The sequence below is a fragment of the Schistocerca piceifrons genome, chromosome 3 (assembly GCF_021461385.2).
Source record: "Schistocerca piceifrons isolate TAMUIC-IGC-003096 chromosome 3, iqSchPice1.1, whole genome shotgun sequence".
In the NCBI taxonomy this organism is placed as follows: domain Eukaryota; kingdom Metazoa; phylum Arthropoda; class Insecta; order Orthoptera; family Acrididae; genus Schistocerca; species Schistocerca piceifrons.
This window is the reverse complement of record NC_060140.1, coordinates 389,502,849-389,647,027: the sequence shown is the minus strand read 5'-3', so window position 1 is coordinate 389,647,027 and position 144,179 is coordinate 389,502,849. Positions and strand designations below refer to the sequence as shown.

Sequence of the window (144,179 nt, the reverse complement as noted above, 5' to 3'; positions counted from 1 at the left end):
CGCGACCGCTGTGTGCGAGCAATGCAATCATCGTCCAGGAATCATTGATTAACATTCCCCCTCGTTACCCTACACGTTTCGGTTCTGTCCACTGACGGTCACTCACCAATAGCAGTAGGAAGAACTTTTACCAGTACCTCTTCTCCAGCATAAGTGCAGAAAAAAACCTTTCCTTAATTATGAAGCTGGCCCGACAATGGTAGCCACAAGAATTGCGCCAAATAAGCCCACTCCTTCAGCATTAGCGCGGGAAACTTCACTTACTATCCAAAGAAGATGGACTGCCAATGGTAGCCACAGGAAATTCACCCAATAATGCCACTGCTCCGGCGTAAACGAGGGAAAACACCCCCTCTATGAGAGGACGCGACACTGGTCTTTGTCAGTGTTCAAACGACCACGGATACTAGGAGATCCTAACGAAGATCGCAGCGGAAGTGCCGAATCGTCGATCGTATAGACGAAGTATGACACGGCCCAAGAACCCTGAAGATTTTACCAGCAATAAAGTCACTGTAAACAGTAATTCATCAATAACCTTAGATAAAAGTCCAAACTGGTTTTCTACTAGCCTGCAGTGAGTTACTTAGTTTTATTTTTTATATTGCTCAATTGATAACAGACAAATGACAACCCCACCAAAGAAAATAAACGAAGCGTAGAATGATACGTACCAGGTATTACTCGTCGCAGTTTTCGTCTGATATCCTGCAAGATTAGGTATCTCATAGTTAATTTAGCTTTATTGGACAAGTAGAAGAGCGCACTCAATATTATGTTTTCATATATTTATTTCATAGTACCCTGAATAATTATCGCATTTATATAACAATATACAAACATGAATGCAAGAAAGATAAAATTGTTGGTTGCTCATACCAATTCGTTGTCTTTTAGGAAACAATGGAAATTTCTCAGTCATTCATTGTTCGTTATTTTTAGGTCGAAATGATATCATTTGAAGTTCTTTCAAATTAGTGCACTGTGCGTAACATTTTTCCAGTGAGGAAGTACGGTTAGTGCTGTTCCAGTTTTGAGGGAAAATAAAATACTCAGCAACTGCGAGACTCTCTTCACTGTATTCAAAACGATTTCCACGACGTGATTGTTGAAATGTGGGATTAGGCGGAAATCAGATCTCATGAGTAAGGTTGATGTTCTAAGAATACCGAATTCAAATGTTTCTTTTTTTCTCACTGTCCAAATACGTTTGTATCGTAGCTCATTTTTTTCCCTTTCTGTCCAATCCTCACACGCCATGAATTTCGGATTCACGTGCCCTAGGAGACTAACGTTGTGTTTGCCGGTCTGTTGTCGAAAATATATGGAAATATTTGACACAGAAAAATATTGGTATGAATTCCACAATTTTAAATCACACTTCTCATATTCTTCGAACAGCTATGTTTACGCAGGTTAGAATCATAAGTACTTTCGGCAGTGATTACCAGGTCAATGGGGAATAGGAACGCGCATAGTTTATCATCTCAGAGTGACATTTCCACAAGGCTGCATGTACTCCTCCGTCTCTTAAATGTTTGAAGTCTAATATTTGGTCACCGAACCATTGTTTAACCATGATGTAGTCAAACTGGGATCAGATCATGGCTATCAAACGTTTTCAACTACACCCCCTATTACAGTAGGGCAGTTTCTGTAGTTTAGAGTGTCGATGTATCGTGATGCAATGTTCCTTGGGTCATGAACGCATGTTAGAAGGAATAGAGACTGCTGACACCTGACAGCCATCTTAAATTATGAATTACATTCTCAGCTGCGAATACGATTGTGTAAGGGGTATGTAATTTACTACTAAAATATGATAAGTTGTGCCAGACCGAGGCTCGATCTGCGATTTCCCGCTTTACGCGAACGGTCTCCTTGACCAGTTCGGCCCCAAATGCATGCCTGCAGCACCGACCCAAAGTTTCATATGTTCTAGTGTCTGTGTCTCGTAGTGCTCGCATTCAAATGGCGTGATTCTCACAGGGGAGAGACAATGTTTTCCTAGTCAGAGTGACTCGCACGGGCATAAGAGACACTAGGACGGTTCCTGCATTTTACAATCCGATTCGTTCATGCATGTTCTAAGGAACACTGTAAAACGTAGACGATGACTTACAGTATTTCATACCAAATTAAGGCAATAAGACGAGCAAAACAGTGTTTCCCCCTGTGCGGTTATCACATGAGTTTTAATGTGAACACTATGGGACGTAGACATCAGGAAATATGGAAGCTTGGATCGGTGCTGGAGGCATTTCTCGCTGACCGAGGTGATGAAGGCGACCACGTGCGCAGAGCGGAGTCATCCGGTGTCGAGTCGCGGTCCGGCAGAACCCTTCATATGTTACTAGTAAACCGTACAGTCGTTGCACAATCGCATTCGCAATTTGAGAATGCATTGCATAACACCCTGTTTTCTTACGATTTTGAAGAAAGTGGATCAGCTGAGATACCACTCAGCACTAAAGCTTGTTTTGAAGAGTACAAACAGTACAGCACAAGATATTCGTCTGTCTTTAGACAGGGTGTTTCCGTAAGAGCATGCAAAAATGCTCCACTGAAATGAACACTTTCAGGTAGGGAACCTGGGATCAGAGAAGCCAGCTTAAGGAAAAGTAGGAATAAAATCACATTACTGTGTACTTTTTTATTTAAATTAGTTACAGTTAACTACAAATACCATCGTTGACACAACGAACGTACCATTTGTACTATATCTTACAAAATATGCTGAAACTGACGACCATCAACCTCAACGCAAGCATGACTTTGGAGAACAAGATGCTGACGCACCATGAAAAATATTCCTGATGTGTTTCGGATCACATCACAGGCAGCTACAATTCTGGCAGCTGATTCCATCTCCGTATCCACTGGGGTCTCATAAACAAGTGACTTTAGATATCCCCACAGGAAATAATCAAGGGGACTCAGGTCAGGTGACGTCGGAGGCGGTGGAATAGGACCTCCCCTTCCAATCCAGCGGCCAGGAAATACATCGCTGAGATGGTATCGGACATCCACATTGAAGTGAGGCGGTTCACCGTCATGTTGTATCCACATCCTCTCACGAACAGCCAAGGGTACGTCCTCCAACAACTCAGGTAGAACTATTTGCACCAACCTCAAGTACAGGTGGCCATTCAGATGGCCAGGTGGAAGAAGTGGCTCGTCGTCCTGGTTTCCTTGCAGGAAATAAAGAACGTATATGCAAATAAACAACGCAGTGCGTATAATCTTGTACGCACGTTAGTTGTAAGTTAATGCCAGACAGAGCGGTAGAGAAGTTTACTTCCGTATCTCCTTAAGCTGGCTTCTCTGACCCCTCAAACTGGCAGCTAATTCCATCTCCGTATCCACTGGGGTCTCATAAACGAGTGACTCTAGATATTAGGTTATTTCCCTCAAACTGTTCAGTCGAGCGTCGCTTACGTAGTGTTAAATTTTTGTACGCTCTTACGGAAACACCCTGTATATTTAATCACTTCAACAACTCATGCACTTTTTATCCTAGTCGACGTGATAAGTTATGGCGAGGGGTTGTGAACTAGAACAATTTAATTGACACGGGCTTCATTTAATACCTGAGATTAACTTTATAAGTTTGTCGTTCGAAATAGATTAGTTTCTCATTTATCTTTCTATTCGTAACGAAACCTGCACTTTACCAGAGGTCGAAAATACCACTAAGGTTGAAACGTTCTTTATTTACAACACGACCAGTTTCGGGCTCTTATAAGCCGATCGTAAGGTGTTATAACTTCGTGCGCTCGGGGTCACAGTTGCTGGTGCTCCTCCGATTGGATTGTTTATAGTACCTGCACTTTCTGTACACCATACCTACTACTCATATTGCAGGTGGAGGGTACTGTTAACAGTTTTTCCATTTGTGGAATCTGCGACGTGAAACTTCAGTCCTTCACACCAAACACCCATTTCTTTTATATCAGTCTCCTCTTTCTGGAAAGGACTTGCTGCTGAGGAAGGTCACTTTGAGTACATGACTGACAAAGCGCTTTTACATTGCCACATTAAAAAATATAGAGCTAGAAAACATTACAGAACGAATTAAGATGTGTGCACCAGATCTCACAAAAAGGATCTTAATATTGTCGTTGGGGGCAACTGTAAATTTTCGCCTTCAAACTGCTTTGCTTTGGCTCAAAACATATTCCAAACAATACGGCATTGGTAGGGAATGGAACTGTATTGTGAAAATAGGTGATTGGTAACCTGAGTTCAGATTTTAGTCTTAAGCTATAGACACGTTTCTGCCTGCATATTTTTAGCTGTGGTCAGTGAGAATAAATAGTTATCTGTAGGTATCTCAACCTTTCCAAAGAACCCTCAATATTATTGGTTATTTGTTATTAAACGATACGTTTTATTGAATACAACAGCTGAGAATCGCAAGACACTACATCAAAGAGGAAGCCGCCATCAACCATCAATAAAGACAATCACATACTTTGCTAGAAACTTTCTCGAAGAAAACTCATTGCAAATGAAAGAGACACTAACACACTAGACAATATGGTAATGATAAGTTAATGAGCCAGTGCTCTGAACAATGAAAAGGTACACTGGAAGGTGTTAGAACACAAAAATTGTGTTTTATCAGGCAATTAAACTGAAAAGTGAAAACTGATTTCGGCATAAAAATAATTAATAACAAGGTGTTATGGTTTCATCTTGTTGTAATTCGTATGTATGGTCATACCACATGTCATTATCAATGAACCGACAAGAAATTTTATATAATGGTCATCATAGTCGGTTCGACAACATTTTTCCCCAGAACTGATTCATCATCTGATACCTCCCCTCCACCATTCCCCTAGTGCACTTTCACTAATCGCTAACTCCGATATGTTTTGCGTACAAAGCTTGCACTAGAGCCTCCCTCTCAGCTTGATGCCCCAAGCGGTTGTTTGTATCGTTTGTGCTTTAAATCGACCCTGATTGATGTTCTCTGTTTACTCTAACATGTTTTTCTGTTTCAGATTTGGACGGAGGAAACAGTATCTGGTAGGTCTAAGTGCAACGTCTTTGTCCCAGACACTACTCCCCGTATCAGTATCTGCGTTTCCTCCCTACCTTCCGCAGTATGTGAAGGTGTACACATGCCTTTTGTGGAAGTAGTTGTGGCGACCGGTGTGTTAAGCTGGAGTCGTAATAGAAAAACAGAAATATATCCAACGCTTTTGTTTCAGATTATGTTCCATTCTCTTTCATTGTGGTTAGTTCACTTGTAGAAGACTTCAGTTCATTTGTGCAGACTTAGAGAGGACTATCACGCTAAAGTAATTGGGAAAGTTCGAGAGGAGTTGGGCCGCTTGTTGGAGCAAGGAGCAGAGGGTGATGATAAAATTTCTACTGTGGCAGACACGAGTGTTCGAGTAGGCCACGGTTTGGGATAGGCGACTACTTCTTGTATTTATTTTGAGACGAATCGGTCGGGAAGTGATTCATGAATACCAGCAGCAGGGAGTTGACTACGCCATGTGGGTTCAACTGTGTGGTGGCAACGTTGTTCCATCTCGTTCGATACGAGAAAAAATAAAACTTCTTTGACGAGCAACAACGCGCAGTTAACCATCTCTGGGCTCAAAAATGAGTGTTGTGGTTGTTTGTTTTATTTCCAGTGGCGCAAACGTTAAATTGGCTTACAGATGAGACAGGGAAGGGCAGTTGTGATTAAGAGTCCATTTATTAGCCTTTTCGCACATTTCAGTCAATCCAAAGATCATATCGTTTAACAGGATCACAGCAATCGATTATTCGATTAACTGCTGTGTCACGTCCTTATTTTTAGGTCTATAAAGTATTCCCTCTCCCTGGAGGCACTACCTTATAGCAGCACTTAACGTTGCAGCCTTTCATAATAAAATGAATGATGTATGGTGTTGATGGCCCTCCACTACGTACCCTCCGACCCAGGTTTGAAATATTAAAAGTTTTAGCTGGTTTCGTTCTCTAGGGGCTGGGATACGTAGTTGCCACATTACAGGCCAAATACTGCTGAGTCTACAGTACACAGTAGGAACATACACATGAATCGAATGGTCGAAGGTTCCTATCACTCGGTAATTGCCAATGCACCGTAGAAATTCATAAATGAAAGATTGCAATTAAATAAAATCTGCAAGTACACTACTGGCCATTAAAATTGCTACACCAAGAAGAAATGCAGATTATAAACGGGTATTCATTGGACAAATATATTATACTAGAACTGACATGTGATTACATTTTCACGCAATTTGGGTGCATAGATCCTGAGAAATCAGCACCCAGAACAACCACCTGTGGCCGTAATAACGGCCTTGATACGCCTGGGCATTGAGTCAAACAGAGCTTGGATGGCGTGTACAGGTACAACTGCCCATGCAACTTCAACACGATACCACAGTCCATCAAGAGTAGTGACTGGCGTATTGTGACGAGCCAGTTGCTCGGCCACGATTGACCAGACGTTTTCAATTGTTGAGGGACCTGGAGAATGTGGTGGCCAGGGCAGCAGTCAAACGTTTTCTGTGTCCAGAAAGGCCCGTACAGGACCTGCAACAGGCGATTGTGCATTATCCTGCTGCAACTTCAACACGATACCACAGTTCATCAAGAGTAGTGACTGGCGTATTGTGACGAGCCAGTTGCTCGGCCACCATTGACCAGACGTTTTCAATTGTTGAGGGACCTGGAGAATGTGGTGGCCAGGGCAGCAGTCAAACGTTTTGTGTGTCCAGAAAGGCCCGTACAGGACCTGCAACAGGCGATCGTGCTTTATCCTGCTGAAATGTAGGGTTTCGCAGGGATCTAATGTAGAGCGACGGGTCGTAACACATCTGAAACGTCCACTGTTCAAAGTGTCGTCAATGCGAACAAGAGGTGACCGAGACGTGTAACCAATGGCACCCCATACCATCACGACGGATTATACGCCAGTATGGCGATGACGAATACACGCTTCCAATGTGCGTTCACCGCGATGTCGCCAAACACGGATGTGATCATCATGATTCTGTAAACAGAACCTGGATTCAACAGCAAAAATGACGTTTTGCCATTCGTGCACTCAGGTTCGTCGTTGACTACACCATCGCAGGCGCTTCTGTCTGTGATGCAGCGTCAAGGGTAACCGCAGCTATGGTCTCCGAGCTGATAGTCCGTGCTGCTGCAAACGTCGTCGAACTGTTCATGCAGATAGGTGTTGTCTTGCAAACGTCCCCATCTGTTGACTCAGGGATCGAGACGTGGCTGCACAATCGGTTACAGCCATGCGGATAAATGCCTGTCATCTCGACTGCTAGTGATACGAGGCCGTTGGGATCCAACACGGGGTTCCGTATTACCTTCCTGAACCCACCGATTCCATATTCTGCTAACAGTCATTGGATCTTGACCAACACGATACGATAAACCGCAATCGCGATAGGCTACAATCCGACCTTTATCAAAGTCGGAAACATGATGGTACGCATTTCTTCTCCTTACACGAGGCATCACAACAACGTTTCACCAGGCAACGCCGGTCAACTGCTGGTTGTGTATGAGAAATCGGTTGGAAACTTTCCTCATGTGAGCACGTTGTAGGTGTCGCCACCGGTGTCAACCTTGTGTGAATGCTCTGAAAAACTAATAATTTGTGTATCACAGCATCTTCTTCCTGTCGGTTAAATTTCGCGCCTGTAGAACGTCATCTTCGTGGTGTAGCAGTTTCAATGGCCAGTAGTGTACTATCTTAACGACTTTTAATGATGAGTACAACAGTAGAAGTACTTTTGAGAATGCGGTATATTTCAGCAAAACACTTATTTGTGTTGATGGTCCAGCAATTAAATTAAATATAAGTTGACTAACAGGGAAACAATAGAGTCCTATTTCACGTAATTAGTTATGAACAACAACATTGCTCGCGAGCTATTCAAGCATACTACGTCTTCACTGCAAAAGCCATGGAAATCTCACAAGTGCACAAGTCGGCACTCCGAAGTATTTCTATCTGCCGCGACCAGTGCAAACTGCTCCCCACTCACCAAGTCTCCAAGTCTCTGCCGCGACGGTGCGTCCGTCGCGCCATCACGTCCAGCACTCCCCATGTCCAGTGCGACTGTCCCTCGCGCCGCTCTGTTCAGAAGCCCCTCCTGTCCTCTCTCCCAATTCCATCCAGTCTCCCCATTCAAGAGCGCTGTGATTGGTTAGAGCGCTCCTGCCATGTCTTCAAGACAAAGCGCATTCACAAACATAATGAAACAGTTTCGAAACACTATATTTACATTTAAATAACTTGAAAACAAATAAATATTCTTACGGCTGGACCATAAACACGCTGTAACACACATTAGTAAATACATAAACAAATTAAATAGACATATATTAAAGGAATAGCAAACAAAATTAGGATAGTAGCCTAACGTCACTATGTTTTCTAAAACACAGTAAATAATTGACCAATTTCTTCATGAATTGCATATATCGGATATAAACAAAGACACAGATGAATAAATATGCTTATAAGCATGCTGCCACCGTTTTTTCGTGTCACTGTGGAGTACTTATGTCCTGACGCAATTAATAGTAATCGGCCACTTTGACCTCCAATAACTCATGTATTCTTCAAGTTACATGCCTGTAGTTCATACAAATTTAGGTTTACACTAACAGCTTTTTAAAGACGTGTCGATCGAGAAAATCGGATGAACCGTTTAGATTTTGGAAATTCGTTGCTGGGTATTACTTGTATAGTTTACAGTCAGATACTAAACTTAAAACTAATGAAGATATTGAAAATCTGATTACACCATCAGAATTGTTGTGCAAATAATGGTAACGTACATGTTTCTTTTTTTGGTATCATGATTCCTCTGGCTGTTATTAATTTCTACACAAACTGTGAAATGTCTGCCATGATTGTTTCACAAAGTCCGCCACCTTCGGCACTCCCGGCATGTCTCCTTCATCGTCACCGTGGAATTCCCAGCCACGCTGACGCTGGACCCCGGCTAACGTTCGACACCACATGGCGGCCGACGAGCGGCCGCCCGCCGAAAGGCCCCAGCGCGGCCGCGCCAACTCCGAACTTTGAATATTTTCAGGGTGCCACAACTCACCCATTACCTCACAACATGTGGCCTGGAGAGTTTGAGTTTTCTCGAGAAGCTGAGATTGGTAACGTAGCTACTGGCTGGCAGGACTCAGCAGAGTCAGACAAAGTGTGCCTCACAACGACCCATCTTTCTTTTCTTTCCTCTCCCTTTCTCTTCCTTTCCACCTCCTGATTTCCCTTCCATCACATACTTCACTGGAGTAGGTGGCAGGTAATGCGGATAGACAAAGGCAAACGGCTGTGCTTGAGCACAGCTGGTCTGAAACTGGTTCGAGGAAGGATTAGGGTAAATGAATGGATGATTAATCTTGAGCGGTATACTGGCGTCGAATAGGTATATCCACTAAAAGTTACCCACTAAAAACAAGTAAAGTTTTTGGAAGACATGATATCTGTCTGTCAAGGCAGTAAATCCTCTCCCTCGTCGAGAAGGTTGAGGGGTAGTGACTGACGCCTTAAAACTTATCATTTCGGCTAGGGTATGACAACACCAACAGAAACACCCCTTGACCTTCAGGATGGGGGTCATTCGTTGGGCTAACAACCCAAAATCACAAAAGTTTAATCAAGTTGATCAGTTTTGGATGTCTGACAGATTAACTGGAACGCAGACACACCAAGGAAAAAAGATAAAAGATAAAATATTTCATCACATTTACCTGGAGCGCCCAAAGCCTCATCCGTAAAGGGTCCACTTCGGTAGTAGCATTAGACGTAATGATTTTAAGACAGACGTAGCGGCGATTTAGAAAACCGGGTGAATAGGCGAACGAAAAGACAGTAACAGCATAATTTTCTGTGGAGGAGGATCTAAAAGGCTAATTGGAATGGCTTGTTGCCATAAGTAAGAACATGCTAAAAGAAGTAGCAGCTTTGAAGCTTTGAGCAAGCGTTTGTCATAAATTACAATTAGTCAGAAGAACTATGACACAGTCTTCACCAATGTTCGTGTCACTGCTGAAGACAGGACAGACAACGAAAAAGTTCATGAAGAGACAGATTGTGTCTACGAAGAGGTCTCGAAAAAGAACATATATGTACTTCTAGGTGATGTTAACGGCAAAGAAAATATCTGTTACCCGACATTGGGAAAAGTACAGCTTGCACGAAGAAATCTAATCTGTAGAAATCAGCATGGGTTTCGAAAAAGACGGTCGTGTGAAACTCTGCTCGCGCTATTCGTCCACGAGACTCAGAGGGCCATAGACACGGTTCACGGGTAGATGCCGTGTTTCTTGACTTCCGCAAGGCATTCGATACAGTTCCCCACAGTCGTTTAATGAACAAAGTGAGAGCATATGGACTATCAGACCAATTGTGTGATTGGATTGAAGAGTTCCTAGATAACACAACGCAGCATGTCATTCTCAATGGAGAGAAGTCTTCCGAAGTAAGAGTGATTTCAGGTGTGCCGCAGGGGAGTGTCATAGGACCGTTGCTATTCGCAATATACATAAATGACCTTGTGAATGACATCGGAAGTTCACTGACGCTTTTTGCAGATGATGCTGTGGTGTATCGAGAGGTTGTAACAATGGAAAATTGTACTGAAATGCAGGAGGATCTGCAGCGAATTGACGCATGGTGCAGGGAATGACAATTGAATCTCAATGTAGGCACATGTAATGTGCTGCGAATACATAGAAAGATAGATCCCATATCATTTAGCTACAAAATAGCAGGCCAGCAACTGGAAGCAGTTAATTCCATAAATTATCTGGGAGTAGGCATTAGGAGTGATTTAAAATGAAATGATCATATAAAGTTGATTCTTGGTAAAGCAGATGCCAGACTGAGATTCATTGGAAGAATCCTAAGGAAATGCAATCCGAAAACAAAGGAAGTAGGTTACAGTATGCTTTTCGCCCACTGCTTGAATACTACTCAGCAGTGTGGGATCCGTACCAGATACGGTTGATAGAAGAGATAGAGAAGATCCAACGGAGAGCAGCGCGCTTCGTTACAGGATCATTTAGTAATCGCGAAAGCGTTACGGAGATGATAGATAAACTTCAGTGGAAGACTCTGCAGGAGAGACGCTCAGTAGCTCGGTACGGGCTTTTGTTAAAGTTTCGAGAACATACCTTCACCGAAGAGTCAAGCAGTATATTGCTCCCTCCTACGTATATCTCGCGAAGAGACCATGAGGATAAAATCAGAGAGATTAGAGCCCACACAGAAGCATACCGACAATCCTTCTTTCCACGAACAATACGAGACTGGAATAGAAGGGAGAACCGATAAAGGTACTCAAGGTACCCTCCGCCACACACCGTCAGGTGGCTTGCGGAGTATGGATGTAGATGTAGATGTAGAAGAAACTAATGTTAACGGCTTCTGGATGATAACATTTGCCGATAAAAGAAAAACATTGTTACCAGCTCGACAACATTCCCACTTAGGACAATTCATCGAGGACATTATGCTCACCGGATGGAAAACCGTCAATCAGGTACATCAATTAATGATAGACATGCAACACAGGAAAATAGTGAAACACGTTCTAGCTGAATGTCATTTTATTTCCATTGCAGAAATATGAATCGATGTTTAGGTAGATCCAGAACTAGTTACTTTACCCTACTTCAAGGTAGGAGATCCACAGAACCTTAGGCGTCGGCTAGAGATGTTTCCAACTTTCAAGCAAGTTAAGACTAATTGTGAATCATTGCTACTATTTTAGTTTTCTAAGAAAAACCAGTACTCAACTAGAGTTAACATAAAGTTGTATGTTCCTTGGATACTTCGGGTGGACTAATTACTGCAATGTATGAAAAAACTTCTTATGTGGGACTGACCATTTCATGACCTGGAAAAGTTCAGGTCTGGTGAGAAAACAAAAAATGGAAACGCAAGGTTTGACATGCCAAAACGAAAAAATGAGAAAAAACATAAAGAATTTGAGTTAAAAATATATAACCATTTCGTTGTACCAGAAAATGCAGAAGATGAAGAAGACATGGAGAAGATATGTCACTCTCTGAAGACAGACGCGGGAATAATGTGCTGGGTAGAAAGCAGAAACAAGAATAGAGATGATCGTTTAATGAGGAATGCAAGATATAGTCAAGAGAAGAAGGAAGCACGTGAGTTATGGCTACAGGGTACATAAATGAAACACTGAAGCAAGCATATCAGGATGCGCGTAGAGCGACATCAAGAGTACTGAGAACTGAAGAGAGAAAATGCCTGAAAAAAACTGTTGAAAATTTGGAAGTGGACAGCTGAAATGCTGATAGTAGGAGATTGAATGAACACGTGAAAACTGCAAGAGAAGCGTTCCACGTATGTAGTCAGTACATCAGTGACAAAAATGGAAACATGATCGTGGACGCTGAATCAGAGCAATGGGAAGAATATTGCAGTGAGCTACTCCACTGTCCTAAACAAGAGGTGAGTTTCATTGAAAACAAAGAAGAAACAAATAACACAAATTGTTATCACGGTGGAGGACATAGTGAAAGCCATACGGAAGATGAAGAGCAATAAAGCGCCATTAGATGATGTCGTCTACGCAGAAGTGTTGAAGTACGGAAGAAGTATACTAAAGACGGACAGTTGGAAGATGGTAGTATTTTGTCCAGTATACAAGAAAGGAAGCAAGGTGGATTGCTCTAACTAGTGATGATTACTTAACGTGGAGTACAAGGTCCTTTCTAGAATTGTGCGATGCATTCAATAAGTAATGCAAGACTCTTTGTTCTGAAAGCAGGTTGGTATTATTCAGGATACCCATAACAAATATTATTATCCATTATTTGGGCTGCAAAACCCAAAGTGACGACCTTGCGCCACCTTGCTGGCGGGCTTGTATGTCCGCGTGGTACCACACACTGCTCGACGTCGGAGCCAAGGTCTTGCTGCATCAATACCCTCCCCATCATCCACGCACTGCTTCTCTCGGAGTGCTTCATTCATTGGACCATACAGATGGGACGTGTGAGATTAGGTCTGTAGGTTTGCTGAGGAAGAACTCTGCAATGAAATTCTGTGAACTCATCTCAGAGAGCAGACTTGTTTGAGGGCTAGCGCTATCAAGGAGAAGTTCTTTTGCATATATGTGGCGACGAACACGCTGAAGTCCAACAGTGCACGAGTCACAGCTATGTGCGCCTGGCCGGCTCACGGGATATGGGACAGGTTTGCGAGACCTAGTTGCGATGACGAAAAAGGCCTTGCGCAACGACTCTTCGTGGTTTTCTTCATTGTCAGGTCTCCATAGACATTCTGCAAGCGCATATTAACATTTGCGATGGTCTGGTTGTCCGCCAAAAGGAAAACAGTGGCAGCTCTCTGCTTGGAACGCACCTCCCTAACAGAAGTCATTCTGAAGGCTACGTGTAGCGCCGACACCTATCGGAAATTCTAGAACCAGAGGGGCTGAAAGGGGAGTATACCACGATGTCCCATAGCAAACTTTGCCTTTTTTTAACCTAAATTGGCAGAGAAGAAAATGTGTTGCACTTCCTATTGAGTGCCCCTCGCATTTTGGAAAAGATCAATCCATTTGCACAAAATTTTGTGGGGGAATATCAGACCGGGTTCACTCCAAATAGTTCAGCCACTGACAATGTGTTTGCTCTTAGGCAAATTCTTGAGAAATTTCTGAAAAGAGACAGAAGAGTACTGGTATTGTTCGTAGATCTCCAAACAGCGCTTATGATATATTGTCCGGAAGGAGTTCCGAACCCCAAATAAGCTCGTTGATATGATTAGAGTACGTATGAGTGAAACATGAGCGATACTAAGAACTGGAGGAACTAACTCATCACCTTTCCCCACAAGAAATGGTTTAGAGAGAGAGAGAGAGAGAGAGAGAGAGATGCAGTGTCATGTGTACTATATAATCTCAACACGCAGAAAGTCGTAAGAGGGAGTTCAGTTGAAAAGTGTAATAGGCAACGATTGGGAAGCAGCAGATTCCAGACATTTGCTTACGCAGACGACATGGTTTTACTGAGAGAGAGTCGATAAGATCTTGGGGAGATTTATAGATGGACTGCCATAGCAGCAAGTAAAGAAGAACTGCTCATCAATAAACAGAAAGTGGAAGATATGTACGTAGGCAGAACTAAATATGCGCAAGAACTCACAATCAACGGAAGCACGTTCAAGTCTCTTGATCAGTTCAGGTACCTTGGAGATTGGTAGAATTCTTGAAATCAAATACCCATAGATTTAAACGAAAGAATCTCTGCTGGCTCCAGATCTCTATAAGCCCTCACATATACATTCCAGTCCAGCACAATATAACATTCTGCGGAAACTGAAGATCTACAAGCCGTTCTACACTCCATTGTACTCTACGGCTCACAAAGCTGGACACTAACTAAATGGGAGAGGCAGAAGCTGCTAACTTTAGAAATAACGGCAATGAGTAGAGTCTGAGACCCGATGAGAGGCGGAGAGACTTCGTGAGCAAGAAAGAATAGTGAAATTCATGGTATCAGGAGCGAGTCCCCTCGTTTTACATTATCAAAAGGCAAACGAATTCATTGGGAGATAATGTAATCCGTATGCCAGAAACCTGAGTACCTGAGCAAGCTTCCATTGTTACGTTACAATAAAAAGATGTTAAGCGGCTTGTTGAGATGATTCTACTGATACATGGTTACCATTCTTTAGTTTTATTAGAAATGTATACTTATTTATCATTTATTACTCAAGCTAATTAACGTCGTTGGTTTTGACAAAGGTACACTAGTAAATGTACTTAGAAGCACCGAAATTTTTCGACTTCGAGCCTCTCCTTCCAATCAGCAGCTGTGGTAAAAATTACGACGGAAATACAAGTTTTGGTGAAAGCATGTCACAGAGACGTTCCCGTTCAAACACTCTTGTTGTAGTAGTTATTTATGAATTGAAACATCCAACATGAGACCGCCACGCAACTCAGTGCCCGCTCCATATCTTACCTATTTGCGCAGATGTTTGTGCTTGGAATGAATCACCACAAATCTCGCGCAGCTACACGACACGTTTCAATCTACTTTGAGCGGGTACCATCTCTGAAAGGATGTTTTGAAGGAGCACTTGCTGGTGTGCAGTTTCACAAAAAATCAACAGAAAAAGTCAAAAATTTTAACAAAAACTTCCAGAAGTAGCAACACGTTTACAAAATTCAATCACCAGGACCACAAAGTCTTAACTTGCTTGAAAATTGGTAACATCTCCAGCCGACGCCCAAGAATTTGTGGATCTCCTACCTTGCAGTAAGGTAAAGTAACTAGTCCTGGAGCTACCTAAACATCGATTCATATTTCTCCAATGGAAATAAATTGACATAAGAAGTTTTTTCATACATTGCAGAAATTAGTCCACATGAAGTATCCAAGGAACATACAAATTTATATTAACTGGCGTTGAGTAATGGTATTTCTTAAAAAAACTAAAATAGTAGCAATGATTCACAACTAGACCCCCGGCAATAGTTGAGGATCAGTTAATGAAAATGATTCCGTTTCTTGATGCTAGCAGAAAATGTCATGAGAGGTAGGTCGGTCTGCGGCGGATATGGCTACAACATTCTCTGGTGAAATTATTCGGTGTGATCCACGTCTGGTGGCCTGGACTAAGTGAGGATCAAAACAGTGGATATGACTGAAAATGAAAATTTTGTAGACACGAGATGTTATTAAATGTAGAAATGGAAATTACTATATTCAAACAAAGTTACAGATGCAACAGTGTCCAATTTTAAGAAGTTAGCTGTTCTAAGTTAGTCGTAGGCCTATTTGCAATGTTCACTTAGGAAATATTTTGCTCTAGCACTCTTTGCCAAATACTGACGTGTTTGGTGATACCACACTTTGTACTTACTGCACAGGATGCAGCCTTCTCCTCTGCCTATACTCCACCACATATTTCACAGGCAGCGTCATGTCTTCGTCTCTCTCTGAACTTTCGTATGACGTTTCACGACTCCTTTTTCCAGGTTCTTTTTTCTTTTCTTCTTTTATTTCTCTTTTTCCTTTTCTTCCCTCTCCTTTAGGTACTCAAGTGACGTCACTCATCTTGCACTGGTGACTCTTCTTGAGTGCCTTGTCACGTCCTCCTCTGGTGTCAACATATCTTCCATTACCTGCACCACTGGCGGAACGGGGGTCTGTCCTCTTTCGTTGAATTAAGGTCCGGGTTGTGGGTCACCTTCTCGCACAGTAGTAGTAGTAGTAGTAGCTTTATTCATCCATAGATCTCTTTTTACAAGGACATAGGACATGTCAAAGTATTTACAAGTTTAGACCAATTTAAAATAAGCTAATTCGTACACGCATATATTTACAGGCTTCTAGCTAGAGAAAATCATTAGATTTACTCCTGGTATGCAATACTTTTTTTACAGATAACTTATTTAATAATGTAATGCCACACTGTTCAATCATATCTCACTATCAGTCACTGCACACACTATACGCACGTTGTTTCATAATACTTCAGTCATTACAGACACACACACACACACACACACACACACACACACACACACACACACTGATGATCTGTGGGCCATTTTCTGTATTGCAATTCCGTTTGCTATCCTGAAAAAACTGAGTCAGCATCCCTCCATAATGAGTGAGATGTTGAGCTCAGAAAGAGGAAGAGGTGTTAGTATTGTGCTATGCATAGCTTGGGGGGTAAGTATTTCTAGAAAGGAAAAAAGAAGGATAAAACATAAAGTAAAGGTGTTACGTGGAATGTTGGATGTTTTATAAACATTATTATTATTATTTATTTGTATAACATTTTTATCTATTTGAAGTATGTGTTATCTCTACTTTCGTACCCTATCTGCTAGGTACGATCGAAACCAGTCATTAGCTACCCCTCTTATTCATCATGCTTCTAATTTATTTAATAGAATCTTGGGGTCGACTGCAGCAAACGCCTTAGGAAGATCCAAAAATATTCCTGTGACACACTCATCTTTATCAAAAGCATCAAGTACAACTTTTGTAAATTCTACTATGGCTGACTCCATATTTTTGCCACTTCGAAACAAAACTGTGATTCACTTAAAAGATTGTATTTATTCAGGTATTTCATTAATCTGTCTTTCATAATTGCTTCTATTATTTTTGAGAATACTGACAATAGGGAAATGGGCCGGTAATTTTTTATGTCTGCTGCATTACCTTTCTTAAGCAAAGGTACAACTCTTGCCTGTTTTAACTGCCTTGGAAATGTCCCTGATGTGAAGGATTCATTTATCATATTTGTTAAGGGGCCTTGTATAATCCTTATGCATTGTTTCAGTACACACATTGGTACATCATCTAAGCCTACTGACTTTTTATTTTTTAGTTTTTAGACAGTTTTATTGACTTCATTCACTGTGGTTGTTAGTAACATCATTGTATTTAGTGCAACATTATTTACAGGTGTTATATTTGTTTTGGGGAATTTTTGCTGTAACTTCTCTGCAATACTTGGAAAATCCTCGTTTACATAGTTTCCTAAGTGTTGTGGATCATTTATTATCTTATCCTCCTCCCTTAGCAGTATGTTATTCTGTAGTTGTTTGCCTCACCCCGTTTCCTTTTTTATAACATCCCAGACTGCTTTGCTTTTATTCTCTGCATTATATATTATTTTGTCATTAAATGGCTTTTTTGCAGCTATCGGCACCTTCCTATAGATCTTTTTGTAACTATGATAGAAATTTAAGAATTCTGCATCATCGCAAATCTTTTTCATGGAACTGTGGTGTTTAAGTGTTTAGGAGGACTTCTTAATACCTGCTGTTATCCATCTGTTTTTGCAGGTTGTTGATACAGACATGCATTCTTTTGGAAATGCCTTTTCAGAGTTCAATTTAAACAATGTGGAGAATTTAGATAATTTCATATTCACATTGTTTTCCTTGTACACTTCATCCCAGCTATGTTTCTCTAGTTCTTTTGAAAAATCTTTTATTTTTATTTCTGATAGGTGTCTTTTGTAGACTTGTAGTGTAGGGAATGATTCTATGTCTGATTTTACTGTTGTTATTTGACAATGATGGTCTATAGTCCGAGATCTTTTACAGCTACGTTACATTTTTTCCTGTCCGTATTTGTGGCCACATGATCAATTACTGATGCAGTCATTGTAGTTACCCTTGTTGACTATTGTCGAATAGGGACATGCCAAAACTTTGAAGCATGTTTATGGAAGTGTTGCTGGATACATTTATGATGTTAGTGTTGATGTTAATGCCCCCACACAGAATTATGTTGACCTTTGTACTGGAGACTTTACCTAGAACTTCTGTTAATTTATTGAAAAATGTGTCCACACTACCACTGGGAGCTCTATACACACACAAAATGATTGATTTCTTGGTGATATCAAGACCTGTTAATTCTATAGCTGATATTTCAAAGTGTTTGTCTTCACTTACTGTACTGAAGTCATGTCTTGATTTGAACTGTGTTCATTTTCTGATATATATATATATGCATTCTCCTCCACCCTTTGAAGTAGTTCTGCAGTAAGATTTTGCCCTTTCATATAATGATAATACTACATGTTGGATTTCTGTGTCTCTACACCAGTGCTCAGTAATACAAACTACTGTGCAGTTCAAAGACTGGAGCTCAACTTCTAATAGCTGTATTTTATTTTTTTATTGATTGCATGTTTTGATGGGGGATTGTTAAGTCTGTGAAGTGCCCCAAGATACTCTTTCCAATGGTTTGTTTTTCTCTGTGACATCTAGTATGTGTGATGTTTGAGGTGTTAAAATCTGTCTTGTGAGTGATTGTTTCTGTATTTTTTTAACTGTTTCACATACTCTTTAGGTAGGGGAACCTGTTGTCTGGATTTATCCTAAAAAATACCAGTAGGTGCAGATGTAGGGCGGTTATTTTCCATCAACCAAAACGAACAGCAGAAGGATCCAATAGCCAGACACCACTGACTCGAAATCCACTGTGTATGTTCCTAAGAGTCACAGCTATTTGCTACGCTGGAGTCGGCATCTTGCCGAAGTCTATCTGTTTATGTATTTGTTTCTCCTCATTGGTTTGTGGCGCACTTCCGAGAAACTTTTCTTCAGGGGCCCAAAAACGCCAATATCCAGTGGCTGGAATAAGCGAGTAGTTGGAGGAGGGAACATCAGGGAATTAATGTCATTTTCTCTAGCCATAAGCAAAGTTCCTGGCTTGCCCCAGCTGGGATCACAGTATTCGTAAAAGTGCTTCTTCTTTTCTCGAAAGTTTCTTTAATTTCTCATAGACAGCACTTATCATGCACACTACTATAGTCAGAAATTTCTCTTCTAGTCATTTCTGTTTTGCCATTTAGCACTTCCGGTTTGTTTCATTTTTTAGACGTCTGTACTCCCTTTTCTCTGCTTTGTGTGTTGCGTTTTTGTATTTTCTCCTTTCCCACTTATAGTCAATATCTCTTGCCGTAGCCAAGGATTTATTTTGGGTCTTGTGTTTTTGGCTTTTCTGATGGCTTTAGTTTTACACCTTTCAAATATACACATTCAACTTCTGTCGTATTCCTTATCATTGTTTCACTCAGGCGTTGCGTAATGCTCCCTTTGAAACCCTCCACAACCAGTGATTCTTTTAGTAAAACTAGATCCCATGTAATGTCCTACAATTTCTTAAGTTTTAGCCAACAGTTCACAAACAACAGAATTTAACCGCTAGAAATACTTTTCAGTTTAAATCTGGTTTTGAAATCTTTGACTTACCATCGAGTAATCTCACAACTTTCCGGTGTCTGCAGGTCCTTTACACGTATCATTATTCCCTTATGATTCTGATACCTAGTATTGGCCATGAAAAAACTGTGCTCTTTTTCTGCTAGTGTCAAAAGGTTCCGGCAACATATTACAATCCAGAAATAACGTGTTAGAAATCCCTACCCATCGACTGGTATGTATTTTGTGACGTATATTTTGTATTGTACTTGGGTAACTTATCGCTCTTTTAGTAACTGTAACTCATTTGTTTTAGTATGGAGCAGTACACGACTACTTCCACACCCAGCAGTAGATTTCACTGCAATATTGCAGTAAATCGAAGAAAGACGAAGGTAATGAGAAGTAGCAGAAATAAGAACAGCGAGAAGCTTAACATCAGGATTGATGGTCACAAAGTAGATGAAGTTAGGGAATTCCACTACCTAGGCAGCAAAATAACCAATGATGGACGGAGCAAAAATCATACTAGCACTGGCAAAAAGGGCGTTCCTGGCGAAGATAACCTTAATCTGAGGAAGAAATTTCTGAGAACGTACGTTTTGCACACAGCAGTTTATGGTACTGAAACATGGACTGTGGGAAAAGCAGAACAGAAGAGTGTCGAAGCATTTGAGATGTGGTGCTACAGACGACTGTTGGAAATTAGGTGGATTCATGAGGTAAGGAATGAGGAGGTTCTGCGCGGAATCGGAGAGGAAAGGGATAAATGGAAAACATTGGCAAGGAGAGGGGACACGATGATAGGACATCCGTTAAGACATCAGGGAATGGCTTCCATGGTACCAGAGGGAGCTGTAGAGGACAAAAACTGTAGAGGAAAACAGCCATTAGAATATATCCAGCAAATAACTGAGGAAGTAGGTTGCAAGTGCTATTCTGAGATGAAGAGGTTAGCGCAGGACACGATTTCGTGGCGGATCGCATCAAACGAGTCAGAAGACTGATGATTAAAAAAAATGTATTTCATCCGTGATCCTGCAGTCGAATAACCCAAGCCTTGGCATGTAATGCGAATTATTAAGTGACACAATTTAAAATATTATTAGTAATAATTATGAATAGAACAGTTGGATTACAATGAATAATTGATGTAGGCTGCAACTAAACATAGGATGAACTGATTTACTGAATCAGAGAAAACATCGAAGCTAATAAGAATGGTGGTCCTATAGTGTTTGATTTAAATATCCAAAAGAGTTAATAATGTTTTTAAATGATTTTGTGATGCCCTCAGCTGACATTTTTTTCATTTTATGTACGATTGTACATTTCGGCTTTAGGTGCTTTTCAACTATCAAATATACAAAATGTCAGCTCAACGCATCATCAAATCATTTAAAAAATCATTCAGCTGCTGACTATCAAAATGACAGTTGTAAAATGATCAGTGATCCTCGAGTGCAGTAAAGTTTGTACAATGCGTAAACTGAGGGGTACCATAATCTCCATAGGCTAGCTGAGCACCCCTTGTTACAAAAACGAAGTTTCTGACACGAAGTTCCACATCACATAAAAGTTAAAATATCTGATAGAATTCCACTCTAAATGCATCCAAATCGTACGCCCAGTCGCCACAGAGTATCTTCAACAGCTACACGAATCCTTCCTAGCTCCCCAGAAGCAATCAGAACGGTTTAGATGCGTTCCCCCACCATAAAGGCCAGTTTTACTTAATATCTACACTGCTTAACAATTGCTAACAACTTACTGACACTTGCTAATGAACATCTGCCAATTGCTACGGAACAACGAACAATTGCTAGTGAACACTCTACCAATGCAATAAAAGAAAATGTAGAGAACAGGACGTGTTCACTGCAGCGAAACCTATGCACGAACGCACTGTGTGCATTCTACAGTTCAAGGAGTAAGGTGTTTGGCGAAGCTTGTTGTGGAAAAAATTAGAGTGACATTCCATGTGGTACGATAATATGTCAGCAAGACAACATTTGAGCGCTTGCGATCGTGGACGAGCAGTTGTACTGTGGCTACAATAATGGTGTGTCGCAAAGTCTCGTATCGCGATCAAGAAAGGCCATTGCATAAGGAAATGCTATGCGAAATCATGCCGCTGGTCGCGGCTGGACCACCACACCGCAAGAGGTTCGATACCTAGCGCTAGTGGCGAAAAGGAAAAGACGTCTCACTTGTAGGCAGGTCGCTGCGGACCTTGCAACCGCTACAAATACAGGTACCGGTACAGTCGTCTCTGCCAGAGTCACTGTTCGGCGATTAAATTAGGCTGCTTTCTATGCAGGGGATCCTGTTAAGGGCGCCCACTCCAACTACACCATCGTCGATAAAGAACTCGTTGGTGAAAGTAGCATGTTGGTTGGAGGTCGGTAGTAGTGGTACCGAGTGATGTCCTCAGACGAGTCCCGCTTCACTGTGGCAAGCGACACTGGCCACCACTTAACGTGGAGAGAGAGAAAGAGGAACACGTTGCACGTCACAAAATGTTCACGGACGTCGTCGGTACAGTATAGGCGGCCCAACACCGCTGCATATCTTTGCGCGAGGTATCGTTACAGCACAGCGATATACCACGTAGGTTATTCTGGATCGTGTATGCTTGGTTAGGGGCGCGGCACGTACCAACATTCTTTTTATGGACGACAATGTCCGTCCACACAGGACTGCTGAGGTTACGGACATGCTGGAAAGTGAGGATATCGAACTTACGGAATGGGCTCTGTATTCCCCGCATCTAAATTCCATACAGCATGTCTGTGATGCTGTTGGTAGATATTCTCAACGAACTCTAGCTCCCCGAACCGTGTAAGAACTTAAAACGACCGTGACAGAAGAGTGGGACAATATCCTCCAAGGACTTCTCAAAAGTTTGGTAGGCAGCATCAATAACAGGTACAAAATGTGCATTGGTGCCCAAGGAGGGCATATTATTTACTGAGAAACCGATATCGACCTTCATGTTGGGAGTCTGATCTGTGTCAAACATGAACTTTATTTATGTCGGTTATCCTGCTTTCCCATTTGATGATAGGCGTACCGCTTTTCATTTTAAATATATCACTCCACCTCTACTATTCACAGACATCAAAAAAAAGGTTTGCATCACCTCAGTTCCAAGAATTCCGCTTCCTGTACAGAAAATTGGAATAGAGAGCAACATAAACATCATTTCCGCCCATTTTATTGCTCATGAAAACCACACATTGCATGTTGTGCCACCATACAGCGAGACCATCAGAGGTGGTGGTCAGATTGCTGTACACACCGGTACCTCTAACACCCAGTAGCACGTCCTCTTGCTTCGATGCACGCGTGTATTCGTTGTGACATACTATCCACAAATTCATCGAAGTACTGTTGGTCCAGGTATTCCCACTCCTCAACGGCGATTCGGCATAGATCCCTCAGAGTGGTTGGTGAGTCACGTCGTCCATAAGCAGCCCTTTTTTCAATCAATCCCAATGCGCGATAGGATTCATGTCTGGAGAACGTGCTGGCCACTCTAGTCGAGCGATTTCGTTATCGTGAAGGAAGTCATTCACAAAATATGCAAGATGGGGGGTGCGAAATGTCGTTCATTAAGACGAATGCCTCGCCAATATGCTGCCGATATGGTTGCACTACTGGTCGGAGAATGGCATTCACGTATCGTACAGTCGTTACGGCGCCTTCCATGACCACCAGCGGCGTACCTCGGCACCACATAATGCCACCCCAAAACAGCAGAGAACCTCCACCTTGTTGCACTCGCTGGACACTGTGTCTAAGGCGTTCAGCCTGACCGGATCCCCTCCAAACACGTCTCTGACGATTGTCTGGTTGAAGGCAGAACATGATGGCAATCCTGAGCGGTCCATTGGGTATGTTGTTGGGTCCATCTGTACCGCGCTGCATGGTGTCTTGATGGCAAAGGTGGCCCTCGCCATGGACGTCGGGAGTGAAGTTGTGCATCATGCAGCCTATTTCGCACAGTTTGAGTCGCAACACGACGTCCTGTGGCTGCACGAAAAAGTTCAACTTGGTTTCGTTGCTGTCAGGGTTTCTCCGAGCCATAATCCGTAAGTAGCGGTCATCCACTGCAGTAGTAGCCCTTGGGCGGCCTGAGCGAGGCATGTCATAGACAGTTCCTGTCTCTCTCTATCTCCTCCATGTCCGAATAACATCGCTTTGGTTCACTCTGAGACGCCTGGACACTTCCCTTGTTGAGAGCCCTTCCTGGCGCAAAGTAACAATGCGGACGCGACCGAACCGCGGTATTGACCGTCTAGGCATGGTTGAACTGCAGACAACACGAGCCGTGCACCTCCTTCCTGGTGGAATGACTGGAACTGATGGGCTGTCGGACCCCTTCCGTCTAATAGGCGCCAAAGTTTTGCTTCTCTCCTGGGCTTGTCATCTCTTCTAAAAGAGGTGAATAATTGAAATTGGTTTCCTCGTTTAATAATAGGTGTGGGGATATACACATCTGTCTTTTAATTTCTAAAATTTCTTATTGGTTGAGTTTGGCCCCCTTTTCCTCTGTGTGTAGGACTTGTACATCTGTTGTGTATTTGTGGTTATAGTTCAGGCAATGTTCTCCAAAGGCTGCATAAGGCTTCTTCAATCTCCAGCTTCTGTTGTGTTCTTTAAGCCTGGTACAGATTGACCTCCCTGTCTGTCCAATGTAGCAAGACCGACACTCACGGCATGTGATTTTATAAATCTTTTTTGTTATAGCTGTTTGTTTGTCTTTTGCAATGAACAAGAAACTACTTATTGGCTGAGGTACATAGAAAAACACAGAGAAACCCTTTGCCTTCAAGAAGTTACTTACGCTATTTGATGTTTTCCCTATAAAACGTAATCTGCACCATTTCTTTTCCAGTTTGTTTGTGTTTATCATTGGGGACAGTAGCGACGTGGCTTGCTTCTTCATCTTTTCACCTAAAATTTCATCAATGTTGTTGGGGTCAAATTCATTATTTGTGGCTATTGTTTTAATTTTGTTAAGTTCCTGGTCAAAGTCTTCTTGGGACATAGTGATAGAAAGGAGACGGTGAATCATGTGATGGAATACTGCATGTTTGTAGGTTGTAGGATGTTGTGAGAAAGTGACTGCGAAGGGATCTTTCCGGTAAATTTAAATTTATGGTTATAGTCTTCTATTCTTAAGCTAATGTCCAGGAAATTTATCCATCTCCACGCTGACCTTTATGTTAGTGTACCACTGGTTCATACTTTCCACAAATTTATGGAGTTGCCTATTGGAAGCTTTCCATATACAAAGAATATCATCTACATATATGTACGAATACACTACAGGTTTTGCCAGTGGTTCTGTCTTTAGAAAATCAGCATCCCACTTGTGGATGAACATTTCAGCTAGTAAGTGATTGTTTAGTTAAATTAGATAATATCAGTCTTGACAAATGTACTATCATAGTGCATAGTGCGACATGAGACTTTCCATGCTGCACTCATTTACTGTGTGACTGTGGAGGATACGATGATATGACACATTTTCGTGATAAAGGTGTAAAATAGTAATAGGTCACTAAACAAAATAGATATAAATGTGAGGCATTCATAAATGATAGCTGTCGTGCTAGGTTGTCACCCGGCATTCAGTAATTATTAGTTTTCATTGATCAGTGTAACACTAATAATTTGCTATCAATATTCCTATAGATTTGTCTAAGCGCATTTAATACGCTGGTGCATTTGTATTTGTGCTGCAATAAATCATCGAATTATTCTGAATTAAGGGATGTTTGAATGTCGCTATTTTCGAACCTGTGGCTTTCACCGCCAATAGCCACGTTCCATACTTTCTCCCTGGCACGTTTCCAGTCAGATGTCCTCTCATCCATCCGCTTCTCTGGCTTACCTGCCTCTGACCACTTCTTCTGTCAGCCAGAGCGGACCATCCTTGAACGACCACCCTTCCGTCATTGACCCAACGAGGTAAATACCTCCCACATCTTCAAACTTTAACATGGCCGAATTCACGACAGCATACCGTTTACCTTACAAGGTTTTCCGATTTTCCCGAAACTGATTAAGACGAATGCTGCGATGAAATCCTTAGAACACAAAGCAGCCGAATTTCTGTCCCATTCTTGACCCATTCGTCTTAAGGTTCCAACTCTAGCGTACTCGTCAATATGCTGGGCATCCAAAATCCTATCGTCCTTGCTTCGGGACTGCAATTCGCACAGAAGTAAATGATGGGTAGTGATAAACGGAGAAAACAGGAATATGTTTGATACAGCAATATGATTTTCTGAAGATATAATAGCCGACAAGAAACAAAAGAGATTTAAAATGCATTTGTGGAAGTAACAGGTCTCTTCACAGAAGAAGACGAATCATGCTAAAAGACTAAACCAAAAGGGATTTAATTATCTCCGTGGAAGAGAAATTAAACCACAAGTTAGTTCTCGGTTGAGTTTAAGAGACTAGTGGGAGGTGAACCTAACTGAAGGTACGCTTCTGCCTATAAAAATTATAAATTAAGGAAAATAACGGAAGAAAGCATGGCGGATGGGCGTAGTGAAAAAAATGTACTACAATTTTAGTGAAGGCTGATAATAGGTGACGTACTGGAGAAGGCTTTTAATATTTTCAGAATTGTTGAAATCTTGCATTTTTCTTGGTGCAGGCTATTTTTTCTACGATAATTGATCATAAAATTCAAAGATATTAAAAACTGTAGTTTCATATTGAATGAAATACAGTCATATTTCTTGAAAGAGCCTAGGGGAACGATGCGGGAGACCCGCACCGCCGTAGTAGGCAAGCTCCTAGTGGAGGTGGTTTGCCATTGCCTTCCAACGACCGTAATGAGGGTGAATAATGATGATGACGGCACAACGACACCCACTCATTTCGGGCAGGTGAAAATCCCTGACCCCGCAGGGAATCGAGCCCGGAACCCCGTCCTCGGGAAGCGAGAATGCTACCGCGAGACCACGAGCGGCTGACCTTTTTCATTATTTTCTGGATTTTAGCGTTAATATATCGAAAACATGTTGGAAAAGCGGTACGTATGTTGCGCCTTGCGTACGTACCTATTTCAAGAGTGTGTCACTGAATCAACAACAATGTCTCTTGGATAGGAAACAGTCCCTCAAAAAGCCATTGTATGTTATCGTAAATACGGATCGGCGTCTGGGTCGTGAAAGAAGTCAAAGACAGACCATTAAGCATTGCCTAACTACACTGTCACCATTATCTTCGTCTTAACGGAAACACATGGTTGCAGCTTTCTATGTAATGGCTGATGTCACTCCAGTTTTTGCTACGCGTGACACGGTTAGAATGCACGCTGGGCAGTTTGGCTTGCTGACAGCAGTGAACGAGGAGTTTTACAAAAGTCATCCGGCCCTCCGGTGTACACGACGCTAGGTGCAAAACACCGCAAGAAACACCGCGCTATGGAAGAGTGCAAAGTAAGCAGTAATTCTGGTTGTGATATGACGATACACTTGTCGTAAATGCCGACATCACCTGTAGATGATAACGAGTTTTGTATGATAAATAAGTGGAGAAGTAGATCTCAGACAGTTTTCCGTTTAGTGTGATTACTTGTACTTCTGCTACGTTTTCTATGGTTACTTCTTATGCGAAAATATTTGTGACTTATTTCTTGAAGCTGGTTATCAGAGAATGCACTACTTATGTCACGTAAATGTAAAAGACTCTCTTACTAGAAAAAGCTCATTCGAACAGATGTTTGTCTTTTAGCCATAGTTAACAGCACGAAGCGGGAACGCGTCACCCTTACATGTTGCAGGAGTTTTTTCTGTTGCATCCCATTTATTGTAAAATTTTAATTTTTATACAAGTATTTCGTACAAGATTCTTGTGTAACAGTAACATAATTTAATTTATTTTAATATTGCTACTTGCTGGAATTCATGGGGGAAAATAAATACCAACATTCTATATGCTGAATATGTCGAATTTCAGGATACAGTTAGACACAACATGATTAACGAAAATGTTAGATTTGAAGATATAATAGAAGAACTTGGAAGTGATGGGAAGTTCCAAATACAAATGAACATTATCTTCAATGTCATCGCAATATTCTTTTCAACAATGTCTTCATACGCCAAGATAATTGCTCTGACGGTACCTGAACACTGGTGCCATGTTCCAGGAATAGAAAACACAAATTTAACTCTGGAAATGTGGAAGAATCTTACAATACCAAGGCAAGTAAATACAACGTTTTATTTAGTTAAACGCTTGTTTCTAGTATATGGAAAAAGTACTCTTGAATGGTATAATAAGAGTAACATGCAATATTTTATAACTTTTGGGTAGTTTAGTTAGTCAGTGACAAAATTACACACTGAAATTCACGGTGCTTCACATTAATCTGACCACAACCTATGTTCGACGTCAACGTGCAATAACCACTCGCAGATTGCAGGTGGCAGCACTAGCAGTGTTAGATATGTAATGCATGTAGGGGCATGAGGAAAACAGTGCAATCTTTGCTGCAATGCGAAGAACAGTTCAAATTATCTCACGTCCAAATGGGCGTGGTCATTGGCTTTCGAGGCAGGGCCGGAAGCATTTCTGAAAGGGCTAAGACTGTAAATGTTCGCTCACCACAGCGGTTAAGGCACACCGCACCTGGCAAAATGGCGCTATCCAAAACCGGAGCCAAGACAATTATTTTCTTTCTGTTTTTCTTTTCAAGTTATTGGTCTTTTGAGTGGTTTGACGTGATCCGCCACTAATTCCTCTTCTGTGCCATCCTCTTCAACTCAGAGCAGCACTTGCAACTTACGTCCTCAATTATTTGCTGGGTGCATTCCAATCTCTGTCTTCCTCTACACTTTTTACCCTCTACATCTACCTCCAGTACCATGGAAGCTATTCCCTGATATCTTAGCAGATGTCGTATAGTCCTGTCCCTTCTTGTTGTCAGTGTTTTTCACATATTGTTTTCTTCTCAGAGTCTGCGCAGAACCTCCTCGTTCCTTATCTTACCTGTCCACCTAATTTTAAAGATTCGTCTCAATTGCATCGATTCTCTTCTTTTCCAGTTATCCCACAGTCCAGGTTCCACTACCATACAATGCTGTTCTCCAAACATACATTCTCAGAAATATCTTGCTCAAATTAAGGCCTATGTTTCTTGCTAGTACACTTCTCTCCTCGCCGGAAATGCCATTTTTGCCTGTGCTAATTCGCTTGTGATGTTATCCTTTCTCCACCCGTCATTGGTGATTTTGCCGCCTAGGTAGTAGAATTCGTTAACTTCATCTGCTTCGTGACTGTAAATCCTGACGTTAAATTTCTCGCTGTTTCCATTTCTGCTACTTCTCATTACTTTCATCATTCTTCGATTTACTCTCAATCCATATACTGTATAATTCATTCCATTTAGCAGGCCATGTAAATCTTCTTCATTTATACTCAGGACAGCAGTGGCACCATCGAATCGTATCACTGATGTCCTTCCGCCTTGAATTTGAATTCCACTCCTGAACTTTTCTTTTATATCCATCTTGGCTCTTGTACATATTGTATATCCACTCGTGTCTCCCTATAAATTATCCTTATTTTTATCAGAATTTTGAACATCTATTACCATTTGACATTGTCGAACACTTTTTTCGGGTCTACAAATCCTATAAACGTATCTTGATATTTCTTTTGTCTTGCTTCCTTTTTCAACCGAAACGTCAGAATTACCTCGCTGGTGCCTTTACCTTTCCTAAACCCAAACTGATCGTCTTTAATACATTGTTAATTTTCTTTCCCATTCTTCCGTATATTATTCTTGTCAGAAACTTGGATGCATAAACTGTTGACCTAATTGTGCGATAACACATGTACTTGTAAGGTCTTGCAGTCTTCAGAAGTGTGTGGATATATTTCTCTGAAAGTCAAATGGCATATCGCCAGATTCATACATCCTACGTGAATAGTCATTCTTTGCCACTTCCTACAACTACTTTGTAAATTCTGATGGAATATTGTCTATCCCCCGTGCCCTAATTGATGTTAAGTTCTCCAAAGCTCTCTTAAATTATGATTCAAACATTGATTCCTCTATCTCTTCTATCACATCAGACAAATCTGGCCCCTCGCCCCCTCATAGAGGCCTTCAATATACTATTTGTTTATTTACACGCCAAGTTCCGTAGGACCATATTGAGAACAAATCTCGAAGGTTATGGAACGAGTCAGTACGTGAAATTACAACATAAAAGTAATTAAATGTATATGAACCCAAAAAAACTCAAGACATAAGTGTAAGTACACGCAATCAACAGTATACCATAAGAATCAGCTTAATTTTTCAAGGAACTCCTCGACAGAATAGAAGGAGTGACCCATGAGGAAACTTTTCATTTTCTATTTGAAAGCGCGTGGATTACTGCTAAGATTTTTGAATTGGAGTGGTAGCTTATTGAAAACGGATGCAGCAGTATACTGCATACCTTTCTGCACAAGAGTTAACGAAGTCCGATCCAAATGCGGGTTTGATTTATGCCGAGTATTAACCGAGTGAAAGCTGCTTATTCTTGGGAATAAGCTAATATTGTTAATAAGAAGTGACAGTAAGGAATATATATATTGAGAAGCCAATGTCAAAATACCCAGACTAGTGAACAGCGGGCGACAAGAGGTTCGCGAATTTACACCACTTATTGCCCGAACCTCCAGTTCCTGAACAAAAATATCCTTTTAAAATGGGAAGAGTTACCCCAAAATATAATACTATAGGACATAATCGAATGAAAATAAGCAAAGTAGACTAACTTTCGTGTCAAACATTGCTTACTTCAGATGCCTTCAAGTAGTAAAAATGACAGCATTAAATCTTTCAACAAGATTCTAAACGTGGGCTTTCCACCAAAGTGTACTATCTATTTGAACACCTAGAAATTTGAACTTCTCAGTTTCACTAATCATATGTCCATTCTGTGAAATTAAGAAGTCAGGTTTTGCTGAAATGTGTGTTAGAAGCTGTAGAAACTGAGTCTTAGTAAGATTTTGTGTTAGATTACTTTCTACAAGCCATGAACTTAGGTCATACAGTGCAGCATTTGAAACCGAACCAATGTTGCACACAACTTCCTTTACTACCAAGTTAGTGTCATCAGCAAACAGAAATATTTTAGAGTTATCCATAATACTAGAGGGCATATCATTTATATAAATAAGGAAGAGGGGTGGCCCCAACACTGGTCCCTAGGACACCCCCCATTTGACTGTACTCCATACAGACCCACATCACAGCCATTCTCAACACTGTGTCTATTGTCAAAATAAGAGGTCAACTAATTGTGAGCTGCTCCTCATATTCTGTAATGGTCCAACTTCTTGAGCAATATTTTGTGATCAACACAGTCAAACGTCTTAGTTAAACGAAAAAATATGCCTAGCGTTCGAAACCATTTGTTTAACCCACACAATAAGTGACACAGAAAAGAATATAGCACTTTCAGTTGTTAAACGACTTCTAAAGTAGAACTATACATTTGATAGCAAATTATGTGATGTAAAATGATCAATTATCCTTACATACACAGATTTTTTGCATAACTTTAGAAATACTGATGGCATAGAAATAAATCTAAAATTGCCTACATTATCTCTTTCTCCATTTTTTATAAAGCTGCTTTACTATTGAGTACTTTGTTCGTAAGGAAACTGAGCATTCCTAAAAGGAAAATTACAGATATGGCTAAGTATAGGGCTAACGTGGGCAGCACAGTACTTTAACGTTCTGCTAGACACTCCATCAGATCCATGATTCCCTGTCGAAAATAAATTTTTATGTAATTCATCAGCAAAGCTCAGAAAATGATTGTTAAATACTGTACATACATCTGATTTATCAGTAACAGAAATATTTTTAATACGAACTAACTTTATATCGTCGACCTTGTGCTGCTGACCAGACACTTCCTTCACATCTGATAATATGATTTTAATTTTATCACGCGAATTAGCAATTCTGTTTGCGTACCACATACTCTTTGCCTTCCTAATAACATTTTAAGCACCTTACAATTCTGTTTGTAATGGGCCTCTGTAGCTTCATTGTGACTACTTCTGACATTTTGATATAATTTCCGCTTTGTTCTACGTGATATCCTTATACCACTGGTTAGCCACCCAGGCTGACTTTTACTGCTAGTATCAAGTTTAGATCGTTACTAACGGAAAGCAACTCTCAAAGAGCATGAGAAATTTGTTAAGAAAACATATTTATCAACTAGGTTATCGGCAATATAAACATTGTTCCTTGACGAGTTTTAAAAAACTCTCTATTGCCGTTGGATTAACTTTCCTACATAGTTTGTAATTATTGTACCATTTGTTTGAGTACAAATGGCTTTTAGTGATACAGTGTATCATGGTCTGAAAAGCCATTCACACTTTTACTAAAAGAATGCCCATCTGGTAGTGAAGAACGAAGAAAACTATTGTCTGTGGCTGTGCTACTATTCCCCCGCACCCTAGTTGGAGAAAGCACAGTCTGCATCAGATCATATGAATTTAGGAGCTCTAACAACATCCTTTTTCTTGCACCATCATGTACGAAATTTATACTGAAGTCACCACACATAAATAATTTCTGGTACTTTCTATAAAGTGAATCAAGAACCCTCTCTAGCGTGAACAGAAATGCTCTGAAGTCAGAGTTAGGGGACCTATAAACAACAACAATTAGAGGTTTAGTTTCACTAAATTCAACTGTCTCTGCACAAAATTTAAATATATGTTCAGTGCAGTTCCGTGATACGTCTATGTACTCTATGTACTCAAATGGAATACTGTTTTTTACGTACATGGCCACTCCCCCCACCGAGAGATGTGGCGCAGTGGTTAGACACTGGACTCGCATTCGGGAGGACGACGGTTCAATCCCGCGTCCGGCCATCCTGATTTAGGTTTTCCGTGATTTCCCTAAAACACTCCAGCCAAATGCCGGGATGGTTCCTCTGAAAGGGCACGGCCGACTTCCTTCCCCACCCTTCCCTAATCCGATAAGACCGATGACCTCGCTGTCTGGTCTCCTTCCCTAAAACAACCCCAACCCACTCCTCCATCCTGCAAGGCTCTCGCTGAAAAGCAGGTAGCTAATCTGTATCCTGGTAAGGGAAGCCTGTGAACTGACAAATTATTTAAGTGGTGCTCCGATATAGCAATAATTTCACAGTCAACATCTATAAGCAGTTCACGAGCTTTATCCCTAACACCTCTTATGTTTTGATGAAATATGCTAATCCTTTCTCTACTTGGAGACATGACGTCCTCTGAAGGTGATTCCTTAGTTAGAGGGACTTTCCTTAAGCAGGTATACCTATCAACTGTCCTCAATCTGAAAACAACAACTACTACAGGAATTTTTCCATGAGTGATCCCACCACCACCCAGTACAGTGTCACCTATAAGCTGTGCCAGCCTCCCCTTCCCATACCTATTAAGGTGCAGGCCACGCCTAGTGAAACCCGTTCTACTGATAGACTCAACTGGCACCACCACAATGTGACCCATGCCCTCTGCCATTAGTGCCTTCTCCAGCCCCATATTAACGCGCCTAACAGCCGCATTAAGATAAGGCCTATCATGACGCTGAAACAGCTGCACGAAATGCACTACCTGATCCTTCTTCGTAAAATTCCTACATAACTCCCCTATGCTGTCGGTCACCTCAGCCAACTCTGCACTAGGCTTCACAGTGCTGATGACCTGCTACTCACTCCCCAACACTTTCTGCAACTACTGGCCCACACCTCTACCATGTGAACTACCTAGCAGCAGAACCATTTTCTTTCTGTTACAGAATGCAACTGACTTATGCCTCCTAATTGCTGAGGACTGCTGCATGTTTCCTACACCTACAGCTGCAAGAGGTTCCATTCAACTTTTTCCTGCTCTAAGTTTAACAGCGGAATTCCCGTTTCACTTTTAATGGTACTACCCTTGCTTTTAATTTCACCGAAGGTTGTATTGACTTTCCTATATGCTGAGTCAGTCCGTCCGACAATCGTTTCTTTTTCGATTGCTTCACATTTTTCATGCAGCCATTACGCGATAGCTTCCCTACACTTCCTATATATTTCCCTCCTCAGCGACTTTACTTCTTTACTCCTGAATTATTCCGACGACGTTTGTACTTTCGTCTTCCATCGATCAACTGCAGTATTTCTTCAGTTGCTCAGGGTTTCTTCGCAGTTACCTTCTTCCTTTCCAACTTCTGCGGATGCCCTTCTTAAAGATGTTCCTTGCTGTTCAACCGTACTACCTACTGCGCTATTCCTACCGCAGTATCTACAGCTTTAGAGAACTTCAATCTTATATCGTCATTTCTTAGTAGTTCCGTATCCCACTTTTTTGCGTTTTGGTTCTTCCTGTCTGATCTCTTAAACTTCAGCCTACTCTTCTTCACTGCTACGTTGGGATCTGCGTTTGTCTACCCCTGGGTACTCCTCACAATCCATTTAATGATTTCGGAATCTCGGTCTGTCCATGACGTAATGTAACTCTACCCGTATCTCCCTGCCTTAGCTATTATACCTCCTCTTGTTATGATTTTTGAATAGAATATTCGCTATTACTAGCTGAAATTTATTACAGAACTCAATAGTCTTTCTCCTCTATCATCACTAGTACCAAGTCTATATTCTTCCGTAGCCCTGTCTTCCGCTCTTTCCCCTACAACTGCGATCAAGCCCCCATGACTATTAGATTGTCATCTCCTTTCACGTACTGAATTACCCGTTCAGTACCCTCATACACGTTCTCTGTCTCTTCTTCTTCAGTTTGCGATGTCAACATGTGTATCTCAACTATCGTTGCCGACACTGGTTTCCTGTCGATTCTTATGAGAACAACACCATCACTTCACTCAACCGTACAGGGTAACACTCTGTCCTACCGTCCTATTCGTAACGAATCCTACTCACATTATAACGTTTTGTGCTGCTGTTGATTACCCAACGTTCATCTAACCAGAAATCCTTGTCTTCGTTCCGCTTCACTACACTGACGTCTACTATATCTAGACTGAGCCTTTGACTCTCTTTTTCAGATTCTCTCGTATCCCTTCCACATTCAAGCTTCTGACATTCCACGCCCCATCTCCGAGAACATTATCATGGTCACTTCTCTCTTGTCAGTCTCCTCCTGGAGACACGAATGGGAAAGTATTCCAGAATCATTTGCCACTGTGGGGATCATCATGACACCTTTAGAATTAAAGGCCACATGTCCTACGGATATTCGCTTTGAAACTTCCCCTTAGAAAAATTAAGAATGACTGTGGTCGTAAACCTGTACGATATTTGATTTTCAAACAGCTGAGCAAAAGTGAACGTCCTCAGACATTTCTCTCTTTACTTATTCTGATCAACAGTAAACTGCCACACAATATTTTTTTTAGCGCAACGCAATCTGACTTTCAACAATTCCTACAAAAGAATGGCCCTGACTAACAATAACATATACCTTTCATGAATCACTTACCTCAGAAAAATCTTCGTTACTCGAACTACTGCAATACAGCGAGCGTCAATACTGCCAGCTAAATAAAAGATTCTAACTACTGAAGGCACTAACTACTGATAGGCATAGTTAGCAAATGAAAGATTTTGATAGAGAACAAACAATTTATTTACCTTAATAGTGTTCAAAAGTCATAATATACTGGGTGATCAAAAAATCAGTATAAATTTGAAAACTGAATAAATCACGGAATAATGTAGATAGAGAGATACAAATTGACACACATGCTTGCAATGACATGGGGTTTTATTAGAACCAAAAAAATACAAAAGTTCAAAAAATGTCAGACAGATGGCGCTTCATCTGATCAGAATAGCAATAATTAGCATAACAAAGTAAGACTCAATATGTCCATCATCATTCCTCAACAATAGCTGTAGTCGAGGAATAATGTTGTGAACAGCACTGTAATGAATGTCCGGAGTTATGGTGAGGCATTGGCGTTGGATGTTGTCTTTCAGCATATCTAGAGATGTCGGTCGATCACTATACACTTGCGACTTCAGATAACCCCAAAGACAATAATCGCACGGACTGGGGTCTGGGGACCTGGGAGGGCAAGCATGACGAAAGTGGCGACTGAGCACATGACATCACCAAACGACGCGCGCAAGAGATCTTTCACGCGTCTAGCAATATGGGGTGGAGCGCCATCCTGCATAAACATCGTGCGTTCCAGCAGGTGTTTATCAGCCAGGCTGGGGATGATGCGATTCTGTAACATATCAGCGTACCTCTCACCCGTCATGGTAGCAGTTACAAAACCAGAATCACGGATTTCCTCGACGAAAAAAGGCCCGATAACGGTTTTTTAGGTTCTAATAAAACCCCGTGTCATTCCAAGCATGTGTGTCAATTTTTACCTCTCTATGTACATTATTCCGTGGTTTATTAAGTTATCAAATTTATACTGACTTTTTGATCACCCGGTATATATCAGTTCATGACATCCAGTCTTATAAATTTCCTTTCCCTGAAGGACACACGTCCAGATCGTCCGCTCTCAAAACTCTGCCACCTCCCTCCCCACATCCACCACTGCTAGCGGCTCACTTCCAACTGCGCAACACTACGCGCTGTTCACATCCAACTGCCCAACACTACAATAGCGAATGTTCCTACAATGCCAACCAGACACAGATTGGACACAGCACAGTCAGTGATTTTCATACAGACCGCTACGTGGCGTTACCAACATAAAAACCTAAGCAGCCTACTTACAACTTGTGTCTCTAATGCAGTGGTTTCCATTGCCTTCTGAATACTCATGGCGTCGACTGGTGCTGATTCTTTCGCCTTTAGGGGCAGTTTCCCATCCACTTTGTCTACACCTCCGCCCTCTTCGACAACGCCGTTGGCAGAATGCTGCTGTTGAGCAACTGATCACCCTCATGTACCAAGGGGCTACCAGCAGCGTCTTCCCAACGAACGTTCAGTGAACGTTGCTGCGTATGGGCCTCGCGCATCCAAGCTAACTGTTGTCCATCGACGACGAGGGCCGGAACTTGCGCACTAGTACCGCAACTGGACGTGGCCCGCTGGCGTGTACGGTGCGAAATGTCTGAAAGCAAACACTCAGCAACAGTCGCCAGTCCTGACCCGTAAAGTCCCGAATTCAAACTCAGTCAGAGTCTGTGGGGCCACCTGAATCGGGTTTTCCGCGGAGCTCATCTTCAGCCGGGAAACCTAGCGCAGCTGTCCGCGGCGCTGGAGTCGTCATGGCTCCTCATCCCTGTCGTCGAATCTCATTGGCTCTCTCCCTGTACATCTCGCAGCGGTCCGCGCTGTAGAAGGTGGTTAATCAGGGTTTTGGCAGGCGCGTCTCGAATTTATGAGCGTGACACTGTTGTTGTTGTTGTGGTCTTCAGTCCTGAGACTGGTTTGTTGCAACTCTCCATGCTGCTCTATCCTGTGCAAGCTTCTTCATCTCCCAGTACTTACTGCATCCTACATCCTTCTGAATCTGCTTACAAGGGAACCTCCCCAACGCAACCCCCTCAGATTTAGTTATAAGTTGGCACAGTGGATAGGCCTTGAAAAACTGAACACCGATCAATCGAGAAAACAGGAGGAAGTTGTGTGGAACTATGAAAAAAATAAGGAAAATATACAAACTGAGTAGTCCATGCGCAACATAGGCAAATCAAGGACAATTTGAGCTCAGGAGCGCCGTCGTCCCGTGGTTAGCGTGAGCAGCTGCGGAACGAGAGGTCCTTGGTTCAAGTCTTCCCTCGAGTGAAAAGTTTACTTTCTTTATTTTCGCAAACTTATGATCTGTCCGTTCGTTCACTGACGTCTCTGTTCACTGTAATAAGTTTAGTGTCTGTGTTTTGCGACCGCACCGCAAAACCGTGCGATTAGTAGACGAAAGGACGTGCCTCTCCAATGGGAACCGAAAACATTTGATCGCAAGGTCATAGGTCAACCGATTCCTCCACAGGAAAACACGTCTGATATACTCTATACGACACTGGTGACGGCATGTGCGTCATATGACAAGAATATGTTGTCGACTCACCTAACTTGTACACCTGGCGAATGGGTAAAAAGATTCTTCTACCTTGCCCGATTTAGGTATTCTTGATGTGATAATCACTCCCAAAAAAAGTGATCGCATCAGACGGACGGACGGACAGATAATAATTGAAAATAAAAAATTAACCTTCTCACTCAAGGGAAGACTTGAACCAAGGACCTCCCGTTCCGCAGCTGCTCACACTAACCACGGGACCACGGCACTCCTCCGCTCACACTATACTTGATGTTGCCTATGGTGCGAATGGACTACTCAGTTTGTATATTTTGCTTCTTTTTTTCATAGTTGCACACAACTTCTTCCTGTTTTCTCGATTGATCTGTGTTAAGTTTTTCCAGGCCGATCCATTGTGCCAACTTATAACTAAATCTGAGGGGGGTGTGATGGGGAGTTTCCCTTGTTACTGTATTCATCTCTTGGTCTCCCTCTACGATTTTTACCCTCCACACTGCTCTCCAGTACTAAATTGGTGATCCGTTGATGCCTCAGAACATGTCCTACCAACCGATCCCTTCTTCTAGTCAAGTTGTGCCACAAACTCCTCTTCTCCCCAATTCTGTTCAGTACCTCCTCATTAGTTATGTGATCTACCCATCTAATCTTCAGCATTCTTCTGTAGCACCACATTTCGAAAGTTTTTATTCTCTTCTTGTCTAAACTATTTATCGTCCATGTTTCACTTCCATACATGGGTACACTCTACACAATTACTTTCAGAAACGATATCCTAACACTTAAATCTATACTCGATGTTAACAAATTTCTCTTCTTCAGAAACGCTTCCTTGCCATTGCCAGTCTACATTTTATATCCTCTCTATTTCGACCATCATCAGTTATTTTTCTCCCCAAATAGCAAAACTCATTTGCTACTTTAAGCGTCTTATTTCCTAAGCTAATTCCCTCAGCATCACCCGACTTAATTCGACTACATTCCATTATCCTCGTTTTCTTTTGTTGATGTTCATCTTATACCCTCCTTTCAAGACACTGTCCATTCCGTTCAAGTGCTCTTCCAAGTCCTTTGTTGCGTCTGACAGAATTACAATGTCATCGGCGAACCTTTATGTTTTTATTTCTTCTCTACGAATTTTAATGCCTACTCCGAACTTTTCTTTTGTTTCCTTTACTGCTTGCTCAATACAAAGATTCAATAGCGTCGGGGAGAGGCTACAACCCTGTCTCACTCCATTCCCAACCATCCCAACCACTGCTTCCCTTTCATGTCCCTCGACTCTTATAACTGCCATCTACGTTCTATACAAATTGTAAATAGCCTTTCGCTCCCTGTATTTTACCCCTACCAGCTTCAGAATTTGAAAGAGAGTATTCCAGTCAACATTGTCAAAAGCTTTCTCTAAGTCTACAAATGCTAGAAACGTAGGTTTCCCTTTCCTTAATCCTTCTTCTAAGATACGTCGTAGGGTCAGTATTGCCCCACGTGTTCCAACATTTCTACGGAATCCAAACTGATCTTCCCCGAGGTCGGCTTCTACCAGTTTTTCCATTCGTCTGTAAAGAATTCGCGTTAGTGTTTTGCAGCTGTGACTTATTAAACTGATAGTTCGGTAATTTTCACATCTGTCAACACCTGCTTTCTTTGGATTGGAACTATTATATTCTTCTTGAAGTCTGAGGGTATTTTGCCTGTCTCATACATCATGCTCACCAGATGGTAGAGTTTTGTCAGGAATGGCTCTCCCAAGGCTGTCAGTAGTTCTAATGGAATGTTGTCTATTCCCGGGGCCTCGTTTCGACACTATACACTGTAAAATGAATAATGAGATCCCCTGTCTGACAAGTTTTCCACAAGACTCAGAAATGTGGCACGGAAGTAAAGTGAACCCATTACTAAATTTTGTTAGAAATTCAACGGAAAGCGAATGCTGCGGAGATAAATATTTGCTTCATGCGTCGGAAGCAGTTGGAAAGCTAGTGACGTGGTGCTAAAATACGAATTCGGATTGGGAAAGGGACGGCACGACACAAACAACATTCGATGTGCTGTAAGACACAAGCACTGTTCTAACTTATAAATTCGTTCTGTGGGGCACAGCAAAACTATCATTTAATATTACCCCACAGGACACTATTGAAAGAAAATTCACGAACTATGTTTACCTAATGACTTGTCTTTCTCCAAGATTTTCTATGATTCAAAGTGCAAATGTGGTCGAACTGCTCTCCAAGATTTTCAATGATTCGAAGTGCAAATATTGTCGAACTGAGATATTCGAAGAGTTTCTTTTTCCAGTTTAAATTCTCATCAATACGGACACCTAAAGGGGACCACACTGTGGTTCAGGTCGAAAACAATCGATTTTCGGTTTTCATCATATTTCGATAGATTAAGGTTTTATTTAAATACTCTGAAAAGGATTTTGCTGAAAATTTTTTTTCGAGCATTTAAAGAGCAGTTTCCTACCACGTCTGTTTATGTGCCACGCCCACTTTTCTGTCACCCACTTTCCTGCATATATTTTAGATGTTTATATCCCCTACATTATACGTTAGGGGTTTTTTTTTAACTCCCGAGTTTGTTGGGTATCCTTGGATGCAACGGTCGGTATTCTTTTGTTTCTGCTGTTTGTAAACAACACGCTTTCAAACACGCGGTTAGTTTTGTTCAAGTGTGATTGCGAGTAGTTGTTATACTTAGTTTGCAGTGCATGTTTACGTGTGTTTGTTGTGTTGCAAATGCCATTCTTAGTCGAGCACCTCTTCTGAAGTCCAGTGATTTGCTGAGGATATTATAGTTGTTCAAGTTGGATTCTGTTCTGGAGTACATCACCTCAATAATATTGTAAACGTGATGCCAATAGCGGAAGAAGTCGGTAGTTATTAACATCTCTCCAATCATCTTTCTTATAAAGCTGTTTAGCAACGGCGTATTCAATCTCTCTGGGCAAATGCCCTGCGTGAGTGATACACTACATATTTCAGAAAAGGCACCACATATTGCGTGGGAACTAGTCGTGAGTACTTAGTATCGGCATTAAAACCAGGTGAGCTTTTGCTTTTAAGGGGATATATAATTTTCTTAATTTTACGAGAGGAAGTGAGTGAGATAATCGTAGCTTTTTCAACATGCTGCTGTTTTTCTCCTTGAACTGGTTTTCCCATATATTTTCTATTATTGTTAATAATTGACTAATAAACGTAGCTCCTGCCTGTTACCAGACATTAAGAGACGGTTCAAAGACTCTACTTACGTTAACCTGTTGTATGAGCTTTTAACCTGTCTCCCGTTTCACTATTGCATATAGACTTAAGTCTGGTTCGTAATTACAGATTTATGAAACAATGTGCATATTACTTTAGTTTTGATAACTTTTCTTTGTAATCTTGGGTAATATTTACGGTGTGAAACTGTTATAGGATCTTTACGTCTTTCCCTAGGATACTTTAATACAACTAGTGTTCCTTGACTGTTTGATGCCTTTCTGATTATTTTATGACAAAGAAAACTACTTTCGAGTTAGGATACGAATTTATCATAGAACAGATCCATCTATATGTCAGTATTTTGCTCACTATACATTTTTTGTCACGTTACCGCTAGTGAACTGTTTTTGAAAATGTGTGTTCAAATGGCTCTGAGCACTATGGGACTTAACTTCTTAGGTCATCAGTCCCCTAGAACTTAGAACTACTTAAACCTAAGTAACCTAAGGACATCACACACATCCATGCCCGAGGCAACATTCGAACCTGCGACCGTAGCGGTCGCGCGGTTCCAGACTGAAGCACCTAGAACCGCTCGGCTACCCTGGTCGGCCGAAAACGTGTGTGCTTGAGCCGTTATTTAATATAACTAATTTCCACTGAGGGGAACCTGTGCTGTAAGGTAACGTTTTAATCATCATAACTGTGCCTCATGATCAGACAAAGTTTTTGTAACTATGTACACAACTTACTTGCTGATTTGAGCTTACTTGTTAGAGAAAGAAAACTTTACCAATAAAAGTTCAATTGCCTTTCTCTACCCACGTTGGAAAGAACGCTGACGTTAAACTGTAGGATGCAAATAATTTTTACAGAGCGTTGCGTGTATCAAAATCTATTGGGAAAACTATTTTGGTATTACCGTGTACTATTTATTACTTATTCTTGTGGTCTGATCCATTGAGGATCTATGTACATTTAAAGTGAAAAATGAACCACTTTTCAATATTAATTTGTAAGCACGGATTTCTATGTGCTGACTTTACAAAATCTACTTGCTTCAACGTTTATGAATTTTTGCTGTGCCTTAACTCTGTTAGTCTACTAAGAGTCGCCCTGGTTTCTTCTCTGGTGTTTTGGCTAATATTTGCCTTTCGTTTCTGCATCGTGTAGCTGAAGTCAGCTCAAACAATTACTGCTCGTCAGGTCCTTCTTGTGACCACCTGTGTCAACAGAAAGTGTCGGTTTGTTTCCCGTTACAAACAAAATTATTTTTAAAGCGGACATTCGATTGAGCAGTCCCGCATTAGTCTTGTGGTTTTTTTTTCTGTATATGCATTAACAGAAACAGCAGAACTCGGAGAATAGCCAGTACTCCAGCAACGACAGCACTGGCCTGGCCCGACAGATTGCTACCGCCTAGTTTGTGCAGCGCTACAGGGTAGCTGCTGGATTGCTAATTATTCTTCGTGTTTTACTGTCCAAGTTAATACATATAGATTAAACGACTATCGGCACCAACTAATTTGACAGCATACTATCGAACAGGAACGAACAATTCTGATTTAAATATAATTTTGTTCGTAATGGGGAAACAAATCGACGCTTTCTGGGGCTGACTCCAGCTACACAACGCGAAACCGAAATTGCGAACATCTGCCGAAACACCAAGGAAAACGTGCGTGACGATTCTTAAGAAGTTCCTCCTTCTCTCGTGTTGGTTATGTAGAAAGTTCGAGTATTATTATACGTAAATTGAAGGTATAGGGGGGTGGGGGGTGAGGGGGGGGGGAACCTTAAGGGATTACTGATGTCAGCAGCATCGGGACATTACGTGGAATCAGCAATGACGAGTGAAGATGTATGCCAGACTGGGATTCGACCACGGAAGGTGCGATAACCACTGCACCATCCGCGACACAGCGTTATCGCACATGTCCGAAAGAACAGACACCACGCGTTCATATAATTAGTGTATAATGTTTTGTACACGCCACTTTAGAGCTCCTTCGTATTTTCCTGAAATTCATGACATCTTCACTTTGTATCCCATACTGCCCAGTACTTGTAGCACTTTACTGAAATAATTTTGTGACTACAAAAGTTAGTGCTTGTTCGCCTGTTTACTGGAGATCAGCAAGTCTGGACACTAATGGAAAACTTGTCACGTGTTCCAAATTAGACAGCAACAGTAGTATTGTCAGCAGCAACAACAGTAACAAAACAACAACAACAGTGATTAAACTGTATCATTCAACTTTAACAGTGTAACTACCTTACTCAGTACACGTTTGCCAGTCTGTATGAACACTCAGTTTGCAAGCCACCACTATCCAGTTTTATCTTGTGCAGTTGATAACTGACGAGTGTTTTCTCTTTCAGGTGTATTTGGGCTGCATAATTTCAGTTGCCACATAGTCGTTCTTGTGAAATTCAAACGCTGAAGTCAGTTTCTCACTTTACTGAAGACTGGTAACCTTGTTCCTAGCTTAATGACACTGTTTACCACTAAGCAATTTCGTCGCACATTACGCCGACTGCATAAACAATTTCCGTCGCGATAGCGCCCCGCTGCTCTTTCGCAACGGTCTCGTTAATCTCCTCCTTCGTTGAGCCTGTCCTACGCTTCCATTTACGTGTACTGATAGGAGTTAAACACTACACTTTTCTAGCTAAAGAACTAACAAGAAAACACGTGTTGAAATTCGTAAACTTATCAAGTTGAACACAGACTCACATAACATAGACTAACAGTTAATTTCGGCCGGCCGGTGTGGCCGACGCCGGCACGGTAACTCAGCGTGTTTGGTCAGAGCGTTAGCTGCCCTCTGTAATAATAATAAAAAAAAAGTAGCTGAGTTAATGGATCAACGACAAACTGAAACGGGTGTCTTGCGACGCCCGCCCCGAGCAGATACAACGAACGAAAACGAACAAAATGAGATTTAAAAAAGTGGTTCTAGGCGCTTCAGTCTGGAACTGCGCGACCGTTGCGGTCGCAGGTTCGAATCCTGCCTCGGGCATGGATGTGTGTGATGTCCTTAGGTTAGTTAGGTTTACGTAGTTCTAAGTTCTAGGGGAATGATGACCTCAGATTTTAAGACCCATGGTGTTCAGAGCTATTTCAACCATTTTTTATTTAATTTCGTTCAGCTCGTATTCTGATTTAGGAGAGCAGTCGGTTTTCAGAATCCTGAGCAGAGCCATCCGAGAACGTATTTTTAACGATTAGTGAAAACCGCCTCTTCTGTATGATCACGCATTTCTTGTGCTCAGATTTGTTTTGTTCTTTGAACATCTTCAGCTTGCCGGGTTGTGCTAAAGTCGTGGCATAAATGGTGTGATTGTCGTATGTAACACACCACAAGGCGTGTGTGATTATACAGCTGAGGTTACCTTCCTTAATCATTAAAATCAGTTTCTGGTGTGGTCCTGAACGTTATGAAGATTACTGCGGGCATAGTAAAAAATGGCTCTGAGCACTATGGGACTAAACATCTGAGGCCATCAGTCCCCTAGACTACTTGAACCTAACTAACCTAAGGACATCACACACATCCATGCCCGAGGCAGGATTCGAACCTGCGACCGTAGCAGCAGCGCAGTTACGGACTGACGCGCCTAGAACCGCTCGGCCACTGCGGCCGGCTGCGGGCATAGTAGCTTACTAACAGAATAAACTAGTTACATTCGAAGAAAATGTTCCTCAAGAGATGGAGCATAGGAACATTTTCACCACGAAATTGAACTGAGTCGTTCATGCCTTTGGGTAAGAACCTGTTGCGGATATCAAGCAGAATAATTTTGAGAAAATCGAGCAAAACCACGTAAGCAACTTGGATAAGAAATGTTGTAACTATACTGACGGAAAGAAATGGCAATACTAAGAAAGAGTTATGTGACAGAAACGAAAGTTGGTAGGCGTGTTTGTACATGTGAAAGATAATCTCTATTAAAATTTTGCGCCAGTCGCTTAAGAGTGGCGCTTGTAGCGCCAATGTCAGGATGCCAATCAGGTTTCCTTTAAATATACGACGTAACGGTAGTGAGCGTTAGTTACCTTTGAAATTAGACTTGGTGAGCTGGTGGTAGACAAGAATATCTTTTAAGGCGACAAAGACGCCATGAAAAACAATTCACTGAGTTTGAACGAGATCGTGTAATAGGTCTACTAAAATCTGTGAACCAATTTACCTGTAAGAGGAACTAAATCAATTTCGAACAGCGTTTTAAAAAAATGGATACACTGATAGTGAGATAGATCGAGCACTCCATCCCAGAAGAAAAGTGTACGAAGACATACAACAACAACAACAACCGTCGGCTGCGAAAGTTTTTCTTCCATTTATCTACAATATTACGGCAGTATTGGGAAAGTTCTGGCCAAGTTTCGAGTTGAGACAATTTTTACGGTTGAAACAGTCTTTACACCCACCGAGAAGATTAGCGAATGTTTAAGATCGGCAAGAGATGCACGACACCCTTTTACAACCCCTGCCGTGTAAAAATTCCTTGTATTTGTGGTAAGGTTTTGTATTATAACAACTTAAAAATTGTTAAGACGCGCCTAACCGAACAGAAAAGAAACTGTCGTCTGGGGAACACTGACGAATATTGTGCAGCGGAACATGTTTTTGAAGAAGATGATCATGAAATGAAATTTTGTGAAACGAGAGTGCTAGCTAATACATCGCATTATTATGCACGTATGTACAAAGTAACCATGGAGATTTATAAACATCACAATAATTTTAACAGAAAAGAAAGGGGCTGAACGACAGATAAGATATGGCGATCGACTTCGTACCAGCAATGTGACAATCCATTACCTTCAATCGAGAGTAATCACTTTGGTCAGAGAGAGTTTTACCCTCGACATCACGTGAGCGCATGACGAGTGGTGGCATCCTCTATGCGTTCTATGTAAACGAGACCTACAGCCAGTCATTGACTCACCTCGGAAGATGTTCCCCGCAGTTGGCAGCGAAACGTCAGGATGAAGAATTTCTACTGTTCGACCACTGCCTCTTAGCCCGGAAGTTTTAATTAATGAAGACACCGACCGAAAAAGTCTACATGTTACGATTACAATCTGGGCTTGTACAATGTCATTAAAGCAGCATTGTAGTCAGTGGCTACATCCAAGGACACAACGATAAACTCAAATAATAACAGAGCAAAAAATTTTATTGCAAAAATGCGAAACTACAATTAGCAACTGGGCTTACATAAAGTAATTTGGGCAAACTAGACTTACAATTTCATTATATAGCAGTGTAAGGTGTGGTTACGTCTACAACAATGCATTCGAATAATAACGTAGTAAAAATAAAAAATAAAACATAATTGCTTTAAATTTCTCTTTCTTTTACATTTTTTAAAGTTGCAGAGATATATGTATCAGTACGGCTTGCACATGAGTTTTAGGTAACCATCCATACTGCATAAAAACCTGAATGAAAGCTACGTAAGCCAAGGAGGAATAATTACAGCAGTAGTGGCGACACACTTGTTCAGTGTGGTAGCCGTAGATCGACGGTGAGATCACGTACTTCAAAGACACAGTTTATCCATGCACCATAATTACATTACACTGTGAATGGTAATACGTGCAAGGTTTCTGAAGGCGAATTTAAAACATTGTTATCAAATAATTATTGATTTCAGGAGCTGAAAATTTATTCTTATAGCACACATTACACAATGTACCTAGACAGAGTCTGGATAAATATTGAATGCAGTTACCAGAACTGATGTACAGCCGATTATTTAATACAACGTTTAGTAATTTAAAAAACCCTCAGACAGAATTACACAGCTATCAAAAACCCATAAAAAACGTTGAACAAATTTGTTTTACACTCCAAAAACTGTGGTCGTGTGTTACAAACGGGACAGCCACAGAGTGATTTGAGCAGCTGTGTACGCTGCCGTTACGGTCTGAGACAATCTCATGTACTCACATAATAAAATAAAAACACTGCTCTTGATATCCTTAACATTACAAAGTAAATACCAAATGACCTAACTTTTTACTACCTAGAACTTTGCCGTTTGTGTCAGCTTGCTGTTACTCGTTGACATAGTCAAATTCAAATGGATCAAATGGCTCTGAGCACTATGGGAATTAACATCTGTGGTCATCAGTCCCCTAGAACTTAGAACTACTTAAACCTAATTAACCTAAGGACAACACACACATCCATGCCCGAGGCATGATTCGAACCTGCGACCGGAGCGGTCACGCGGTTCCAGACTGAAGCGCCTAGACCGCACGGCCACACCGGCCGGCCGTTGACTTAGTCCTATCACTTTATTGTGGTGTCACCTCTAGACACCACACTTGCTAGGTGGTAGCTTAAATCGGCCGCGGTCCATTTAGTACATGTCGGACCCGCGTGTCGCCACTGTGTGATCGCAGACCGAGCGCCACCTCAAGGCAGGTCTCGAGATACGGAATAGCACTCGCCCCAGTTGTACGACGACATTGCTAGCGACTACACGGACGAAGCATCGCTCATTAGCCGAGCAGATAGTTAGCATGCATTGCTCATTAGCCGATCAGACAGTTAGAATAGCCTTCAGCTAAGTTCATGGCTACGACCTAGCAAGGCGCCATTTGTAACATTGCATGTACCTCAAGATAGAGTCTCACTTGTATCACCATGGACGTTGTAAACCAAAGGACTATAAAAAAAGTTAAGTGTTCTAGTAGCTACATACTTTTCTTTATAACATTAATAAGTATCCTGTTTCAGACCTCTATCTAGCCATTGAGATTACGCGTGCCTTTCGGCTACTTGAGTGTGGCGTAGCTGTCTTGTTACGCCACAACATTTATTATAGTGGTAGTTGTATTTTTAAGTGGAATACCCATAGTAAAAGATTGTGAGCATAGACTGTGACTACAATGCGGGCCATCACATCGTCTGTCTACTGCTTCCACGTTGAGTTATGTGTGCTGCCAGTCTTACAGTAGTTTCTTTTCACACGGTGTTCACTTGGATGGAACCACAGCGCCGACAGCTACCTAAATGACTTTGTGTAACCCTAGCTTGTAACTATACCTCCACCTCTTCGAAAAAGATGTTTGAAAGGTTCTTTTATTTTCCATTTTATTATGTGATCATATAGGATTGTCACAGACAATAACGGCAGCGTACACCGTTTCGTAAGTGACTTTGTGTAACATTACCTCTGCAGCTTTAGGAGTGAAAGAAGAATGTGCTTAAGTTTTTTATGATTTTTGATGGCTATATAATTGTATCTGTGGATTTCATAAATTACTATACACTATATTAAATAATCATAGGTATATCAATTGTGATAACTGCATCAAATATTGATTCAGCCTACATACGTACGTTGCGTAATGCGCGCTATAAGAATAATTTTTTAGCTTCTGCAATCAATACTTATGTGCCAATAAACTTTAAACATGCATTTAGAGCTCTTCCGCATATTAGCATTCACACTAGAATGTAATAATTACATTTATTCTGTCCATACACTTTAATTATTACAGTGTAGGGACAGAATGTGTCTCTGAAGCAAGTGATCACATCATCGATCTACTACTACCACGCTGAACTAAGTGAGTTACCACTGCTGCTGTAATTATTCCTTTTCGACTCACGCGGGTTTCGGTCAGGATCTTCTGTAGCATGGAAGGTTACCCGAAAGACATGTGTTACCATTGCTGGTAACTATATCCCTGTCGGCCGCGGTGGCCGAGCGGTTCTAGGCGCTTCAGTCCGGAACCGCGCGACTGCTGCGGCCGCAGGTTCGAATCCTGCCTCGGGCATGGATGTGTGTGATGTCCTTCGCTTAGTTAGGTTTAAGTAGTTCTAAGTTCTAGGGGACTGATGACCACAGATGTTAAGTCCCATAGGGCTCAGAACCATTTGAACCATTTGAACTATATCTTTGCATCATTATAAATAACTGTTTTAAAAAGTTATTTGTATTTTTTATTTTATTTTTACTATGTTACTATTTGAGTGCATTGTTGTTACTTCAGAGGTAACCACAGATTGCAGTGCTACTTAATTGACATTACCCAAACTACTTTTTGTAAGGCCAGCTAATAATTATATTTTTCGCATTTTTAGTAAAATTTTTAACGTATTATTATTTGAGTACATCGTCATTACATTGGATGTAATCACAGCTTACGCTGACACTTTAATAATACTGTAGAAGCCCAGATTTTATTGGTAATCCGTGCATCTTTAAGATTTGTAAAAAAATTGTTCAAATTTTTACAAATACTTTTAAAGGCTTTGTATGTGTGTCTGGGGTTTTTGTAATTTGTCTAATCCTATTAAGTATTATACTTTGTATCAGTCAGCGGTAGCTGTTCCAAATACTAATACTGGTCCTACATAGGTACATTTCGTTATTAACGCAATAAGAATAATTTTTTAGAGTCTGTATCAATTAATACTTGGTAATAAATTTGTAAACACGTTTTTAGATTTATTTTTGTCAATGTTTTAGTTGGAATACTGAAATGTAATCACATAAATGATTTTTAACACGAAATACATATCACACTAGCGACACTTCGCGGTCCAGTTTTCAACGCCTGTCTGTTATTGGCCACCGCCTGCAGTTTAGCGGCTCCCTGGCAGCCGTGATGTGCTCTGTTGCAAGTGATGTAAGACAGACGTATTTGGTGAATAACTGTGTATATAGTCTTCTAGCCTGTTGTGTACCTGCTAGTTCATGAGATAGAATAGTTTTGCTGCAGTTTTAAGACAGATGGGAAACATTATATCGAGTTTTGTTATTTTTATGGCTTTTTCTTTTATATTGTTCCTGATACTGTGTATTACATTTGTTTCGCGTAGTCACACAGCAGAAATGCTTTGCTGATCTGAAGATTATAATACTTTCATCGAGAATAAAGGCTATTATTAGCGACCTTGGCAAAGACGTTTACTTCACTGATGTATTTCTGGTTGTGATCTTTAGTTCTAAAAAATAAAGTTATTCTGAATGAAAACGTTGTATATCTTATTTCATGACTGTATATACACGGAGGCAGATAGGGAATCATTCTAACGACGGCACGGGCCGAAATTGGTGTAACTCGATGACATAAAGGCCTTTAACAAAGGATCGGTGCCGGTTCGGCATGTGGGAATGAGTTTCTTGGAAATGTAGGAGGTGGTCGCCTGACCGCGTGCTACTGTCGTGAGCAGCTATGGAAAGAAGTTGCTGAGCAATGAAACTATCAGATGGTGACGAACTATGAAATGCACCTAATGCACACATCAAAAAAGTTTAGCATCAGTACAGAAAATTGGAATAGAGATCAACATAAACATCATTTCTGTCCATTTTATTCCTCATGAAAACCACACATTGGATGTTGTACCACCATACACCGAGACCTTAAGAGGAGGTGGTCAGATCGCCGTACACACCGGGCAGGCCGCGGTGCCGAGCGGTTCTAGGCGCTTCAGTCCTGAACCGCGCGACTGCTACGGTTGCAGGTTCGAATCCTGCCTTGGGCATGGATGTGCGTGATGTTCTTAGGTTAGTTAGGTTTAAGTAGTTCTAAGCTCTAGGGGACTGATGACCTCAGCTGTTACGTCCCATAGTGCTCAGAGCCATTTTTGTACATACCGGTACCTCTAATACCCAGTAGCACGTCCTCTTGCATTGATGCATGCCTGTATTCGTTGTGGCATACTATCCCCTAGTCCATCAAGCCACTGTTGGTCCAGATTGTTCCACTCCTCACGGCGATTCGGCGTAGATCCCTCAGAGTGGTTGATGGGTCACGACATCCATAAATAGCCCTTTTCAATCTAAGCCCAGGCATCCTCGATAGTATTCATGTCTGGAGAACATGCTGGCAACTCTAGTCGAGAGATGTCGTTATCGTGAAGGAAGTCATTCACAAGATGTGCACGATGGGTGGCACGAATTATCGTTCATGAAGACGAATGCCTCGCCAATATGCTGCCGATATGTTTGCACTAGTGGTCAGAAGATGGAATTCACGTATCGCAAAGCCGTTACAGCGCCTTCCATGATCACCAGCGGCGTACGTCGGCAACACATGATGCCACCCCTAAACAGCAGAGAACCTCCACCTTGCTGAACTCGCTGGACACTGTGTCTAAGGCGCTCAACCTGACCGGGTTGCCTCCAAACACGTCTCCGACGAATATCTGGTTGAACGCATATGTGACACTCATCGATGAGGAGAACGCGATGCCAATCCTGAGCGGTCCATTCGGCATGTTGTTGGGCCCATCTATCCCGCGCTGCACGGTGTCGTGGTTGCAAAGATGAGTCTCGCTATGGACGTCAGGAGTTCAGTTGCGCATCATGCAGCCTATTGCGTGCAGTTTGAGTAGTAACACGACGACCTATGGCTGCACGAAAAGCATTATTCAACATGGTAGCGTTGCTGTCAGGGCTCCTCCGAGCCATAATCCGTAGGTAGCTGTCATCCACTGCAGTAGTAGCTCTTGGACGGTCTCAGTGAGGCACGTCATTGACAGTTTCGGTCTCTCCGTATCTCTTCCATGTCCGAGCAACATCGCTTTGGTTCACTCTGAGACGCCTGGACACTTCTCTTGTTGAGAGCCCTTCCTGGAACAAAGTAGTAATGCGGACGCGATCGAACCGTGGTACTGACCGTTTAGGCTTGGTTGACCTACAGACAACACAAGCAATGTACCTCCTCCCTGGTGGAATGACTGGAACTGATCGGCTGTCGGACCTCGTCCGTCTAATAGGCGCTGCTCATGCATGGTTGTTTACATCTTTGGGCGGGTATAATGACATCTCTGAACAGTCAAAGGGATTGTATCTGTGATGTAATACCCACAGTCAACGTCTATCTTCAGGACTTTTCGCAACTGGGGTGACGCATAACTTTTTTTACATGCGTGTAGTAATTGGGAGATCATACGAAGAGAAAACTACTCCGGCCGGCTCATTTAGCTAAATTGCATCTGTTGTTGTTGTTGTGGTCTTCAGTCCTGAGACTGGTTTGATGCAGCTCTCCATGCTACTCTATCCTGTGCAAGCTTCTTCATCTCCCAGTACCTACTGCAACCTACATCCTTCTGAATCTGCTTAGTGTATTCATCTCTTGGTCTCCCTCTACGATTTTTACCCTCCACGCTGCCCTCCAATGCTAAATTTGTGATCCCTTGATGCCTCAAAACATGTCCTACCAACCGATCCCTTCTTCTAGTCAAGTTGTGCCACAAACTTCTCTTCTCCCCATTCCTATTCAATACCTCCTCATTAGTTACGTGATCTACCCACCTTATCTTCAGCATTCTTCTGTAGCACCATATTTCGAAAGCTTCTATTCTCTCCTTGTCCACACTAGTTATCGTCCATGTTTCACTTCCATACATGGCTACACTCCATACAAATACTTTCAGAAACGACTTCCTGACACTTAAATCTATACTCGATGTTAACAAATTTCTCTTCTTCAGAAACGCTTTCCTTGCCATTGCCAGTCTACATTTTATATCCTCTCTACTTCGACCATCATCAGTTATTTTACTCCCTAAATAGCAAAACTCCTTTACTACTTTAAGTGTCTCATTTCCTAATCTAATTCCCTCAGCATCACCCGATTTAATTTGACTACATTCCATTATCCATTTGTTCCATTATTCCATTTGCTGACGTTCATCTTATATCCTCCTTTCAAGACACTGTCCATTCCGTTCAACTGCTCTTCCAAGTCTTTTGCTGTCTGACAGAATTACGATGTCATCGGCGAACCTCAAAGTTTTTACTTCTTCTCCATGAATTTTAATGCCTACTCCGAATTTTTCTTTTGTTTCCTTTACTGCTTGCTCAATATACAGATTGAATAACATCGGGGAGAGGCTACAACCCTGTCTCACTCCTTTCCCAACCACTGCTTCCATTTCATGCTCCTCGACTCTTACAACTGACATCTGGTTTCTGTACAAATTGTAAATAGCCTTTCGCTCCCTGTATTTTACCCCTGCCACCTTCAGAATTTGAAAGAGAAAATTCCAGTTAACATTGTTAAAAGCTTTCTCTAAGTCTACAAATGCTAGAAATGTAGGTTTGCCTTTTCTTAATCTTTCTTCTAAGATAAGTCGTAAGGTTAGTATTGCCTCACGTGTTCCAACATTTCTACGGAATCCAAACTGATCTTCCCTGAGGTCCGCTTCTACCAGTTTTTCCATTCGTCTGTAAAGAATTCGTGTTAGTATTTTGCAGCTGTGACTTATTAAACTGATAGTTCGGTAATTTTCACATCTGTCAACACCTGCTTTCTTTGGGATTGGAATTATTATATTCTTCTTGAAGTCTGAGGGTATTTCACCTGTCTCATACATCTTGCTCACCAGATGGTAGAGTTTTGTCATGACTGGCTCTCCCAAGGCCATCAGTAGTTCTAATGGAATGTTGTCTACTCCCGGGGCCTTGTTTCGACTCAGGTATTTCAGTGCTCTGTCAAACTCTTCACGCAGTATCTTATCTCCCATTTCGTCTTCATCTACATCCTCTTCCATTTCCATAATATTGTCCTCAAGTACTTCGCCCTTGTATAAACCCTCTATATACTCCTTCCACCTTTCTGCCTTCCCTTCTTTGCTTAGAACTGGTTTGCCATCTGAGCTCTTGATATTCATACAAGTGGTTCTCTTCTCTCCAAAGGTCTCTTTAATTTTCCTGTAGGCAGTATCTATCTTACCCCTAGTGAGACAAGCCTCTACATCCTTACATTTCTCCTCTAGCCATCCCTGCTTAGCCATTTTGCACTTCCTGTCGATTTCATTTTTGAGACGTTTGTATTCCTTTTTGCCTGCTTCATTTACTGCATTTTTATATTTTCTCCTTTCATCAATTAAATTCAATATTTCTTCTGTTACCCAAGGATTTCTATTAGCCCTCGTCTTTTTACCTACTTGCCCCTCTGCTGCCTTCACTACTTCATCCCTCAGAGCTACCCATTCTTCTTCTACTGTATTTCTTTCCCCCATTCCTGTCAATTGTTCCCTTATGCTCTCCCTGAAACTCTCTGCAACCTCTCGTTCTTTCAGTTTATCCAGGTCCCATATACTTGAATTCCCACCTTCTTGCAGTTTCTTCAGTTTCAATCTGCAGATCATAACCAATAGATTGTGGTCAGAATCCACATCTGCCCCTGGAAATGTCTTACAATTTAAAACCTGGTTCCTAAATCTCTGTCTTACCATTATATAATCATCTGATACCTTTTAGTATCTCCAGGATTCTTCCAGGTATACAACCTTCTTTTATGATTCTGGAACCAAGTGTTAGCTATGATTAGGTTATGCTCTGTGCAAAATTCTACAAGGCGGCTTCCTCTTTCATTTCTTCCCCCCAATCCATATTCACCTACTATGTTTCCTTCTCTCCCTTTTCCTACTGACGAATTCCAGTCACCCATGACTATTAAATTTTCGTCTTCCTTCACTACCTGAATAATTTCTTTTATCTCGTCATACATTTCATCAATTTCTTCATCATCTGCAGAGCTAGTTGGCATATAAACTTGTACTACTGTAGTAGGCATTTCTTTGTGTCTATCTTGGCCACAATAATGCGTTCACTATGCTGTTTGTAGTAGCTAACCGTTACTCCTATTTTTTTATTCATTATTAAACCTACTCCTGGATTGCCCCTATTTGATTTTGTGTTTATAAACCTGTAATCACCTAACCAAAAGTCTTGCTCCTCCTGCCACCGAACTTCACTAATTCCCACTATATCTAACTTTAACCTATCCATTTCCCTTTTCAAATTTTCTAACCTACTTGCCCGATTAAGGGATCTGACATTCCACGCTCCGATCCGTAGAACGCCAGTTTTCTTTCTCCTGATAACGATGTCCTCCTGAGTAGTCCCCGCCCGGAGATCCGAATGGGGGAGTATTTTACCTCCGGAATATTTTACCCAAGAGGACGCCAGCATCATTTAATCATACAGTAAAGCTGCATGTCCTCGGGAATAATGACAGTGAATAAATAATCCTGGCAGCGTAAGCTAATTGAAACATATCTTTTAGTGTTAAATTATATGTGTGGGTATGGTAAGCTAAATACAAGGTATCCACTGTAGGATGACACAAGATAAACTGGAATTGGTGCACGAATTTGTTGAAAGGAAAGTGCCTCGTATACACTGAAGAGCCAAAGCAACTGGTACACTTTCCTAATATTGTATAGGGCCCCCGTGAGCATATAGAAGTGCCGTAACACGATGTGGCATCGACTCGACTAATGTCTGAAGCAGTGCTAGAGAAAACTGACACCGTGAATCCTGCAGAGCTGTATATATATCCGTAAGAGTACGAGGGGGTGGAGATCTCTACTGAACAGCACGTTGCAAGGCTTCCCGGATATGTTCAATAAAGTTTATATCTGGGGCGTTTGGTGGCCAGGCATGTTTCAGGTGTCACATTGTCCTGCTGAAATTGCCCAAGTTCTTCTGAATGCACCATGGACTTGATCAGACAGGATACTGACGTACATGTCACGTGTCAGAGTCGTATCTAGACGTATTAGGTGTCCGATATCACTCCAAGATCATAGACCCTTCACCATTACAGAGCCTCCACCAGCTTGAACAGTCCCCCGCTGACATGCACGGTCCACGGATTCACGATGTTGTCTCCATACCTCTACACGTCCATCCTCTCGATTCAATTTGAAATGAGACTCATTCGACCGGGCAACATATTTCCAGTCATCAACAGTCCGATGTCGGTATTGACTTGCCCAGGCGAGGCGCCAAGTTTTCTGTCATGCAGTCATCAAGGGTACACGAGTGGGCCTTCGGCTCCAAAAGCCCTTATCGATGATGCTTCGTTCTAGGCGCTTCAATCCGGAACCGCGCTGTTGCCACGGTCGCAGGTTCGAAACCTGCCTCGGACATGGATGTGTGTGATGTCCTTAAGTTAGTTAGGTTTAAGTAGTTTTAATTCTAGGGGACTGATGACCTCAGATGTTAAGTCTCATAGTGCTTAGAACCATTTGAATTATATTAGTTTATTTGGCGCTTCAGTTTATAAGTGTGGCTTATGGCCCTGGGTAATCCATAAAGAGTGCCTGGGGTTACCTATCTAGCAAAATAATAGCAAAAGGAATTCAATTACAGCACATTTATTTCACAAGAATGAGGAAAAACTAAACACAGTGAACAGCTACGTTTAAAATTAATAAAACGCATATGAAGCACTAAGCTGTTATAGTTGCACATAACACACATACGACGGGCCCCCAAGGTAGTGGGATATGTAGGATAAAAGAGGTATTTTTCTTAAAAGTCGGAAACAGATCATGATTACAAGAGATTCGCTGAAATAAGAATCCACTGCCTAATCGAGATGGAGATGAAATGACTAAAATAATTTGCAATTTGACATTGTCAGATCGGAAGAAAGTCATCTGTTATGTTAAAATGTGTAGATAAAAAAATCCTCTTTCAAGGTCGCTAGAGCCCTGGTTCCTAGTTTCAGCTCACTGACGAGCCATCTTCAAATAAGAAATTTGCATAAAAGGGATGAACAATAGTAACATACATTTTATATTTAAACTTTCACTCTGTTATAAATACTACAAAAATTATTAGTTAATTCAGTACGTATCAGCTACCAGGCATTACACACTGTCATAATCTGTAGAGTTGAATCGCTCTTGGAAATTTTTTAAACATCGTTACAGAAATAAAACCGCACAAAGCACATTTGGTAAATTGCAGAAAGCTATATATAAAGTAGATCGTCATGTTTACGTAATTAACAACGCTAACTACAAATGTACCCAGTGTTCATACTGTCACATGTGGTTAAATGCAACGAAATTGATTCGTAACTGTCATACGGTAGGTGTGTGGATGTAAATATGGCGTATCCCTCACAATGTTAGGTACAGAAACAAGGAAGTAGCTGTATTACGGATGTTTCAGTAAGTTTAACGGAGTTTTAGCGATCTCGACAAACCACGCACACGGCATTAAGCAACATCCAACATGGTCACGTCCAGAAAATTCGCAAGATACCAGTCTCATTTAAATTGAAACCCAACACTTACCAGTCTACACAGCACTAGATTAGGGTACCTGGTTGCTTGAAGCACCCTGCTTCCCTTCCCAATTTTCTCATCTTCAACACGGGCCCTATACATCCCAATGAACTTTTCGTACCTTTTAGGTGTCCCGCGAAAGTAGGGATTGCGTCAAAACCACCAGCGGTCAATCTAAGCTCGTGATTATTCGTTGACGTATGAGAGGAGAGGATATTTTCCACTCGAATCCCTGAGAAAAATCCCTGCCTTAATATTAGAGGCTAATTAGAGCTCTAGAAGCGTCATTAGCCTATGAGGCAAGGGGAGATGCTTGTGCCTTTCCTTTCCATTCTGAGTATTCCTAAAATAAGGTGGCCAGACTAAAGTACCAGGGAAAGGGGACACCTTTTATGAGTAACACAAGCAACTGCCATTGCTGGCGCCGCCGAGTCGCTCGTTGGCGTTACCCTCGTCTGTCAGAACACTGGCTTCTGCAGCGCATTCCAATATAAAATTTAGTGTGTCCGTTCCCTGCTTCTCATAAGCTCTGTAGCACAGTGTCGCCTGTGTATATTATGCGGATGGAGTCTCTACTGCGCGAGGAGCAAACAAGCTAGTCGTCCAAAGGGCATACGACTCTAGGGAGAACCCTACCCTAACTAGTAAACGCATATGATAAAAATGGATGCACATAAGTATGCACGTATCTATGTGCAATGGTATCTATGTACAATGATAAGTCAGAATATTATTACCACCTACCAAATAGCCGGTATGACCATGCTTGAAACAAATAACAGCGGCGACGCGTCACAGCAAGGTAGCAATGAAGGTTTCGTAAGGTCACTGGAGGCAGCTGGCACCACGAATGCAAACTCGAGTCGCCTGATCCCTCTTAATTCCGGGCAGGAGGGTGATTATCTCTGACCCATGTTCAATCACATCCCAGAGGTGTTCGATCGGATTCAGATCGCGCGAGTTGGGGACCCCAGTACATCAATTGGAACTCTCCACTGTGTTCCTCTACCTTCTCCGTCACACTCCTGGCATTGTGACTTGGCGCACTAGCTTACTGAGAAATGCCACTGCCGACGGGAAACATGATCGTCCTGAAGGGGTCGCCAGCTTGTCTCAGTTCCACAGGACAGGTGTCAAGGAGACGTTGCCCTCAGAGACGACGGATTCACTCGCTCCCGCAGGCATGATGATGGATTCATCAGACCATTCAACACTCTGCCTCCGCACCAGTGTCCAGTGACTATGGTCACGTGTCCGTATCAGTCGTAGTTGCCGATGTTATGATGTTAACATAGGCAGATGCACAGATCTTCGTCTGCGGAGGCCAATCGTTTGCAGTGTTGGTGCACAGACTGCCCAGCCTACGACATCCGACATCAACAGTGAGGGGTACCGCCCAACCCCACGACGTCTATTTCAGTTTGGTTTCACCACGTATTAAAGACGTTCATCACAGCACTCCTAGAACACCCGAGCAGTATCCGAAATGCTCGTGCCGAACCTCTGGGCTATCACAATCTACCCTCAGTCAAACTCAAATAGACTGCGCGCCTTCCCCATTCTACACACGGACAACACGCTCACCGATACTATGTGCACCGTGCATGTGTCCGACTAGAAGTCATTCCTTGTCAGGCGACGCTGCTGTCGCCTCGATAGGTTTATACCGATAATAAGTCGGTGGTCATAGTGTTTTGACTTACCAGTGTGTGTTATGCACCTCCTCCTAAACCAATGGACCGGTATCAACTGAACTTGATACACATACCACCTACAGACTAGAAATAATCACTGTGTGTGTGTGTGTGTGTGTGTGTGTGTGTGTGTGTGTGTGTAAGAACCACCTACCTATCAAAGGGGGTGAGGGTGAAGAGAAAAAGCAGTACAGCCCACGATGCGCGAATACGCGTAACTTATACATCCAGTATTTGAGAATGACTGCACTTTGGCGTCTTGCAACGAACGTTACATATGATTTCAAATATTTACGAACCTTTTTCTCGCTGACAACCACTAGAAAATGATGAAAGGGAAAAAGTCTATCGATTACAAAATTTGCAGTTTTCGTGCAGTAAAACTGCCACACCAAACATGACATTTTAATTTATTACTTCTTTACTACTAACTGAATTAGCGACATATTTTGCAGAAAATATTTAAATATACTCCTAAATGTACCAGCAAAATTATATCATTTTACGACACAAAGTTCACGAGATGTGTCATAAACACTGAGATCCATGAAAAGTTGCCGCATCATGTATAACGTTTTAATTTATTACTACTTTTCTATCAACTCTATTGCAAAACATTTCGCAGACAGTATCCACTTATGCGGCTGATTATGCCTACAAAAATATATCACAGTGCAGAAGATTTTGCGTTACAAACACTTAGACGCGTGAAAATCTACCGCATCATGCGTGACTTTTCAATTTATTACTTATTTGCTGCAAATTCCATTTACAACCCATTTGTTAGGCATAAGACGTTTATACTACTGGATATACCTAGAAAATTATAGCATTGTATGACCCACAGTTCAGGATATTTGTCATACTCATTCAGCTGCGTGAAAATGAAACTGCAGAGAGAAATTCGCTAGAGTAACAGGCGTATTATGTGTACTAATACGTGAGAAATACTTAAAATATATGTGAAATATAATTGACTTGCGCGTACACGGGTGGAGCAACAGTTAAAAAGCTCATCCTTAACTCTTGAAACCATTTCAACCAAATTTGGTACATTATTAGTTACGATTTGTGGGGATAAGAACCATCAGTCCCCTATTGGGAGGAGTTTGATAACTTTCAGACGGAAGGGATTATGAGGACATGGTCAAACAGCAAGGGGGAAGCAGGAGATGGACACAGTTAGGGGAGAGGAACAGATGCACAGAGGCTGGGGTAGGAGGAAATGGAGATAGTAAGAGATGAGAAGGAAATGGACAGAAAGAGGGGACAGGTATCGATGGACAGAGTACACAAAGAGGACGAGTTGAAGAGACAGAAGAGGTAGGAAAAGATGGACACTGATAGGGGAGGGGAGGTGATGGTCTGGGGAGGAGGAGATGGACAGACAGAGGAGCAGGAAAGAGACAAAGAGGAGTGTGATGAACAAAAGGGGGGGGAGGATATGGAATTAGAAGGGGGTGAAGGAAATTGACAGAGGTTGAAGGAGGAAATTGACAGAGAGAGGGGGGTGAAGATCGACAAAGAGTGGGGAGACGGGATTTGGTGAGGGAGGAGGTAGACAGAGGATTAAGGAGGAACGAATACAGACGGAAGGAGCAGATGAGCAAAGGGGTGAGGAGCAGATTGTCAGAGAAAGGTGGGGCGGCGTAGATGGATGGAGAAAGGGGAAGGAGAAGATGGGCAGAGAGTGTGGGTGAAGGATGTGGACAGGCAGAGAGGGTGGTGGTGATGGAAAAAGAGGGGGGGGGAATAGTATGTGGAGAGAGGGGGAAGGAGAATGTAATAAAGATATACCAGGACAATACCGAGTACTCAGCTAGTTACATATAAACGGAAGTAGAAGGATCTAGCATCTTGGCTAATTGCTAATATTTCTGCCCTGATAGCTCCTTATCCTCACACAGAAATAACTAGCGGAAATTAATCTTAAATGTTCCATTTCAGGGAGGTGATGTCTCAGACAAGTGACATCTGCGAGCATCTTCTCAGGTTAACTTTCTTAATCCCTTTCTTTGTAATCCACTATCGAACTGCACTGCCACATTAGCTAACCTGAGTAATACTATTACTTACTAAACATGAAAACCTATAGGAAATAATGACACTTGGAGTGATATGTTCTTCCGAGAGGTTTACTACCGACAAAACAGGTAGCGAGTGGTAGAGCAAGTAAACAATAACAAAAAAGCAGAAAGACATATGAGAGGGATCGGACGGATTCCTCTCATCATACGCAAATCACTCGAAAAGAATGTATTTTGCAACTATCGTTGCAGCAAAAATTTAGTTCCAACATGTTCATAAACAATTCATCTAGTGTCTTTCAAAGTTACCTCTAAATTGTAACACACTTTACATAACATTTCAGTAGGAGGCTTATATGCGGGGCCATCCCTATTTGGGCTACAGTAATTGTATGACATATTGTATTGTGTACTGAACCGGGGACCTAGAAACGATGGAGAGGCATCGTGCCGCCGTAGCCCTCAGTGATTCACAACCCCACAACAGCCCACAGCAGTCCAACTACCTCACGGCCGCCCCACACCGAACCCAGGGTTATTGTGCGGTTCGTTTTGGCCCCCAGTAACCAAACTGTGTACCTACGGAGTATCACCTCAGTTCTGCGACTGGATTGATGATTTCCTGTCAGAAAGGTCACAGTTCGTGGTAACAGACGGAAAGTCATCGATTAAAACAGGAGTAATATCCGGCGGTAGAGAAGGAAGTGTTATAGGCCCTCTATTGTTCCTGATCTATATTAACGATATAGGAGACTATCTTAGTAGCCGTCTTAGATTGTTTGCAGATGATGCTGCCATTTATCGTCTTGTAAAGTTATCAGATGACCAAAACGAATTGCAAAATGATTTAGATAAGATATCTGTATGGTGCGAAAAGTAGCAATTGACCCTGAATAAAGAAAAGTGCGAATATTCACATGAGTACTAAAAGAAATCCACTAAATTTCGATAAGTCACACAAATCTTAAGGCTGTAAATTCAACTAAATACTTAGGAATTACAATTACAAATAACCTAAATTGGAACGATCACATAGATAATATTGTGGGTAGAGCATACCAAAGACTGCGATTCACTGGCAGAACACTTAGAAGGCGCAACAAGTCCACTAAAGAGACTGTTTACACCACGCTTGTCCGCCATATTCTGGAGTATTGCTGTGCGGTGAGGGATCCGCATCAGGTGGGACTGACGGATGACGTCGAAAAAATTCAAAGAAGGGTGGCCCGTTTTGTACTATCGCGAAATAGGGGAGATAGTGCCACAGACATGACACGTGAATAGGAGCGGCAATCATTAAAAGAAAGGCATTTTTCGTTGCGACGGGAAATTCTCATGATGGCACACACCTCCATAGGGAGAAATGATCATCACAATAAAAAAAGAGAAATCAGGGCTCGCACAGAAAAATTTAAGTGCTCGTTTTTCCCGCGCGCCGTTCGAGAGTGGAACGGTAGAGAGACAGCTTGAAGGTGGTTTATTGAACCCTCTGCCACGCACTTTATTGTGAATAGCAGGGTAATAATGTAGATGTAGAGGAAGATAGTGCACTGAAGCACCGAAACTGGTAGCCATATAACAACTGATATCGTAAGGACAATTGCAGGTGTTCGATTTTCTTACATAAGTGATGGGCCGAAGTCCTTCAGACCTCCAATCACAAGGATGGACATACAAAAACAAAATAAGTTTTCTATGTACGCAAATTGTATTAAAGATCAACAAAATTATTCAAAGGCCTCAGAATGACAAAAACATACATAGGTCACTAGACGGTACTTCGATAATCACATAAAGTATTCGAAATCACGAAAGTGAAATTTATTAAATACGCAACAATAATAAATGTAAGATATAAATGTCTCTAAAAGACAGTTAAAAACATTGACGATAACGTGACAGCATGAATGTTCTCAATGTCACATATAAAAAAAAGGACAATAACTGTACCCTCGAATAACGATTCCAATCAACCAACGACAACGAAACGCATAAGACATGCGTGAAGTCATGTTAAAAAGCAGCTCACAACTGTATACCAGGCCATTACAATAAAAATTGTTTAGAAATTATAGTATGAGAGGACAAGAAATGTCAAACATATACATGTGCTCAATGTCACGAACGAAAGTAATGTCCAAAGGGAATGATTATCATGCACCTATTGTACATGCAAATAATGTCAATTCACTGTGCAGACGAAAGGTGATAACTAGAAAAGCAATTCACGTACAGGTACTAGTCAACAACGCACAAAATAAAACAATACCAACTAATGGTACAAATCACAGTTGATTAAAAATACACCAAAAATAATCATCTAATCGAAGGTAAAAGGATTAGCCAACAAGGGCTATTTGTCGGTCATGTTATGAATCTAGGAATCGGTGTTATTTATCTTGAAATATTACTGAAAATAATACAATCACCAATGCACACATCCTAACATTACGGAGTAGTAGAAATGGTTTCATTCGACTGACGGAACGATAGACACATGTTCACAGGAAGCCTATATCGTACTACATTCATACTTCAAAGTTCACTGTTTCCTTACACTAGGAAATGGGGAAGCGTTGTTGGAGCAGTTTGAGGGCAATTTGCTTAATAGTTGGCTTGAAGGGCATTTCGAGGATTCGGTCTCAGTGTAGATGGACTGTTGATCGGCGAGGATATCCATCAGCTGTGTCTGTCGCGTTGTACCTCACACTGCGTCTACCACGAAGCTGGCCTCGTTCACCATCCAGCAGGTGGCAGCGGTGTGTCGAAATTGAGTGTACGTCGACAGGCACTTGTGACATGACATTCGCCATATTTTCTACTCAATAAATCCAGCGACAGGCACCATGAAGATACCTGCTCTTCACCATCACTTTGATATCGCCCACAAATGGAAGAATGGACCGCCCTGAAACCTGAGTATTCGTATTAGAATACGAGTACTGCCTCCCCTTATGACTTATGTGCCGTTACAGCAAAGTATATAGTTCACAGGCTCACAACTAACCGCACCATTGATATGAAAACCGTGCTCTAGCGATGAGTATCCCTATCAGTCGTACATACGCAACAACCCTCCCTTACCGGTGTGCTTCACCAGTCAAACGGTCGGACACGTATCTCGGCGAGTGTCTGTGACACGTGCGCTGAAACGAACCCCTAATCAATAAGTCCCATCTGACGTCTGTTTCTGAGTTAGCAGAGGCTGGATTTATATCTACAGTGTAGCGGCTCTCGAAGGTGATCTAAACCTAGTTGAAAGGAACAGCCATCTGCAGGCTTCCTCAGCGAAAGTGCGACAGCGGCGGGAGGTGAGTTTGTCCGTGGCCCAGCCACCCACTGTGCCAGCTGCAGGAGCCTCGTGGAGTGCCAATCACGCCCAGGTTCGGCTGCCGGGCACCGCTCATCGCCAAAGTAGGCAGAGAGAAAGGCATTGTCGACTTGCCTCTTCTGCTTTCTTATGATATACAGTTTCGCCTTGTGTAGCTTAACACTTAAAAGTTAGTATTAATAATACATTAATGAACATACAAAAATTCAGTCTTCCTAACCACTATATCTCGGCAGCTGATTTTATAAAAAATTGGGACACTTATTTCAATTTACGATGAACACACAATAACTTGAAAAAGAAAATGCATGGAAAAAATGCTTAGAACATATGTACAGTAGCAAACCAGGTGTTTATCAAGAGTCAAACTAACTATAGACAGTCAGAATGGAGGAAGAACAGCACATATTACCCATTTAGATATCATTTACACTTCATACTTTACCACTACTTCATGATCCATAATATAACTGTATATCGATTTTGGATTGTAAGGCATACCCAGGAGCAGAAGTAGATTCGGATCACATTTTAGTAACGATGGAGAGCAGCTGAAGTTTAAGAGACTAGTCAGGAAAACTGACTGGGCAAACAATTAAGATTTGGAAGTATTAAGCGATCAAGAAACACTCTTGCAATTCTCTGAGGCTATAGTTACTGTGACATTGAATATCTCAGCAGGCATTTCAGTTGAAGAGGAATGGGCATCTGTAAAAAGGGCAATCACTGAAATGGGAAAGAAAAACGCGGGTACAAGCAAGTTAGCAGCGAAGAAACCATGGGTACCAAAAAATTTACTTCAGTTGATCGACGAAAGAAGGAAGTACAAAATGTTAAAGGAAACTCAGGAATACACTATACAAATCACTGAAGAATGAAATAAATAGTAAATACTGGGAAGATAAGGCGAAATGGCTGCATGATAAAAGTGAAGAAATCGATAAAGAAGTGGTTGTCGGAAGGACTGACACAGCATATAGAAAAATTAAAACAATCTTCGGTGAAACCGAAAGCAAGGGTAGTAACATTAAGAGTGTAACGGGAATTCCAATGGTAAATGCAGAGACAGGGAAGATAGATGGAAAGAGTACATTGAAGGCCTCTATGAGGGCAAAGATTTGTTTCATCTGACAGAAGAGGAAAGAGGTGTAGATTTAGAAGAGATAGGGGACAAATATAAGAATTTAAAAGAGTTTTGGAAGACGTAGATCAAACAAGACAGAAGGAGTAAATAGCATTCCAACAGAATATCTATAATCAATTCATGTTGGTGTGTATACTGTAAGCATCTGGCAGTATACCATCCACACAATTCCTAAGACTGCCAGATCTGACTAAGGAACGAGAAAACAAAAAGAAAATGACGATAATATTAAGTGTTAGATATCTCGTCATTTTTCCGTTTTCAGTCGTTTCTTAGTTGCTACAAAATTCATGGAGGTGTTTTCCGCCTATGCAACTAAATGAAAGGCAATTTGTTTTTATGTAGTGTTATAATATGTTACATTTTGTCATGTTATCCTCGTGTTTTTCTGATTAGAAACAAATTTTGAAGCACAAATTTCACGATGTTAAATTATCGTTGGGTGTTACTTACGATTTCCAGTGTTGTTAGTCCATATATGTGGTCCTGGACAGGTGTTCGTTCGGTTCCCATACTCCAGCTGGCCAATTTATGGCGTTTTTCATTTATTGTAGCGTTTCACTTGCACTTTTCATTTTGTGATCAACATGTGTGTGTTTACAGAATATACTGTTGCCAACTGTCAGCGTGTGTTTATCTTTCGTCTTTTGTTTGTGTTGTGCATATGGTTTGAGATTTTTCATTTGTTTTGTGTGTGTATGTGTGTGTGTGTGTGTGTGTGTGTGTGTGTGTGTGGTGTGAGAGAGAGAGAGAGAGAGAGAGAGAGAGAGAGAGAGGGAAGGAGATAATGGGACAGAGAGAGAAACAGAGACAGAGAGAGAACGATTAACAAAAGAGGGAGGCAGACTGATGAATTATTTACTCTCGTTTTTTGTTTCAAATTTCTGTTCATGATCTATGCTTGTTATTGTTTTTGTTGATAATATGATGAGTGAGTTACTCCTTATATTGTTGTGGTCATTAATTACCTTCTTTTTCGTTGCAAGGGATCTTTGTATGTAAAAGCCATTACAAGAAAACTTTCGCTTAATAAGAGCCCTTGCGTTAAAAAAGAAAGTAATTAATGACCAAACCAATATAATCAATAACGCCCACATCGTGTTGGCCCCAATAGAAACCTGAAGGCCCTCCCATCTTTCTCATTCTCCCTCCCTCTCTCTCTCTCTCTCTCTCTCTCTCTCTCTCTCTCACACACACACGCACACACACACACACACAAACAAACAAACACACACACACACACACACACACACACACACAAATATCCATTTTTTTGAAGAAAATAAATAAAAATGAAGAAAATCGCTCTCACAAGGAACGACACATAACAAAATTACACACACACACACACACAAAACAAATGAAAATATGAAAATTATCAAACTACACACACAACACAAACAAAATACGAAGAATAAACACACAGAGACGGTTGGCAACAGTAAAGTCTGTAAACAGATACATTTTGATCACTAAATGGAATGTGCAAGTGATGTGTTATAAAGAATATGGGTGAAAAACGCCGGAGATCGGCCAGCTGAAGCATGGGGACCGAATAAATATATCTCCAGGACCACACAAATGGACTAATAACAATGGAAATCGTAAGTAGGATCAAACTACTGTACAATTTAATATCACGATATTTACGCTGTAGAAGTTGTTACTAATCTAAAATCAAAGACAAGAACATGACAAAATGCAACATAGTAACATATTGTAACTCCTATATAACACATTTATTACAAGCATAAGAAGAAAGAAGTAGTACTACAGGTCACTGAAGATGCTTCACAAATACAGGAAGCGAAACGCATACGGCAAAAAAACAAACTGCCTTTCATTTAGCTGCATACGCGGAACGTACCTCCATTAACGCACAATCAGCTTAAAACTAAAGCATCCAAAGTTGCTGACAAGAGTAATATACCTAAGAATGGAAAAGGAAGACGAGCGTGTGTTACACGACGATTAGTTTGGTTTTAGGAAAGGTAAAGGCACCAGAGAGTAAATTCTGACGTTGCGGTTGATAATGGAAGCAAAACTAAGGAAAAATCAAGACACCTTCATAGGATATGTCGACCTGCAAAAAGCGTTCGATAATGTCAAATAGTGCAAGATGTTCGAAAGTCTGAGGAAAATAGGTGTGAGCTACAGAGAGAGACGGGCTATACACAACACTTAGAAGAGTCGAGAGAGAATAATAAGAGGGGAAGGCCAAGAAAGAAGTGCTCACACTGAAAAAGGTGTGACGCAGGGATGCAGTCTTTCGCCCTACTCAATCGGCTCGTCGAAGACGAAATGATGGAAATGAAAAGAAAGGTTCAGGAGTGGAATTAAAATTCAAGGTGAAGGAATATCACTGATAAGAGCCGGCCGAGTGGCCGTGCGGTTCTAGGCGGTGCAGTCTGGAACCACGGGACCGCTGCGGTCGCAGGTTCGAATCCTGCCTCGGGCATGGATGTGTGTGATGTCCTTAGGTTAGTTAGGTTTAACTAGTTCTAAGTTCTAGGGGACTGATGACCTCACACGTTAAGTCCTATAGTGCAAAGAGCCACATCATGTTCCTCTAAGTACTGCAGCTTCTGTCTTGCCGGAAGATGTCATCGCTATCAGAGAATACTTCAATCATGAAGGAATGTAAGTGTTCCGGAATAATGTTCACATAATTCGCTGCTGTCATGGAATCTTCGACACAACCATAGGTCCCATAGTCGCCCAACTCAGTGTACCCCATAGCATTATTTTGCGCTCACCGCCCTGCCATTGCCTGTATGACGGCGCGTATGGATACAACCAAAGATCTGGTTTAACAAGAAATGCAATTTCCTCGACGCCCTAAGGAAAGGGATAACTTCGTGGACGCTACCCTTGAGGCGTTTTCGTGACAATTTTAAGCGACGTGCGTCTGAAATGCTTTCTTCGCTACCCATAACAGAACCGCATTATTTCAACGGTGGGCGTTGCGTTTCTGACTACTAGCAACCCTATAATTGAGTGAGTGGTAAGGGCTTCAAACGATAATTCTACTCCTGACACATGTAATCTGAGTGATGGTCTGAAGTTTTAATGGGTGAGTGAGCGGAGGGTGAGGGAGGGAGGGTGGTTGATAAGTGGAAGGCGACATATGGAATGGCATCTAATTCTGAATGGTAAGTGGTTGACCTCATAACCTACTCTTCTTTAGAAGTTTTTCACGAAAAAATGCAACTGTCTCAATTTTGCTTTCGTAAGTTGACATCTGCAACTGTTTCACGAACAGATAATGCTACCAAATGAAATAGTGACTCTGTATTCGCAGTTTTCAGATTCATTTCTTTTTGTGGGTTGCGATGTTGGAAGAAAAAAAAGTAACACACTGCAGCGTAACGGGAAAGAATCAAACAAATAACATTCAAGTTGTCTCTATTAAATCACAAAAAGTTATGTAGCGATTGACTGATAGAATTGAAGGTATACAACAATTGTAGCGAACGTCATATCTGTTATTTGGTGGGAGGCAGCCACGCACGCGTGATAGACAAAATGGTTCGTCAGCAGCTCGTTACAGGAACCTTCATACACATTGCAGTTATGGAGTCCTTAGTAGCTCTGGTCTCTTGTCACCTGCGTGCCTTCTGGGGATGGCAAGAGGATCACTGTGCCTCTTAAGTTTTCTGCATCGCACCACTCGATCCGTATTGTGACACTACGTTCAAGAATCACTTATTACGTATTCAGGATTTCTGTCGTTGAAGTTGTTATTTTAATGCATGTACCTTTGTAACTACACGAACGCTTCCTTCGTAGCCTAATAGATCTGTTACATTTGAAAGTCATCTTGTAACGGTACCACCGACCACCTTAAAACGGCAATCGATGTTAACGTTATACATCTGGGAGGAATTTTTGAAAGTTGTGATCGTGAAATAACCTAATGGAAACAGAACAAGCATACTGCGAATCATTTCGAAACACTCCAGCAGAATATAAATAATAGTAAACGGTGGGTCTCCGAGCACAAGTCGTAACATTACATATTGAAACCGGTCGCCAGCCTAATTAGGCATTCTTGTGTCAAGCAAAATGATAAAGCAGAAGGCAGTGATAAGGCTAACCTAACCTTCCTTGACACACACACTAAACTCTTTCCTTATATCTGTTCACACTACTACACAGTAACCTAACATTGCAGATAAAAAAAATGTTCAAATGTTTGTGAAATCTTATGGGACTAAACTGCTAAGGTCATCAGTCCCTAAGCTTACACACTACTTAACCTAAATTATCCTAAAGACAAACACACACACCCATGCCCGAGGGAGGACTCGAACCTCCGCCGGGACCAGCCGCACAGCCCGTGACTGCAGCGCCCTAGACCGCTCGGCTAATCCCGTGCGGCGTTGCAGATAGGTGTGCTACTAACAAACAAGTGGCCAATGAGATAGTAACCAGTAGCATATGACTCTCAACAACACGTACTTTATATGAACTAGGTGTAACAGTTTATAAAACCAATTACCGACACACGTGAAACTGGTAGCAATATTGAACAGGTGAAAAGCTTGAAATGATTCTGAATTTAAATCAGAGGTCTGATAATGATCGCAATTTATAACTTCATTGCTTAGTACAGAGTCTCTATGCCTGTGCATTAACCAACTTGCATTATAATAGATACCACAGTAAATAGTTCCTTCTTAAACTCGGATTGAAGCAACTAAACAGAGTGCAAATCTAACTACACTGCCTCTGAAGGAGCCTTTGCATTGCTTCATCAACTAACTAGCCTAATACCAGATGACCCTCAAACTTATATGGTTTGGAGAACCATGCTCATTAACAAAACTACACCAGTATTTGCGGGAAGTGGTAAGTATTCTTATCTTTAATTACACAGGCCTGCAAAAAAAATTTTTTTTTTGTCAGCTGCATGAGATATTTTTACTGAATTATATGTTTTGGAATGCGCTGATTTCAGAAGCGATGTCAATTTTTTTCTATCACATAAGGTTTTTTTGCAAATTCAAACACAAAAAATTGGTAAAAGCACTCGTTCATTCAAAATTATCAAACACAAAATTCCTTACAACCAATGAAACATTATTTTATTTCCGATTTCCATCTTTAGTTTCCCGCTTAAGCATCCAACAGTAGTCAGCAAGCGTAGTGACATCCCATCTTCTTTGATACTGTCTCTCGATATCACGGACACCCTGGTGAAAGCGCCCCCTCTCTTCTTCACTGTAAGCTCCCAGGTTGTCAGGAAAACTGTCTATGTGGGGGTGTAAAAAATGGACCTTGAAGCTCATCTTGCAACCTTGAACTTTCTATGCTGCTAGCATCCGTTGAACAATGGTTTTGTAGTCAGGATCCTTAGTATTTCCCAAAAACTTTCGCATTATATCCTTGAACGATACCGAAGATTTTTTTCCTTCTCATTCATACATTCCACAAAGAGGGTGTCGGTTAAAAGTTTTCTTATGTCAGGGCCAGTGAAAACTCTTTCTTTCAACTTTGCTTCTGAAATCTTCGAGAATTTTGTACATAGATATTTAAAACAGTCCCCATCGTTTTGCAGCGATTTTACAAACTGTTTAATCAACTCCAATTTAATATGGAGAGGGGGCAACAAAACCTTTTCTAGTGGTACCAAAGTAGTATTGATAACATTTTTCTCTCTAGGTTTTAAAGTTCCTCGGGGTGGCCAATCACTTTTAGTCCACTGCTGTTCTCTGGCTCTTCTATCCCACAAGCATAAGAAGCATGAGTATTTAGTATAGCCTGCCTGCTGACCCAAAAGCATCGTGAGTATTTTGAAGTCCCCACACACCATCCATTAATGGTCCTGATATTTAATTTTTTCCAGGATAATGGCCAAATCGTTATAGTTTTCGTCCATATTCACAGAATGTCCAATCGGAAGTGATGGAAATTTATTTCCATTGTGCAATAATACTACTTTAAGACTGGTTTTGGATGAATCAATGAATAGGCGCCATTCAGTTGAGTCATACTGCATATCACAAGAATGCATGAGTCCTTCCACATCATTGCAAAAAACTAAATTTGCTTCTTTTGAGAAAAAGTGGGTACATTCTTTTTCTCGGTGTCTGTACCATGAAAATTAGGTGCCAGATGATAAAAGGTTTTTGTTTTTTAATCTGGAACGTAACAGTTGTGAAAAAATAGTTGAGGCCTTTCATATTCGTCTGAAGAAAAAATCTGAGCTTGATTTACCCTGAGGAGGTAGTGTAACTTCGTCCTCCAACTCACTCGGGTATTCATCCAAACTGGAAGGTGGCTGTGAGATAGGTATTTCAGAGCTATGGGGCACTGGACCTATAGCTGAGTCAAGGTTAGGATAACTTATGCTTCTTTTGTTTTTTGAATTGAATCCCTTTACATCAACTGAAAAGAAATAGCAATCAGTTGTATGGTTTTTCTGCTCAAGCCACATCACAGAAATTCCAAATCTAAATGCATTTCTCTTAACCTTAAACCACAAACGAAGATTTTCTACACATCTTATGCTGGGCCCATGGTTTATCTTGATCACCAAGTTTTAATCTAAAGTAAACAAAATAAACTTTTCTCACAAAATCACTTACGTTTCTCTGTTGACTTTTAATAGTGTATTCACCACAGATTTAACAAAAACTGTTTGGAGAAATAACCTCTTGTAACCATGACTAGACAGAAACAACAGCACTGTTCACTTGAATAGCGATATGTCTACTGAGAGTTTCTCTTCATTACATACGAGATACAAATCGTCATTTGACTTGTCGCAACACAATAAAACTGAGCAATACTCGTAAGATTGTTTGCATTTGCTTCTGGCGCACAGGAGTTCACAGTAAAACCTGCGAGTGGTAACAAAGAATAGTTAATATTGTAATTTTTTATATTTAAGTTTATTTTATCAATTATAAATGATATAATTTTTTTAATTATGAACTTAAAAAGCATATAGATTTATTACTAATGAACATAAATACTGCGAAATACATAAAAACCTATGTGATAGAATTTTTTTAATATTTTTCCTGATTATGATAGGGCAAAATCTATAAGAAAATGTTAAAAAGTGTAATGCAGTTTTTTAGTGGCAGACCTGTGTTATTAATTATGTAAAGTACAACAGACCCTTTAAATAGAAAATGTGCTTTGATAAGCTATCTTTTGACCCACTCAAAACTATAATTGGCTGTGCAAATGGCAACTCAACATTAAATTCAAGCTCAACCACTTTCTCATAATAAATTAGGAAACTCCGAATTAAATTCACTAGTATAGGATTCCTGTCCAGGTTTGTGATTTGGGATAGTCACTAGTGCAAGATGGTTTTTAGCAACACATCTGTTAGAAACGTCCGACAAGAAATAATTACAGACCTGTTACACTTGAAAGCTATCTGTTAGAAACATTTTTCGTATTAAATATCACAACGTGAGTTTAAATCACTAGGATGCCGCAAAGACACTCTATGCACTGTTCTCGTCTACGAAGGCAGTGTCATCCTAGACTGCATAGTAAAAGCGTATCTGTATAGTGTGCTCGGACTGCAGATCCCAGTTGACCAGCCACATCACGGGACAGGTAAAGCTTCAGCACGCTTGCCCATACGGATTAGCACAAAAATGTACACCCTTCCACTGTATGCTTATTTACGTGGACGCCACATTGAGCTAACACGTTTCTGTATCTTTAAGTTCAGACGTTTCTGTCTTATTTTACCGAGGTGGCCACTTCTAAGCTGCAAAATCCAGACGTTCATGATGAGAACACTGCTTCTAGCGTGCTTTGACGTAACATTCTCTTACGTGATCTTTCATCTCTACAAGTGTGTCACTTTCTGACCGAGATTAGTTCTGTTGCTCTGACTGGAGCTTTGTTCTTTGTTCAAGGATCAATATTGGGGTTTCATTAAGTCATCTGTGGATATAGGTCACGATGCAAGGAATTTTTCCACTCCTTTAACAATATCAGAGTGGTTTGTGAACATATGGTGTTCTTTTGATGTGAGTTTGATAATATCTGGTACTGTATTCCGGCATCGTGCCATCGAGAACACGTGTAACTTGTTAGTGAATTTTCATGATCGTTTATTAAATAATAACGGGAATTCATTACAAATTTCTCACTAATTATTTCAGCCTCATTTCGTTTGTAAAATGTTACATACTTCGTGATCAATTTACATGTTCTCCCCAATCCGTTGCGTGCTTCGTAGTTGATGCGCGGACGATTCACTGAATACTCTCTGCCATCAGAAAACTGCTACCCCTATCAACTGCTATTTGCATACAAAATTTTTCTTTATTTGCCGCCAAATAGGGTAGGTGTGAAATGCAGAGAACTACGAGACAAGTTGTGCAATCCTGATTAAGTTGAGAATGGCTTTGTGATTTGATTTATGATTTTCACGAATACGTGTTAGGCTATTCAAAGTGCAATGTACATCTTTATCTCGTCGCACTTACCCTTTCAGATCGTGGTAGAATGACTGAACGCCTTGGTCGTAAATCTGCGTTACTTAAACACGTGTGAAAAACCTCTTCCTATTTTCAGTTGGGATGTGAAGGTTTTGTCTACAACTGAGTATTACATTAATAACGACCAGATAGCTTTGCTGGCCATTCAAAAGTCGTCATCTTGCATTACAAGAAGAACGTATTCACGACATTATACTGAGTTATACTAGTTATACACTCTGCTTAAGGTGAAAGAGGTAGTAAGCTGCTTTGACTCTAGAGTTCCTCTTAATCTTTCATATCCTCTGTCTTTTAGATGCACTTGTTGAGCCCTCTTGAGCCCTGTTGAATTTTGTTTGCTCACTACTGTCACATACCCTCCCAAACTTTCCTACGGTCGTCCTACATTTTCCCGTATTGTTCGTTTCTCAGTACAATTAGTGTCTTTCAGTATACACTCTAAGACAAAAAAAGACGCACCGAGAAGGAGTTAAGCAACCTGGTCATAAATCGATATTCATTGTATTTAATATTGTCTTCTCCTGGCTATTTTTAATTGATGGTCATATTAACACTTCCATGTGCTTACGTGGCTTCTTTCCTGTTCTAGCAGTAGACTTTATTATGAAGCACTCATCGAAGTATCTCAGGAACGTGGAACAAGGCAAAACTGTCCAGAATCCAGGTTAAATGCCGTTTTCTTTTATAGTGAACTAAATGTTTTTGATTTACTTCTCTGATATAAATTAATCACTGATAAAAAAGTGTTTCACTATATGGTTTTATAGTCTTGGGTCTAGCAAACTCATATGTACTTTGATTATATTTTGAAATCACTTTTTCGTAGCAACAATGACTTCGATGCTTGCTTTCTACAGCAACCAAAGATGCTAGTCTGATGGTTAATATCGGCCGATTATTGAACAATGGACTATCGCTGCGCTGCACTACAAACGACTTAACAGTTTTATTTTCTCAATACAATTTCAAAATGACTCACTCAAGGTCAATTAAATTGTTTTTTCACTAAAATAGTCTTGAACTGCATTTTAATTGAAACTGAAACTCTTTCTTAGCTAAATTTTCCTCGTATAACGTCCTCATGTCTTCATAAGGTAGGTAGGGTATTTTTCACAAATTAAAGTTTGTCGATCCTTTTGATCTCATATATTTTCACAACTCGAGATACATATAGCTCACACGAGCTAACACTGAACTAGGATGAACACTTATTGAGGAAACAAGGTGATCGAACCGAAATGAGCTAATAGAATAATCTGAACAAAGTGAGAGAGAGAGACACTATTGTCTCTACTACTTATAGATTAATACAAAGAACCGAATTTCAATCTAGAGTATTCTTACCCATTTACCGTTTTAGGGTTATATTGTATTGCTTTTTTAATAACCAATACCTAAATTTTTCGGTTAAATTAATTGGAGATTTTCTAGATTAAATTACAGCTTAAAGCCATTAAAGAGTGATTACATCATACAGCTATCGACAGAAAATGCAAAACTATAAATATGTGTTTGTCATTGCATCAGTCGTTGAGGGCGATCTGAAAGTTACATTATTCCTGAAGAATCAAATTTGCCAAGCCCGACAGTAATTTCTTTTATTACTATTACCAGTTCCGACAGATCAATGCAGTCATCATCGAATACTGTAACATTATTAGATATACGAGAACATGTAATCCTTTTTATTACTTTTATCAGTTTCGACAGATCTATGCTGTCATCATCGGATCCTTTGACATTCTTAGATGTACATCTAATAACGTTACAATATCCAATGCTGACAGCGTAGATCTGTCGAAACTGATAACAGTAATAAAAAGAATTACTAGCGGTCTTGGAAAACTTGATTTTTCAAGAATCATAGAAAATTGTAAAATTTGGCGGCCGATGGATGAGTGTGTGACGCTGCTGAGCAATGTCACCGCGCAGCTGGCAAGGGTGTTAACCTGAGTACATGTCGGTAACCGTGTATAAGGTCGTCGCGAATATCGTTGCGTATACTGTACTCAGTTCAGCAGTAATTATGCCTCACAGTCAGACGCGTGAATAATACACTCAGACACCAGCATCTGAAAGAAGAAGTATAGTTGGGGTCAAGAAAGCCAGTTTGTGTAATAGGCGAATCCTTCGACATTTGAATAGGAGCTATGTTAGCAAGAAATAAAACTATTCGACGATGGTGGCAAGAATGGGCGAAACATGTCCGCACACAGCGTCAAGAAGGAAGTGGTCGAATTAAAGAGGCGACGAACAATCGTCAGGGCGGTTCTCAGAGATTCATCATTATCATCGAGACAACGTGCAACTGGTGCTTCAGTAACCATAAAGACAATTAATAGGCCTCACAGAAAGCAACGAGCACTAGCATTGACATGTATTCTCCAACAAGGCCGCTTGCAGTGGTGTCAGACACATTCAGCCTGAAATCTCATTGACTGGAGTTTGTCTTCAGCAGCGAATCCGGCTTCGAAATGAGCCCCGATGACCAGCGAAATGCCCCAAAGAGCAGTGGGATACTAACCTGAATCCCGCCCACAATACGGCCCAACAACAACACTCGTACTCATAAATTAAGGATAATGCTGATACATGGTGAAAGAACGCTCTGGTGTGCGGTTTTCGGTTTTAAATCACCTCGAGGTATAACCATGCGGTGCATTTGACTTGCAATCGTCTCACGGTGGCGTTAGCGGCAGTCCACATATGCAGAGGTGTGTTGGTGCTTGTCAGAGTACAGTGTATCGAGTAAGTGTTTCCAGACGTGCTAATGGTGACTGTGAGTTGAAAATGACTCAAAGAACACATGTTGATGACGTTGTGATGGGTAGTGTTCTAGGGCGACTGGTGACTGGTCAAACACAGCAGGTAGTAGCAAGGGCCCTCCGTGTGCCACAAAGTGTGATCTCACGATTATGGCAACAAATTCCAGCAGAAAGGAAACGTGTCGAGGCGCTACAGCACAGGACGTCCACAGTGCACAACACCACAAAAAGACATATCTCGCCATCAGTGCCCGCAGACGGCCACAGATTACTGCAGGTAGCCTTGCTCGGGACATTACCGCAGCCGCTGGAACAGTTGTATCCAGACACACAGTCTACAGACGACTGAACAAACATGGTTTATTCGCCCAGAGACCTGCAAGGTGCATTCCACTGACCCCTAGTCACAGGGGAGCCCGTAAAGCCTGGTGTCAATTACACAGTACATGGTCTTTTGAACAGTGTTCCTAGGTTATGTTCACGGACGAGAGCAGGTATAGTCTGAACAGTGATTCTCGCTGGGTTTTCATTTAGCGTGAACCAGGAACCAGATACCAACCCCTTAATGTCCTTGAAAGGGACCTGAATGGAGGTCGTGCTTTGATGGTGTGGATTGGGATTATGATTGGTGCACGTACACCCCTGCATGTCTTTGACAGAGGAAGTGTAACAGGTCAGGTGTATCGGGATTTCATTTTGTATCAGTATGTCAGCCTTTTCAGGGGTGGAGTAGGTCCCACCTGCCTCCTGATGGATGAAAACGCACGGCCCCACCGAGCTGCCATCGTGGAGGAGTACCTTGAAACAGAAGATATCAGGCGAATGGAGTGGCCTGTCTGTTCTTCAGACCTAAACCCCATAGAGCACGTCTGGAATGCTCTGGGGCGACGTATCGCTGAACATATTCAAACCACTACGATACTTCAGGAGCTCCGTCAGGCACTGGTACAAGAATGGGAGGCTATACCACAGCAGCTGCTCGAACACCTGATCCAGAGTATGCCAACCCGTTGTGCAGCCTATGTACGTGTGTATGGTGATCATATCCCGCATTGATGTCGGGGTACATGCGCAGGAAACAGTGGCGTTTCGTAGCACATATGTTTCGGGACGGGTCTCTCAACTTACCACTAATACCGTGGACTTACAGATCTGTGTCGTGTGTGTTCCCTATGTGCCTATGCTATTAGCGACAGTTTTTTGTAGTGCCACGTTGTGTGGCACCACATTCTGCAGTTATCCTTAATTTATGAGTATGAGCGTACTTATGATGCTCCGGGGGTCTCATTTCATTTCAGTGTAGTCCTCCTTTGGTTGTCATCCTAGGTACCATACAGCACAGCGGTACGTCGACGATATTCTACTCGTCGTTTTGTTGCCCTTCCTGGGCTTACATTTCAGCTAAATAATGCCCGCTCATTCACGGCGAGATTTTCTACTGCTTGTCTTCGTGTTTGCCAAGTCCAATCTTGGCCAGCAAGGTTGCCGGATCTCTTCCCAATTGATGAGAACGTCTGGGTCATAGTAACCAGTGCTCTTCAATAATCTCGAGATTTTGACGATGTAGACGGGCAATTTTACAGAGTTTGGCATGATATCCCTCAGGAGGACATCCAAAATGTATATCAATTCATGAAAAGGCGAATAACTATTTTGCATTAGGGCTAATATGGGGCAACGTGCTATTGACTTGCTCAATTTGTGAACCCCTTTCTCTAGACTAAATCGACGATTTTTTCTGAAATTGTAGTCATTTGATGGCTCCACATGTACATCTACTGATTACCGCCGTATTCGGCTAATTCATTCGCTGTGCATCGTTTCCTTTAATTATTCATTTATTGTCTTAGAGTGTAATTGCCTAAAATCATTAGATTATCACCAACATTATTTCAGTCAATCGCCACAGTTTCTTTATAATCTTCTCTGTCACCATCATCTGGGTTGTATCGGCTTTTCTTCTTGTACCATTTGGTAACCACATGATTGAGGAGATTTTTAGGAGGTAATCTTTTTAAGTTATCACAAACATCTTACTAGCATCAGAATTTGATATTAAATACCTGAGATTAGAGCTCTAAATTATTGTGACTCTGATAATCATTGCCGGCCGGGGTGGCCGAGCGGTTCTAGGCGCTACGGTCTGGAAGCGCGCTACCGCTACGGTCGCAGGTTCGAATCCTGCCTCGGGCATGGATGTGTGTAATGTCTTTAGGTTAGTTAGGTTTAAGTAGTTCTAAGTTATAGGGGACTGATGAACTCAGAAGTTAAGTCCCATAGTGCTCAGAACTTCTTGAACCATTTGATAATCATTTTCATGAGCTTCATTAATGCAGTTGACCCATTTACATGTAATTTTACTCACGGAATGACTACATTATTATCCAAACTTATTTTATGGGTCATTGTTCTACATTATTAGTAGCTATAAAAATTTATCCGAAAAGTATTTAATGAGGGGGGTGGCAGTTCATGTCTAAAACTGTGTTGAACCTTTTATAGCGTTGTGAGGACTTTATAAAAATTAGTATAGCTTTTTATAGTGTATCTGTGGACGTTATAAAAGTTAATATAGTTTTATTTTTCATAAGGTGCGAAGGAAGAGTTTTTTATGCAGTTTTATTTCTCTGGTTCGTTGTCAAACTATTTCTCTTACAGTCTGATGTGTTTTCTGAAATCTAACAATGTTGACCACTTGGAGTTGTCATATTTTGATAATAGCCTTCCCGAAATGTGTTACCAACAAGTATACATATCGTTGTTCAGTGGTCCTTGAAAACTGTTTGACTTCCGCAGACAAGACGGGAAATACAGCAGATGCCTGATGAAGGCGCCAGAGCAAGAGAACGAAACAATGTCCTGCATCTACGGCTGGGACTACGACACCACATGGTTCTCCATGACAGCCGCATCTGAACAGAACTGGGTGTGCGATAAGGAACTGTACCCGAATACCGTGTATTCCGTGAGCCACATCGTTTCCACCGTCTTTGGGATACTTCTCTTTTACATTGGAGACAGGTGAGTGCTTCACAACATTGAGTACTTCACAATATCATTAAAATATACCAACAAATTTGAATACGAAACAAAGCTGTTCTTCGTGTACGAAAGATGAAAAATTTGCCAACAATAATTTATTAATTATCTCACATCTTAGTCGCAGATGTTATTTTCCGGGAAGACTGAAGTCAATCATACAGTTTTGTTATCTATGTTTCTCTGATGCTCACAAGCAAATGACAAGTGGCACCAAAGAAAGAAAGTGAAGGGCAGACCTAGAATGACTTTATATTTACTGTGCTACTAGAAGACCGCACTCAGAATCTTGTTTCCATTACTTATTAGTTCACATTACGCTGGTTGATTCCGGCATTTACACGACAACACACAATTGAGTCTAAGTAGGAGGAGAATCTTCGTTGCTGAAACAAATTGGGTATCTTCTTGGATAAAGTGAAATTTTCTCAGTCGTGTAAAAAGACATAGTAGGTGTTATGTATATTTTTTTTTTCACTGGCGGTTCTTTTCGATGAGTGCACTGTGCATAATCATTTCCCAGTAAGTAAATTAGATTCCTGCAGTAAGATTGGTAAGGAAAAATTAACTACCAGGGACAATTGCCAGAAACGAGAGGTTTTCCACTATTCGTTAGTGGGGATATTGGAGTTGTTGGAATTCAGATGGTACCAGATCTGGTGAGTGTGGTGGACCCAAGAAGACGTAGTTCTAATGTTTCTCATTTCTTATTATCAAACCACATTTGTGTGAAGATTCCTTTGTACTTGCTATCTATTTTTATTGTTTGCAGACTATTAGTAAAAATATTTGTTTCGCCCGGAAGAGCTATGGTCCTAATTCCGTAATTCTAAACCTGACTTGCCATATTCTTCAGTTTTGTTAGACTTTAGCCAGAACTGTCATTATATTCTGCAAAGGTCACGTATTCTCACAACGATATTCTCTTCAGCGAAGATCAAGTAATCACTGAATATAGTTAATATTTTCACAACGACATTCTCTCTGCGCTACATTCACTTCTCCGATCTCCTAGCACTTCATGTTAACATCTGATCACTAAATTTTTCTTTAACCATGATGCAGTCAAGTTGTTATTTGATCATGCCTATCAAACGTTTTCAAGTAGGTCCTTTTGCAAGAATCTTATGAGCTACAAGAAAGTGAATTAGCTGAGATATCTCTCAGCACTAATTTTGGTTTCAAAGAGATCAAACTGTTTATTCACAGATTTTAATATCCCTTTATATACACTGCTCTACAAAGGTTTCGAATACTATCGTGAAATATAGTCTGCGATATTAGAGGCTGCATTGACCTAGGCACGTCAAGTTAGAAACGATATACTGGCCGATGTTTACTACTGGCATGCTTTGTGACCATTTTTCAGTCATGTAAATATTCCTCTGCCGCAGCGGCAGATCGCGAACAGTCCAGTATCAACAACAGGTTAATTCAGTTTGTGTTCAGCACTACAGTAACATGCCACTAAGACGCATACAACACTTTGATAGGATTATGGCTTTGGTTTTAGCAGGTCATCCGTAGCAAGACGTTGCCGATCGGTTACGTGTCACTCAAAGCAGTCTGTCTAAGGTGTGTAGAAAGAACACAGAGTCGGGAAATGTCAATGACGTACCTCGCAGTGGTCGTCCTTTTATGACAGCACCAATGCAGGATTATTTCCTCCAGCTGTCGGCTCGCAGGCTCCCGACATCAACTGCAAGGCAACAGAGATTCATATCTCAGAACAAACAGTGCCTAGAATATTGAATCAAGGTGGTCTTCATTCAAATGGCCCATGAGAAATTTTGCACTGAACCAACGGGACTGACGCAATCGAAGGACCTGAGCTCTTGTACATCAACAATGGAGCCTTGTGGATTGGAGTATGTCATGTTTGCTGACGACACCAGGATTGGTTTGCGACCGGATACTAGACGAAGAAATAAAAGAGATACTTCAGTCGATCCATAAAAAGAGGAAGTACGAAAATGATCAGGAAAATACAGGAATACAGAAATAAAAGTAGCTGAGGAATGAAATAAATAGGAAGTGTAGGAAAGCTGTGACGAAATAACTGCATGAAAAATGTCAAGAAATCGAAAAAGAAGTGATTGTCGGAAGGACTGACTCAGCATATATGAAAGTGAAAACAACCTTCGTTGAAATTGAAAGCAAGGGTGGTAAGATTAAGAGTGCAACAGGAATTCCACTGTTAAATGCAGAGAAGAGAGAGGGTAGGTGAAAAGAGTACACTGAAGACCTCTATGATGGGTAGGATTTGCCTGATGTGACAGAAGAAGAAACAGGAGTTGACTTAGAAGAGAGAGGGGATCCAGAATTACAGCCAGAATTTAAGAGGGCTGGGCAGAAGGGATACTGAACATTCCATCACAATTTCTGAAACCATTGGGGGAAGTCAACAAAACGACTATTCACGTTGGTGTGTGGAATGTATGAGTCTGACGACATACCATCTCACTTTCAGAGCCTGCCGGAGTGGCCGTGCGGTTCTAGGCGCTACAGTCTGGAACCGAGCGCCCGCTACGGTCGCAGGTTCGAATCCTGTCTCGGGCATGGATGTGTGTGATGTCCTTAGGTTAGTTAGGTTTAATTAGTTCTAAGTTCTAGGCGACTGTTGACCTCGGAAGTTAAGTCGCATAGTGCTCAGAGCCATTTGAACCATTTTGACTTTCAGAAAATATCATCCACACAATTATCGACAAGTGCGAGAATCATAGCACAATCAGCTTAACAGCTCATTCATCCAACTTCCTGACAAGAATTATATACAGAAGATGCGAAAAGTAATTTGAGGATGTGTTAGATGACATTCAGTTTGGCTTTAGGAAAGCTAAAGGCACCACAGAAACAATTCTGACCTTGGGGTTGATAATGGAAGCAAGACTAAAGAAAAATCAAGACACGTTCGACCTGGAAAAAGCCTCGATAATGTAAAACGGTGCAAGATGTTCGAAATTCTGAGAAAAATAGAGATAAGCTATAGGGAAAGACGGGTAAGTTACAATATATACAAGAGCCAAGAACGAAATGCTCGGATTAAAAAGGGTAAAGACAGGGATCTAATCTTTCGCTCCTACTGTTCAATGTGTACGTCGAAGAAGCAATGATGGAAATAAAGAAAGATTCAGTTAAGGAATTAAAATTCAAAGTGAAAGGATATCAATGATATGATTCGCTGATGACATTCCTATTCTGAGTGGAAGTGAAGAAGAATTACATGATGTGCTAAATGAAATGAACAGTCTAATGAGTACAGAATATGGATTGAGAGTAACTCGAAGAAAGACGAAATTAACGAGAAGTAGCAGAAATGAAATTTAACATCAGGATTTATGGCGACGAAGTAGATAAAGTTAAGGAATTCTGTTACCTTGGCAGAAAAATAAGCAAAGACGGACGGAACAAGGAGGATGTCAAAAGGAGACCAGCACAGGCAAAAATTCTTTGCCAAGAGAAGTTGACTAGTACCAAACATAGATCTTACTTTGAGGAGGAAATGTCTTGTAATTGCAAGGTAGTGGAATGTGGACTGTGGACAAACCGGGGCAGAAGAGAATCGAAGCATTTTAAATGTGGTGCTACAGATGAATGTTGAAAATTAGGTGGACTGATAAGGTAAGGAATCGGATAGGAAAGGAATACGTATAAAACACTGACAAGGAGAAGGGACAGCATGACAGGACATCTGTTAAGACATCAGGGAATGACTTCCATGGCACTAGAGGGAGCCATAGAGGGCAAAAACTGAAGGGGAAGACAGAGATTGGAATACATACAGTAAACAATTGAGGACGTAGGTTGTAGGTGCTACTCTGTGATGAAGAGATTGGCACAAGAGACGAATTCGTGGCGGGCCGCATCAATCCAGTGAGAAGACAAACTAGCCTTTGGAGAAGCGCTAGTCGATACCAGAAACGCTGATAAGTTCAGAAAATCCATCCGTTTGCAGGTGGAAGTGTAATGTTCTGGGTGGCAATATTGCTGGAATGGCAGACTCCTCTAATACCCATAATTATCATCATGTGAAAATGATTTTCACTGATTTTGTTTGCAAGATGTTCGCTTTGGAGGGGGGCCTGCTTTGTTTTTTAATGAGTTTTTTTAACTAACCAAAATCGTTCTTGTTTTCAGAAGGAGTTATGTTTATTGTGTGTACTACAGGAAGTCATTGTAGTAAACTCTACGATATTCCAAATTTTTGTTGAGGTGCGTATTTCATCACTTCATTAGTATCCTCATTTGTTTGCTCTCAGTTTTACCGTCAACTCATGGGGAGTGCTTTGTGGACCTGTACAGTCTTGCTTGACATTGGCTTCATTTAACACCTAAGGATAAATCCATCAATATCTTGTTCGAAAAATATTAATTTCGCATTCGCCGATCTATTCGTAGGATATCCTGTACTTGGAGACCAGATCCTGGTGCTGTTATTTTTGTTCTATTACATATAGTGAGGCACCGTAGTTTATGAGACGTCTCACCTGACGATTTTAAGCCTAATAATGGAGGTACTGTTATAACTACTCTCCTTTGACAATCCTTGTTCAACAGGTAATTTACGTAGCCTGAAATGTGAAACTTCAGGTCCTTGAGCGGCAGCGCCATTTCCTTTAATATAAGTTTCCTCTTTTTGATAAGAACATGTCAGTGAGGAAGTCACTTGGAACAATTCATTAAGTGCTTTCATGTTACCGTATTAGAAATATAAGTCTAGCAACTGTTACGAAGCGAATTTATATCTGTGTACAGAAACTACCAAAATAATCTTATTGTTTTCCATGAGGATAATAGTAAAATTGCGACTTCAAACTGCCTTCCTTTGGGTTAAGTCATATTCCAGGTAATATAACGCTACTGAGGATGAAACTCTAGTTTGTAAATAGGTAGTCGGCAAACTCTGGTCTTAACCTGGGGACACATTTCTTTCGGCACGTTTTCATGCTGTACTCACAGACAGTAAATGGTTGGATACTCCTTGGTGGCTCAAACTAGCCGAAGAACGAACCTTTGTTGCCCGTTTGCTTTTAAACGATGTGTTTTATTGAACAAAACACCAGGCAGTGCATTAAAGACGAATCTGTGATCAGCCATCAATAAAGGCGATAATTTATCTCGCTACAAACATTTTCGAACACAACTTATGTCCCAAGGGTGAGACATAATTCACCATATAGTACGTTCATGATTAATTTATGATCCCATTCTTTAAACCTTGAACCAAAAGATTTCGCTCAAAGTCGTTAGAAGAGAACAAAAACTGTATTACATCAGGCGACGAAATGATTGTTTCACACTTAACGCTGATGGTGTTACAAATGATTTAGGTAGAAATATAATGAATGACAAAACATTATGATATTATATCACACTGCTGCAATTAGTATGTATTTCTATGCTAGATGGCATGATCCATGAAGTCACCAGAAACTTATGACTTCTGTGCTGGTTTTTGTTTACTCCGAATGTGTTTTTCTATTTCAGATTTGGACGAAGGAAACAGTTTCTGCTAGGCATAAGTTCCACGGCGTTGTCACAGACGCTGCTCCCCGTATCAGCGTCCGTGTTTCCTCTGTACATTGCCCTTTCCGCAGCCTCTGAAGGTGCACACTTGCCCATGTCAGAAGCAACCATGGCGACAGGTGAGTTAAGCTGGAACCATAATAGAGAAGCAGAAATATATCCTGTACTGCCGTTCCTATTTATCGGCTCTCGTGTTCCATTCTTATTTTATATCGTATTGCAGCTATGTTTAGTAGTACGGCACTGTCGATCGTTCTTCGTTAGGGGGATGGCTCTGAGCACTATGGGACTTAACATCTAAGGTCATCTGTCCCCTAGACTTAGAACTACGTAAACCTAACTAACCTAAGGACGTCACACACATCCACGCCCGAGGCAGGATTCGAACCTGCGACCGTAGCGGTCGCGCGGTTCCAGACTGAAGCGCCTAGAACCGCTCGACCACACCGGCCGGCATTAGAGAGACGATTAGTCACAATAACTGTACAGGAGGCTCTTTAGAAATCACAAGTGACACCACGGCACTCTCCACATCAAAAGAAGTTTGTCTCCATCAGCTTGCGGCAGTACAAGAAGCCGCCTCGCGGAGCGAACGCCAGTAGTGAGTTTTACGACAGTTTGCAGCTGGGCGAGGAATGCAGAAAGCTGGTTGATGGACACTGGAATCTGAGTTTTTTCCTGATGATGAAGCGTGCGCGTTCGTCTGAAGTGTGGGCACGACAAATGCCAAATAAGGGGAACGCCAAAACAATGAACACTATATTTCTAAGAAAAAAAAACAAGTATCGCACACTAAATAAGTTGTGACGCTGCGACGAGCTCATTGCAACTTCGTGTATAACTTTAGGATAAATACACTCTAAGCCAAAAAATAAAAAAAAATGACACACCACGAACGAATTATACGAATGCGACGGAAATCGGCAGATGTGATGTTCATGTGCAGACAGACAAATGAGTCCAGTTTCAGAAAAATGGGATGATTCATTCAAGAGAAAGAAATAATTGAGCAAATTATTAACGCGCTGGTCCACCTCTGGCTGTTATTGGCAGAGCTGTTGGATGTCGTCCTGAGGAATATAGGGCCAAATTCTGTCCAATCAGTGTCTTATGTCGTCAAAATTACAAGATTTTTGGGCGGCCCTTGACCATAATGCTCCAAATGCTGTCGACAGAGGAGAGATTGCTGGTCAAGGTAGGGTTACGCAATCACGGAGGGCCCTTGCCCATAATGCTTCAAATGTTGTCGACAGAGGAGAGATTGCTGGCCGAGGTAGGGTTACGCAAGCACGAAGACAAGCATTAGAAACTCCCACCGTGTGCGGGTGGGCATTTTCTTGCTGAAATGGAAGCGAATGATGGCTTGCCATGAACGCTAACAGAGCAGGGCGTATAATACTGTCGACGTACCGCTGCCCTATAAGGGTACCGCATGTGACAAGCAAAGGGGTCCCTCTATAAAATGAAATGGCTCTTCGGACAATCACTCCTGGTTGTCGGGGCGTATGGCGAGCGACAGTCAAAATGATATCTCACCACTGTCCCGGCCGACTCGCTGGTCATTCAGGGCTCGTTTCGAAGCATGACTGATAACTTAAGACAGTTCTATTCCAGTCAATGAGATTCCAAGTCGACGACGTCTCCGGCGACGCCTTGGACTGTGGTGGGATGCCTCGGTTTACCAACCTGACTGCTGTCCACCATGTGGCCCGACAACCAAGAGTGACGGTCTGGCTACCATTTTTCATAGCAGGACACCTTTCGTTGTTATCCGTGGCAAACGTACTGCACAGGGGCACGAAATCTTTCCTAACGGCACAGCGCGACAATTCAAATTTTAAATTTGTTACTCTCAAGTTTCTTCCGGTGTTTGTTGATTGAACATTCCATGAGTGTACTGCCGGTTCATAGTTTCCTACGGGCGCAATATTAAAACGATTTGACCTATTTGCCATTGTCAGTTGCGTTGACGGAAGAAGTCACAAAGGAAGTCGTCGCTACTGCCTTCACACCAAACACTGGCACATTATCAGGAAAAGTCTGACGAATACTGAAAATGCCTCAAGTAAAAACTGCCTTTTGCTGTTGAATAAAACATTGGTTTTAATGGGGACCGTCAAAGACGACCTCGGTTTGCGGAATGTTAGGATATATCAGATTCCGTACAAATATGACAAGACATCCATTGAACAAACTGTGCGCACTGTCAAAGATCGATTCCGCGAACACCGGTGACAAACTCGAACAACGTTTCCCAACATGTCTGCGGCCGCAGAGCATTGTTTAGCAGCGAATTACGTGATGGAAATATAACTTATCAGGATTTTAGCGAGTACTTCGAAATACTGGGATCGTCACTGGAGAGGGCATCGAAATTCGTACCAGGAACAACCTTATTAGCCTGCGCTGCGGCTGTAATCTCAGCAAGGCCTGAAGACCAGCACTGCGTCTAATCCATATCTGACAATTAATAATAATGGAGAAAACAGCAAACACAGCAGTGTGGCGACTAGGGCGGACAGAGGTAACTGCAGCCACGCTACCGCCTACTTGTGCAGACCGCGGAGGGAATGGCTCGCGGGGCCAGGGGGTATAAGTTAACTGCTCGCGCTCTGGAAGTTGCACTGTAGTGATGTGGCGGAGAGCGCGCCTAATCGGCCATTCTGAGTAGCCGTATTTCGGAACACATTTCTGCGGCGTTTCAGTTCCTGGGGCAGATTGTGAGTCTGTGAGGGTACACGCCCTATGCACAACTGTTTTTAGTACCCCATTCATCTGTGCAGGGTGATGGCAGCTGTCTGCATACAAATACAGGACATTATGCACTTCCTTCCGACACACACTGTGGCCCAGGGTGCCACCAGCTGTCCTGTTTTGATCATGACGTCTTCCGCCTGTTTCATTCTCCTTTGAGAATTTGATGTTCAAATTTCTGGAGTTCAGATGTGCAAGGAATTCAAACAGTTTCTCCCTTTCAAGGGGACAGATTACGAACATGTCATGTGCATAACGGAAATAGAAGGTGGGTTTCCATGTGGATGACGGCAGGGTTTTTCCTCGCAGTGTTACATGCGCACGGTGGTCAGAAACAATCTGAAAAGCTTGTAAGAATGTCGGGATGTCGCAGGGTAGATTGTGCTGATGAATAACTGTTAAGGAAGAAACTCGATACATTTTAACGTTAATTACCTCAGCAGCTTGTAGTCTAGTGGCTAGCGTTGCTGCCTCTGGATCACGGGGTCCCGGGTTCGATTTTCTGCAGGGTTGGGGATTTTCTCTGCCAAGGGACTGGGTGTTTATGTTGTTCTCTTCATTTCATCATCCTCATCATCATTCCTGACCGTGGCTACTTTAGACCGTGTAATAAATTGGGCTGTGTAAAATCTGGGATTTTATACGGGCACTGATGACCGCGCATTTGAGCGCCCCACGAACCAAACATCATCATCATCATCAACGTAAACTAGCGTTAAACTTAGCCAGTCAGGCCATTCTGATCGCAGATTCAAGCGGCCCGCCATACACAATTAGAGTCAGTTGTTCTCACAGCGAAGATAATACTGCACAAGACTGTTCAGCCTTTGGCTGGCTTACAACCGTCACATGTCTAATTTTTATTCCTCCCTTGTTCGGTGTTAGGAAACGAAACGAAGAACTCAGTTAGCGCCGTAGACTCTGGCGGGTCGCTAGAATGCATGCATCAACTTCCTGATTAGCAAAGTACATTGATAACTATTTCCCAACACGATCTACCATGAAACATCCTTACAAGCTGTTTCTTTTTTTTCACACTGTTCCTGAAGACCATGTATAGAAATTCTCTCCCACAGGCTAGAGTCCGCTGTCTATTGTGATCCCTCCGTTTTTCATATTATTTTCCATTAAATAGAAAATATGTGGAGGTCAGGACGTGCTTGAAACGGCCGGTGGTCTTACTGCCATATTTCTGACGAATTTATATATGGTATGGTACGGCTTTTAAGCTCAGTATTAAGTAAAATACAAATAGCAGCACATATGTTTTACAGACATTTAAATTTTTAATATAGTCAATTGAGTCGTTAGTTTCCATCAGGAAACTGTTGACGGTTAGCCGTTATGTCCTGCTGGGAGAGTCTGTGACAATGTGGGGAACGTACTGCCACAATCGCACTTTGTAGATGGAGACTTCTCTCATTTATAGAGTCACTTCTGTCATGTTTCGTGCGTAATCGGTCCATATTCTGCGCCACTTGTAGAATGAAGATTCCCTTCTTATGCAGGTTAAGATCTGAAAATGTGGTGGACAAGTCTCTCTCTCCAGTCCTGTGGTTGTTATTCGGTTAAGTTGAACTGAGGCGTGTGCAATTCCACGGCTACTATAACGTAGACTTTGACGGCCGGAAATGTCATATCCATTATAATTATCCGGGCTGTTATGCTGTGGTCGGTTGGTGAATTCTTTGTCAAATACCTACTTTTCGTGCCCGTCTGCGGGAGACATCTTAAAGGGGGTCTGTAGCGAGCCAGTGGGTGTGTTGGACCTTCCATCGAGCTACAGACCCTCTTGAAGATGTCTCCCGCAGACGGGGACGAAAAGTTGGGATTTGACAAAGAATTCACCAACCGACCACGGCATAACAGCCCGGATAATTATAATGGACATGATCAATCCCACGGCTATTTTCATGGATGATTTTCTTGACCGAAGTTGGTTTTGTTTCTCGGACAATTGGGTCTTGATGGACAGGGATGCCTTGTGTTGCCATGGTTGGAATGTGGGTCATTATTGGCAGCCAATCGACGACGATTGACTTTAGTGTACCCTCATGCGTTCGCCAGCTTTGTGCTGAACATTTGTGTACGCACGCTATTGAGCCATGCAGAAGCACCATATTCCGCAGCAGAGTAGCCTAGTCCAACTGCTGAAGAGTGCGGAGTTTCAGCAGTGCAGCGCCAAGTTGTTCGACGCATCTTATGTAGTATGTTCTTATGTAGGATGTTCTTTGCGTTTCATATCTTCGCTGAGGTGTTTTCCAGATGCTTCTACTAGAATAGTGTCCAGTCCAATGCGACTCTTAGATATTTCGCGTGATCTAGTGACTCTCACAGGGGCACACTGGGGTATTGCGAAACAGTGTCTGAGCTCACTACAATACCTGAGCCCTTCAGCCTGAAGTTGTATAGGCTACGACAAGATTTACAGAATTGAGGATGTGATACAGGCATTTGCCAAAGTAAGGGTTTAAATTTTCAATCAGGTATTTTTGCAGCAAATATGTGCGAGCTCTGGTGTTGTTGACAACTGGACGTAACGGAACCCCACATTTGTGGACTTTAAGGAGTCCATGAAATCTAGGTGGTAACGATTTCTTGATGACCCCCTCTGGCAAATCAGAGTTCTTGAGAAGCAACCTAGTTCTGTTCTCCACCTTCTTGGTGGCCTCAGAGTTGATCTTCCTGTAGGAGTCGTCATCTAGCAACCTCTGTCTCTTCTCAGTGGAGTCTTTATAAGAGAGAACAATAGTAGCTTTGCATTTTTCAACTATGGACTGGCTGTACACTCGTGGACTGTTCGATCAATAAATACGGCAAAAAAAACTGAAGAATTACTTCAAATACTTTTACGGGGAGGAGATGAACCGCAGTATGAGGAAATTCAACAAGCTTTACAACGAGAGATGCAATTAGCTCTCTTCAATTTGTGGATAGATGTCGTACCGAGCATGCTGTGCCGAGCTAAGGTCACACAACACATCGATTCAGTGGCAGCCTGGAGAATCAAGAAGCGATACCAGCCTTCCCTTGGTATATGAGAAGGTACTCTTCACTCGCCGAACTTCAGTACAGCTCCCAGGAAATTCTATTACTACCTTTAGCACTAGTCAACCACTTTGACTTCAGGAATGAGGACTGGATTGACGGTGTTATCTGGGTGACAGCCGATTCTGCACATAGAAAGCATAGAGGACGTTTAACGTCAATATCTTCACGCCTCGTAGACATACCATTACTGGAGGCCCCATACAAGGTCTCATCAATGTAATGTGCCGCTAAATAACGATGTGGTTCCCCCTCCTCCCACCGTACTTACCCCCCCCCCCCCCCCCTCCCCTCACCCAAGTTCACATGAGTCACGGACAGCGTCATTGCGGCTAAATACGAGATTGCTGCGCCGCTAATGCCTGAAGCAGCTGAAGAAGTACGTCGTGAAACTTGTGGTACCTCGACGATAAGTTTACGAAGTCAAACATTACCAGCTGAGAGACGGACGCCATCCGGGAGCTGAGAGACTTCAGTGAGACTTTTGTCTTAGCTGCTGACAAACGTAACGCTACTACCGTTTTCTCCCACATGGAGAAGATGTAGAGCCTTCTAAATGACGATTCCCACAGAAAGATCAACGCTGGGACTAAGCAAGAAAGCGGAAATTTGGACCTGGGCTCTTTTTCAGAGATCGGATTTACTAGAGGGGTCATCAAGAAATTGTTACCTGAAGTACCAGTCCCGTGAATACTTTATCGATTCCGTACTGTTCAGAGGAGTATAGGGTAATATCAACAGCAGCAGTAACTCTGAATAATTCAGTGATTGGGTTGTTCTGCCGGCCGCAGTGGCCGAGCGGTTCTAGGCGCTCCAGTCAGGAACCGCGCGACCGCTACGGTTGCAGATTCGAATCCTGCCTCGGTCATGGATGTGTGTGATGTCCTTAGGTTAGTTAGGGTTAAGTACTTCTAAGTTCTAGGGGACTGATGACCTCAGATGTTAAGTCCCATAGTGTTCAGAGCCATTTGAACATAGGGTTGTTCTCACCAGAATCGAAAGCAATGCAACACCGACTACAATAGTTCAGTTATACGTACGGACGTCACACACCAAAGATGAAGACATAAAAAAAGGTATACAAGCATATTTAATGGGGAATGTAGTACGTAAATGAAGACGAAAATCTAATAGTCAAGGTGGACTGGAATGGGGTCATAGGGGAGGGACTGGAAGAAAAAGTTACGAGAGAATATTTGCTTGCTACTAGGAATGAGACAGGAGACAGAAAATATAATTCGGCAATAAATTTCAGCTAGAGGAGGTATATTTGAAAAGTGCCGGGAGATACTGGAAGATTTCAACTACACTCCTGGAAAATGAAATAAGAACACCGTGAATTCATTGTCCCAGGAAGGGGAAACTTTATTGACACATTCCTGGGGTCAGATACATCACATGATCACACTGACAGAACCACAGGCACATAGACACAGGCAACAGAGCATGCACAATGTCGGCACTAGTACAGTGTATATCCACCTTTCGCAGCAATGCAGGCTACTATTCTCCCATGGAGACGATCGTAGAGATGCTGGATGTAGTCCTGTGGAACGGCTTGCCATGCCATTTCCACCTGGCGCCTCAGTTGGACCAGCGTTCGTGCTGGACGTGCAGACCGCGTGAGACGACGCTTCATCCAGTCCCAAACATGCTCAATGGGGGACAGATCCGGAGATCTTACTGGCCAGGGTAGTTGACTTACACCTTCTAGAGCACGTTGGGTGGCACGGGATACATGCGGACGTGCATTGTCCTGTTGGAACAGCAAGTTCCCTTGCTGGTCTAGGAATGGTAGAACGATGGGTTCGATGACGGTTTGGATGTACCGTGCACTATTCAGTGTCCCCTCGACGATCACCAGAGGTGTACGGCCACACCATGATGCCGGGTGTTGGCCCTGTGTGCCTCGGTCGTATGCAGTCCTGATTGTGGCGCTCACCTGCACGGCGCCAAACACTCATACGACCATCATTGGCACCAAGGCAGAAGCGACTCTCATCGCTGAAGACGACACGTCTCCATTCGTCCCTCCATTCACGCCTGTCGCGACACCACTGGAGGCGGGCTGCACGATGTTGGGGCGTGAGCGGAAGACGGCCTAACGGTGTGCGGGACCGTAGCCCAGCTTCATGGAGACGGTTGCGAATGGTCCTCGCCGATACCCCAGGAGCAACAGTGTCCCTAATTTGCTGGGAAGTGGCGGTGCGGTCCCCTACGGCACTGCGTAGGATCCTACGGTCTTGGCGTGCATCCGTGCGTCGCTGCGGTCCGGTCCCAGGTCGACGGGCACGTGCACCTTCCGCCGATCACTGGCGACAACATCGATGTACTGTGGAGACCTCACGCCCCACGTGTTGAGCAATTCGGCGGTACGTCCACCCGGCCTCCCGCATGCCCACTATACGCCCTCGCTCAAAGTCCGTCAACTGCACATACGGTTCACGTCCACGCTGTCGCGGCATGCTACCAGTGTTAAAGACTGCGATGGAGCTCCGTATGCCACGGCAAACTGGCTGACACTGACGGCGGCGGTGCACAAATGCTGCGCAGCTAACGCCATTCGACGGCCAACACCGCGGTTCCTGGTGTGTCCGCTGTGCCGTGCGTGTGATCATTGCTTGTACAGCCCTCTCGCAGTGTCCGGAGCAAGTATGGTGGGTCTGACACACCGGTGTCAATGTGTTCTTTTTTCCATTTCCAGGAGTGTAGATTACGGCATGATCAGACAGAGATTCCGAAATCAGATACCGGATAGTAAGGCGAACACGGAAGCAGATATAGACTCAGATCACAATTCACTTGTGGTGAAGAATAAGCTGAAGTTTAAGAGACTAGTCAAGAAGAATCAAAGCATGAAGAAGTGGGATACAGAAGTGCTACGGAACATGTCTTAAAGAACAGACAGCAGGCATGAATATAATTGACTCACCTCACTGGGCAACGAATTCACCTTGTTCAGTGAGGATGCACAGGTGGCGCTAGGTGGGAATGTGGGTCCGCCTTGAGATGTGCCTATATGGTCTGCGTAGTTGCTGCTAACTCTGTGTCCACGTGGCGTAGCGGTTAACGCAACTGCCCATTAAGCAGGAGATCTCGGGTTCGAATCCCAGTGTGGCACGCAATTTAACTTTCGCCGCTTGTTCCACATAATGACCCGATGCAACTTCCCCTTCTCCCCAATACATCATCAATTTACATATTTCTGTACGTTCTTCTCGCATTCACAGCGCCACATTTGCACCTGGTGGCCAAAATTTGAAACTATTTTCTGCCAGCGTAAATCGGCTCCTCATTGACGCATTAGCGTACGTTACAAGTTTCGCTTCTAGTACGATAATCACAACTCACACTGGACCTCTGTGAGTAACTGCACTATAATTATAGATACCTTGTACATTGGCGCACTACTGGGAAAAGTCGAACTCACACGGGGAAAGCACTGAGTAAAAACGTCCCAGTGAAACATGTGCATTATTGAGGAGCGTCGGAGACGACCTCGGTTTGTGGAGTGCCAAGATGTTCAAGATTCTGCACCAGTGTGGTAAGCCATATATTGAACAAACAGTGGCCGGCCGCGGTGGTCTAGCGGTTCAGGCGCTCAGTCCGGAACCGCGCGATTGCTACGGTCGCAGGTTCGAATCCTGCCTCGGGCATGGATGTGTGTGATGTCCTTAGGTTAGTTAGGTTTAAGTAGTTCTAAGTTCTAGGGGACTGATGACCTCAGATGTTAAGTCCCATAGTGCTCAGAGCCATTTGAACCATTTTTTGAACAAACAGTGCTCACCATTGAAGATCGTTGCCGGATACTCCAGTGTTACACTCGACAAATGTATCCTAATAAGTCACCGCTCGTAATGCGCTGTTTTTCCGAGAGTAACGCAATGGAATACGAGCATACCAGGATTTCAGCACATACTTCCAAATACGTGTAACAGAGCAGTTGGCGCGGCCATCGTAATTCGGCCCAGGGACAGTGTCACCGACTGGAAACGCTATTATAATCTCAGCAAGGCTTGAGAACCAACGCGGCCTCTGTTTAACACTACACTCAGCAAATGCGACGATCTGTCGGCCAGAGTGGACAGAGTAACAATACCTACGCTACTAGAGATGCCGACACCTTCCCCTCCTCGGCCGCCGACCTGTTCTCTCGAGCGAGAACCACGCTTCAAGGAACTCCGTTCGTCAGCACACGTGACAATGACGTCATGTCTGCCGAAACATTGGGTTCGTTGGACACCATGAACTGGCAATACACCCATGCACTATTGGATCAACTTAACCTTCAATAAACGTTAATTTTTTGTGAAATCCTTGTTAGCCAAGGTTGCAAGGTGTCCGTTTATCTCACACTTGGATTTTTATATTCAGGTTCGAAGATAGCCGTAAATGGTCTATTCTTGTTACCTACTTCCTCCCTATATGCGATTTTGACTAATAAAGATTCCAAAAAACTCTGTACCCATTGAAATAACATCTCACACACAATTTCAGGTAACTACAATTTTAACTCTGTTAACCGGGTGTAAAATTGTTCTACACTGTAAGTATTGGTCTATATTCGTAAGCTTCTACGTCGCAATTGACAATGATAGTGACAGTCTGCATTTTCGGTTTCTGAATGTTTGAGACACTTTCGTGAATTCCTGTGGTGTCAAAAGAACTTTGCCTGCACGTGTTTCTGTATTTGATGCTCTTATCACACTATATACTTTAATTTTTTTTAATTTACATGTGTGTGTGGTGCCTGTTCTTTCGGAAATGTCGAAAAGAAGAGACGCCATTCTCAATTCCGCAGCCGGACATTTACTTGATGAAATGCAATAAATTCTGACATCGGGCGAATTCAATGGCGACAACTGAAAATTTTTGTGGGGTGGGTATTGTAATCCATATTTCCCGTTACACGCGAGCGGTCGTCTTGATCACTTCGGTTATCCAAGAACACTACCCGTCCAAATCAAATTCCCGTGATGTCACACACTACGTTCGTAGCACCCCATGCCCATCATACTGACTGATCGCCGCATTACCCCGTGTTCATGTAAGCCTTCAGGGAGAGAGAATGCACCCGCACTGAAATGATCTCATGGCTTTCAAGCCGTTTAAGCCTGTATTTATATATATGGTGACTTACGAAGATATGCAAATATTTTAATATGTTATTCTACAATGAAAATTAAAGAAAAAAGTTCATACAAACATAGGTCGGCAAATGTTTAGTTACGGAGTTACGGCTAATAAAAGATTTTGCCGGAAATTTAGCAACTTCGCTAATATGAAGCCATCGCAAAACTGGACGAGGTTAAAGTAAAGCACGATTTCCATTTATTTTGTTTTTATTGGGCTGTTGAATCGAAAAAAACATGCAGGTCGACGACAAGCAATAGAAACTCTCACCCTGTGTGGGCGGACATTAGCTTGCCGAAATATAAGCCCAGGATGGCTTCCATGAAGTGAAACTAAACGGCGAAGAAAACGAGAGGCCAATCCTGAGCGGTCCATGCAGCAAGATGTTGGGCCCATCTGTACCGCGCTCCATGGTGTCGAGGTTGCAAAGATGGACCTCGCCATGGACGTCCGGAGTGAAGTAGCGCATCATGGAGCCTATTGCGCACAGTTTGAGTCGTAACACGACGTCCTGTGGCTGCACGAAAATCAGTACTCAACATGGTGGCGTTGCTGTCAGGGTTCCTCCAAGCCATAATCCATAGGTAGCGATCATCCATTGCAGTAGTATTCCTTGGGCGGCCTGAGCGAGGCATGTCATCGACATTTCCTGTCTGTCTGTATCTTGTCCATGTCCGAACAATGAGTGTCGCTTATGCCTTCAACCAGACAATCGTCGGAGACGTGTTTGCAGGCAACCCGACCGGGCTGGACGCCTTAGACACACTGTCCAGCGAGTGCAGCAAGGTGTAGGTTGCCTGTTGTTTTAGGATGGCATTATATGGGGCCGACGTACGCGGCTGGAGGTCATGGAAGGCTCCGTAAGGGCTGTACGATACGTGAATGCCATCCTCCGACCGATAGTGCAACCATATCGGCTGCATATTGGCGAGGAATTCGTCTTCATGGACTCCAATTCGCGCCCCAATATTGCACACCTTGTGAATGGCTTCCTTCAGGATAACTACATCGTTCGACTAGAGTGGCCAGCGTGTTCTCCAGACATTAACCCTATCGAACATGCCTGGGATAGATTGAAAAGGGCTGTTTATGAAAGACGTGACCCACCAACCACTCTGAGGGATCCATGCTGTATCGCTGTTGAAGAGTGGGACTATCTGGACCAACAGTGCCTTGATGGATTTTTGGATAGTATGATATGACGAATATAGGCATGCATCAATGCAAGAGGACGTGCTACTGGGTATTAGAGGTACCGGCGTGTACAGCAATCTGGATCACCACCTCTGAAGGTCTCGCTGTGTGGTGATACAACATGCAATGTGTGATTTTCATTAGCAATAAAAAGGGCGGAAATGATGTTGATGTTGATCTCTATTCCAATTTTCTGTACAGGTTCCGGAACTCTCGGAACCGAGATGATGCAAAACTTTTTTTGATGTGTGTATATACGCATGGGAGGAACAATTTGTCTAAAAATTTAAATGCTGTGCTATCGTTGTTGATACTGAATACGAGACATAAATTGGAATCCACACGGCACAGCTCAGCATTTTCTTTCTAGCAGTTAGTTTAACAGAAAACCTGTATTTTGTCATTTAAAAACAATAGGAACTATGTACCTTGTCATTTAAAAAATGTATAGTCAGTATCCGTCTGGTTTTTATTAGAGTATCACGTTAAATTTAGAAGTAAGTGTATTAAAGACTTTTCGAGATTTTTGTTAACTTTGCCCATTTCTATATTAAACATATAGTCATATGCATTAAAACACAATATTCAGCAGACATCCTTCCGACTGTTCATTATGGTATCGTGCAAAAATTTGAATATATCTGTCAAAAACATTTCGAGACTTTTGTAACAACATTATCTATATATATATATATATATATGAGGAAAATATCCAGCCTGTATCTTCCCGAACGTTTATTATTGTGCAAAGATATGAAGTAAACCATAAAAGAACTTTCGTATGAGTTTGACGCCACTTTACCTATTGAATTTTGACTCGGACGCCTATGGACACGTTGTAGGAGAGTACGGACAGGCAGTCATGCGAAGAATTTTTGAGCACGTTTTCCGAAAACTATGTTGAGCAGCTTGTTCGACAGCTCACACGCATGGTAACAATTTAGATCCTGTAGCCACAAACATCCCCGACCTTACCGGTGGAGGCAGTATAGAGACAGTAGTTACTGACCGTGATGTCATCATACCGACAATGGTCACTATAATTAACAAATCAATCAAGAAGACTAGGACAGTATTTTTTCAAGACAAATCAGACAAGCCATTGCTGGTATCCGATTTAGACAATGAATGGACATCATTTCGTTGCAGTATGACACAAGTATGAGGAAGGTGATGTTGTTTTCCAGGAACCTTGTTGAGAAAATTTAGAAAATCGGCATCTGATGCTGACTGCGGAACGTTCCTTCTGCCACCAACGTAAATTACGCATAGGTATCACGATTGTGCGATAAATGAATGCTCATACGCAGGAACTTAGATAACCGTTTCTCCTATTTGTGAGAGGAACAGGGAAGGAAATGGATAGTAGTGGCACAATACGCCCTCCACCACGCACCGTACCATGTCTTGCGGAGTGTGGATGTACACGTAGATGTCAATGTAAAACCTTGAACAATAACTTGTCGTAATCACCTTTAGAGACTACATGTAGGAAGGTCAAAAACAGTCTGAAAAGCTTATAAGAATGTTTCATGGTCGCCTGTGCTGAAAAACAATTGTTAAGAAAAAGTATCGGAACGCTTCGTCGTTTACGAGTTAATATTGAAGTTAACCAGTCAGGCCGTTGTGGGCACAATTTCAAAGAGCCCGCCGTAGACTGTATCGCTATATTTGTTCTTCGATTTGATTCCTAAAAACGAACATGAAGACGATATAAAAATTGAACATGGAAGAGTAGAAAAAATCTAACCCCAGCCAAATGCTGAGCCGTCTCATACGCTATCATCTACGCTATGAAAAAAATTGTCACTAATTCAATCTGGCGTGCCGCTTGAATTGATGCGCGCAACGGCCTGATCGGCTAACTTCAATGATAATTAACTCTGAAGCGGCGCAACATATCGGATTTTTTTTCTTAACATCTATTTCTAGGCACAACACTGCAGCTTCCTTACGAGCTTTTCAGGCTGTTTCTGACCACCTTGCGCATTACACTCAAAAGTTGTCATTACAACCAAAACTGTCGTTCTCGTGAAATACTGGTCGTTTTAACTTCACTGTTCATTTTGTCTTTAGCTGCAATTCGGCCGTATTATCGAATACAGGCCTATGCACATAGTATCACTGTGAACGAATTTTCCAAATAATCATAAAGAACTTGCTGTATCTCCCAGGCGGATTGTGATTTACACGGATAAATATGCACTGTTACTGCTACCAATGTAGTTGTACAAATATAGACTTAAGAACATGCAAGCCTCATAAAAATTATTTTTAGACCCAAAAAGAGGTTCAAATACGCAGAATCGTGCAACATGTTCAAATTTTTCATTAAAATATGTGTAAGCTATAGGCAAAGACGGGCAATACATAAAGTTTACAAGAATCTCGAGGGAACAGTATGGAAGCCCAAGAACGATGTTCTCGATTAAAAAGGGTGTAAGACAGAGTCGCAACGTTTTGTCCATTATGAAAATAAAAAATAATTTTAGAGTGGGATTAAATTTCTTCGTGAAAGAACATCAAGAATAAGTTTTACAAATGACTTGATACCGTCGATGAAAATTAAGAATTACATGACCCATTGACTGGAACGAACAGTCTAATGAGCACAGAACACAGATTGACGGTGAACTGAAAAAAGAAAAAAGTAATGAGGACTAATAGAAGTGTGATTATTGATAAACTTAATATCAAAATTGTTGAACACGAGGTGCGTGAACTGAAGAATTATGCTACTTCTGAAGCAAAATGTCACATGGACAAGGCTAAGAGCAATAAAAAAATGAAAATGAGTTAATCATTTGCATGTTTCCATGACGTCTTCTAAATGAACAAACGCTGACCTACCAGAACTGAACAGATCCACCAAAACACCAACATTTTACGGCACCTATCAACTTGAATGTATATGTATGTCTTTATACATTATTCAGACTCTATCAATCAGCATATTATTTTGTATCATAATGTGCTACTTCGAAATTTAAACAAACAAAAACACCAACACGCAGACATACAAATACACAAAGAAACACACATACAAACAAGAACACAAACAATCACACAAAGAAAGAAACGCACCAGCAAACTCACAAACAACCAAACAAAAACGCACAATAACTATCATTATATACTAATAATTAAATTATTGTTTATACTCAAGTTTTACTACTATTGATATTCTAACGTGTCACTCTGATAACTATACTGCGTGTTTAGGTATGTAAACGTGATGGAAAAGGATCTGTGACAACTAGAGATATTTACATTTGTATTCATATACACAATCAAAAAATCTTTACGGCGATTTGAGAGTTGCTCCAAAACTGTATTTTAGTTTTACTATATTTTCTTTGCATTCCAATTTTTTTTTTGTTTTGCTGTGTTTCTTGTACTTATTAGTTTCTAGAAGCCATTTTCACTCCTTCATTGTTTACAAAGTTAGATGGTGCATGTAATGTATCACTACAAGGAATGGAACCTATGACCAATGGAGGTATTTTATCTCTTTACTTTGCTCCATGTTACCGCTCAGTCTTTAATTAAAGAGGTCTACAAAACAAAGTACCATGTTATTACTCTGAAATTGTTACACAACGTGCACATCCTGTATTGATCATAAAATTCAAAATTTGGTAGTAAATAAACAGTGATCGATGACAGTAAACTTGTTGTTTCATTCGATACTGGAGTGTATCGAACAAAAAACTTAGGACTCTGGGTGCACATGCTACTCAGAGCCGTCGGCACTGGCAAAGAAACGTCAGTTCTGGTGACCACTTCAAACCAGTCAGAACGCCAACAAAAGAATGCGCGGCAGTAAGTTGGAACATATAATTTTAACAAACTTGCGAAAACCAACAAGACAAAATTTATTATGCTTAGTGTATCCTATTATTCTTTTATCAAATATGTAAAATATCATATCTTGAGTTTTCAGTTAACAGTAAATGTAGTAGTCAAAAAAAGTTCAGTACATTCTTTCTGTGACATTATTTCAAGTAATTCTACAATAAGGTAACTTCGTTTTCAGTTCTTTTTTTTCACTTTATTTCTCTCCTGCATTTTGTATAAGAATATTTTTTGCATAATCCGTTGCAGAGTTAGCCATGCAGCGTATTAAATGCAAAAAACTCAAAATTTTCTGCTTCTATATTGTTTCCAGGAGTCGAGTTGGCCAGTATCCGTCACCGTTCGTCTGTAAATTTCTTGTCCTACGTGTCTTACTGCCTTGGTGTGATTGCCATGGCATCAGTGGCTTGGTTTCTCAAAAATTGGACATACTTCACTCTGGTTGCATCTATTCCTTGTTTCATTCCAGTACTGCTTCATAGGTGAGTATATCAAACATACAAGCTGCTGAATCCATTTACACTGATTAACAAAAAAGGCCCTTTGCTATATCATTTCACTGAGAGTTCCACAGTAATTTACTAATGAAAATTTATTTTGTAATAGTAATATTTTCCACTTAAATTTGTTTTCTTTTCAGAAGTTTGAATATAGTTCTAAAACACTACCATAATTTGTAAGTACAGTAAGAAATACAAATATTCCCTCAACAACCAAAATGTATTCTTTGATTTCATTTTTTTATCATTGGAACATGAATGACACCGGGACTGAAGAAACTTTTACCTCTCGTAATAGTCTCATCTCATTTCAAACTAAATTTATGTTGATTTTCGAGGCATCATTATATTTTGCTTGACTTCAAACGAATAGAGTCTATATTACTTAATTTAAGAATCTGGTATTAAATGAAGCGTAATTCTCACCATTGTCTTTTAAACATAACATTAATGTATGGCTGAATTTCAGATAAACTGGATTTGTCTTTGTATAATAGTTATTCTGTTGACTCCTAACGTTTTTATACTACTGATAAAGTGCAAACAATGTGAAGTATTTTTTAGTTTCTACATGAAAATAGTGTTCTTTGAGAAAGAACAACATATACCTATAACCTGCTATGTATCCTTGGTTATGTTCCATAGAGGTATAAATACTCGCTTGTACTCTCATCTGTCAGAGAAGTGTCTAGTTATACTGTTACTTCATTGTACTGACATAAATCATTGTAGGCTAAAATTAAATCCACACATTTGTCACTAATTAACTGCGGTTTTGCGAGAATATCTCATAATGATGCGTAGTGCACCTATGGTTTTCCAGACGTTGAGTCTATTTGACGTCCCAGACTCTGATCTTGCATTATATAATACGGATGCACCAAATCAGACCTTATGACTCACACAGATTACTGAGGTCACTAAAATTGGTGCAAACGAGGAGTTCGCATTCGAAACAGACTTCGTCAGCAAAATAAAAAAATATGGGTGAAGTAAGGTCTTCGCCATATGAGATTCACATTGTGGTCTCAGTATTTTGTGCGAAGTTCATTAATATGGATTCTTGTGAAAAACAGTTAGTTATACAATGCAGAAGAGGTATACAAAGAGAATCCTAGGTTTAACAAAGAGAGAAGGAGAAAAAAGAGAGAGATCCAGAAAAGGCTCCGGACATAAACTTTTCATTTCTTATACATATGGAAACAAACTTTTCAATGTAAGCGGTTTAGGCCTTCAAATAGTCCATTCGTAAGGGATAAGTTAGTACCAATCCCTTACATAGTTTCTCAAGATAATATTATTGCTTTCTAGCATATCATTGGATCGATTAATAGCAGACACCTGGACAGACGATAAATGAACAACCACATGTGTACAGTCTGAAATTTGCCTTGCCAAAAAAACTAGAAAAGCTAGTGAATTTCTGAAATAAATTTTTTATGTCTGCGCGATAAAACCATTACAATAGGCAAAAGTCAAATAGGATATACATAGATTGCGTACTTAATATAACCAACCTATACACAGTACATAAAAGGTATACATAATAGGGATGCAGCTCTTCCGCTCAAAGTCTGTTTCGCAATGTTTCGCCCAATTTTTATATCTGAATTCAAGCTTGGTTTTAGAACATCAGCATCTGATCTTTACAGTCATTGTGCAAAATTATTTTTCCTTATCAAAAGCAGCGAAAATCCAAAACAATCACTGATGTAAATCCAAAACAAGCAATGATGGGACAAAGAAGCGCACAAATTGCGTGCTAATGCGTTTTATGGAGATCTTCGATAAAATCAACCATCAAATACAGTCATGTTATGTTCTGATGTGCAACACGTACAGCCTCTTCCCAGCACCTCTATTCAAGAGATATACTACAGGAGACAAATAAGTCTGTATAATTTCTGATCTGTTGGCGTTAAGGTAATATAAAATGTATTTTATGCATCGACTGAATATCGAGCTGGTCTAGGTGCAACAGAGATATCCAGGGCTCTGCTACGTCAGTTGACTTCTCTATATTTGAAGAATAAGAAGAAAATTAGATTATTTTGTAATGGATATGCAGCGCAAAAAATAAATAACCACATACTTTTCACTTTCGTTCATTTTCTGCTGCGAGTAACAGCAACTGAAGAGATTGTAATTACGCATCCAGCGAGAGGTCATAGCTATTTGCCAGCAGACAGAGTGTTTGGTAACACTCAGAAAAGTTGTGGAAGGCGCCCACAATTGTTTCCAAAGAAGAGTATGTTAGTGTGTACAGAACAGTGGATAACGTTAGGTTGTGAGACATCGACTAGAAAGTGGATGGTGTCATTAGCTTGCAAAGTACTTCAAGAGATTAGAGAAAAATCTCTGAAATGGAACGAATAGACAGTAAATGTAGAGAATATGATAAACGACAAGGCCTCTGAATATTACAGATGTGAAAGCGAGACAAACATGTTTCAATCAGTACAGAAGAGTTTGGAACTCAAGAAAACTATGGGATTCCAGTCTACAGAAAACGCAATCTTTTCATCCACTGTCGACTGAGAAAACTGAAGAAATGGATAGACTTATCGGCAAATTGTTTGTCGATAACTGGCATCAGCAGAACCATTTGGAATGCTACAATAGACTGTTGGTGAGTACTCCCACAGTAGGTGCTCCTCCTGAAGAAGTGTTGTGTGACTGTTTGGAATATGACGAGGGCTTCAAAATTTAAGATTTATTTTTATCTTCATAAAACCACAAAACATCCTTACTGCGCAAAGTATATTCAAGTTGGTAGGCATCATTTTTACGATAACTTTATTCTTTAAAATAATGTTTCAAACCTTATTAAAATACTATATAGTCAAAGAAATGTATTCCCTATTTATGTCCTCTCAGTTTAATCAGAACTGTTTGTATTACACTTATGGCCATTAAAATTGCTGCACCACGAAGATGACGTGCTCCAGACGTGAAATTTAACCGACAGGAAGAAGATGATGTGACATGCAAATGATCAGCTTTTCAGGGCATTCACACAAGGTTGGCGCCGGTGGCGACACCTACAACGAGCTGTCACGAGGAAAGTTTAAAACCGATTTCTCATACACAAACAGCCGTTGACCGGCGTTGCCAGATGGAAGGTTGTTGTGATGCCTCGTGTAAGGTGGAGAAATGCGTACCATCACGTTTCCGACTTTGATAAAGGTCGGATGGAAGCCTATCGCGATTGCGGTTTATCGTATCGCGACATTGCTCCTCGCGTTGGTCGAGATAGAATTACTGTTAGCAGAATATGGAATCGGTGGGTTCAGGAGGGTAATACGGAACGCCGTGCTGGATCCCAACGGCCTGGTATCACTAGCAGTCGAGATGACAGGCATCTTATCGACATGGCTGTAACGGATCGTGCAGCCACGTCTCGATCCCTGAGTCAACAGATGGGGACATTTGCAAGACAACAACCATCTGCACGAACAGTTCGACGACGTTTGCAGCAGCATGGACTATCAGCTCGGAGACCATGGCTGCGGTTACCCTTGACGCTGCATCACAGACAGGACCGCCTGCGATGGTCTACTCAACGACGGACCTGGGTGCGCGAATGGCAAAACGTCATTTTTTCGGATGAATCCAGCTTCTGTTTACAGCACCATGATGGCCGCATCCGTGTTTGGCAACATTGCGGTGAACGCCCATTGGAAGCGTGTATTCGTCATCGCCATACTGGCGTATCACCCGGCGTGATGGTATGGGGTGCCATTGGTTACACGTTTCGGTCACCTCTTGTTCGCATTGACGGCACTTTGAACAGTGGACGTTACATTTCAGATGTGTTACGACCCTTGGCTCTACCCTTTATTCGATCCCTGTGAAAGTCTACGTTTCAACAGGCAAATGCACAACCGTGTGTTGCAGATCCTGTACTGGCCTTTCCGGATACCGAAAATGTTCGACTGCTACCCTGGCTAGCACATTCTCCAGATCTCTCACCAATTGAAAAATTCTGGTCAATGGTGGCCGAGCAACTGGTTCGTCACAATACGCCAGTCACTACTCTTGATGAACTGTGGTGTCGTGTTGATGCTGCATGGGCAGCTGTACCTGTACACACCATCCAAGCTCTGTTTGACTCAATGCCCAGGCGTATCAAGGCCGTTGTTACGGTCAGAGGTGGTTGTTCTGGGTACTGATTTCTCAGGATCTATGCATCCAAATTGCGTGAAAATGTAATCACATGTCAGTTCTAGTATAATATATTTGTCGAATGAATACCCGTTTACCATCTGCATTTCTTCTTGATGTAGCAATTTTAATGGCCAGTAGTGCATTAATGATACACCGCTGTACTTTAATTTGGTTACTGTGTCTTGTTACATTCTTATAACCTACAAGTATACACTGATGCGCCAAAAGATTATGACCAACTACTGAAAAGTGTGTTGATCCACTTCTGGGTCGCAACTCACAGTGATTCTGCGTGCGGGTGGATACGACAAGTACTCCATAGGTTTCCAGCGGATTGTGGCATCAGCCCCCTATGGACAAACCACTTCCCGTAATTTAAGGGCAACTTGTTTGTGGGCGTGGAGCTGGTGCCCGATAGTGTCCCAGCTCGATTTCAGTGGATTCAGATAAGCCGAATTTGATGCCCAAGACATCAACGTGAGTTCACTATCATGCACCTAAAACCATTGCAGCATGACTGTGGCCTTGTGGCACGGACAGTTATTCCTCTGGAAGATGCCATCGCTTCTCAGAAAGACATCAAGCATAAGGGGTTACAGGTGATCTGTAGTAATGTTCAAGTTGCCCACAGCTGTCATGGTGCCTTCGATTACTAACGCAGGTCTCATGGAAGCCCAAGTGAATGTCCCCCATAATATAACCCTCCTCCCTCCAGTCTGCGTTCGTGGCGCGCTGCATGTTTCGAGCAGTTGTTCGACTGGATGAGGGCGTATCTGGACACGACCATCGACCTTGCTTAACAATAAATGGGATTCATCCGAACAGCTGGCACGAGTCGATTGATCGGCGGTACAATCTCTTTTATTCCGTGACCACTGTAATCATAATCGTCGATGTTGTTGGGTCAGCATGGAAACACGTATTCTGCTGCGGAACACCATATTCAGCATTGTATGCTGAACTTTGTGGAGCGGGGAAGCCTCCGATCCGTTCGTTCTGTGATGAGGTATGAACGTCCAATTTCTTGTCACCTACTCTTGGTTGCAGCATTCTTCGCCCACTTTCCATAGGTGCTCACGACAGTAGCAAGTGAACAGCTTCCTCGAGGGCACTGTACCACAAAAATCTGGCATCCAAAAGTCACTTAAATCCGACGATTTCCGCATTTGCGCGAGTTATCGTCGCTGGAATGATTCTCCATTCTTCTCTGCTCCGCTCAAATACACTACTGGCCACTAAAATTGCTACACGAACAAGAAATGCAGATGACAAACGGGTATTCATTGGACAAATATATTATACTAGAACTGACATGTGATTACATTTTCACGCAATTTGGGTGCATAGATCCTGAGAAATCAGTACCCAGAACAACCAACTCTGACCGTAACAACGGCCTTGATACGCCTGAGCATTGAGTCAAACAGAGCTTGGATGTCGTTACAAGTACAGCTGCCCATGCAGCTTCAACACGATAGCACTGTTCATCCAGAGTAGTGACTGGCGTATTGTGACGAGCCAGTTGCTCGGCCATCATTGACCTGACGATTTCATTTGGTGAGAGATCTGGAGAATGTGCTAGCCAGGGTAGCAGTCGAACATTTTCTGCATCCAGAAAGGCCCGTATAGGACCTGCAACATGCGGTCGTGCATTATCTTGTTGAAATGTAGGGTTTCGCAAGGATCGAATGAAGGGTAGAGCCATGTGTCGTAATACATCTGAAATGTAACGTCCACTGTTCAAAGTGCCGTCAATGCTAACAAGAGGTCACCGAGACGTGTAATGAGTGGCACCCCATACCATCAAGCCGGGTGATACGCCAGTATGGCGATAACGAATACACGCTTCCAATGGGCGTTCACCGCGATGTCGCCAAACACGGATGCGACCATCATGATGCTGTAAACAGAACCTGGATTCATCCGAAAAAATGACGTTTTGCCATTCGTGCACCCAGGTTCGTCGTTGAGTACACCATTGCAGGCGCTCCTGTCTGTTATACAGCGTCAAGGGTAACCGCAGCCATGGTCTCCGTCGCTGAAGCAAACTTCATCGAACTGTTCGTGCAGATGGTTGTTGTCTTGCAAACGTCCCCATCTGTTGACTCAGGGATCGAGACGTGGCTGCACGATCCGTTACAGCCATACGGATGAGATGCCTGTCATCTCGAATGCTAGTGATACGAGGACGTTGGGATCCAGCACGGCCTTCCATATTAGCCTCCTGAACCCACCGATTCCAGTCATTGGATCTCGACCAACGCGAGCAGCAATCTCGCGATTCGATAAACCGCAATCGCGATAGGCTAGAATCCGACCTTTATCAAAGTCGGAAACGTGATGGTTCGCATTTCTCCTCCTCACGCGAGGCATCGCAACACTGTTTCACCATTCGACGCCGGTCAACTGCTGTTTGTGTATGAGAAATCAGTTGGAAACTTTCCTCATGTCAGCACGCTGTAGGTGTCGCCACCGGCGCCAACCTTGTGTGAATGCTCTGAAAAGCTGATCATTTGCATATCACAGCATCTTCTTCCTGTCGGCTAAATTTCGCTTCTGTAGCACGTCATCTTCGTGGTGTAGCAATTTTAATGGCCAGTAGTGTACTTCTCTTATTTCGGTACGTGCCCACGGCGCCACCAGGCAGCATACAACCCCGCAGTGAGCAGTAATCATAATGTTCTGGCTCATCAGTGTTTTTATAACCTTAAATGCCAAAATTAAACCATAACTTATTTCTATTTCGGGAAAAATCAAATTTGGGCATTCTCGAAACTTGAATCTGCGTGACAAAGTATCTTTTGAACATGTGAACTCATATACTTTATATGACGTAAGAGTATGAACATACTTACTCACCCAGATTTCTGAGGTCGCTAACGTGATGACATGGATGAAGTGAACAATATCTCAGCCTGTGATAGCTGGCTTGTATCTTGCCAGTTCAAATCTTTTCGACACAGAAAGGCAACAGTTTCTGGCAAAAAATCACCAGCAAATGCTCATTTAAATTTGTTATTTTCCGAACCGTTGTTCGTGTATGGTACCCTGATTATGATTCTCCACCCGTTTGCTAGTGGAGTGAAACCTGTCAGTTCCCTTAGTGCTCTTGCAGCAGTGCAGAGTATGCCAGGGGATTCCACGACGTTCTATCCACCATCATCATACTCACAACACATCCAGCACCAAACACTACAGGCATTAAGAATAAGTATCGGCACTGATTAGAGCGCTTCAGACATTCCACGCAGTACTGTGGAGAAAAGATGTCAGTAGTGAGAGCAAGAGAAAATATCCTGGTCTTCAGGCTTCTACATCTGTATCTACACCTAAGTGGGAGTTCCAGCTAACGATGCATCAAGGCTTTCTGAAACGACATTGCATAAAAAGTCATTGTGTTTGGATTCATTTGTGGTTGCTTCATTATATCCTCCGTCATTCAGCATGTTCAGGGGACACCAAGTTTTTCTAAATTAAAACGTTAATATTTCAAGGTGAATTTGCTGCTAAACGCAGCTGAATCAGTACATCGACGGCCTTTAAGAGAGGGAGGAAGCGTCAGATGACACGATAGAAGAAATGGCAATCGACGTAGACAGCATGGAGCATGCAGAGACTGGAGACATACCATCTGAAATTCGAAGAAAATTTTATTCACAAAATCTCCAAGATAGCAAAGGAGTGTGATACCTTTCCCTTAGTCAAGTAACAGGTGACACATCGAAGCTGCTATCAAGAAATGGAAAAGAAAATTGAGAATCTTTTCAGTGTCGATTAGTGTCCGTTCCGATACACAAACTCACCAGACAGGCAGTTCAGCCATTGCACTTGATTATAGAAGCAAGACTTCGTAACATCAAGAACTTTCACAGTTTTCGTCGGGAAAGGAGCGACAGTGTAAAGTGGTACAATGTGTTCGCAGTTCTCACTAAACTAGGTGAAAGCTATGCAGAAGCATAGGTAACATACAATATGTACAAGAACCAAAAGAGAAAAAAATAAGAATACATCATCTGGATCAAAGAGCTCGGATAAGAAGGGTTATGGGACAGAGATGTAGTCTTTCGCCGTTAGTGTTGAATCTGTACATCGAAGAAGCAATTACGAAAATAAGGAAAAGGTTCAAGAGTGGGACTACAACTCAGACTGAATGGATTCGCTGATGGCATTGCTGTTCTCAGTAAAAGTCAGGAAAAAAAGCAGGAAGACTGCATGCAATAACTACTTTAGTGAGCACTCACTATGGTCTGAGGGTAAAGAGGAGGAGAACGAAAGGAAGTAGGAGAAGCAGAAATGTGATGAGCGATAAATGTAACAACAAAATTAACTACTACGTAACGGGTGAAAGAAGGATGATCTAAAGAGTAGTTCAAAACAGGGAAAGAGAGAGTTTCTGGCCGAAAGAAGTTAACTGATGTTAGACTGCAAAAGGCCTGTAGGGTTACCAAAACATTTATCATTGTTTAACAGGCCCGCTACTAAGGATGGGGATTGGAAAGGTGGATTCGGTCGTGACCAAGCGCATTTGGTGAACCACTAAATTTTTTTTTTTTTGCAAGACGAACCAAACAATAGAAGTTTAACAATTTAGAGTTGCAAACAATTGAAAACCAACTACATGCAAAGTAATAAATCGAACTTTAAGTATCGTGGAACAGATGTGTTCCAATAATGTCTAGCATATTTCAAGATTAGCATCAGTACGGGTAGTGATAAAATTAACTGAGAGTACACAACATTCAAGACATAAAAAGGTCAACGTCCTGGATTACATTCTGGTTTCTGATACGTGAGGCCATGTAAACTGTTGATGGGGACGTTAATCTCAGCGGTCGCTTGTTCGTTTTCGGGAGGAGTGGGTGTGTCGGCACCAGGTTTCACTCTCTCCCTTCTGTTTATTCATGACAACACAGACTCAACACTACATCGTACAAGCACTCGCCAAAGTCACCCAGACGACACTATACACACTCGACATTTCACAGGAGGCAACGGCAAACCATCTTCTCTGGTACCGATGAGAGGCGATGCAGGATTTCAGCATCTGTTACCCCTACGCTCATTTCCTGGGTATGGGACAATTTAACAAAAAAAGGTTTACTCTTGAAGGGAAAGTACTTTGCCAAGGCATTTAAATGTACTTTAATTAGCAGCGTAAACTGTGTACATAAAGCTCACTATGCACTACAGGATTCTAGTCGAATCACATAAAATGTAAAAAGTGGCTGATTTCTAGCCCCGTAGCTGTGTCAATTTAGGTTACTACCAACAAACATTACCAGAAAAACCTCGAGGCAACAGTTAATCATTCTTTTGTAATTATCAGCTGTTGAAAGTTCGTGTTTAAATAAGAAAGAATGTCCTACACTCACAGACGAGATAGTCGGGCTTAGCTGTCCGTGTCCTCCTCTGTTCGAAGAATGTGGCTAGTGATTTTAGTAGTTGATGATGTTCAAAAAATGTTCAAATGTGTGTGAAATCTTATGGGACTTAACTGCTAAGGTCATCAGTCCCTAAGCTTACACACTAATTAACCTAAATTATCCTAAGGACAAACACACACACCCATGGCCAAGGGAGTACTCGAACCTCCGCCGGGATCAGCCGCACAGTAGTTGATGATGTAAATGATTAAATTCTCCATGAAGATTACTCCTTTTACAAATGTCATCCACAGCGGTCGTTTTTCGTCTATTTTCCTAATTTAAGCTAATTTCCATGCGTTATTCTCGAGCTGCAACATTCTACTGTTTATGGGGGCCATTTTTTAGAAACGCTCGTGTAGCCATCTTTTAGTGTGTCGCTTTTATACATGGGCTTCTCGTCCATGTTGCCTGCTCCTGCTACTTGTAGCAGGAATGAAGTGGTGCGATGTCGGTCGTTTCTGCCCCTCAGTAGGACGCGGCTTTAGCTATCTCTAGCTCAGCAGAAGCAACAGTGTGTAGCTTCTTCCCACTTCTCCCTCGCTGTCTCATCCTCCCTCCCCCTGTCTCTGGGCGTCACAAACAAGATTACGTACGGTTTCGTCTCAGAACAGCTGCGAAAACAGTCATGCTTAAGAAGACAGTTTGCGTCCTTCACTCTATTATCAGCATACTGTTGCAATATTTTCTTGATGTCGAGGTTGTCTTACACTTCTGACATCCATGACCATCTTCCACATTCAAAGTGGGTCTTTACGAGTCATGTCCTGAGACATAAACCGTGGACGTGATGCCACCACACCTTAATTTTTTTCTAAGAGATGTGTTACTCGGCAGTTGGCAAAGTAGCCTTTGCTGTGGTTTTTACCCAATTTCACCGATTGCTCCAAGTACGCTATCCCATCAGAAGTACGCGAACACCTCCTATGTAATGCTGGGTTGACCAGTAGATGTCACCACAGGCGGATTCGCCATTATAAAAGGTGGCGGGGAGCCTTTTGTTGTCAGAAGAGAAGCAGCAACCTCAGAGTCGGTCGGTAAGGACAGATCAGTGATTTAGAATGTCGACTAGTCATTGCACGTTATGTATCAAGTACATCATGAATTTGTCAACCTTTCAAAAGTGTCCATGTCGACTATTGGTGATGTGAATGCGAAGCTGAAAATCGAAGGAACAACCACCGCAAAACCAATACCAGGCAGAGCATATTTGCTGACAGAGAGGGTGGTTGTAGAAAATCGCATGAAACTGGCGGAGCGAATCACTAGTGAGTTCCAAAGTGCTACTGGCTGTCCAGCTATCATCATGACTCTGCGTAGGGAGTTAAAAAGAATCTTGCATAATGGTCGAGCAGTCAGTGCTAAGTGACACTTGAGGTAGTACAAATGGCGATGTCACTGGCCAATAGATAGCTGGAAACAAATGACGTGAAGTGATGAATGACGCTGTTACTTACGGCAATCTGATGGAAGCCTTTTGATTTGGCAAATGCCTAGAGAGCATCACCTGCCACCATGCGTTGTGCCTACTGTGAAGCACGGAGCACGCGGTGTTACGTTTTGGTGTTGTTCTTGGTGCTTATAGTGTGCCCCCCTTATTGTGCTTAACAAATCGATAACTGCGTACTGCGCATAGTAGAGGATCTTTCCTTACAATGACTGTATCACCATGACAATCCATCCTGTCATAAAGCAACATTGTCATGCAATAGTGTGTAGATAATAACATTCCAGAAATGGAGCGGCCAGCCCAGAGTCCCGGCCTGAATTCAGTGGAACACCTCTGGGAGAAGTTAGAATATCGACTTCGCTCCAGACGCCAATGTCGAACATGGGCAGCATCATCGATTGCCACTTTTGAAGGGAATGGGCTGCCATTCCTTCACAGATATTCAGACATCCCACTGAAAGTGTCTCCAGCACATATCAAGCCGTCATAAAAGTATACACACCACATTTTGAAGTCCACTAATAAGTTACACAAACAATGGCTTTACCTCCTTAACGAAAGTAGTTATTCTCCCCAACCAAGCAATAAATACAGTGGATCAATGGTAGAGACATAAATTTTAGAAGACAGCAACTGTTTTTGACTGACTAAATGTTGGCCTGAATTTCCTGAACTTTACAATCGGATTTGTATTCTCCAAGTTGCATGTTGGTAGCTGAGACATTTTACTCATAATTCGATGTTATCCCCACAGGTTATCATAACCGTCATTCTCACCCCGCTTGGTTATTGAGTTCAACGTTAAGATCTTAGCTTTAAGTTTGCATTATGATAGATACGTTATTCAGCACATTAATTTAATTAATGCTACTCTAAAGACAGCAGGTTCGATTTCTGGGGAAAAAAATTTATTCTTCTAAGATTAGCTGACAACGGGAGGGGACGTCGTGGCGTACAGTTCATGATCATAAGACTGAGCGAATACTCTGAGATAAACACCAGGCCTCTGGTATTTCATATGAGTATGTTGGCAGTGGTCCTTGTGTCAGATAAGCACGTTAAACACGTTAGCTTATTTTTTGCTGTTTAACAGATATAGACTATTTGCAGGCCCCTTTATTCCATTTTCTCTGTAACTCGTGACAACAGAAACCCGCTAGCACTCTCCGAAAAGTTTGATGCACGACAAAGTTATACACTTGACTCGTTACCGTAGGAGTGGAAGAGGTATTCTACATTATGTTCTGCTAACATTCATGATTTGTATCCCTAGGGCATTAATTACTAGTGTTCTATTGTTTTTCTTGTTGAACGCTTATGTTATCCCACTTCTCCAATCAGTACCACCTACAGGAACTGCAGCTAATATGTAAATAAAATAATTGTGTGCAGTTCGGGTTCGCGCCATAGTTTTTTCGCGAAAACGTCGTTCCGTATTAACAATCGTTTCGTATTAATATGGAAATTATTTATGGTCTCTTTAAAACAATGGCTACACATAGCAGTATAAAGCTTACAAAATAGAAAAATCAAAAGGTAATCGCATATAACTTCAGTTGACAACACTACGATATTTCGTGGTCATGATGCATACTTGTCTGGGATTGTCACGTTCACATCTACCTGTAAATTATTACTGTTTTCTGTATTGCCTTCCAATGACGCCTATAGATGATCTGTAGAGGTTCAGACAGTCACAGACCACTGTGTGCCCCATGGGCGAACTATGTCGTAGTTTTGCGCCGTTTTGTTGTATCCTTCTTGACACTGCCTTAGCTATTGCATTAACTCAGAACTGGACTTCTTAGGCTTTTTGGATTTCTTTCGACGCAAGATTTCTTCTGACTTGTGCTTTCTACAATTACAACCATAATTACAAGTCATATGAGACGACATTTTTCATTATTTTGTAATTTTCTATTTAATACCGATCTTCTCTTGTATGAAGGGGCATATTTTTGTTGCCTCTGACTGTGTGCTAATAGTGTTCCACAAGTTGTTCATAGTAACATCAGAATTACTATTTTGCTTGAATATTTTCCCACTCTACAACGGTTTATAACTCTACAGAAAGCTAGTTCTTAACAATGACGCGCATGCACCTACAATGGCACGGTAACATCACACGCAGGACAAATACTGCGCGACAAACACATACAAACACTATCTGTCTGTTGGGGGCTCACTCATTCTTTACGCATTATTACTCATAGTTATTAGAGAATCAAATCTAAACAGTATTTTGTCACACAAGCAAGTCTGATCTAATCTCACTGTAACGAGCGTATAGACGTTTTCACGTCAGAATGAATAACAGTTTGTTCATCTTCTATGCGTTCCTGTATTACACATCCCATTGTGATGAAACTTCGGTGAGTCGTTGCACGAACGCCGGTGAAGGTTAGTGTGGCAGTAACAACCACTTGCTACCCGCAGGAGTGAGGATGAAAGGTAGAGACGTAGCAGCTTAATTGAGGAACGTCCGGAATAACTTCAATCAAATCTTCTGTGTGTCTAAGTGACAATTTTTATGAAAAGAATTGTGGGGGCAATACATCCAAACAATCCCTAGCAATGTGGATGGCACTGAGTAGAAGTGACACGTAAAAATATTCGATAACGACCAATATTAACATAAAATCCTTAGTTTTCGGGTTTGCCAGATCTAGTGGTGATTGTCACCATGACGTTCAATCCCTAGGGTGTGGGGTAGTGTTGGAAGGGGGGGGGGAGGGGAGGGGCGCTAAATATGCAACTACCTAGAAAGAAAAAGAGGCATTGCAAAGCCTGATGAGCACAACTAGTACTGATTAAAATAGGACACAGTTTACACAGTACGTAGAATTTGAGTTTTATTACGCTAGCGTCGGCTATTCGTCACAGATATCTCTCAAAATTCGTACGAGCTGTAGAGCATCGTGAGAAGGAGGAGCGAAGTGTTTACAATTATTTCATTCAACGGCGCCTCGAATGTGACAACTGTGCCCGGTAAGCTTCCCTCTCAAAATTAAATACTTTCTTGTAGGATCACAATGGCATATTTAGTACTGAATTAATTTATTTACTTGTCAATATAGGATCTAAAGTAACTTGAACTTCTCGTGATGGTTTCGCCCACAGATTACTAAAGTGTAACAAATAGAAACTTTTGAAACTTACGATAATTTTGTGCTACTTATTTTGAAGGTATCTGCCTGAGTCACCGCGATGGCTGATAAATAAAGGGCGCACGAAAGAGGCTTTCGAGGTCGTGGAACGTATAGCGCGCACAAACGGAAAAGCTTTGTCCCCTGACATCAAGAAGAAAATTGAGTTTCTTTCTCAGCAAATATCAAAGAACATGGGCATTAAAACCATCATAAGCAACAAGACTCTCCTCAAAAATACTGTTTTACTTGTGCTGAGCAGGTGAGTGGAACAAAATTTTACATTTGTTAGCTTGTACTGTGTTAAGTATCATTAGCTTACAATACGCCTAAAATATAGACTCTCATTCTTCGTTAGATAATTAAATACACTCCTGGAAATGGAAAAAAGAACACATTGACACCGGTGTGTCAGACCCACCATACTTGCTCCGGACACTGCGAGAGGGCTGTACAAGCAATGATCACACGCACGGCACAGCGGACACACCAGGAACCGCGGTGTTGGCCGTCGAATGGCGCTAGCTGCGCAGCATTTGTGCACCGCCGCCGTCAGTGTCAGCCAGTTTGCCGTGGCATACGGAGCTCCATCGCAGTCTTTAACACTGGTAGCATGCCGCGACAGCGTGGACGTGAACCGTATGTGCAGTTGACGGACTTTGAGCGAGAGCGTATAGTGGGCATGCGGGAGGCCGGGTGGACGTACCGCCGAATTGCTCAACACGTGGTGCGTGAGGTCTCCACAGTACATCGATGTTGTCGCCAGTGGTCGGCGGACGGTGCACGTGCCCGTCGACCTGGGACCGGACCGCAGCGACGCACGGATGCACACCAAGACCGTAGGATCCTACGCAGTGCTGTAGGGGACCGCACCGCCACTTCCCAGCAAATTAGGGACACTGTTGCTCCTGGGGTATCGGCGAGGACCATTCGCAACCGTCTCCATGAAGCTGGGCTACGGTCCCGCACACCGTTAGGCCGTCTTCCGCTCACGCCCCAACATCGTGTAGCCCGCCTCCAGTGGTGTCGCGACAGGCGTGAATGGAGGGACGAATGGAGACGTGTCGTCTTCAGCGATGAGAGTCGCTTCTGCCTTGGTGCCAATGATGGTCGTATGCGTGTTTGGCGCCGTGCAGGTGAGCGCCACAATCAGGACTGCATACTATCGAGGCACACAGGGCCAACATCCGGCATCATGGTGTGGGGAGCGATCTCCTACACTGGCCGTACACCACTGGTGATCGTCGAGGGGACACTGAATAGTGCACGGTACATCCAAACCGTCATCGAACCCATCGTTCTACCATTCCTAGACCGGCAAGGGAACTTGCTGTTCCAACAGGACAATGCACGTCCGCATGTATCCCGTTCCACCCAACGTGCTCTAGAAGGTGTAAGTCAACTACCCTGGCCAGCAAGATCTCCGGATCTGTCCCCCATTGAGCATGTTTGGGACTGGATGAAGCGTCGTCTCACGCGGTCTGCACGTCCAGCACGAACGCTGGTCCAACTGAGGCGCCAGGTGGAAATGGCATGGCAAGCCGTTCCACAGGACTACATCCAGCATCTCTACGATCGTCTCCATGGGAGAATAGCAGCCTGCATTGCTGCGAAAGGTGGATATACACTGTACTAGTGCCGACATTGTGCATGCTCTGTTGCCTGTGTCTATGTGCCTGTGGTTCTGTCAGTGTGATCATGTGATGTATCTGACCCCAGGAATGTGTCAATAAAGTTTCCCCTTCCTGGGACAATGAATTCACGGTGTTCTTATTTCAATTTCCAGGAGTGTAGTTCCTGTTGATAAAGTAATTAAAATGGTTGCTCAATAAATGATGCTTCACCACTTATCCCCAGAATATATCCAGTCTTAAGAGTTAGCATTTAGTTGCAATATCAGTCAACATATTATTTACATTGAAACATGCCCTTAGAAAAATTAAGAAATGACTGTGCTGGTAAACCTCTACGTTATTTGATTTTCAAACAGCTGAGCAAAACTGAACGTAGTCAGACATTTCTCTCTTTACTTATTCTGATCTACAGTAAATTGACACACAATATTTTTATTTTTTTTTAGTGCAACACAAAGTTGATTTTCAATAATCCCTACAAAAGAATGGCCCTAACTAACAATAACCTATGCCCTTCATGAATCACTTACCTCACAAAAATCTTCGTTACTCAAACTACTGCAATACAGCGTGCACCAATACTGCCAGCTAAATAAATGATTCTAAGTACTGAAGGCACTAACTACCGATAGGTATAGTTAGCAAATGAAAGATTTTGATAGAGAAAAAACAATTTATTTACCTTAATAGTGTTCAAAAGTCGTAAAATATATATATATATGTATATATATCAGTTCATGACATCCAGTCTCACAAATTTCCTTTTTCTGACGGACACACATCCTGATCGTCCGCTCTCAAAACTCTGTCATCTCTCTCCGCACATCCACCACTGCTGGCGGCTCACTTCCAACTGCGCAACGCTACACGCTGTTCACATCCCAACTGCGCAACACTACAATAGCGAATATTCCAACAATGCCAACCAGCCACAGACTGCACACAGCACAGTCAGTGATTTTCATATAGAGCGCTAAGTGGCGTTACGAACATAAAAACCTAAACAGCCTACTTACAACACGAACTATTGATCTGCACACTTTCCATTATGTTCTGTGATCTTATGTCGGAGTTGTATAAGACCATGTATTTCCTGTTGGTAAAAGTTCTGGTCCTGTGTTCGAAGCCATGTTTCCACTCCATCAATTGCGCTCTCATCGTCGTCAAAGCGTGTCCCACAAAGAGAATCCTGGAGTGGTTCAAACATATCGAAGTACAATGGCGCCAGATCTGGACTGTATGAAGGATGAAGCAATTTGGTGATTTATTTTGGCTTCCTTATGCCCGAGCACTTCGGCAACGGATTTGGATTTATCCATAGTCATCAGAGATGGCTGCGATTAATGCTTGACCTTTCTGACAGTATATTCACGAGAAAAACAGTGTCACTGTCACAAATGATTGTCATCATGACTTTGCCAACAGAGTGAACTGCCTTTAATTTCTTCTTTTTTGGTGATTGCCACACCAGCGACTGCCTTTTACTTTCCAGCTCAAGGGGATGCACCCAGGTTTCGTCACCTGCACTGATTTGTTATAGAAAGACCTCTCCTTTGGCATCCAATTACTCCAACAGTTGATATGAAATGGCTTTCCGTTCAATCTTGTGGTCTGTTGCGAGCATTTGTAGAACCCAGTCTGAGCACACTTTTGAATGACGAAGAGTCTCAACATTCCACACCCACTTCCATTGCTCACCAGTAGCTATCGACCAAACTGTCCAGTTCTGAAACACTGGTCTGCGCAAGAAACGCCTTCCGCGCCATTCAGCATTACGAAACAGTGGCTGTGACAAGACTTCCCGGATTTGACCGATCACGTAACTGGAATACTGCACTTCCCTTTACCATCTCCAACAGTATTACTAACAATTACAGCATTACCGTACACTGCACCGAAATGTTTATGGATTCCACCACGGTTTCCTTTTCCACAACCAAGAATTCAACTGCAGCACTTTGACTGTAAAGAATACCTTGAGTAGACGGCATCTGGAATGATCACTTTGCCATCTGTCAGAACTGTTAGAAACTTCACATGCGTTCAAAATTAATATTAAATTATAATCACCCAAAAGAATTACAAAAATTCGGCCCGTGTTAATTGAACGCTGATCGCATATACATAGCTCCATCAAGGCTTGGGATATTTAAATCACGATCTATAATGCACCAAGCGCAAATTGTCGTGAAACTGCCTTCTCCTGCAGATCTTCGACTATCAGACTTTGTTACAGTAACGGTTGGTCTGAATCCATAACAACTGCCCGGTCAAAGCACTAGCTATTGACGCTTGTAATACGTAGCCAGCAAGCGCTTAGCTCTTCCGGCTGCACTAGGGTCGTAAATGACTGTATGGTTGTCCTGATAACGGATCGTATTATAACAGCCTCCACGTTCGGCAAAAGGATAAATGCAGGGCTTCTAGGTCATAGTTCAAGTGTCCGTACCTAGTCGGCATTACAGTTATTGAACAACACAAACCTAGCAGTGGCGGAAAATTCAACAATGCAAGATTCAAATGGTGAGAAATTAAAAAAAAAGCAACGTGGCGATAGCACTACAGTCGCCAAACACCAAGCGCAGTGGTGGGAAAATTTAAAAATACAAGATGGAAGTCGTGGAAAATTTAAAAGAAATTCAGAATGACGATATTGGAAAAATTAAAAAAAAAAATGCAAAGGCGGCTCTAGCCCAGTTATGCTTTGCAGGCCCACTGATGCTGCAATCAAAAATGTTCAAATGTATCCAAATGATCTGAATTTTTGCTTTTAAACACGTTCGAAAGTATCCAGACCATCTGTGTCACTGTTTATAAAAAAGTACACAAGCACACATGTGCACACACAAACACACACGCACACACACACACACACACACACACACACACACACATTCACATACACACACACACACACACACATACACACACACACACACACACACACACACAAACAAATCAAATTCCAGTATTTTACCAATCATTAAAATGAAACAAGAAAACATAGCAGTCATTATGATAAACCGAACAGTTAGCCTGTAGCCGTCATTTTCAAACGTACCTGAATTATCTGAAGTTTCTTGCACCATTTCAAAGGCAACCAAAGGATCTGAATTTTGCGTAAATTTACGCCATGTTCAAATATATCTGAATGATATGAATTTTACATAAATTGGTGCCATTTTAAAAAGTATCTGAATGATATGAAGCATAAATTAGCATACAGGCCACAGTTTCATTCTTTTCTCTTCCATTACTCTATTAAATACAAGTACAGTTATCAAAATTAATACAATAATTCTATTTACGTAAATTGTCATCTTTACTTATACCTCACTTCATGCACATCTACACAGTTCGACGAACGCGTTGTAAGTTCTAATAGGGTTAACATGCTACGGAAATACATACCTCAAACTATCTTAATATTGTTTGAAGAGAATTATTACATTAGCATTGTCTCTATTTAACTTTTTGGGAACTCTGCTGCATGTTTGTCATAGATAAAAGGTGTCTACGCCATAATGGTGACCCATAGGAAAGTATGCCTTGAGATAATCTCGCTCATCTCAAGCAAGGTTATGAAAAAGACAAATGGAAAACAGTTCACTTCATCAGGCGATATTAAGTCCTTCTTGGTTGAAAATGTGAAATACCCAAACTATTTCAGTTTTCGAGTAAATATCACAGATGTTCATAACTTAATTGATGACGCAATTTGAAAGTATACCTACGATTTTTAAATTTGAGATCGTCATCAAGATTAATAATATAATTCATTTCTCTGTAGTTGGAAGAACAATATACTATACATGTAATTATGTCGGGAAGCAGGTCGTAATTTTTGTGTCTTTGTGGCTGGAATCCACATTTGTCAATTACAGTACTGGTGGCAAGTTGAAGTCCAAGCTCCTTGAGTCGCTTTTTCAAACACACTCCGGATTCAAATGTTTTAACATGGTACTTAGAACTTCTTCGTATGCAGGAGCTTGGGTGCGAATGCGTTCCACTCTTTAACCTTGTTTCTAACTTTAATGAAATTTAAAAAAAAAATATAAAAAAAATAGTTACCTTTTTTTAAAAAATTTGCTTTTTGTTATTTTATTCTTTCTTTCTGTACGTACGAACTTTGTTGTAGAACCTCTTATTTACGTGTGGTAACAAAAATTCATTTAGACAGAATTAAGTACATTTAAAATTACGTGAACTTAGTCAACCCTCTCATGCTGATAAATTCATATTAACTGATTAGGAATTTTTAGTTGAGAATTAAATGCTTTACATAATTCGGCCTTGGCACACATTTTCTAAATGCAGTGGTTTTTTTTTAAAATATTTATTGAATTCCTTCCCGGCGTTAGCTATGGAACACAAGACTGTCTCTATTAGCAGAAAATGGTTAAACATTGCCAAGCCGAAGTTTAATTATCATTGATAAAACATACACTTCACTATACATTTAAGTTATTTGAAAGAACCAACAAATCGTTAAACTTCAGCGTTAACTATCCGCCTATGAATGCACAAATGTGAAACTAGTAAATAATTCCGTCAGTCTCAGGATCGCTGTAAAAGAAAAAACATTTTCTTAATTCACTGCTAATCTTTATCTACTCCCGATTTACGGGTTTGGTTAATTTTTTCTTAGCGGAACAATTTTTTAAATGTGCCGCCGCTGCAAATCGTTCGGTCGCGGCACAGCCCAGCAACACCAGCGATTATTGCTAAAAAATGCTGAAAATTCTTTAAAGAAATATTATAGATGACATGGGCAAGCTAATTTACATTAGTAATACACACTTTTGATAAAATTATAATATATTTAGACCACAACAATAATTCAACTTACATTAGTTTGTAATTTCTCCTCTAATGGCGGCTAAATCTAGATACAGACAGAAGAAGTCTACCCGTTCATAAAATGCTACGTCACAGGTTCCTCTCATTCTCAGCTCTCCAGAAAGACGACAAAGAATACACACTACGTGGTGCTTTTTGTACTACTGCTGACCATTAACATCTCTTTGTAATCTTACAACATTATTTTCCTCTGTGGCTGACTTTTACATTTTTGTTATCACAGATATTGACACATTTCGCAATTACATTATGAGTATAGAAATATTACAATCATAAATACATCGAGAATATTACTACTGAAAATATTACAGTAATAACGAATGTCCTTTACACAAAATTAAATAATATTTTTTTGTTAAATAATTACAGTATATACAAATTGCTTCATAGCGGCGTATATAGTACAATTAAATTTTAGTTTATTAATAGTGTGAATTTTGCCAGGGAACGTTACATACCGTCCTAAAAGCCTTTACAAGTTTCCGGAGCTTTTCTAATCTAACTTTCAACAGCAACGTATTCTGTCTTCTTTTCAAATCTTCTACTTACCATTTAGCTTTCTCAGTCTTCCTCGTATGTTTTCTAACAAAAAGAATCAAAACAAAATTATTTAAAAATGCGTACAACTGAGGCAATGATGGTGCGTATGAAGGGTGACTGCCACTGCCACTCGACCATGGTGACTGTAATTATCCCAAACGCAGGCTTTTATTCAACAATTAAAAAATATAATGTGATTAAAATCCTTAATAAACAACTATGTGATACAGAAGTATGGCTTACCTTGATACTATATAATCATTGGTACTTGAGCAGAAGCAGTGAAATGGGCAGTTAATTCTGACCTGTAGTGTATCTTTGCTTGCACAACATTCTGTCTTTGCCAGTTGTTGTTGTGGTCTTCAGTCCGAAGACTCTCCATTCTACTATACACTACCTCTTCATTCTCGAATAACTACTACAACCTACATCCTTTTGAATCTTCTTATTGCATTCATGTATAGGGCTCCTTCTACTAATTTTACCCCCACCCCCTCCCCACATCCCTCCGGCATTAAGTGGTGATCCCTTGACGTCACGGAATGTGTTCTATCAACCGATTGCCTCTTCTAGTCATGTGACTCAAATTTCTTTTCTCCCCAGTTCTATTCCGCATTAGTTATGTGAGCCACTCATCTAATCTTCAGCGCCGCATTTCCAAAGCTTGTATTCTCTTGTTGTGTAAACTGTCCATGGTTCATGTTTCACTTTCATACATGGCTGCCCAACATACAAATACTTTCAGAAAAGACTTCGTGACACTTAAATCCCAATCCGATGTTAATAAACTTATCTTCTTTAGAAACGCTTTTCTGACCATTGGTAGTCTGCATTTTATATGCTCTCTGCTTCGCCCATCATCAGTTATTTCGCTGCCCAAACAGTAAATCTCATGTAGCAGAATTCCTTAATTTCATCTACTTCGTGGCCATCAATCCTGATGTTAAGTTTCTCTCTGGTCTCATTTCAGCTACTTCTCATTACTTTCGTCTTCCTTCGATTTAATCTCAATCCATAATCTGTACACATTGCATTCAGCAGTTTATGTAATTGTCCTTCAATTTCACTCAGGATAGTAATGTCATCACCGAATAGTGTCAATGATATCTTTTCACCATGAATTTTAACTCCACTCCTGAACCTCTCTTTTATTTCCATCATCGCTTCTTCGGTATATGGATTGAACAGTAGAGGCGAAAGACTACATCCCTCCTTTACACCCTTTTTAATTCTAGCACTTCGTTCTTGGTCGTCTACTCTTATTATTCCGTCTTGGCTCTTGTAAATATTATATACTATACGTGTCTTCATATAGCTTACCCATATTCTTCTCACAATTTCGAACATCTTGCACCATTCTACATTGTCGAAAGCTTTTTCCAGGTCGACAAATCCTACGAACGTGCCTCGATTTTTCTTTAGCCTTGCTTCCATTATCAACCACAACGTCAGGACTGCCTCTCAGCTGTCTTTGCATTTAATAAAGCCAAACTGATCGTCATCCAACACATCTTCAATTTTCTTTTCCATTCCTCTGTATATAATTCTTGTCAGCAATTTGGATGCATGAGCTGTTAAACTGATTATGCGATCATTCTCGCACTTGTCAGCTCTTGCAGTCTTCGGAACTGTTTGGATGATATTTTTCCGAAAGTCTAATGGTATGTCGTCATACCCATACATTCTACACACCAACGTGAAAAGTCGTTTTGTTGCCACTTCACACTATGATTTTAGAAATTCTGATGGGATGTTATCTATCCCTTCTACCTTATTTGATCTTAAGCCATCCGAAGCTGACTTAAATTCTGATTCTAATACTGCGTCCTCTATCTCTTCTACATCGACTCCTTTTTTTCTTCTGTCTTGTTAGACAAGTCGTCCCCCTCATAGAGGCTTTCAGTATACTCTTTCCACCTACCCGCCTTCTCCACTACATGTAACAGTGGAATTCCCGTTGCACTCGCAATCTCTCCACCATTGCTTTTAATTTCACGGAAGGTTATTTTGACTTTCACGCTGAGTCAGTCCTTCCGGTAGTCATTTCTTTTTCGCCTTCTTGACATTTTTCAAGCAGCCATTTCGTCTTAGGTTTCTTGAGCTTCCTATTTTGTTTCACTCCTCAGTGACTTGTATTTCTGTATTCCTGAATTTCCCTGAACATTTTTGTACTTCCTTCTTTCATCGATCAACTGCGGTATCTCTTAGGTTTCTTCGCAGATACGTTCTACGTACCTATGGTTTCCTTTCCAACTTCTGCGACTGTCGTTTCTAGAAATTTCCATTCCTCTTCAACTGTGCTGCCTACTGAGCTATTCTTTATTGCTATATCGATAGCCTTAGAGAACTTCAAGCGTGCCTCGTCATTTCTTAGTACTTCCATATCCCACTTCTACGTTGATTGATTCTTTCTTACCAAGCTCTTAAACTACAGCCTACTCTTCATCACTACTACATTGTAATCTGAATCTATATCTGCTCCTGGGTACGCCGTACCATCCACTACCTGAATTCGGAATCTCTGTCTGACCATTACGTAATCTAACTGAAATCTTCCTTTATCACCCGGCCTTTCCCTAGTATACCTCCTCTTCTTGTGGTTCTTGAACAGAGGATTCTCTACTACTAGCTGAAATTTATGACAGAACTCAATTCGTCTTTCTCCTCTCTCATTCCTCGCCCCAAACCCATAATTTCCAGTAACCCTTTCTTCCATTCCCTCCCCTACAACTGCATTCTAGTCGACCATGACTATTAAACTTTCATCTTCCTTTATGTACTGTATTACCCTTTCAGTATCCTCATATACTCCTTCTATCTCTTCATCATCAGCTTGTGACGTCGGCATGTGTACCTGAACCTTCGTTGTCGGTGTTGGCTTGCTGTCGATTCTGATAAGAACAACCCTATCAGTGAACTGTTCACAATAACATACTTTCTGCCCTACCATCCTATTCGTAAGGAATTCTACGCCTGTTACCCATTTTCTGCTGCTGTTGGTATTATCCTATACTCATCTGAGCAGAAATCCTTGTCTTCTTCCCATTTCACTTTACTAAACCCTACTATATCTAGATTGTGCTTTTGCATGTCCCTTTTCAGATTTTCAACCTTCCCTACCACATTTAAGCTTCTGGAATTCCACGCCCCGACTCGTAGAATGTTATCCTTTCATTGTTTATTCAGTCTTTTCCTCATCGTCACCACTCGCTTGGCAGTCCCGTCCCGGAGATCAGATTGGGGGACTAATCCGGAATCTTTTGCCAATTGAGAGATCAACATGACCCTTTCTCAGTTACAGTCCTGTGGATACACGTTACTTGTTTTTAATGCAGTGGTTTCCATTGCCTTCTTCATCCTCATGCCGTTGATCATTACTGATTCTTCCTCCTTTAGGGGCAGTTTCCCACCCCAAGGACAAAAGAGTGCCCTGAACCTCTGCCAGCTTCTCTATCCTTCTGGACAAGGCCGTTGGCAGAATAAGGATGACTTCTTATGCCGGAAGTGTTCGTCTCAAAATGTTCATTATTAATCTAAATTTAAGCAGTGGCGGGATTCGAACCTGGGACCAATGATGTTTTGATTACCAATCGAAGACGTTATCCCTATGTCAATGAAAATTACCTGATGCATTTCACCTAGATGATCAAACATTTTATTGGTAGAAGACCGATTACTGCATCATGATATCACAATGAATGTACCGCCCTCTTCGTGCATTCTTTGTTCTTGTCTCACCTTCTTAATCTTTACCGAAATGTCACTTTTTTGTTGTACCTGAACATTGTTAATCAACTTTTGATCTGTAACTCTACCACAAATATTAATAACTTCCCCACCCACTTTTTCCTTCAGATGGTTCGCATCTCTTTATTATTGCCTCCTCCCAAAATCTTATCTAACTTTCCACCTGAACCTAATTGAACTGCTTGAATTTATTTCAAACTCTTTTGATTTGGATTTTCTGTTCGTATTCAGTGTCCAGTTTGCCTATACAGCATTCAATTCTTTATTCGATAGCTCCACACCTTGCAAATCTTTTACTTACTGTCAAAATTTATCCCAATTAAGGAAATTCCTTGCCAAATCTCTGTACACTTCACCTTTTTCATTGCCCTCTTGTCGTCCTTCTAGTTTTTCATCATATTCATTAATTGACTCATCCTATCATCTTGTCGATTACTCCTTCAATTTTTACTGGACCTCTTTCTTATCTTACTCCCCCCTCCCTACTCTCCCGACTGTAAATTGGTATCGTCTCTTTCACTTCTAGGTTTACAACTTTTTCTCTGATATATTCCTTAGGGACGTCCTTATTTTTGTATTTGATTGCCCATTGTCATCGAAATCGTTCCAGATCCTGTTTCTGGACCTGCCATACTTACATTTGTACAGGATGGCTCGAGTGGAATGTGGGGAGCATGTGTGAGGGTAAATGAAAGTAAAAAAAATCCAAAAAACTCTATCGTTTTTTGCCGATTCGGACTATTGTGGAAAGCTCCAGGAAGGGTATAGATTTACCATATGCGAGTCGCATGGACGACAGTGGTTTGTAACTAGAAGCTTAGACAATTTTAAAGAAATGTGATATTTTACGGATGTAAGGCGAAGGCAAGAGTTGAAGGCGAAGGCGAAATTTGAAGGTGAAAGTAGAATATCAGAGTAAAAGGCAGATGCTTGTCACACGGGAGACAAACCGGCAGATGGAATAAAGGCATCTGCTCTCTAGCAGAGCTGATGTCCAAGAGAGGCAGGGGTAGATGGCTTAAGCCCTGGAGGAGATCAAGAACACAAGAAAGTGAGATTCATAGATGTCTCTCTACCAGCAGACGTTGCATGCAGTCACCTGACTTCTCAGCTACTACTTAGTTAATCATAGTATGCTGGACCATCAGCGTTTTGGTACGGATCTGTACTGCCCGTGGACTTTCTTCTGTCAGGTCAGCACTCATATAGCAGCGTGTAGTATAGCTGGATGGTATTACTAGGTACTGAATGTAAAAAAAAACTGATAGAAAGACAATAAAATGATTAACAGCTGGAGATGTACATGCAATTAATGGGCTGTACTTGTCGTTCCACCTTCCAGCAAACGTCGTCTTGCTTTCACCTTCGTCAACTGTGGCTTTTCTGTGTGTCATTGCTGTAATCCTGCTTGAGCATTGCTAGTGATGTTTCTTCTACTTTAGACGTTAAAAATCCAAAGATTACGCTTAATTACAACTGGTTTCTTAATAGGAGGAGTTTTATCTCTCTCCATCAGTACCTCCCATCTCCATCCATATGCTCCTTCTCCCATCCTCTGCCAATTTCCTGCTCCTCACTCTCGCTGTCCACCTCCTCTCCATTCTCCCTGTTCTTCTCCTCCTTTTTCATTTCTCTGTTGATTTCCTCCTCTTCCCTTTCTCTGTCCATTCCCTCCTCCCCCTCTCTCGTTTCATCTCGTCCAAACCCTCCCCCTCCCTGCCCATCTCTTCCTTCACTCATCTCTGTCGATTTCCTCCTTTCCTTTCTCTGTCTATCTCCTGCTCTGGTCTCTCCTCCTTCTCGCTGTATGTCCATCTCCTCCAACCCCTCTCCACTCATCTCTCTCCGAACTATCATGCTCACCCATATTGGAGGCTGGTGGTCCTTACCTTCACAGTATTTTTTCCAGATCGTAACTAGTATGAGTACGAAATTTGGTAGAAATCTTCCAAGGTTTTAGGATTAACTTCACACCCATGGCTTTCCCGCCTACACACATGTCAAATGTATTTCACACACATTTAACGCGTATTTGTACACGCACTTCTCCTGTATCTCTAGCGAATTTTGCCAGCAGTTTCGTTTTCACGGAACTCAGTGTTTATCATGTCGTATGTCTTGAAATATGCGCTACACACTCTCACAATTTTGCAGATACTTCCAGTGATATATGTGACTACTGTCAGCGAGATGTACTCTGAATAGAGTTAGTACTAAGGAAATAATACATTAAGATGCCTTGCATGATGCGTCAGTCTTTTACGCATATCAGTGTTTGTGACGGCATATGCTTGGTATATGCCGTTGCGGGCACATTAGCCCTGAGTGTTCGACGATCAGAGGGTTGGCTGTCCTCCGTAATTAAAAAAAAAGAACTAATGAAGTATTCGACGATAAACTTAAAGGGGTGTCATCAGACGACCGTTTAGACCAAATGTCGAAAACAATGACTGATAATATGAAGGAGAGAAAAGGTAAAGCGCTTACCTGGAAACCGAGCGATCATGGCATCGAATCCCTGCCGGACCACGGATTCTTTAGTCTGCGTTTTAACCTAGCCTTCACCTGTGAACGGCGCGAGGAGTCGCCAGAAGCAACACATGGTTCGGATTCCACGTTAAACTTGGATAACTGGAGTAGATTATGGAATACAAGTTGCCGAAGTAGCATCCAATAGAAAGACCTATGCCAGGGCACTATGGCACCCGAAATTATAATTATTATCATCCTGAAGTATGTGGAGTACAATGACACACTTTTTCCGGTACATTAAGCGGTATATGTGAATACTGTCTGTAAAATGGTCACGAATACAGCTAGAGTAACGTATTAAAGCAAAACATGATGCATCATGCCGCAGTTTTATGGCATGAACGATAAAAATGTATTAAGCGATAAACGTTTTTCCCTTCATCATTTTGTGGTGGTTGTCACCGAGGAAAACTTTATTTAATCCTTGAAATTATGAGTGAACTTCGTTGTAAGTTACGACGTGCTCTCATTCCAAAGAACTGAGTGACTGAAGTACAGGTAATGGCACTTCGTGGATACACTGCTTTTTCACCTTCACTCCCACCCCTTTGATAGGTTGGTGGTTCTTACCCCCAGCGTTTCTCTCTGGACAGTAAATGATACGTAAAACGAGTTTGTTTTATCGATCCATTGGTTTAGGAGGAGGTGTGGAACACACATACATACATTCATACACATATACGTACACCCATTTTTATCTATAATACTAACTGCATTGCCCAGTTAATAATTTTGTCAACTTTCTATTAGAGAAGAAGAGAAAAAATTAACTTTGTTGTGTAACATGGAAAAAGCTTCTTTTCCATGTATTTGTGAAAACACCTTTATAATAAAAGGCTACTGTATAAATGGCTACTGCTTTCGCCTACAGCCGTTTGCCCTTCGCAGTTGATAGCTGTCATAAGCGCTGCGTGGTTCCAGGTATTTTCTTAAGTTGACTCGAATGAAGGAGTGTCTTAGTAGTAAAGAGTAAAATATGTATTAAAACTTCATATGTGCTGTGGCATTTTTTCACACATCTCAGTGTTTGTTAAGTCATTTATCCTCAGCTATGTGTGGTACCATGGTATAATTTTTAGATGCATTTAGGTGTAAATTTGAATACTGTCTGTGAAAAGTATTGCGAATAGAGTAAGTAGCGTACAGGTAATAATTTCAAACGTCGTGCATTGTGTGACAGTTTACCACGTATCTCACATTTTTGACGTCATATCTCCTGAACTGTACTAGACAGATGGTTCCTATCCCCACAGCGATTGTTTTCTGTCAATACGGGATAAGTGCACAAAGTTGGTTGAAATCAGTCCAGTGGTTTAGTAGGAGATGTGGAACATGCACATATAGACGCATACGAATTTATGCACTTATTTTGATAATATGCATGGAAAATGCAGAGATTCGATTGAGGCTTATAAACAGAAACTGAAGCATGTTCTTCCATTACTGTAGAAATGTATCCATAATAGAAGATCACAAGCTGTAGGAATATGTTGATGTTCCTTCTATTACTTGACTCTAGAGTGACGTAATGTATTGCCAAAATTTTCACGAGTTGTCTCGATATTACAGCTTCTGAGCTTGTCAGAAGTCTAGTGTCCAGCATCGACTTCATCTGGACTTTAGGCACAGCATTGGTTTCTTGCGACCTGATAAGACAACGTAACAGCTATTCCGTGTGGCATGAATTCCATTAATCTTGGGTAGCTTTCCGGAGGTATGTGGCAACCGATGTCTACTTAGAGGTCACTCAGTGCCTGTAAATTACTGACCGGTAGCTTCTGCGTGAGGGTCTGGCTCCCGATAGAGTCCCATGTGTGTTACGTCGGACTCAGATCAGCTGTAGCCCGATGTTGAACAACTTTTACTATAAACAGGCTACAACGGAACACTCGGGCCTGCACCAGCAATTTTACTCTGTCATCAAATAAGCTGCAGATGCCCGTCAAACTGCTTTACAGAGCGGGCAACCACCGATATCCACGTACTGTGAGGAGGCTCAGAGATCCCACATCTTGTCGCTTACTCTTGCTTTCACCACCATTCAACTGCTTTCCATAAATGCCCCAGACAGTAGCACCCGAATAGCTCCCCAGTGTCGCCGTATATGAGATGCTCGATCCCAGGCGCTGGATAAGAATACGTCCTTTGTGCAAGTCGCTTACGTCACTGGATTTCCCCAGTTGTGGCGCATATCGTCCGTAGAATGATTTCCCGTTTGTCTCTTCTCTACTTATACATTTTCCTTGACACTTCACTGGGTCCCAACGCCACCAGACGGCCTTCATTCCAGTAGAGGGCAGTGCTCGTGATGTTGTAGCACGTCACTGGTGGTTACTTATGATGCATCAGTTTCTAGAACTGGCTCCACGAGTTTACGTGAGGCCAAACGAGAAGCTTCCCGGAGAAATAAACAGCGAAATTTACAAGCTAGCTGCGCGAGATGTGTGCGCTACGCGTCAGACGATAATTTTTTATCTACTGCTGTTTTATTATTATTATTATTATTATTATTATTATTCGGTTTTTTGGACCATTAATGTCCACAATGGTCAGATGCAGCACGCCTCGAATTCCTCTCCTTCTTCAAACTCTTTACTTTAAAGTAACACTTACTCCCAACATTCTTAATTGTGTGTTTCCTCTCAACGACTCGTTGTTCTACTATGAAGATTACCATGTTTTCTTCTGTGTAATAGTTTTGACGTACTTCTTTCCTATCTGATTATTTTGAGTGACTTCCAAATTTTAATTTACGGCATGTAGAATTATTCACTTTTCTCACAGGCCATGATTTAGCTCTGTACTACCCTCGTGCCAGACGTACGTTCTCAGAAATTTCTTTCTCACATTACAACCTATGTTCGATGATAGTGGTTTGTTTTGGAGGGAAATAATGTCTTCTCCTCTAAACACAAAGAATTATTAACTTTTCTCCCAGGCCATGATTTAGCTCCCTACTACCTTCGTGCCAGACGTACGTTCTCAAAAATTTTCTTTCTCAAATTAAAACCTATATTCGCGAATATTGGTTCCTTTTTGGAGGGTTCAAATGGTTCAGATAGCTCTGAGCACTATGGGACTGAACATCTGAGGTCATCAGTCCCCTAGAACTTAGAACTACTTAAACCTAACTAACCTAAGGACATCACACACATCCATGCCCGAGGCAGGATTCGAACCTGCGACCGTTGCAGTCGCGCGATTCCGGACTGAAGTGCCTAGAACCGCTCGGCCACCGCGGCCGGCCCTTTTGGAGGGAAATAATGTCTTCGCCTCTGCTGGTTTACTTATTATGTGCTCTTTAGTTCGGACATTATCCATTATATTGCTGTTTTCTGGCTACTGTCAACCCAAATTCTCTGCGCAGTATGCTGTTCACCCCATTCAGCGGATCCTGAAATTCATCTCCACTTTTTTCGAAGCGACAAACTTCTGCAGCAAATATTATTACTGATATTTTTTCGCCGAGCGCGGTGAAGTAGTAGTGAACAAACTAGACTCGCATTCGGGAGGACGACGGCTCGAAACCGCGTGCAATTTCCCTAAATCGATTCAGGAAATGCCGCGATGATTCCTCTGAAAGGGCACAGCCGATTTCCTTCTCCATCCTTCCCTAATCCGAGGTTGTACTCTATCTCTATTGAGTTGTTCGTCGACGGGACGTTAAAAAATAATTCCTCCACCTTCGACATTCTGTCACTCTAAGTTTTAATCTGATTTCTGATCCTTACGTTTATTTATTCATTGCTTCCTTAATATTCAGGTTCAACAGAATAAGAGAAATACTGCATTCGTGCATTACACTCTATCTAATCCTACCGCTTGTGTTTGAAGTCCATACTTATTTCTTCTACATTTTTCTAGTACAATTGTGTATTATGGACCTCCCTTACAAAGTATATCTGTTTTCCTGGATATTTCTAAGCTCTTGCATAACTTTACATTGTCGAACGCTTTTCCTAGGTCGACAAGTCCTTAGAAAATATTTTCATTTTTCAGGACCATTGCTTCAGTCAGCAAGCATAACGTCGAAAGTTCCTCCCTCAAGCCTTAGTTTGCTTAAAGCCAAATCTGACATCTGCCAGATATTTATTTTTTCATTTTTTTCCTTTCTGTGTTATTCTAGTCAACAAACTTCAATTTATGAGACGTCAATCTGTTTGTGCGATCTCGCGTTACATGCTTCCATCTTCATGACTGCGTGACCCATATTCTTCGGAAATTGCGATCATCATCACCATACGTCCTGCACACGAACTCGAATAATCGTTTAATTTTTACCTTTCAGAACTTACGAAGAAATATTATCTAGTGTTCCTGCCTCGTCTGGTCCCATTTCTTCCAAAGCACTGTGAAACATCGGCTCTCACACTGGATCCTTACATCATCCGGACTTAACGCTTATTTATTATCATATCACTGCAGGACAACTATTCCTTCTCACAGAGGACGTCAACGTCTTTTGCCATCTGTCTGCTCTCTCTTCTGCATTTAACATGCAAATTCTATTTTCATTCTAAATTTTGACCCCGCTGCTTTCAAATTCTCCTGAAATTATTTTTCTTTTATATTAACTTGATCTTTTCCTTCCGACGTTCATTTATTTTTCCATTTCTCCGTTTCTTTCAGCCATGTCGCTTTAGTAGCTTTATAAATACAGAAAATCAAAAAATGTGTTGAAAGAAATCACACACGTAATTAACAAATCGTTAATTTTAAGTCTGAGATTAGCAAAAATTGCTGACATACCATATGACAGAGGCTCAACGTGATTCTAAGACTAGATTTCTAGCGGAAGGATGTTGTGCCAAATCCAGAAATTGTTACCTAAGGCAGTTTACAGGTGAAGACCATGTGATTCTACAACATCCAGTGCTCAATCTCTACAATGTGTCGTCAAAACCTAAATCATTTGGGATCATCTCTTCGATGCCAACAAAGTGAGTCGTAGTGATGAAATGACGCCATTAAGACTAGCAATGTCTCCGTGGAGCAATACAAAGTGGCAAATGACATCTGACGTTATTCGCCTACGAAGATGGTGAGACCACGCTGCATTGAAGATACGCGCACAGCATGCCATGGCTGTTCGTCATGCTTCCACCAGCAATCAGCAGATTGCTTATGATCAATGTTTTTGGATTTGCTCTTTAACATTACGTACGGCAACCAAACCTTTTGTGTCATGACTTTAGCGCAACACGGCGAAACCGGTCACAATTAAAACAGCTAAGGTGGTTTTCTTTAATCATTATCACTGATATCGTGATCGAAGTTAATACTGTGAACATCAAGTTGTAATTAAATTTTTAAATAAGAGGTCTCTAAAATTGTTACTAGCAGCGTGATTTGAGTTTTCCCAAATCTGAGTTCTACCTGATCCCATTTACCTCGAATTAACGTGGTTTTATTGTACAAGTGCTACACAAACAAGTTCTCTGGTCGTGTGATGATAAACATGTACATTAAAAATACTGCATTTAACCAGAATAATTTAAATGCTTAAACTAATTAGGGTAACAAATTTCAATATGTTCATTTTACAGGTCAGCTGCTGGATTTATTGTATTCACTCTACTTTTTTCCAACAAAAGTTTCGGCGCGAATCCTTTTGTTGCATACTTCGGACAAGGATCCCTGCAACTGGCTGCTTCATATGTGGCTCACGCTGTCGGAAACAGGTTTGGGAGACGGATAACACACTGTCTCGTACTACTGGCTGCAGGCTGCTTGTGCATCATTCTCGTATGCTTAACCGCAGGTATCTCATGGTTTAGTACTTTCTTCCACGTTTCTTATCACAAATTGCTTACAAATATCTGTAGGGGAAATGAGCATGCAATTTCTTTAGATTGCACTCTGGAAACATTTTTTTTTCAAAATTCTTTAACGTGTACATATTTAGCACTGTGTTATGGTAACAGAGTTGCGCTTTTCCAGCATCTTCAGCCCAGTGGATCATAACGACACTGTGCCTGGTACTACTGCTCTGCTGTAACACTTCACATTCACTCACCAACTTGCAGAGCTTGGAATTACATCCAACGAGTTTACGCCAGATAGGCATCGCAATTGAATACGCCTTTGTTCAATGTACTATGAGTGTTCCACCTTATATTGCGCACGTGGTATGTACGCAGATGGTTATTTACTTAAAAATAGTTACGGTAGTACGTATACAGATTCATGCAGTATCATATTTTGGATGCACTGTGACATAAACGTGGCTCATCTGATATGTAAAGACTACCGTCTGTTGTTAACGTAAACTCATCAACTGTGTAAAACCTCACTGATGATAGCTGAAAATCTCGATTTAAAAATGGCAGGCAAGACAAATGAATTTCATATTTGAATATATTTTAAGGCTACTATACTTGTTTTCTCCTCATATGCAAAGTCACAATTTCAGCCCGGTAGATTAGACTTCATCTTCCAAAAATAATAAATAATTATATCACCATCATTCATTAGGGAAGCTACAGCGTCAGCACGAAACAGACAGATTTCAAACCTTTCTCAATATCTCTCGTCTTTTTTCCCTATTATCAAAGTTTCTGAGCCTTACTTAACTACAGTCCAAATAGTTTTCGTAATCTCTTTCTTGCAGTCATTGTTATTATCTCTGTTATTAGTAAGCGTTGTATTTTCTGAAGTCTTCTTTTTCGTTCCCTCTCCTTTTTCCAACTTCTCTATCACAGCTTCCATCTTCTACAAGAATGCTTCTTATGTGAAGCAGATCACATCTTCAAATATCTGTCCTCCACCTGTTTTAATTATTTCGCTGTTTTTTTCATTAGTTTTGGTTTGAACACGTTTATAAATATTCAAATTCTTTACCCTATTTCTCAAATTGTCCCCATTGTTTTTAAAGATCTTCTTTGCTTTCGGTTAACACGTAATGATGTGCATATTTAATAGCTTTCACTTTGTCTCGTCGTACACTCATTTTCACTAGGTTGTTCGAGGTCATTGAGAAAATACTAAAGAGACCTAGAGTAGTGGAACAACCCTATATCACACATCTCTAATAACTAATGTATCAAATTATTCAGGCTCGAGTTTCACCGTTTCTCCCTATTTTATATATAGTTTTCTTGTTAATCTCCTGTCCTTACAATCTATTACTAATTCATTTAGTATTTCTAAGATTATTTTTCATTTTATTAAAACAACAGCATTTTCATAATAACTCAATTAACCTTGCATAAGCTTTCCATCTTCTCTATATCCTGATGCTCCAAAGTCTTGTTTCTTGGTTCTATTGTATGCTGGATTCAAAATTATCTTCTGACGGTTTGTTCATTCTTCTTTCATATCCCATATATTGTTAGTGGAAGACACGTTACAAATATACTGCACGACTCAATTAAAAGGTAACAGGGAAAGAAGAAGTAATATCGTCAAATCAAAGAAGCGAAACGCAAAGCATCACAATATTTCAGAACTACAATGTGCAGCGCAATTAAAGGATCACTTTTTCGAAAGCCAGGCAACTAGAATCATAGGTTCGTCAAGTGATTTCCCGCCTGCATGCCCCTACGACTGCTTCGAAAGTTTCCTCTGTAATGGCATATTATTGAAAGTGTCAATAAATGTGGGCGGGTGGCACTGAGGCCGTCAAACCAGGCGGTCTTAGAGTGATTCTTTGCCGTTTTATTCACACACGAGTCAATGTGGCACTCCCCCTGCGACAACACAACAGGAGGAAACAAAACATCAGGGCTGAAAATGCATAAGTACCCTTTCCTGCTTCGTGTTCAAATTTCGCCGAATGGTTTTAAATGGTTCTTAGTGGTTCCAACCTGTAGACGAGGGCAAAAATTAGGGTCACACTGCATTCCAAAGGGCTGCGATCACGTTCAGTAGGGACACAGCACAACAATTTCCATAGGGAAGGGCTGAAACCTGCTGGGTTGTCAACAATCTCAAAGGTTGTCAAGAACATCGTGTTGTTGCTCATCGCACTGCGAAATACCGTTTTCGACTGCGAAATGTGTAGGAATCAGTGCCCCAAGCAAATGGGCGGTTTAACACATTTATGCCTCCCCCTGAGGCATTTTCGTGTCGATTCTTGCACCTCACATGAAATTTTGGTCTTTGGCCTGTTTTTCACATTTGTCGGCACCTCGTTATTTGAACCGGTGTCGAGCCAGAGGCTGACGTTACAGGGCGCCACGCTTTTGCACTATTGCACGGGAAGGCTGTAGACATCTCTGCGCAAAATTTCGTATTGATTCAACGAAATACAGGACAATTACTTCATTTAGAAAAAGTTATCCTTTAATTATGTGTAGCAGGGTAGTTCTGCAATATTTGTACTGTTTTGTATCGTCGACCTGGGGGCTGGCTCGGCTCCCCACGTCCGAAAGCGACCACAATACTACTCTCCGCTATTCGGGTTTGTCGGTTTGAGGACCGCAATATCTTGAGAAAGTTTCCTCGGGAATCTCGTGCACAGTATATCTTGTTTGTAGAGAAATACAGTGTATGTATGGCATCTCCTAAAATCTTCAACATCTTTTGTAACGTGTGGTATCACCAGCCCCCGTCTTTCTTTTCCTGAGATCTGCCATGTATTTTTTAACTTGTTCTTTTGTGATATTTGCACCATACCACTCGTCACACATTCTTTGTATTCTTCTGCTTCTACTTATTCCTCTAATTCATTTCTCTCGCATACTTCATTATGAGGGACAAACAATTCTTCTGCATAATGGCTTCACATCATTTTAATAGTTCTGTGACTCTATGCTTTTCTTTAATTACTTACCATTCCTGTTATGGCTGTTATTTTTTATTTGCTCTTTGTCATGTGTCTGTCCATTTCATAGATTGCACTGTGCTTCTATTCAATCTACACATAATACGTGTGTTATCCTTATCATACTATTGTTCATGGTGACGTTTTCTTCCAGTATGTCCATTAACATTATTTCATTTCCTCCTATCATTCCGTTTTCTTTCATCGATTCTCAGGTTCTTTCATTTGCAGATTTATTATTGTCGATTTTTTTCACAAAATCATCTTCTATGTTACTAACACCGCTCCTTTCAGTATTAACTATTCAAATCTGTGTTGTTTTGTAATCCTAGATATTTTGGTACTGCCCTCAGTGCAGAATATGGCAGCAGTTGTTCCTCGATGTTGACACCAGTAGGACATGATTCTCACACTTCCAATATTTTTGTAGAACTCTTAGTTGAATAGCCTTGAAGTCTGTTTCTTTGTCGTATTCGTTCCTTCAGCACTCGTCGAGAAGAGCTAAACACTTTTGTGCGTCACATGTACATTCTGGTTAGAGATACAGTGATATCAAAAAATTGTATTAGTGAGACTCAGGTTTAAAAACACTTGTTATTTTGGCATTGATAAAACTCGCTCTAATAGGTGCTAACATTTAATATTACGAAATCATTAGTATATTATTGAGTCGTTCAACATACTTGGAGTTCCTCATTCATTATGAGCACTAACAACAACAAGCGTGTTTGTGTACTGTTTTTGTTTATATCTGTATTTTCATCAGATAAAATACTGTTAAACATAGATATTATTTAGATGCGAGTATATGACGTTGATTCCTTTTTCTACAGGGAAAAACTTATGGAATGTACATCGTATTCGGCGTACTAGCGGCTGTGACCCTAATTATGTCTGTTTTGATGTCATTTGTGCCGGAGTCATTTAATGAGAATCTTCCGGAGACAAACCAAGATATTTCACTCTTTGGAAAGAAGCAAAAGTACTGGAGTCTTCCAAGCAGAAAGTCAAATGAATCAGAGAACACGACACTGTAGAATTTTGATGCCCAGGACATGATCTCTGGAAAGTGTTTCGGGGAACTCTGAACGAAAAATGATTAAAGAAATTTTGTGACGAGAGTAAATTTGTAGATAAAATGAGAGCAATTCGAACTGGAAATGATAATACGACAACGAATCAAGTGGTATAATGGAAATGTGATCAGACGAACCAATTACATGCACAAAAGAGGTAGATACAGATTCAGAACAGGTAGAACACAAACCTGACGATTCTAGCAGCTTATACACTGTACACCATGCAAACCATGTTATATTTATTAAAGTGTCACACTTTTGTCTCTGATTTCTTATTATGTTTTATTATTATTTAATTAAATTTTCACATGTATATACCAGTATCTGAGTGGTGTCTGTCTGACAGACATTGCACCCTGACGTTTGCTTCAGTGCAGTTGCACTGAGTTGCAGCGTGCGATGAGTTGGAAATTTTAGTCTGTCAGGCATGGTGTGGGTTCCTGTAGTCATGTCCTAGTTCATGAACCACGGGCAACGTATGAGAGGCCAAGTAAGTGGTCCTGGCAGTCGGGATACCAGTTACTTTGGAATAAGGCTGGGCATCTCGGACATATTCTGAGTCGTGCTCACCTTTGTGCTCATACGGCAAAGACTACCAAATCCACCGGTTAGTCCCTCAGCCGTTAGGGGTAAAACCCAATGGGACTCGGGGCAAGTAAGGCTAGCAACCTGCTTCCCTGGTACTTTAAATATGATGCTGGCAACAATCAGAGCAAAAGGCCTCGGACCTTTGGAGGTGACGGAGTCCCACCTCTAACTGACAAACCAGGGACTCCCAAGACACGACTTGGCAAACAAATGGTAATGAGATGGGGAGCTATTAATATCAATGGGGGCTACTCTTGGAAGAAGGCAGAGCTGGCAGAGGCTGCAAGTAAGATGGGGCTGGACGTTTTAGCTGTTAGTGACATTCGGGTAAGGGGTGAGAAAGAAGAAGAAGTGGGAGAATACAAGGTCTACTTGTCAGGAGTCAAAGCAGGAATAGCACAATGGGGTGTAGGGCTTTACATCAGGAAAGAAATGGGACCCAGCGTAGTTGCAATAAGGTATGTAAACGAACGACTGATGTGGATAGATTTGACAGTGTCTAGCAAGAAAATTAGGATTGTGTCAGTATATTCGCATTGTGAAGGGACTGATCAAGATAAGATGGATAGTTTTTATGAGGCACTCAGTGATGTAGTTGTTAGAGTAAAGGACAAGGACAGTGTTCTGCTCATGGGTGATTTTAACGCCAGGATTGGAAATCGAACAGAAGGGTACGAAAAGGTTATGGGTAAATTTGGAGAGGATATGGAGGCCAACAGGAACGGGCAGCAACTCTTGGATTTCTGTGCCAGTATGGGCTTAGTAATCACAAACTCCTTTTTTAAACATAAGAACATTCACCGGTATACTTGGGAAAGCAGGGGAACCAGATTTGTCATTGACTATATAATAACAGATCAGGAATTCAGGAAGGCTGTGAGGGACACACGTGTATTCAGGGGATTCTTTGATGACACTGATCATTATTTAATCTGCAGTGAAATTGGGATTGCGAGGCCGAAAGTGCAGGAGGTCAGGTCCATATGTAGGAGGATAAGAGTGGAGAAACTTCAGGATAAGGAAATCAGGCACAAGTACATAACAGCGATCTCAGAAAGGTACCAGTTAGTTGAATGTAGTCAATTACAGTCATTGGAAAAGGAATGGACAAGGTACAGGGACACAGTACTAGAAGTGGCTAAAGAATGTCTTGGAACAGTAGTGTGTAAAAGTAGGAGGAAGCAAACAGCTTGGTGGAATGACACAGTCAAGGCAGCCTGTAAAAGGAAAAAGAAGGCGTATAAAAAATGGCTACATACTAGAACTCAGGTAGACAGAGAAAGTTATGTTGAAGAAAGAAACTAAGCCAAACAGATAATTGCAGCATCCAAGAAGAAATCTTGGGAAGACTTTGGAAACAGGTTGGAGACATTGGGTCAAGCTGCTGGAAAACCATTCTGGAGTGTAATTAGCAGTCTTCGAAAGGGAGGTAAGAAGGAAATGACAAGTATTTTGGACAGGTCAGGAAAACTGCTGGTGAATCCTGTGGATGCCTTGGGCAGATGGAGGGAATATTTTGAAGAGTTGCTCAATGTAGGTGAAAATACGATCAGTAATGTTTCAGATTTCGAGGTAGAATGGGATAGGAATGATGATGGAAATAGGATCACGTTTGAGGAAGTGGAGAAAATGGTCAATAGATTGCAGTGCAATAAAGCAGCTGGGGTGGATGAAATTAAGTCGGAACTCATCAAGTACAGTGGAATGTCAGGTCTTAAATGGCTACACAGGATAATTGAAATGGCCTGGGAGTCGGGACAGGTTCCATCAGACTGGACAAAAGCAGTAATCACACCAATCTTTAAACATGGAAACAGAAAAGATTGTAACAACTACAGAGGTATCTCTTTAATCAGCGTTGTGGGTAAAATCTTCTCAGGTATTGTTGAAAGGAAAGTGCGAGTATTAGTTGAGGAGCAATTGGATGAAAATCAGTGTGGGTTTAGGCCTCTTAGACGTTGTCAGGACCAGATCTTTAGCTTACGACAAATAATGGAGAAGTGTTATGAGTGGAACAGGGAATTGTATCTATGCTTTATAGATCTAGAAAAGGCATATGACCGGGTTCCTAGGAGGAAGTTATTGTCTGTTCTACGAGATTATGGAATAGGAGGTAAACTTTTGCAAGCAATTAAAGGTCTTTACATGGATAGTCAGGCAGCAGTTAGAGTTGACGGTAAACTGAGTTCATGGTTCAGAGTAGTTTCAGGGGTAAGACAAGGCTGCAACCTGTCTCCACTGTTGTTCATATTATTTATGGATCATATTTTGAAAACAATAGACTGGCTGGGTGAGATTAAGATATGTGAACACAAAATAAGCAGTCTTGCATATGCGGATGACTTAGTTGTGATGGCAGATTCGATTGAAAGTTTGCAGAGTAATATTTCAGAGCTAGATCAGAAATGTAAGGACTATGGTATGAAGATTAGCATCTCCAAAACGAAAGTAATGTCAGTGGGAAAGAAATATAAACGGATTGAGTGCCAAATAGGAGGAACAAAGTTAGAACAGGTGGACGGTTTCAAGTACTTAGGATGCATATTCTCACAGGATGGCAACATAGTGAAAGAACTGGAAGCGAGGTGTAGCAAGGCTAATGCAGTGAGCGCTCTGCTACGATCTACTCTCTTCTGCAAGAAGGAAGTCAGTACCAAGACTAAGCTATCTGTGCACCGTTCAATCTTTCGACCAACTTTGTTGTATGGGAGCGAAAGCTGGGTGGATTCAGGTTACCTTATCAATAAGGTTGAGGTTACGGATATGAAAGTAGCTAGGATGATTGCAGGTACTAGTAGATGGGAACAATGGCAGGAGGGTGTCCACAATGAGGAAATCAAAGAAAAACTGGGAATGAACTCTATAGATGTAGCAGTCAGGGCGAACAGGCTTAGATGGTGGGGTCATGTTACACGCATGAGAGAAGCAAGGTTACCCAAGAGACTCATGGGTTCAGCAGTAGAGGGTAGGAGGAGTCGGGGCAGACCAAGGAGAAGGTACCTGGATTCGGTTAAGAATGATTTTGAAGTAATAGGTTTAACATCAGAAGAGGCACAAATGTTAGCACTGAATAGGAGATCATGGAGGAATTTTATAAGGGGGCTATGCTCCAGACTGAACGCTGAAAGGCATAATCAGTCTTAAATGATGATAATGATGATGATGATCAGGCAGAAGCGGTAACGGCAACCGCGTATGAAAAGCGGTAAATCCGGGTTCGAGTTCCGGTCTGGCACAAATTTTGAGCTTCCGCCATTGCGTTCTCACAATGCCATGTGTGACTAGAAGTCACTAATTCCCTCCCATCCCTTCCCTTTCTTTGCCCATTCTCAACTTCATACAGATTTTCACTCGTTTACAACTGTTGTATCCTGCTTTTGAGGCTAATACGTCTATGAAATTATACCATGCTTTACGACATAGAAAAAATTTTGTCGATGGAAAACGAATACATCGAAAAACATTACATCACACAAATATATTAACGACAAAACAGTGACATTACCAAAACTAGTAATAAAAATTTTAGTAGTAATAGTGTAGGTCGATCCAGAAAGTACTCACAGACGAACACTGAGAGGTTTCCTGGATGACTTCTCAGTGTGGTAGCTGGAATGATTGCAACATTAGCTAGCCCTTAACTCAATATCAAATTTGTGTAATTTCACTTTCGCCACGATTAGTGTTTAATGTGTTCCTCTTAAGGAAAACACTCAGGCAATAAGAAGGGCAGTTTTATGCTTCGTATTTACTAGAAATATTTCCGGTCAGTTGTATTTTTCTGATCTATAATTAAAAACAGTCTGGTGCGCGTATACCTGAACGCCTGTATTCTGAAGAGTATGGCTTAATTTTTGCATTTGTAGTATGCCATTTTAGCTACCCTAGTAGTTGTAGCCTCGACAATCTATTTATGTAAGAAGCTGAATGTTCCTGGGTACCGCATCTTCCGCAATCATTCAGGGAACTTCCACGCAAAAATTTGCTGATTTTTTGGAGTAACTCTTACTTAGTTACCAGGATAATAAATTGAATATCTTCGGATATTTTTATTTCATTTGTTTATTTAACCTGTCCTGATTAGGGCCTTCAGGTCTTCTCATACACCGGACCAAGGCTCCACACATGTGCTACCTTTTTTACATCGTAGTTTCTTAAGAAATAACAATTTAGATATGACAAATACTAACAATAATAACTGTGACAGTAATAATAACTGTGACAGATATAAAAAGAATTTGTAGATGTAGATGTTTCCTGAAACAGCGAATTCTGGGAAAACGAAATTTCCGGTGACCATACTAGGTAAGGATAGAGGGAAATGAGGAAGATATGGTCGAAAACAAGTAAGCATAGGGGTATCGAGTGCGTATAGGGCAATAGTAGTCATTGTCGTTGCTTCATTAGATATATCAGTGACTGTTATCTGAAGCTGGGGATGTTATTAAGTTCTCTAATATAATACGGGAGGCTATTAAGGAGTTGGTACCTGCTACTGAGACGGACTTCGAGAAAGTAGCTAACGATGGATTGGGACAGAAAGAATTTTGCTCCTGATGTGTTTCTGCCATGTTGTTCAGACAAGAATGTTAAGGTCAAGGAGAGATATGAGGGTCAGTGTACGCTGATATGACAGAAGAGAAAACCGAGGGTATGAAAATCTGTGCACTTCTCTGCACACAG

At 41.5% G+C, this 144,179-nt stretch overlaps 1 protein-coding gene across 1 annotated transcript; it reads left to right on the top strand.

The window, feature by feature from the left end:
- The first annotated feature begins 27,080 nt into the window (after positions 1 to 27,080).
- On the top strand, positions 27,081 to 139,176 carry LOC124789788 (solute carrier family 22 member 7-like). Its single transcript, XM_047257257.1, has 9 exons — positions 27,081 to 27,211; positions 27,732 to 27,979; positions 79,314 to 79,538; positions 85,044 to 85,201; positions 101,380 to 101,548; positions 115,793 to 116,014; positions 134,612 to 134,826; positions 135,006 to 135,193; positions 138,663 to 139,176. The coding sequence occupies exons 1-9, from the start codon at positions 27,197 to 27,199 to the stop codon at positions 138,864 to 138,866; spliced, it is 1,644 nt and encodes a 547-aa protein (XP_047113213.1). The 5' UTR covers positions 27,081 to 27,196; the 3' UTR covers positions 138,867 to 139,176.
- Positions 139,177 to 144,179: the final 5,003 nt, after the last annotated feature.

Excerpts from the sequence above, each read along its gene's own strand:
- LOC124789788 (XM_047257257.1), top strand. Across the intron at positions 79,539-85,043 it reads CTCTTTTACATTGGAGACAG|ATTTGGACGAAGGAAACAGT; the intron begins GTGAGTGCTTCA and ends TTTCTATTTCAG. Across the intron at positions 85,202-101,379 it reads AGAAGCAACCATGGCGACAG|GAGTCGAGTTGGCCAGTATC; the intron begins GTGAGTTAAGCT and ends TATTGTTTCCAG.